General features: G+C 41.2%; 1 long non-coding RNA gene across 1 annotated transcript; it reads left to right on the forward strand.

Annotated features, from left to right (window-relative positions):
• Positions 1 to 3946: 3946 nt before the first annotated feature.
• LOC122465129 lies at positions 3947 to 112949 on the forward strand. The gene is made up of 3 exons (XR_006289713.1): positions 3947 to 4229; positions 100311 to 100442; positions 111351 to 112949. It is a non-coding gene; the product is annotated as an uncharacterized LOC122465129 (long non-coding RNA).
• The last annotated feature ends 31230 nt before the right edge of the window (positions 112950 to 144179 follow it).

The raw sequence follows: 144179 nt of genomic DNA on the forward strand, positions 1-144179 counted from the left end.
TTTATTAAAATTGTCTTCTCAGATATAGTGGCTTTAGTTGAGCCTTTCCTGCACACTTAATTATACTGTCACCATCTGAGTATTCATGGCTGGAGTTTGCCTGGCCCTTGCGTATGAGAAGGGGTGGAGAAGGGGTGCAGGAAGCCTTTTTCCACACTTATTCTTGACAGGTAAGCATTAGGTAGAACTGCAGCTTCTGAACTCAGGACAGCAGGGGCTGCTGCCTCCCTTATCTCCTAGATACACACAAATACCTGAAGAGGGTGAGGAGGAGAGGGCATGGCTGTGCCGCCTAAACTTTTCTTCCTCCCATCTGCACCATTTAATAGAGGGAATTATGCTGCACCCCCTAAGAGGCAGCATAGTGGCCATGCAGTCTCTGTACACCCAGGAAGTCTGGAAGTCCCTCTGTACGACTCTAGCACAGTGTGGCTCAGCACCATCCCTTACTGTACCCTAAATGATACAACTGCACCCTTTCCTTTGAAAATATCATCAGGTAGGTATAAGCACAGGTCATTTTAATATCTTGGTTTAAGGAATTATTTAACCAAAGGTTGGAAACAACTAACTCTGCAGTATTGTTGACATGTTGACAATTTCATGTGAGATCAGAGCATGTGTTTTTTAAATGACCCATCTATCTTGAATTTCAGAAATTCTCATCTTAGTATGTGTCACAACCAATCTGGAAAAAGGAATCCATGAAATTCTCTTAGTCCAGATCACTGTAAAAAAACAAGAAAACATGACCAAGCAATTGCTCTCTTTCTGGCAGAGCTACCTCGTAATACAGAAAGGCGAAATTCTGATCTTGGTTACACATGTGTATTTTTGGAGTAACTCCACTGACATGAATGTACAGATGTACAGTCTAACTGAGGTAGAATTTACTCATGTATTTCCTTATATTTCTGAAGACAGGAGATTATACAATGTGTTTAAGTTATTTCAAACATATTTATTAATCCCCAGTTCCCAGTCAATACTACTCTTTGAAAGAAAAAGGTTTAGGGGACTATACTTGCTGTTGCTAAAGTTGCTTGGTTGTCATTCTTAATAGATTGAATAGTTTGAGCTAAATATGAATTTCCAAATAAAACCTTATTCCAGCCTTATGTTAACTTCACTGTATGTACTTGCTGCTAGGCTACAGCATTAATACATTAAAACATTCCCTAGCAGTATTTCAAAATTAGCTCTCTGATGCACATGGGAAACAAACATTATACCAATATGTGTAATGTTAATCAATGTATAGTATACTAGGGTTGAACTGAGGGAAGATACTAATTAAATCACTACTGTAAAGTGTTTTCACTCATTTTAAAATTTAGAGGTAGTGCATTGTTATTGACTTTCAAACTGACACAGTTTTAAAAGCTATGGATTTTCTCAGGTCTGTAGCTAGTTTAAATTTTTGGATGCCAACCATGTTACCAAAGGAGGCCCAGATGATTATGCAGTAGGACAAGCCAAATGTGCCCTTTTGTAAGCTTGGTGGAAAATAACTTTCAGAACAATGATGAAGATGGGGGCATGAGTGCTGATTTGTCAGATCACTTTTCTGTAATATACTATAAGGACGTCTCCTCTGAAACCACAAAAGTGTATTTAGCAAGATTTTGGGGAACAGGGATAATCTCTACTTTTTTTTTCTTGTAGGATGTTGGAGGTGGGATCTGAGTGTGTGGGACGAATAAAAAGGAAAAGTGTGTTTCAATATGTATAATGAGAGGATTTTGTGTATATGTAATGAACATAGTAAAACTAATTGGATTGCACACTCGATGGGAATCATCTCTCTGAAGTTATGCAAAATTTTGCAATACAATTTCTCACTAGTTTTGCACAGATTATACATGCACAGAGTACTGGAATCATGATAATACTAGGATATTTGGTTTGTCAAGGCATTTAAGTCCCTTCTGAGCCACTGCAAGAAAATAATGCAGTAATGCTAGTGAGAAGTTCAATACAATGTCCTGAATCATACAAAGCCTCAGGCAAATATCTACCTCTATTTTTCTCCTGACTTTAGAAATACGATGTTCAGCATTTCAGATTTTTTTTTAATATTCATTTGGGGAGAGGGGGAATTTTAACAATTCTGTAAAATAAAAATTAAAAGGTGTGGTATCACCTTAGTGCAAATTGGTATAGGTTTGATTAATTCACTCCAGAATTTAAAGAATGAATCCTGACTGTTCCAAACTTCATTTTCTCACATTTCACTGTCTCTTGTACCATTAACACTAGCTCTGATGTTTATATCAAACAACTCTGGCTGCTTTGATGGGCCTTTGAAATCACTTTGAGTCTGGTTGTTCAGGTACCATAAGGATATCTAGAAAGAATGTAGAAACAAAAGTGAATGCACTGTTTTCTAAAGCAGGTATTTGGAATATGGACCCAAATCAGAAAGATGTGAAGGTTCATACTGTCCAATCATTTAGAATTCCATAGATACATTTCAAAAACTTCCCCTGTAGCACAAAACACTTAAATTTTCAAATGCACATACAGTAAGTATAATACATTTTCAATATTGATTTCAATTACAACTCAGAATACAAAATGCACAGTGCTCAGTTTATATTATTATTTTTATTACAAATATATGCACTGTAAAAATGATAAACAAAAGAAATAGTATTTTTCAGTTCACCTCATACAAGTACTGAAGTGCAATCTCTTTATCGTGAAAGTTGTAACTTACAAATGCAGATTTTTTTGTTCCCATAACTGCACGCAAAAAGAAAACAATGTAAAACTTTAGAGCCTACAAGTCCACTCAGTCCTTCTTCTTGTTCAGCCAATCGCTCAGACAAACAAGTTTGTTTACATTGACGGGAGATAATGCTGCCCGCTTCTTTTACAATGTCACCTGAAAGTGAGAACAGGTGTTCGCTTGGCACTTTTGTAGCTAGCGTAGCAAAGTATTTAAATGCCAGATATGCTAAACATCCGTATGCCCCTTCATGCTTCGGCCGCCATTCCAGAGGATATGCTTCCATGCTGATGATGCTCATTAAAAAAATAATGCATCAATTAAATTTGTGACTGTACTCCTTGGGGGGAGAAGTGTATGTCCCCTGCTCTGTTTTACCCACATTCTACATATATTTCATGTTATAGCAGTCTCGGATGATGTCCCAGCACGTTTGTTTTAAGAACACTTTCACAGCAGATTTGACAAAATGCAACAAAGGTACCGATGTGAGATTTCTAAAAATAGCTACAGCACTCGACCCCAGGTTTAAGAATCAAAATCTCATTTACTTATTTACAGGCTCTATAGCTGACCCAAAAAACCAAAACAAAACCAGGATGCTTCCCCCCCAAAAAACATTTCACTAAAAAATCAGTCCATTTTTCCATTAAAAAAACCCAGCAAATCTTGAAAATGTCAAAACAATATCTCTTTCCATCCTTTTAAAATAAGATAGTGGCCAAGATTTACAAAATGAGGAGCCTAACATGAGGGTCCTAAATCAATATTTAGGCACTTAAATGAAGTGTCTGATTTTTTTTTCCAGAAGTGCGTAGCAGTTCACAGTAGCTCTCATAAAGGTCCATAAGAACTGTGGGGTACTCAGTACTCCTGAAAATAAGGCCACTTATAATACAATCGGTTTTTAAATCCATAGTTCTAACTTCAGGCTCTTATTTTTGGAAGATTTGGCCCATGTTTATCAGATAGTCTGAGTAAAGCTATACAAAAACAAAGCATGTGTCTCGATCTTCACCCTCTCTTCCCCCCGGGAGTTACTGAGGAACTGCCCCCTGAAGAAGTCAAACATCCATTCTACCTCTGACAGGCTCTTCCAAAAAGAACAAGCAAACCCAGATCCATGTGTGTGTAGTTAATTGCCTAGGTGGCTAGGCAGCAGTAAATCAAATAAGGAACACCTGGGCTTAATAAAGGATTCTGAGGGCTCAGTCAGGAGGTTCTAGAAGGCAAGAAGCTCCTGGGTAGGGCTCCTCAAGGAGCTGGCTGGGAAAAGAGGAAACCTAGGAAAGGTGCTCTGGAGAGAGGCACTTCTGAAAGGAAAGAGCTAGGATTGCCAATCCCCTAGGGAGAACTGGTCTCACCAGAAGGACTTTATCAGACTCTGATACATGGTTTAGAGTGCAGAGAAGCTATATGCTATTCTGGAGGAGAGCTGTAGGATTTTGATCTCTTCAGGAGCCTGGAGTCTTGAGGAGAAGCCTTCTTCTGGAGGATGGTAAGAGGAGGAGATAAATGGACTTATGTGGGATAAACAGACTAAATTCACCCCTCAGGAAGGATACTGGTCTGCTTTGGGTTAAATTAATTTGACTTTCTGAAATGGTAGTGTTCGCTACATAAAAGCCTCAATGAACTCTCTGGTAGACTATTAGGGGACACAGAGGCAGGGATATGCCCTCCATAACAAAGTCATGACAAAAGAAGGAAAACATATTAAACTAAATATGAGTTGCAGGCAACCTAGCTAACTTCTTGTTTGTCTGTATTTATTTCCTTTATAACTGTAGTAATTCAAAATATATCCTCTCTGAGTTCTACCAGTTATTGGAGTTCTGGGTTAAGGAAATAATTTCCTATTCCTATCTCTCCATTTTCTGTTTGCATTGAAAATTGGCCTAATAAATAAGCTTATTCAACACTCAGATTTATCCTGGGAATAGAAATAATAAGAGAATAAATCATTTCCCCTGATCGCTATTTTCAGTCTTAGTTTCCAGTCCACAGTTCAGAAATACAATATGACATCTCTTTAGATTTCACATTTTATTTTAAGTTCTGATTAAGGTTTCTTCAAAGGGATTTGACTAAAACACATTAAAATGTGAACTATAATTTCCATGTACAAATCACGTTCTTATTTCTGCTCGAATTCGATTTCATGAGTCTCTCTAGCAATCAAGTTGTTAGAGCAAAAATGGCACCCTGTAAAATTGACTTATTTAAGCACTTATTGCTGGAATGCTGCTTTATTGTCTGAATTCTCCTCAGCCTGGTAGTAACTGTGAAAGTAATTAATGCTGGAGAGATGTTCAATAGCTAATGTGAAAAGCTGTGCTTGAAGCGGTGCTGGACTTGTCTGTACACATGAATGGAGGGGTTCACAGAATAGGGGCAGCCAGTGTAAGGATGGATGGTGATTACCAGTACTGCCAATGCAAGTCCCCAGATGCAATCGAAAGTCCCACCTGCAGCTGTAGTCTAAAAGGGTGTAATACAGAGTTCTGCTGAACACTGACTGATATGTGTAGTCCTGTGATAAGTCAGGTGGAATTCAGCACTTTTTGGAGAGAGCCCTTCCCTTTTCTGTGCTGCCAGCCCCATATTTCCATAGGACAGTGTGTTGCAATGGTAAGACCACAGAGTTTTTTTACCTTTTGGTAAGTGATTTCCACCACCTGCCCTTTCTGCATGTTTTTATGGGATGGAGAAATTTAGAGATGATTCTCCATGTTCAGTGTTGGCATAAGTTGACTAGATATTGGAGCTGCATGTGCATAAAGAGAAGGGAATAGGTTGTCAGAGAACATGCATAAGTACAGTTGTATGTGGTGATATTAAGTTAGCTAGGTGCTACAGTAATGTTGTGGCACATTTGCAGTTGACTAGATATTAGTGTAGTAGTGTCTGTTCAGCTGGTCTCATAATGAAAATATCTCGACGACACCTATAGCTCCTCTCCCATTTACACTCCATTGTGCCTTTCTGCCTTGCCCTAGTGCTTGTGCCTTGCTCTGCCTTTCTTATGATAGCAAGAATATGATTTCCAGATGTCTGTATTCAGCATAGTTTGCTTCTAAAGCTGTGTCTGTTTCATGCAATTCTTTTTCCCTGACAAGTTGTTAGTCCTTGTCACTTTGACTTCAATTAAAGAAATGTTTCATGTGTAAAGCAAATGTGTGGTGGTAGAATAATAAAATGCCAAGGTGCCCAGAAAGTGCTCTGCTGACCGGTCTTGCTGCACATCAGCAACAACAGGGCACCTGTATTCTAGTGGAGAAGGACAGCACCTATGAAGACATAGGTTCTCTTCCTGACTCCATTACTGACTCCCTGTGTGATATTGGGCAAGAGAATTAACTTCTGTTGTGTATCAGTTTGCCTCACGGTAAATGGAGATAATGTAGGATGTGCTGGAGAGCTGTGGAGGAAAAGCACTATATACATAATATTGCTTTACAGAATGTTATACCAGTTCCATGGATATGTCTGATTAGATTATTTCAGACCACCTAATGTGAAATAGCAATACAAGGCAGGTGTGGATGATTACAGCTTGAATCAGAGCTAAGCTTCCAGAAAGCTGTATTTATTTATAGCCAAACTGGGACTTTTACAGAAACGGCTAAAGTTATGCTGTGGGGAGGTTCAGGTCATGGCAGAGCAAATTCCAGACTGCCATTGGAGTGGCAGAGTATACTATGGTAAAGAGAGTACAGTCCATAACTCTAGTAAACCCTACATATCTCTGATTTACCGGAAAGCACAATCAAAGTCATGCTTCCATTGTGGAGAGTGTTGAATATAGTCAAGCAGAGGAGCCAAATTCTCAAACTTCAGTGGTATGACACCACTCCATGCTGGGAGAGAGTTTGATCCAGGTTGCCTTTCAAAAGGCTTGCAGTGTTGTGAGAGTGGAAATGCTGTTTGTCCAGCACCTTAACACAATGGGGCCCTTGTCCATGACTAGGGCCCCTAATGTTCTGTGGTAATACAAATAACTAATAAATGCAAGCTAGCTCACTAACAAATAGTGTGGACATAACCACACTAGATCAGGTACACGATGTCCTGGACGTTACTGCCTTTTGTAGATAATTACAGTTCACCTCACTCTGTTCGTAAACTACTTTGCTATTGTTGACATTTCCACCTTCAGGAAGAGAGGCAAAAACTATTCAGGCTAGATAAACATCTTCTGGAAGAATTGACACCACTGAATCATTATTTGCAGTCTTTTCAGTTTTTACAGTACTTAACACTATAGTTGGTGACTTGTGTGAAGAAAACAGTTCCTGTTGTTTGTTGGCTTAATATACAAGTGAGGCACACACAGTTGGGCTAAGCTGTTTAAAAGGGATTTGGGTGTCAAAGTTCCAGAGGCTCCTTTGAAAATGCCTGCCTCACTGTATACATGCAGATTTCTACGTAGGAAGAACTGTCTTCCATATTTTTGACATGGACCGTTTTACTGCTTTAAGCCAGGTATTGTATATCACTTTGCAACAGACACTGACAGATCTTTTTTTTTTCTTCTATAACAGGAGCTGTGCCCAAAATTACAAAAATAAGAAAATAAAGCAGCCAGAACAACATGACTCCTTAGACTAGGTGTCGCTAGTTGTCATTATGCAAACTGTGTGTGTGTGTGTGTGTGTGTGTGTGTGTGTGTGTGTGTGAACTCCCCACTCCCCCAGGTGTGCAGCTGTGAGTTTAAATGAAGCAATTTTGATTGACAACATCCCTTACCACAGAGCAAAGCAGTGGCACTGAATGCGTTCATTGTTGAGACTTGCAGACTACATAGTACAAGGTACTATGTTTCTTTTTTCCCCCAAAGTCAACGGTTGTGTGGTTGTGGTGTTTGTTTTGTTAAACCTTAAGGAGTAGCATCCCTAACGAGTACTGCTTTCACGAGTATAATGCCATTTACCTTGAAAGACTTATCTGAGGTCTGTTGTTGTTTGGGGCCCTTTATAACAAAAATGGAAAACTTGAGAGTTGTGCTTGACTGAATATAGATTCTCTGCTTCATAAGGCCAGTGTAACTCTAATGAAGTCACTGGAATTGTCAACATAAAACCGCTGTAAGAGTGGAGAACAGTGCATTGAATCTTACCAAATGCCACTTAATTTTCATGTGGGGTCGATAGCTACAGGAGCAAAGGGGAGGTGTCATGATCTCAAAGCACATGGACCGCATTGTAGAGGTCTTTCTGGCATCCAAACCTGTAGGTATGGCTATTTTCCTTTTTTTTTTTTTTTTTTTTTTTTTTTTTTGCTGGGACTTCATGCTATGCCAAGTATATTTCAAGCTGTGTAACTTCTGCATGAGTCCCATGGCAGTTCTAGGGGAACTTGAGTTATTTCTGGATAAATACTGTTTAATACCATTTAGGATCAGTTAAAGATTTTATTGCTGAAATCACATTTCTTTGCTTGTTCCTGCTTTACTTGCAATCATAAATGCACATACTTCCGACTGATCTTTACATCAAAGACACTGAGATCAACTGAAAATATTTTATTATAGGAAATGAATCCCTTGCCTGAATCTGGAACTGGTTAAAATGGCACATCAACTTTCAGGTATATAGCTATTTTACAGGACTGATCTCAAACCTCTGGCTTATGAAAGACTCTGGGATGACATAAAGGTCCATCTACTTGCTGTCCTTTCCACATGAGGTGAGAAAACATTGCTGCAGGCTGCTGTCACTTAACCTCTTACAAAAAACTTACCTACCTGGAAGATTATGTTGGAAAGACCTTCTGCACTACAGAAAGTGTGAGATTTCCTTACCAGACTGTGATCAAAATATATAAACACATGAATGTTTGTCATCCTCTTGTATCTGTGGTGTTAGTTCTATGTGCTATGTTCTCATGTGTGGTGGAGGTGCTCTTTGCACAACAAAATAATATGAAGAAACCACCTGGGTACAGTTGGCTCACAAATAACCATGTTTCCTAAATACACGCATGCTCAAGGCATATAACGTAAGCACTGCTTCTCTAACTGGTTTAATAGAACACCAGAAACACAGAAAACCATGAGAACCACTAGCAGGCTCTCACCCTATTTAAGGGGATGCGACCCTATCCTTATTGTTATGAACTGGGTTAAACTTCCTTATGGCTTGAGTTAAAACTGTGAAATGGATAGGTGTGAATGTGTACTTGTATGAAGATATTGGAAAGAAACCCTTTAATGGACCCCACCTAAAACAAGGCTTAATAGTGTGCCGGAAGGTTCCACTAGGTATTGTTCTGACCCGGGGGGGGGGGCGTGTGTATGAAAAGACAAGCGGGTGGGGGGGCCGCAGACAGGAGACTGAGGCCTGGCCTACAGTACACAGTTAGGTCAATGTAAGCTGCCTTGTTTCAACCTGGCTGTGGAAGTGTCTTTGCTCAGATCTGGCTCCTGCCAATGCAAGCACCTCTCTATGCTGATTTTTTGGGAACACTACCTCCCCAAGCAGCATAGTCTTGGTTGATGTAATTAGGTTGAGTGCGTCAGTGTAGACACTGTATTGGTTAAGTTGACTGTTATGGGATGGCTCCTGCAGGCCACTAATGCCCCACACTGACAATAAAATTGATATAAGAGCTCCCAGTGAGGCTGTGCACTGCCAGTGCAAAGAGTCATGTGTGCAAGCACCGTTATTAAATCACTTGTGTATGATGACTTAAATTAGGCCGACAAAATGTTGTAGTGTAGACATGGCCTGAGAGACTCGGAGAGCAAGGAAGTCGCACAGCATCCTGTAAGCATGATGCGGCATAGAAAACGCTTTTTGGGACTGGTGCTGGCTCAAGAGGCTTGGGGCTATAAGCAAAGATAATATTACCAGTTCCTCCTGAGTTCAGAGAAGAAGGACCTTTGTACAGGCTTTGTAAATAAGCAAGATTATGTTCCTGTTGTTGTATTGAAGGAAATATCAGATTCTATTATCCACTTCACCCAACTGGAGCATACCTAGAGCCCTTAACTTTGACTAGCTGCTTGTGTCAAAAAGGAGCAACAATAGACACAGGTTCTTCATCTTTGACTCTAAACCTACAGTAGTTCCTATTAGGTGTTAACCTACATTCATTCACCTTGCAAAGGAAGCTGAGAGCTGTCTGAACAAAACAAGATTTAGAGATGACTACTGGTGTTTAGTTACGGACTCGAAAGCGAGCATGATATAAAATCTCATTACTTGCTTCAAACCTAATAAAACAGCTGTAACAAGAATTGCTCACTTGAACTCGATTTTGCTGGAGAAAAAATTGCAATTGTTCAGTAGGACCTTTGGAAACCATACCAGCCAAATTACATTATTCTAATACCATAATTAATCATTTCATCAAATAATCAAAGATAGACTTTATTTCTCAGATTAATTCCACAATAATTAAGTTCTTAAGAACAACTTTCAGTTATGACATCTGGAAAAAAAAATTTAGCATTGAAAATGGACTTTAGAGATTTTGAATTCTGCAACTGAAAACCAAAGGAGAAAAATATAATGAGAACACATTTTTTCCATTTGTTAAACCAATAGGGCAATAGAACATTTTTAACTGAGTTATGAAAAGCTGTTTAACTTGTGACACTGGCCCCAATCCTGTCAAGACTCATACATGTGAGTCATTCTGTGGAGTTCATTGGGATGACACGTGTAAGTATGCACAGAAGTCTACGAACACATATGCATGTTTTAACTTAATGCACCGCAGGTAAACGTCTTAAATCATAAGGATACACTCAGCTGTATGTTCACATGTCTCTGTGGGACTGGTCTGTTTTTGTAGGCTTAGGGCTTTAAAAGAAAATCTCTGGAAAGCGTGCCAGATATTGTGCAGAATAATCTAGCATGCTGTAAACCAGGCTTTTCCTATAGAATTACTGCATGGAAGGAGAGCATGCAGATTATGTTAAATGTCAGTCACAATATTTTCTTTTAAAAGTGCAAAGAAAGGAAGTCAGTGCAGTGTGTAAAGTTAAGTATGTGCCTAACCATTTGTTGAATGGGGATCTATGTTCGGGGATCTACTCAGACGGTGGTACAGGCTTTTCTACGTATGCGCTCTCATGAGAGACATGGAATGCTATATATCCTGCTGAGGTTTATCTGAAACAGAGGATGTATGCTCCTGATTCTCTTCTGGGCTGGACTAGGGCATTTCTTTAGATGAATAAATGTTCTTCAGCAAAATGATGCCAAATTACCATAGAACTAGAACAGAAATATAACATGTATGGGCCTGAAGTTATGTGACCAAGTCACGTGAATAATGTTTCTTTCCCAATTCAGTGTCTAAAAAATAAAACTTAGATATTTTTTTCCCGATGAAACAAATGTCTACATTTAGTTCAACCTGAAAATAAATGCTTAGTTTCTGAGATTTAACATTTTCAATATTTTTTTAAAATAAAATTAAGTAACTTTCCAAAAATGAAGTCAAAATACCTAAACGAAACTTCTTGATACTTCTAAATTTTTATTTAACTAAAAACAATTCACTAATTTTGAGTTGATTTCAGTGAATTGTTTCAGTCAACCTGAACCTTCCCTTTACCTAATCAAGATTTGCACAAAAGAACTCTCCCAGCTCTAGAAGTGCATGCAAACACATTAACTGTTTGCTTCACTATGACTGTATTTTCCTGTATTGTCAAATGCTTCAGTAAGACACCCTTGGTTCATTTGCACCTACCTATTTGTATGACAACTGTAAACAATCTGACAGTTAAGGGTTTTTTTTTAATTTCTGCTAATAAAACCTATTACATAGGTGGGGAAACATATAGTGATTCGAGGTACCTTGGCAATGTACCAGATGGTGCTAGAGCATTCTTGTATGTGTGATATATAATGAGAGAAATTTTGTTCGTTTTTCTGGAAAACTTTAAGCTCACAGGTGCAGGGACTGTCTTAGTATGTGTGTGCAGTGCCTAATCTAATCAGGTCCCAATCCTAGTTGAGGTCTTACCTCAACCACAGTATTGTCATAATAAAGGTTTCCTAGACTAAAAAAACTCTCTAGCTGTTCTCTCAATTACAGTGTACAAAGTGTAACTTTGTGTTTCTGTCAGTCAAGTCTCCTTTCTATAATAATAATAATGGGGAAGAGGGGGAGAGATGCCTGCTTCCTGTGGTCTGTCAGAAGTGTTTTTAAAAGGAAAAAAATGTTGTTGCTAAAACACAATCCAGATTGGTGGAGCTGTTCTAATACTGGCTATTCTGATTAAACTTAATGTAGCTCTGGGTGCACAAAATATGTATTGTTCAATTTTGCTGATGGCAAGAAATTTTTCATGGAAAAACTGGCAGCCTTCCACGAAGCAGAGGATAAAGCAAGCAATCTAGTGGAGCAGAAGATTATAAAAAGCTCCTGTTTTTGCTAACTTTTGGATTTAACTTCAGTATTTCTCTCTCTCCTTAGCTTTCCTGCTTTAACTCTAACCGTGGCTTAGTAAGAACTGCAAAAATACTTGTTTGGTTTTTAAAATTTAAAAACTTAATATGAAACACAAAGTTGCTAAGTAGATCTCTAGATTCTTGAGTCAAACTGCCAGATTTAAAGTGCTCAGTACCCATTGTTGAGGCCTGACTTTACCTATTGTCAAAATGGGAGCAAATACTACTTAATCACCAAGTTTTTCAAAAAGGCTCAGCATATGCTGAGATGTTTCGAAAACTGATCCACTTATTTAGGCACCTAAATGTAGACGAGCTCCTCTGAAACTTTATTCCCTGGTGACTATCTAAATGCCTACATAGGCAAAAGCAACATTGACCTTTTTTTTTTTTTTTTTTTTTTAAACACACACACACACACCACCATGGAGACCAAACATAGTGTCCTGTATGGTGCCCAACTTACTTTCTGAGAGGTCCCCAAATAGCTCGTACCTCGAACAGATCTGATCAAGTGAAGTGAGAGAGGTTATGACCTTATTTTAAAAAAGAAGAACCTAACACTCAAATTCACTGGGTGAAATCCTGTCCCCATCTTGGACAATGGAAGTTCTACCAGTACATACTTTATAGACTGAATATACAGATTGTGGATTTTGTTTGATTTACATGTGAATCTCTTGCATGCCATTTTTAATGCCCATTCTAAGTCCTAGATGGGTGAGGTGGTTGGGATGGATTAAAATTAGTCCATCTAAACTTCAGCTGATTATTTTAGGTTTATAAAGAAAAACGTTAATCAACTTGCTTTTACTTCATGGGAACTGGGAATGATCAGAAACCTTGTTGGTGGTCTTTGGGAGTTCAGCCCTAAGAACCCATGTCAGGTCATTCTCTGGAATTTTCTCTTTGAACTGACATCAGGACCTGAGTGTAGTAAGTGTCATTCCATTGTTTTAACAGTTTAGTTAGTTGGTCCTGGTTCAAGTGTTGGTATATTTGAGTGTGCGATAGCTTTCTAGCTAATCTGTCACTGGTGCTAACAGTTGTAGCAGCAATAGTTTCTCAGAGTTTATCTACACCTGTATTTTAAATGTTTGTAACTGAAGCACCTTCTAGCAATAGAAAACTAATACACCAGTAAAAGTAAGAACAGAATGGGGGATGGGGATCTCAGGGTTCTGTTGGTCAGGCAAAAATACTAGTAAAAACTTACAGCTGTTTGTTTCTCTAGTCCTGCCAACTGACTGAAATGATCTAGAGAGACAAACTAGAAAAATACAGCTTAGATTAACCTACTGTAAGGTTGAGTGCACGGTTGGCTTTCATTTTCCAACCATACTGTGAGTAGATTGTGAACCATTGCTAACAAGCTGGAAGGACATATCAAGTGGGATCCCACAGGGATCTGTCCTGGGTCCAATTCTATTCAATTTCAGTGATTTGGATAATGGCAGAGTACTTCCACAGTTAGTTTGTTTACACTACCAAACTGGGAGGGGTTCCAATGCTTTAGAGGACCAGTTTGTCAAGATCATTTTGAATCTAATCTTGAGAAATGGTCTGAAATGGGATGAAATTCAATAGGGACAAATGCAAAGTACTACACTAAGGAAGGAATACTCAAATGCACAAATACAAAATTGGAAAACTGCCTAGGAAGGAGTACTGGAGAAAATAACCTGGGGGTTATAGTGGATCACAAACTATATAAGAATCAGCAATAGAATACTGTTGCCAACCCCACTCCCCCATCACTCTGGGACTTATTGGCAAGAATGTCATAAGCAAGACGTGAGAAGTAATTCTTCCACTCTACTCAACATTGAAAAGACCTCAACTGGAGTATTGTCCAATTCTGGAAACCTCTGGACACAGTCCATAAGAGCACAAAAATTATTAAAGGTCTAGAAAACATGACCTCTGAGGGAAGATTGGGTGGTTGCGGGGAGGGCAGGGAAGTGGGTTTGTTTCTTCTGGAGAAGAGAAGACTGAAGGGGAGACATAAGTCTTCAAGTATGTAAAAAGTTGTCTCGGACTATGATAAATTGTCCTTGGTGGCTAAAGAGAACACTATAAGTAATAGGCTTAAATTGCAACAAGGGAGATTTAAGTTACACATTTAGGGGAAAACTTCCAGTGCTTAAGTACCCTGACAATTAGGAACATTGCCTAGGGAAGCTGTGGAATCTGTCACTACAGGTTTTTGAGAAGAGATTAAACAAACACCTGTCAGAGAAGGTCTAGATAATAGTCCCCCTGCACTGAGGCACGAATGAGTTAAATAACCTATCAAGGTTCCTTCCAGCCCTGCATTTCTGATTCCTAGGCTTTCAGTTTAATAGTGCATTACTACTCCTGTGGAACTGGCTGTTCTCTATTGTAAATTGTTGAATGGAACAGTGCAAAAATAACTGAGATGGAAAAATAGGTACCTCTATATTGAATCACAAATGGTCTCATTCAATGTCTCTTTACTAGTTGAGAACCACTTACCAGTATTTTCTATTATAGAAACAAACTATAGAAATGGGAAAGATCTAAAAGATTTCTTCTCTTTTCTTGCCAATACAGGATTACTTGCATCATCCACTATTATACATTTTACTAGAGCTTTCAATGGTCTTACTTTAAGTGTTCTAAGATGAGAGCCTTCCACCACCTCATCCTCTTTTCTCCCTGTACCCTGCAGAAAAACTGCACATTTTAACAGCACTAGGGTAAAGGACACTTTCGCAGACATGTGGTGATCATGTTCCCTCTCACAACTCCACCCCATCCCTCCTCCATGTGTGGTGTTGACATCTTAAATATTTGTCCCTTCTGAGCTATTAATAAATATTTAGCTTTTAATCCTTTTTAATCCTTCCCCATGAATCAATCCCTCTGATCATTGCAGTGTTCTCTGAACTTCCATTTTGCTTGCATCTTTCTGGTAACAAGTGACACATTCTAGGTGAGGCAGCAGCAAAGCTAGACAGAGAAGGGACTATTCTCTCCCTACTTCATACTAAGATGCCTCTACATAATATAGCTCAATTGCATTGACCTTTTTTTATCTCCCTGTTCTATCATGATATTGTGTAGTTCTGTGATGCCATCTTAAACTGCTCATGATGTAAACAGATTCCTATGAGGTACCACTTCAATTAAATTAAAACTGGTGCTTGATTATCTTAGATTTCATCTCTGCCTGGTTTTTGACTCAACCTCTCCAACTGTGTCCAGGGGGATTATTGTTCTTTTATTAAAGTCAATTCCTCTCAGACCTAAGGGCATCTCGGGTCTATATGTTTCCCATCAGTCCCCATTCACCTCACAGGAAATGACTTCCCTTTGCAAAAGGGACAATATCATGTCACTAGGTTGCTACTGTGACAACTCTAATGTTCATTTGTTTCTTTTTGTGAACAAAAAATATAATGGGGGAGGGATGCTAAACACCCTGGCACTACTTACGCGCACCCCCCCCCCCATTGCCTTTTCTGAATCAGCCTAGAAGTACTGTGTTAGCCTCATATGGGCAGGTAATAGTTATCAACTGCTTATACATGGGATTGTGTGTTTGCCATGAACTAAGCCTAAAATGTGGGGCAGCACACAGCTGTTCCTTCCCAGCAGAAGCTCGGGGGATGAAGGAAATGTGCCCCAGGGAGCCTCAGTTCCTCCCAACTTCCTTCTTGCCCTGGGGGGGTGCAGCTCACTTCCCCCTCACATGCTCAGATAGCTACAATAGTGGGTGAGTAAGAGGGAAACAGAGCCTTCAACTACTCACCCATTTTCTTGAAGCAGGGAGTACATGACAGGCAGTCACTGCTCTTCCCCTCATATCCAATGCTGCAATCTGAGTAACTGTCACTTAGCTGAGCAGAGGATGATAGCCTGGGACATGGAAGACCAGCCTTCAATTTCTTCCTCTGCCATAGACTTCCTGAGTAACTTTGGAGAAGTAATTTTGTCTCTGTGCCTCGCTTTCCCACCTGTAAAATTAGGACAATGGCTCCTCCTATTGAGGATTAAAGATTGTGAGGGGCTCAAATCCTACACTAATGGGGGCCATATAAGTACCTAATATGTAGACAGAAAAAGAGTAAGGGGATGCCTTATTCCTTTATATGGCCCACTAAGGACTAGGGCCTGGATCTGCAAAGCGACTTGAGTCTTGTGGTGCCTAGTAAAATCTCTCACTCAACCACAAAGTCTCATTTAGGAACATTAAGCTCCCTATAAAATCAATGGCTTTGAATGTGATTCAGAAAGCTAGCCCGTGGGAGAGTCTGAGGACAGGGTCTGTGTTCAAAGCCCTGCCCCTTCCATAGTGTTTGGAACCTCTCTCTGCTTGTATTCCATGACCTGGACACCTCTCTCATGCAGTGAGGTGGCTTAGGCCCCACAGTTGGTGGTTGTGACAATGATTTAGGCATCTGCCTTGCTCCATACAAAATAGCTGGAGGAGGAAGTGGTGCCTGCCTTCACTTTTAGCCTGGTGACTGGGGTATTTGCCTGGAATGGGAGACCCAGGTTCAGTTCCCCTTCTCTACCTGAGTGGGAGGGAAAAAAAAACAAACTTTGAAGCGGTGTCTCTGATCTGAATGCTCTAACTGCTGAGTCATTTAGGGATTCTGGCATGGGGCTCCCTCTGTGTTTCTGCTGAAGCTGTTGCACTCTGGATTAAGTAAAGAGTCATTGCACCTGAGAGTGACACTGACTCTATTACAGTGGTTAGGATACCCACCTAAGAGACGGGAGACTTAGGATGTGGTTGCCTGCTCTAATGACTTTCATTATTTATCCACAGTGGAACAGCTTTAACAGGAGATACTGGTGAAGTGGCACATCAGAACTCTCCATAGCCCTGTGATTAGAACATCCTCATGAGCGGATTTGAACAGGCACCTTTCTCCCCCTCTGACAGAGTGGGGAGAATTGAACCTGGGTTTCTCATATCCCAGGAATGTGCTCTAACAACTAAGCTAAAAGTTAAGATCGTTGTCATCCTGCTCTTTCTCCTACAGACAGACTCTGAATGAGAGCTGATTTGGTAGGCAGTCCTTGAGAACACCTACTGAATCAGGCATGCAAGTTAGGTAGGCAAATGCTTCTTTGCCTACCTGGTGGATTGCTCTAGGGCCTAGTTGTCTAGAGGGAGGCAGAAGAGCACATGCTCAAAAGCAAAAACTTCAGCATCTCGGGAACATTTACTGCAGAAACCCAAGTGAGTTTAGGTTACGCAGGGTTAGGAGACAGCCAAGCAGGAGTTTTGTGGGTCATAGCAGAGCCAAAAACTGTGACCAGATGCCTAAGTAACTTTGTGGATCTGGGTTTAGGTCTGCCATAAATATAAAGGGAAGGGTAAACACCTTTAAAATCCCTCCTGGCCAGAGGAAAAACCCTTTCACCTGTAAAGGATTAAGAAGCTAGGATAACCTCACTGGCACCTGACCAAAATGACCAATGAGGAGACAAGAAACCTTCAAAGCTGGGGGTGGGGGGAAAACAAAGGTTCTCTGTCTGTGTGAGGCTTTTGCCAGGAACAGGAAAGGAATGGAGTCTTAGAACTTAGTAAGTAATCTAGCTAGATATGCATTAGATTGTTTTGTTTAAATGGCTGATAAAATAAGTTGTGCTGAATGGAATGTATATTCCTGTTTTTGTGTCTTTTTGTAACTTAAGGTTTTGCCTAAAGGGATTCTCTGTTTTGAATCTGATTACCCTGTAAGGTATTTACCATCCTGATTTTACAGAGGTGATTCTTTTACTACTTCTTCAATTAAAATTCTTCTTTTAAGAACCTGATTGCTTTTTCATTGTTCTTAAGATCCAAGGGTTTGGGTCTGAGTTCACCTATGCAAATTGGTGAGGATTTTTATCAAGCCTTCCCCAGGAAAGGGGGTGTAGGATTTTGGGAGGGAAAGGAGTTTCCAAGCGGGCTCTTTCCCTGTTATATATTTGTGAGACACTTGGTAGTGGCAGCAATAAAGTCCAGGGGCAAAAGGTAAAATAGTTTGTACCTTGGGGAAGTTTTAACCTAAGCTGGTAAAAATAAGCTCAGGGGGTTTTCATGCAGGTCCCCACATCTATACCCTAGAGTTCAGAGTGGGGAAGGAACCTTGACAAGGTCCCTTGACCTCTGGAAGATTTTAAAAAAAAAAAAAAAAATTTATTAAACAATATACCAACGGTTTCAAACAGTAGTAGGTCAAAGCACACTATGGTCCAATCGCACTGTAGGAGGGTCCACGCAGCCACTAAGTGGATGTCTACACTGCAGTTAAACACCTGCAGTTGGCTTGCAGGGCTCAGATTATGGGGCTGTTTAATTGCTGTGCAGGTGCTCAAACTCAAGCTTGGGCTCTGGGACCCCTCCCCCACCACAGGGTCTCAGAGCCTGGGCTCCAGCCTTAGCCTGAACATCTATATCTACACCTCCATTAATAGCCCTGCAGCCTGAGCCCAAGTCAGCTGACATGGGCCAGGCCAGCTGTGGGAGTATAACTGCAGTGTAGACATAGCCTCAGGGTTTGGCATGCTTGTGTACTGTAGATCATGCACATTAAGCCAGTGTGTGTAAGTCTCTGTGTAGACAAGCCCACAGACAGACGAATTAGCCTGATTTCAAATGACTGTTTGGAGCCTCAACAAGAGCATTCAATGCCGTTTACTAGTTTCACAGCAGAAGCATCTAGCTAGTCTCATGAATGTAAACAAAATCTTTGAAGGGATCAAATCTCTAACTCTGATTTTACTAGTGCATTGGTCCATGTTTAGATAATGTATTTAATCTGAAACAAAATTTTGATTTGTATAAATGGAACTATAGGTTGGCTCTTCTAAGGGATTGCTTTTTTTCTTAGTCATCTGAGATTTTCTTTCATATCCTGGGGATGGAGGGAAGGGTAGAATAAGGGCTCATCTACATGAACATTTAGTTTGGGTTAAACTGGGGTGTGGCGCTACCCATGCTAGCCTGTTGCATGCTAACTGTATGGGCTCTCACTAGGGTTGCCAACTCTGACTGAAGCTATTTCAGGAGATCCCCACCCCCCAGTGATGTAATGTCATTTTCCTAAAATATCCTATTAATCTCCTAGATTGCTTTCAATAGTCAACAGGGGATTGATTGCTGATTCCAGGAGACTCCAGGCCAGTCCTGGATGGTTGGCAACCCTAAATCTCACAGGCAACACACTAGTGTGTTTTGTGCCTACTCCATTTTGAAACAAATAGGTTCGACACTAAGGAACTATTAGTGAGCATCACCAGGGTTCACATACATTAGCCTGACACACACTAAGTGTAGGGTAGATCCACACCCCAGCTTGCTGCAAACTAAATGTATGTGTAGACAAGCCCATAGCTAGTTTAACTCAGTTATATTTCAAGTAACCCTTTCCTCAGGTGATGACAACAGGTAAACATAGTGTTCTGCATCCTCAGTCTCTGTTCTAGCCATGTTTCATGCAAGCTCTTTGTCTATTTCTGTCATATACTAAGCAGCTCACCTCTCTGACTCCGGAAATTCTTAAATACTAAGACTGGTCCAAAAACGTACAAGTGATGGAAAAAGTCAAAATTGTTTTTGTTCAATTATTTTTGCAGAATTTTAGTGGGGGGTTCATCAAATCAAAAACTTTTTCAAGAAAGTTTCCAGTTTAGTTTAAAATTCAGGCTTTCTTTAAAAGTCTTTTTAAGTGGTATCCAGTTTCAAACAGCTCTGCTAAATGTCTGCAATAGAGTGGGAGTGATAGTTCCATCTACATACAGTAAATGTCCCCGGAGTGGCAGCAGGGGCTGAAGGGTTGAGTACAAGATGTGGAATCAAAATCTCTATATTCTAGTCCAAGCTTTGCCACTGAACTGCTGGATGACCTTGGCCAAGTCTTGTGATGTGTAAAATGAGGGTAAGGCCTACTTTGTTGGTGTTTTTTGAGGGTTACAAACAAGATCTCCTGATATGAATAGGAATTGAGAGCTCTCTCTCTCTCTCTCAGCAGGACACTGCATCTTATAGTCTTGTATAAACACAGCGCTATGCGTTACACTTACAGAACACAGACCATAGCTTTCCTTCTTACGGCATGGAAGTTCTTCAATATGAACATTTCCCCCCCCCCCCCCCCCGCCCCCATGATATTATAAGACTATCAAAAAGCAGAGGGGAGATGCAGTCATGCCTTTCCATTCAGAATGTATCAGTGAATAGTTAAACACTGTAACTGCTACCTCCTGTGGTGGAGGCTGCCTGCTTACCAGTCTGCTTTCCTAGCTTAAAAGCTGTGAATCAAAAATTGCTAAAAATAAGTGTCCTGTTACTTTCTTCTTCCAGGAAATGGCTGGGTGACTCATCCTACTTTTTCACAGCAGAAGCTGCGTTTCTAGTCTGACTAATGGTGACCATGCACTTGCCTCCGTAGGTGGTGGTTGAAACATCTCATTTTCCATTGATCTGATCAGATAGAAATGGTGTAATAAATTAAAAATCTTAACTAAATCTATTTTAAAAGCAGCATTTATAGGATCTGACACTATCAAGATTTAGCCATAAGTTATGGTCTCTTTGAAACTGCGTGACAAAATAACATCCGAGATAGTAGTAACGTCAGAGATAGTGTGAACATCTAAACCTTAGGGCATGGCTACACTTGCAAATGTAGAGCACTTTGAGTTAAACCAGCCTTCGGAGAGCGCAGTAGGGAAAGTGCTGCAGTCTGTTCACGCTGACAGCCGAAAGCGCAATGGCATGGCCATGTTTGCGGCACTTGCAGCGGCATTGGGAGCGGTGCATTGTGGGCCGCTATCCCACAGAGCACCTCTTCCCGTTGTGGCTTGTGGGAAGGCGGCTGGGGGTGCGGGGCATTCTGGGTCCTGTCCCAACGCCCTGTGATGCATCGGTTCGCATCCCAGCAATCCCTCTGCTTCCGTCTACAATTTGGTGCCCTCTTTCAACGTTTTTTGTACTGTGCGCTCTGTCTTCCTTTCGGTCTGTGGGAATGGAGCCCGAACTGCTAAGAAATTTGCTGACCAGTCTTGCCAGCACATCATGTTTGGCAGTTGAGTTACTCCTTAACATTCAGACTGACAGCGAGGACTCAGACTGTGATATCTATGCGAGTAACGCACACAACACGAGATTGTTTGTGGCATTCACAGACATGCTCACCACCGTGGAATGGTGCTTTTGGGCTCAGGAAACAAGCACTGAGTGGTGGGATCACATCGTCATGCAAGTCTGGGATGACAAGCAGTGGCTGCAGAACTTTTGGATGAGAAAAGCCACTTTCATGGGACTGTGTGAGGAGCTCACCCCCACCCTGCAGCACAAAGAGACAAGATTGAGAGCTGCCCTGATGGTGGAGAAGTGGGTAGCTATTGCAATCTGGAAGCTGGCAACTCCAGACAGCTACCGATCGGTCACTAACCAGTTTGGAGTGGGGAAGTCAACCGTTGGAATTGTATCGATGCAAGTTTGCAGGGACATTAATCACATCCTGTTCAGAAGAATCATGACTCCAAGTAATGTGCATGACATTGTGGCTGGCTTTGCACAAATGGCTTCCCTAATTGTGGAGGGGCCATAGATGGAGGACACATTCCAATTCTGGCACCAACCCACCTACCCTCAGAGTATGTTAATTGGAAGGGCTATTTCTCTGTGGTTCTCCAGCTGTTTGTGGATCACCTTGGGCGTTTCATTGACATTAACACAGGCTGGCCCGGAAAGGTGCATGACGTACGCATCTTTTGGAATGCTGGCCTGTTCAGGAAGCTGCAAGCCGGGACTTCTTTCCCCAGAGCAGAAGATCACTGTAGGGGAAGTCGAAATGCCCATTGTGATCCTTAGAGGCCCCGCTTACCCTTTTATGTTGTTTACTCATGAAACCCTACACAGGGCGCCTTGACAGCAGCAAGGAGCGGTTCAACAACAGGCTGAGCCATTGCAGAATGACTGTGGAGTGTGCTTTTGGCCGTTTAAAGGGCTGCTGGCACTCTGTATGGGAAGCTGGACCTCGCCGATGACAGCAGCCCCATGGTTATATCCGCATGCTGTAGCCTCCATAACATTTGTGAAGGGAAGGGTGAACGATTCTCTCAGGCATGGAACTCAGAGGCTCAACACTTGGAGGCTAAATTTGAACAGCCAGAGAGCAGGGTTATTAGAGGGGCCCAGTGCAGGGCTGCAAGGATTAGGGATGCCTTGAGGGAGCAATTTGAGGCTGAAAGCCACCAGTAATGTCTGGTGCCCTGCATGGGAGTGAAATGCAGTGGTTCCAATGTTGGTCAGAATCTGTGTTTGCTACATATGATATGCTGACTTGCAGTGCCTGTTGCTTTCCTGGGCTAAGGTATCTGTAAGGTTATGCAATAATAAATGTTTTGAACGCAAAAAAATCCATTTAATGAAAAGAAAATTCATTGTTTCAAAAGAAATACAACTGCTTGGGAAACAGAAAGGGCAAGGGGGTGGGGTGGGGAATGGTACAATCACAGGTTTGCATATTTCCTGTTCTCATACTCAGACTTTCCATCTGGAGTGCTGTGCAATGAGTGCTGCATTTCTGGATGGCTCTACTGCATGGTGATGGGGGTAGAGTGCAGTGGGTAAGGATCATAGTTTTCAGAGCTGGGTGGTGAAGCTGGGTGTTGGAAGCAGCTGGTGGCGATAAGAACCCGGATGTTGGGGAAACTGGGTTGGAGGTGACATGGGGGGAGGGTGCGGTACTGCTCCATCTGCATGGCTACGAGCACCTGGATCAAATCTGCTTGGTGCTCCATGATGCTTATCAGCCACTCTGTGCTTTGGTGCTGGTGGTCCGCATTCTTCTGGCATACCCTCCTTTCACTCTCCCGCCAGTCCTGCACTTTTTGATTTTCATTAAGGGAGTGCTGCATGACTTCATGCAGCATGTCCTCTTTGCTTCTGCATGGCCTCTTCCTGATTCTTTGCAGGCTCTCCGTCAGTGATAACATGGACGGCAGAGATCTCAAGGTTGCATCTGTAAAGGCAAAATGCAATACTTAACAGAGGCAGCATTGCTCACACCAGACAGAGCAATGATTCCCCCGTACTTAAGGAGGGCAAGCACAATCTACAAAATCACATAATTTGCCTGTCCCAAAGCGAGCGCGCAAAACCCCCAGGAGCCCCAAAATGGTGAGTCAGCACAGGGTCAAGCGTGACTGATTGTTTCATGGCTGTACTGTTCTCTGGGTTTCTGTGCCTTGGGGAGAGCCAACAGCGGCAGGGGGCCCCTATACTGAACACTGTCCCCACATTTTCCACAGGAGTTTGTCCTGGAAGATATCTCACTGCTGAGGGTGACCTGGGAAGCAAGGGAGTATCGTCTTCTACAATACAGCCTCCACCCTGGCCCATATGCAGCTTGCCTGTGTGCAGTAATGGTGCCCTCGTCCGTCACGGCACAGTGGCGCAGACATGTTAGCCTGACTGGGACAAGGACCACAGTGGCTCTCTCACAAAACCTGCGCAAGTGCATTGCCCAAGTTCTGGATGAAACCTTTGAAGAGATCACTGAGGCCGACTACCGCGATATGTGAGAGCACATCAACGCCCTATTCCACATCTAGGCATGCATGCAGCCCTAACCCTCCTCACCCCAAGAGCCCCCACTGAATAACTTCCTTCCCAAGATTAAAGCCTTTTACCGAGAACCTCCTCTAATGTTTGTCCTTCCCCAAGCACTGGCCGCAGCGAGTGGCGACCTTCCTCCTGGCTTGAGAACAGTTCCTGGCTGCATGCATCTGGAGATGCCGGGCTGTCTTCTTCCTCCTCCTCAGCACCCTCGCTCCCGCTTTGCTGCTGTTGCTGCTCCTCCTCCTCCTGCTTTGTTGGACTGTGCTCTAAGTGTCCATGGTTGTACTCAGAGTGGAGGTGGAGTCACCCCAAGTATCGCATCCAGGCGCAAGTATCATGGCAGGTCGCGGGGGCAGCACCGGAGCAGCTGTTTGTCTTGCAAGCTTTGCGGTAGGCATTCCGCAGCTCCTTCACTTTAACCCTGCACTGCACTGCGTCCTGGTCATGGCTCCTTTCCATCATGTCCCTTGATGTCTGCCTGAAGGTATCATAATTCCTACGGCTGGAGCTCAGCTGGGACTAGACAGATTCCTCACCCCAAACACTGATGAGATCCAGCACCTCACCATTGCTCCATACTGGGGAATCGCCTGGAGCGTGGAGGCATGGTCACCTGGAAAGATTCACTGAGAGCACTCCACGCCTGGCTGAGCAAACAGGCAGGGGATTTTCAAAATTCCCAGAGAATTTAAAGGGCGGGTCTGACTGTTGGTCATCACTTTGGTCACCTGAGGGCAGGGCAGGAGAGTTCAGAGTGGCTAGAACAGGCCATGTGGGACACTTCTGGAGCTGATCGGAGCACATTAACAGACCAGGGCGTCCACACTGGCGGCACTCCAGCGGGGGCACATCAAATATTATTCCACTCACCAAGATGGAGTACCAGGAGTGCTCTAGCCACGGCGTCAGAGCGCTCTGTGGGCCTTGACAGTGTGGACACATCGTGAGTTAGAGTGCACTGGGTTGCTTTAATGCACTCTAACTCACAAGTGTAGCCATGCCCTTAGTATCAGAGATAGAAGATGATGTTAACTCCTTAGATACTGCCACTTACTTAAAATGTTGTGAGGTCAATTTGATAAATTCTGTACTATGGCTTTGCTAGCTACTTAAGCAACCCATGAGTTCGCGAGCTATCTTGTAATATGAAGAGTAAAATTGGGCAGTGCTCAAATGAAAATGAATGTCATGAACAAAAATCAGAGGTCAAAGTTGGGGGAATCAGATTTAATCAGAGATACGGTAGCTATAATTGGATACACTCAGGAATAAACCAACTTGTTAATCTACAAAAGCTGCATGTATCTTTCAAAAATGAAGAAACCTTTGGTACAAAAGGATATAAAGTGTGTGTGGTTTTTTTATGCAAGCGCAGAAGAGATGTTTGTTTGTTATACACTCAGACATTTGAGAGAGTACTTTCTACCCCACATCACTTGAAAAACTAAACTAGGCAACAGAGCATAGCAATTCATGTTTAATCTTTGCAGTTAGTAATTCTTGAAAAAAGGTGTTATATAGACAGTCCTGAAGACTTTAAGGGTTTCTCTACATGGGGATACTCAGGAAAGTGATGTAGGGTGGGTGGGTTGGTTGGTTGGTTTTGTGGGGTTTTTTGTTTGTTTTTTTTTTTTAAAATCTGAATTAACTAAAGGAGTGGATTTCATGTGTATTTTAAACTGCATTAAATGTCTGTGGGGATGCTCATTTAGAAATGAATTCAACTGAATTAAGGCCATTTTAATTCTGAATGAGTGTCCTCACAGATGTTTAATGCAGTTTATCCAAACCATCTTAAATAAACACCTTTTAGTTAAATCAGACTGAAGTTTCCTGAGTGTCCCTTTGTAAATGCTATGTATCTTCAGAACTACAGGACTGCAAAGATAATCCAGGCATTACATTTTGTGACAGGAGCATCAGTAGGTCCTATCTACACTATTTTTTTTTTATCCCTGTTGTACCCAGAGCCCTTAACTCGGGTCTTATCTGCACTATAGCCATAGCTTGATGATTTTTTTTTTTATTTTTTTTTTTAATTCCATATACTCTTCCATCAGCTTGCCTCAACTTTGACTTGGAGTGACCAGTAAGTTTCTCTAGCCCATTCAGTGTTAGTCTCAGAGTGGCCAGGGAATGTCCTCCATAATGGAGGATTTAGTATATCCCTTTGGCCATTAGGAATTGGAAGTATACCATTTCACTTTGCACAGGTCAGCAAATAGTAATCATGGTGATGAAGTAAAATGATCATGTTGTCCAGATTTGAACTGGTGACCTACAGGTAAAACTTTCTATTTTTTCTTCTCTTCTGAGCTATTAAAGGCAGAGAGAACCAAAATGTCTACCCCTTCTGGATCTTCCTCAGGTGCTGAGACTAAGCACGCAAAGGATTCTGAGTAACAAATAGAAGCCAAATTTCAGTGCTCATGATCTATCCCTTTTGTGTTTAGGTAGTATAGCAGACTGAGTAAGGTAGAAAAGGAAAGGAGCAGAGAAGAAATGGAAAAAGCAGTGATTTCCTAGGGATGAGGAGAGTCAGAAACAAGGTCAGGGTGTCTTTCCCCACCCCCCACCCAAGATAAGAAAGCAAGTATTTTGGACAACCCCTCATCTTGCTCCATTTTTATTCCCCCTCTTCTCTCCTCTCTTTCCCCACAGCCCCCAACTCCAGCAGCTGCTGCTTCTCTTTCTGTATCTATTTCATGCTGCTTTTTTTCCTTTGTTTGCATTGCTCCTCTCTTAGTAAGCAAATATGTGTTGCATTCACCAGCCCTCGCCTATGCATCACTTCAAGTGGGATGTAAAATTCAACAACTCTAAAATCAAAACCACCTTAAACACTGCTTCTGGTGTGTTAATTTCTGCTTTCTTTGTCAGATGACTAGAAATAATCACTTGCTTCATAGATGAGAAATAGAGCTAGAATAGCCTGAAGAAGATGCAGAATAGCAAACTGAGGAAACCTGAATGTCTAAAACAATGAGGACAATTTTGCAAGTAATATTTTGATGGAAATAGTCAAATTATCCACTGCAAATGAATAAGAATGAATCAATGTTCTAATTCTGCCACGAGTAAAAAAAGATAAATATTTCAGTGATATTAGCTATTTCAAATAACTAGTACTTATTAGTGCAATTATTATGCACTAGGAGTATCAGTTTCCAAAAATCTAGCTTACCTCTGTGCCCTGTTTCTCAAAATGAACACCTCATAGAAAAACATATTAAAAACAGCATTCGCTCCTTAAACCTTGCTACATAATATTTGCATTAATTAAGAATACAAAGCCAATGCTAGCTGCAGCACAAGGCTAAGAATCTGACTACCCTCCACTCCTGTTGATCTCAATGGGGGTCAAGGATGCAAAGCATCTTGCCTTGTTATTTTAGCTATGCAGAATCCCAAATTGCAAAATATTTGGTGTTTTCAACTATTTTAATGGTGGGACCTATATTCTGCTCCCATTGACTTAGGTTGGAACAGAGTTAGGCTAATGCAAAGCATTTGGGGAGAGGGGAATACCATGGTAATTCTTTATTTAACTTGATCAGCTATAAAAAAAAAAAAAAGTGTGGGAGACAATTATTTTTCATTAATAATTGTCTGGGCTAGATTCTGCCACCCTTACTCATGCAGAGTAGCACCGTACTACTTTTAGTAGTCCTATTGATTTTGAAGATACATGCGGTGGAACCCTCAGTTATATGTGGGCAGACCCCAATCTGGATTACTCAAAGAGGAAGCTATTACTCAGCATGAGTCCTAGAAAGAGATGGTTTAGGGCAGGGGTGGCCAACTTGAGCCTGAGAAGGAGCCAGAATTTACCAATGTACATTGCCAAAGAGCCACAGTAATACGTCGGCAGCCCCCCATCAGTTTCCCCCGCTCCCAGGGACTCCCAGCCACCGGCATTCCTGCTGATCAGTGCCTCCCCCTTCCTCCCAACACCTCCTGATCAGCTGTTCTGTGGCATGCAGGAGGCTCTGGCTGGGAGGTGTGAGGGCACAGCAGGCTCAGGGGAGTGGGCAGGGCCTGTGGCAGAGCCAGAGGTTGAGCAGTGAGCACCACCTTGCACACTGGAAAGCTGGTGCCTGTAGCTCCAGCCCCAGAGTTTGTGCCTATACAAGGAGCCGCATGTGGCTCTGGAGCCACTGTTTGGCCACCCCTGGCTTAGGGAATGTTGAGAGGTCATGTGGTCCATCTATCTCCCCCCTGCTGAGGCAGGACCAAATATTCCTAGACTTTCCCTGATGGGTGTCTGCCCCTCTGTTTTGTATCCTTCACTGCAGATATATAATTGATACATACTCTATTTATTTAATGTCACAATTTTTTTAAAATAAAAACATGAAACTTGATTACAGTTGCTGTTCTTGAAGTTATCTGGATAAGGCTGAGAAAAGCCCAACTAGCTGCTTTTCTCTCTTCTCCCCTTCCCCCCCCCCCCCCTTTGGATATTTAGGTCCCAGTGAAGATGTGGCAATCTCTTGATGCATAAGGAAGAAATGGTGTTCCTCCAAACTGCAGGGGACAATATACAGATGTCATCACTAAGTAGTTGAGCTGCTTAGGTTTTTAAAAGTATCTGATGCTGACCCAGAGTTAGACACACAGGCTAGCATACTCAATGAAATTTTACATGCGTGGTCACCCAGAAACAGCAGAGTGACAGTTCTGAAAGATATGTTGCATAGCATTCCATGTTTCTTAAACATTCTTGACAATGTAAAAAGCTGGTGCATAACTCCTTAAAGAAGTGCACAAGTGGAAAACTTTCAAAAGTACTATTTTTATTAAAACTAGAGCTGGTTGAAATATTCAGTGCAAATTCTGTTTACCGCAAATTCAGTGGGTTTTTTAATCTTCCTGTTTTTCATATGGTCTGTGAATACATTGAATTGGAAACTGTTACTTGATTAACAGTTTGAACACAATTCAAAATATGAATTGTTCATGAACTGCATCCATGTAGATGGACCATTGTGCCCTCACAGAATGGATGATTGATATTGCATTTCGTTTTGGAAATAATTAATATTTGTGCTTACCCTTGCATTTCTTTGTGGTCATTACTGTGCAGCTGCAGGTTGTGGGATGGGATGCAGTCTCTGCATGAGGAATAGCCATTCACCAAATACTTGTGCAAATTAAAACCTGTCCAGGAAGATGTCTGGATTTAAAAAAAAAAAAAAAAAAGCAGCTTTGGACAATGTTGGTTTTGCACCACAATTAAATTAAAAAACAAAACCATGTAAATCTTCTACGAAGTGAAAGCTAGTCAGTGACTGCTACTGGTGACTAATTTTTGTGGATAATGACCTCGCAATGCATTAGGCAGGGGGGACTTTAGTCAAGCTTGGTGGAGAGTTGTGCTGCCCCTTTAAGGAAGGCTAGCAAACCGGTGAGTTACATACAATGCGGAGGCGTTGGCATCGGGTCCTGACCCACCTCTCTCCACCAGGTGACTGGAAGAGAGGGGGACTACACGTGCCCAGAGCTGGGCAGTGAAAGTCCTCTTTTCCCCTCAACAGACTGAGCAGCGGCAACTCTCATATCCACATAACCGGCTCATGAGAAGAAGGAAGGAGTGGTGAGAAGTCTCACACACCTTTCCAGTCTGCAGTGGCAGAAGCAGGTGTTTTGTAACAGAATGGGAGGGAATTCTGTACAACTGTATCTGCTGAGTATTCCCATACATTTTAGGAATAAAATTAAGGCCTAATTAAGCCACATCCAGTGTCCCCTATCTGTCTTCTAGCATAGCCAGACACTTACAATCTCTGACTTCTTTTTTTTCAAGACATTAGTTTGCAAATAGATTTACTCTGGCACTTGTTTAGAGTAATGATTCTGATTGACTACACAGTTAACTCAGAATATAAAACTAGGCAATGAATTGTAGTGAACCTCCCAGAACTCTCCAAGCATTGCCAGATTTAGCAGCATAATAGAACATTATACTAGAGACTGAACTACACTTTTACCACCTTTGAAGTTTGTGCTGGTGTTTTCCTTGGTTCATTGCAGAAGCAATTCCAAGCTAGATAGTGGTTGGTGAAGCATGTTCCCTGCTCCCCCTCCCCCATGGACTGCAAGCAATAATTTTTGATAGTATCTAATCCAAAGACCGACACCCCAGTGGCATAATATGTAGTTTGTGGTGCATCTTGATGGTCCCTACACCATTGGCTTCTATGTACCTGCTGCAGATGCCAAGGATTAGGAACTCTGCTGACCAAATATCTAAAATTTTTTAGTAGTCCTATATTACTAAAATGTTAAAGTGCAGTAGCTGTGTTAAACATTCAATTCAGGAACTAGGAATATTAATTTTTTCATTCATGTCCTTAGCTTTGCCTCAATAGTCTAATTATGTGATCAAATTATTTCCCAAATAATGCAACATAATATACTGTATTTATCCTTCAAGCTGGATACACATGTAGAATCTTGCATGCCAAAAATGAGTTCATTAGTAATTTATATGAAAAGTGCACAGTAAACTGCTTACAGTCTGCTAAAGATAACGGGCAATTTCCAATGGGTTGTCATATGTAGTTTTCTTTTGACTAGCCTTGTACATCTGCTAAATCTATTGCCAGACACACACAAAATTCCCCCTTCTTATAAGGCAAATGTTGAAACTTAGCAGAATTAGAATTCTCCACTCTTCCTATGCCTTGAGATTTTGCACTTCAGGTGCAGTAACTCACTCAAGTCCATCAGGCTAACGGAAAAGTAGCCAAAATTGATCTGCCCCATGAGTGACAACATCATTCAGAAGTGGGGCAAGAGCTAAAACAGCCAGATCTGAATTCAATAAGAACATGAGCTTGTGCTTAAATGCTTTGCTGAATAAGGATCTATTTAACTTTTAAGCATCTGCTAAGTAGTTTGATAAATTGAATTCTCAGGAAAGAAGAACGTAGAATGTTTTTATGTTTCAGCTGAATGATGGCACGCACATAAAGGGGGGCACAGGATCTCTGCTGCTCAGAAGTAACAAAGTCCTCCTGGTTGCTTGGAGCCATTAACAGCTCATTGTATTTTTAATGAAGTTGATTGCTAACTAGAATTGTGCATGTCTTTATAGTAATCCCAAAGCAGGCAAAACTTCCTGTTTTCTGGCTTTATTACTAGCCTAAAACTTGGCCCATGTTTTCTGAAAGATTTGCTGAAGTTTATAAACCTGTTTCATAAACCCATCAGAGTTGGGACAAACCTGAAAAGTGTAGGGACATGCCCTTTATTTACACTAGATTCCTCTTCCCAAGACCAGGTTGGTTAGTAACTTCTCATCTGGCATAATGGAACGCACTCCACTCAAGACAAAACTAGTCTGTGTGTGTGAGTGACAAAGGGACAAGTCAGAACTTCCACAGGTACTAAAAACCCCCACAAACCTTGCGCTCTCTGCTCCAAATGCAAGGTGCATTTTTCTTTGGCCTTGAAATCTCTAAATATCTAACATGAATATTTAAACCAAAAACCCTAACAAAATAAACACTCCACTAGACTTGCTTATGCCTCTGGGGAAGAGGATGAAAACAACATCTGATAGTTTGTTATATTGCTTAATGTGTTACTTGAAGGTCCTCTATACTATGGTAATGTGCCATAAGACCCCATATACAAAAGACTAGGTTCCCCTTACTACTTTTTTGCTGTCTCCTAATAGGATGTGGTCATGGCCTGTGAACTCGTTTCTGTGGTGGTCGGTCACTCACTCAGTTCCCTTCTCAATCATTGACTGGTTTTAATACTTGGCACATATGAAGAACCCTAGAGAGATTGTGAGGAAACCCCCATTCAAGTCTCTGGGAGTTTTGCCATACTTCAGTGGGACTAGGATTTAAACTTTATTTTCATTTCTCTCAAGGAGGTGACCCAACAGGATGACTTCAATATCCAAAACAAACTGACTCTTTATATAGCTGCTGAGGAGGAGAAGAAGAGGGGGAAAGAAGTGAATGAGACTGGAGATGAAAGGGCAGAATTTAGAAGCGCATCATTAGAAATAGAAGGAAGCTTATATAGTGGGAAAACTAATTACAAAGGTGTTAGCTAACAGTAAAATAAACTACAGATGACATGGCAACAATAAAATTAATAGTGGCAGCACTGAAGTAAAGCAGTAAAGAACTAACAAAATCACAGATCAATGGCAGAGATATGGTAGGAATCAAACTAAATGTGATATGGCAGATGATATACTCCATTCATAAACAGTCTGTGAGGAAGACCACTGGAGAAGCTACAGAATCTTTTCCTGGATGTGGCTTAATTTCTTGTCTGTCTGAAAGCCTGGTGAGAGCAGGAGCTACTGATGTCATGCTGATCGCTGAGGGATCTGCAACCCAGAGCAGGAGCAGTGAAAGTCAGTGGCTGTGCAGGGGTGAGGTAAGGTCAAGTTGAAGCTGCCCCTTGACAGTGGCAATCCAATTATCCCAGGATAGCCATCAGTTGTCACAATTGTCTCACTAGAAACTGTTAGGTGCTGTTAGTAGTGTACCACTTCTCATACCATCATCAGTTCTCTGTTTACTCTACCTGTTCTTTTCCTTAAGTTTGTGACAAACTCCAGATGGATTTTCTTGGTGATTCTTCTCAAGCTATAGAATTGCTTTGCATTCTATCTTGTCTGTCTGTCTCTGTTAGGATATAGATATTCAGGCCTGTCTGTAAGGATATAGATATTCAGGCCTGTCTGTAAAGGCCTGTACTTTAAGAATTTAGGGGTATTCTTATTACTTGGCTAGTTAGAGATATAAAAGAGAATCAAAATCACTGTCTGCTGGTGTAAGGGCCTTCTCTTACTGTGACAGTTTGAGGCCCTGTTCTTAGGCTAAGGCCTTTGGCTAAGCAGCAGAGGCAGCCATAAGCTAGGAAGCGAATAGTCACATCCTCACGTTCCAAACTAGTCACATTGAAATAAGGTGCTATTGGGCTGTCAGGCACTATCAGGACAGGATTGTATTCCTATCACCTCCAGAGAAAGGGAAGTGCCTAGAAAATGTAAAAGGAAACTTAGTTTGATAGCATCCTGTCTGGCAAGAACTCACTTATCAATAGCTGGGATGTGAAATCCTCACTTCTGTATTGTTTTGTCATTATAGTTCCCACTTTGCTATTGTTTGTCTGTATAATCTCTGTCTGGTTCTGTGATTGTTTCTGTCTGCTGTATAATTAATTTTGCTGGGTGTAATCTAATTAAGGTGGTGGGATATAATTGGTTAGCTAATCATGTTAGGATTGGTTAGTTAAATTTCAGTAGAATGATTGGTTAAGGTATAGCTAAGAATATTACTATATAAATTAGGGGCAAACAGGAAGTAAGTTGGGATTCGAAAATAAGAAAAAAGGAACTTGTATTTAAGCTTGCTGGAAGTTCACCCCAATAAACATCGAATTGTTTGCACCTTCGGACTTCGGGTATTGTTGCTCTCTGTTCATGCGAGAAGGACCAGGGAAGTGGGAGAGTGAAGGAATAAGCTCTCTAACACTCTCCCTTATTTTTTTTTTTTAATGCACTGCTTCCAAATACTTATTTTCCTGTGCTTTTTCCATCTGATATTTCTGAGGTAATTAGCCCAAGGTGAATGCAATTAAGTCTTCTCAGGGATACTCCCATCTCTGCTGATCTATACATATTATTCCATGTACAGTACTTTTTTTAAAAAAACATTCATCCAGGTCTTAGTTGTGGAGATGAGAGAGGGGGTTGGAGAGAGTCATTGTATAACTGGAAGTAATTTTGATTGTGGAAAATCCAGTTACCTCCATGGTTGACACAATTTCCAATTAAATATTGTGGATGACCCCTCAGCTGTATGCATCCCACAAAGAATAATTACTGTTTAAGAATACATAAAATTCACAGCCTGAGTAGCAAATAAAGTATGAAAAATCAACTGCATAAGTCACTTTACCCATGAATAGAGACCCTTCCTATAATCAAATAGTCCTGGAGAGACCGATTTCTGTTCTGTGGGTAATCTAAAGTACTTGGCAAATTTTGCTGTGTTCTGTATTCTATGTGGACAGTTTGGATAAAGGTCCATTTAGCCATCTGGGACAGGTTACTTCTTCGGCTGGTATTGGGGATAAGCTACATAAGTGACAGACTAAGAGCCTAAATTTTTAGAGGTGGTTCTTACCTGGCACTCTTTCAATGGCCAAGACAGTTTGGAGGAGATCTCTACTTTTAAGGGGGCCTTCTTGCCTGCCAAGTGCAGCAGCAGTGGTCAGAGCCAGGAACTGCCACAATAACATGACTCCAGCCTGGTCCACCAACCAGGTAAGGCACGTATGATAGGACAGCAGTGGCGTAGGCCTCAATCTGTCAAGTATTAGCCCTGGCTACTTGTCCTTTTTGAAGGCTAAGATAGCACTATACCTACAATTAAGTATCTTGGTATGTTAACACTACAGTGTGATCAGCTATGACGGCTGCCCACCTGATGTGATCTGTGTTACCCATGTTGACTCTTTTTCAGGTCTGCCTGTATTGTCAAAGCTTCCCACTTATCTCTCAGTGCTCAAGGACTTGACAACAATGCTAGCAAACATTTACTGACCAATATTTTCAAAAATTGATTAATGATTTTGGGTGCACAACTGATGCACCTTAGAGGGCGGTAATTTTTTGGAGGGGAAGCATTGGGCCCCTTTAATCTGTATTAGTTTGGACACTCAAGTGGAAGCACTCAATAGCAAGTCACTTCTGGAAAAACCATGGGCCTGGTTTACACTACAAGTTTGTCGGATTTAGCAGCATTAAATCAAATTAACCCTGCACCCGTCCACACAAAGAAGCCATTTTTTTCTGACTTAAAGGCTCTTAAAACCGATTTCTGTACCCCTCCCCAATGAGGGGATTAGCACTGAAATCAACATCACAGTTTTGAATTAGGGTTAGTGTGGACACAATTCGAAGGTATTGGCCTCTGGGAGCTATCCCAAAGAGCACCATTGTGACTGCTCTGGACAGCACTCTGAACTCAGATGTACTGACCAGGTGTACAGGAAAAGCACCGGGAACTTTTGAATCTCCTTTCCTGTTTGGCCAGGCAAGCTCGTCAGCACAGGTGACCATGCAGTCCCAGAATCGAAAAAGAGCTCCAGCATGGACCGAATTGGAGGTACTGGATCTGATCGCTGTATGGGGAGAGGAATCCGTGCTATCAGAACTACGTTCCAAAAGACTAAATGCCAAAACATTTCAAAATCTGAGGCTATGAGGGACAGAGGCTACAGCAGGGACACAACACAGTGCCACATGAAACTTAAGGAGCTCAGACAAGCATACCAGAAAACCAAAGAATCAAACGGACGCTCCAGGACAAAGCCCCAGACATGATGCTTCTACGCTGAGCTGCATGTAATTCTAGGGGGGGCCGCCACCACTACCCCACCCCTGTCCATGGACTCTGATGATGGGGTACTCTCCACCATGCCTGAGGATTTTGCGAATGGGAAAGATGGGGAGGAGGAGGAAAACCGCAGCACTAAATAGCCAACTCAACATGCTTTGCTTGGTATGGGAGATGAGGGTGCTGCTATTATGAAGGTTGCAGAAGCCGAAAGACTATGGCTTACCATGGCCACCTGCAAGCTGAATTCTGCTGCCAGCACTATGTGTGTGATCTCTAACACCAAAGCCACAGGCACTCAATATAAGATGCAAAATGCAACCTTATACCAAAATCACATGTGCTATGTAATGTGAATAGTGTTGTTCACCATGAAAGAGTATAGCCACTGTTCTGTAAAACGTATCTTTTTGAATACTTCACTCCCTTTTTTTTGCGGCCAGGTGATTTGCCTCAACCTCCCAGCCACCATAAATGTCTCCCCCTTACTCTCTCAGAGATTGTGGAGCACACAGCAAGCAGCAATAACAATGGGAATATTGCTTTTGCTGAGGTCTGAGCGAGTCAGTAAACTGCGCTAGCAACCCTTTAAATGTCCAAATGCACATTCTCCAACTATAGGCTGAACAAGTGCAGAATAGTGGAACAGCTCCTTACTACTGTCCAGGGTGCCTGTGTACGGCTTCATGAGCCAGGGCATTAAGGGGTAGGCTGGGTCCCCAAGGATAACTATAGGCATTTCAACGTCCCCAACAGTTATTTTCTGGTCTGGGAAGTAAATCCCTTCCTGCAGCCATTTAAACAGACCAGAGTTCCTGAAGATGTGAGCATCATGAACCTTTCTTGGCCATCCCACGTTGATGTTGAAGCATCCCTTGTGATCCATCAGTGCTTGCAGCACCACTGAAAAGTACCCCATTTGGTTTATGTAGTGGCTGCCCTGGTGGTCCGGTCCCAAGATAGGGATATGCGTTCTGTCTATAGCCCCACCACATTTAGGGAATCCCATTGCATCAAAGCCATCTACTATGACCTGCACATTTCCCACCTTTGATAGCAGCAGCTCAATGATTGTGTTTGCTACTTGCATCACAGCAACCCCCACAGTAGATTTGCCCACTCCAAATTGATTACCGACTGACCAGTAGCTGTCTGGTGTTGCAAGCTTCCACAGGGCTATTGCCACTCGCTTGTGAACTGTAAGGGCTGCTCTCATCTTGGTATTCTTGTGCTTCAGGGCAGGGGAAAGCAAGTCACAAAGTTCCATGAAAGTGCCCTTATGCATGCGAAAGTTTCACAGCCACTGGGAATCATCCCAAACCCGCAACACCATGCTGTCCTACCACTCTGTGCTTGTTTCCCAGGCCCAGAATTAGCGTTCCACAGCATGAGTCTGCCCCAGTGACACCTTGATTTCTCTAAAACCGCGGTCCCCGGCAATTTGGAGATCTGTCTTCATGTCCTCATCACCATGCTCCGTCGCCGCCTCGCCTGGTTTTTCAGGTGCTGGTTCCACGTAAACTGCATGATAATGCACGAGGTGTTTACAATGGTCATAACCATTGCGGTGAGCTGAACGGGCTCCATGCTTGCTGTGCTATGGCATCTGCTCGAGCAATCTAGAGAAAAGGGCATGAAATGATTGTCTGCCGTTGCTCTCACGGACGGAGGGAGGGTTGACTGACGAAATTTACCCATAACCAACCGTGACAAATTTTTGGCCCCATCAGGCATTGGGAGCTCAGCCCAGAACTCCAGTGGGCAGTGGGGACTGCAGGAACTGTGGGATAGCTACCCACAGGGCACTGCTTGGAATGTGGACACTTGCCACAGTACCATGGATGCACACCGCCAAATTAATGTGCTTAGTGTGGACACGTGCACTTGACTTTATACAATCTGTTCCCAAAAATCGACTTCTGTAAAATCGGAGTACTTTTGTAGTGTAGACATGGCCTGGACATTTTTTATTTGTTATAGCATATGGATCCATGGCTCTCTGGAACTGTTTCTAATTTGTGATGTGTTTTCTTAATGCCTCATGAAGCTCAAGGAAAAACAAAACATTTTCCCATTCTAGCTTAACTCAGGTTAACATGGTTCATTCCATTCAGTCCAGTCAGTATTGTAGTATTCATTCTCTCTCTCTCTCTCTCTAAGAAGCTAAAGCCAGAGTGATACCCAGTGGAAAACTCTCTCTTAAAGCATTTAACTGTATTTAAAAATTCTGCATGCATATCATGCACTGTACTTTCTGGTTCTTTTTTCTTTCCCTATTTTTATTAGAGAGATTTGTGTGAAAGCAAAAACTTTTGTTTTTGAGTGCATCTGTTTCGGCTTTGTATTCCTTGCTTGGAGTCACAATCCTCTGAGAAATACCAGCTAGTGAAATGCATATTTTTGGCTACTTTATGCCTTATCTCACGAGCTCCGTTGTCCCCTTGGAACAGATATGGCAGCGACCACGTTCACTATAATGACTGAAGGAAAGGGATACCATAAGAACCTGTATACGACTGGAGCATACCTCTGTATTGGGGTGTGTGATGTTCTGTACCTTGTGGGAACACCCTGCACCCCAAGTTCATCCTTCTAAAATGATTGTGTGGTATCCAATGCAAAGTTTGTCATGTCAGGTGTCTTTGGAAGGCTCATGATGCACTGAGCATTGTTGTTATAGTTATGTTATAGGTGGTAACTTCATGTGTATATCATTATGAGGCTGAAAATGTGTCCTCATGGCTTAAAACAAAACAAGCCCCGGCAAAACTCTCCAGGAATAAAGGGGCAGTTCACACCTCATCCGGGCATGTATGGGACAAGCCCAGCCCAGCCTCACGGGAACAAAGGACACTGGCCTGGGCAGTAACAAAGGGTCTATTGGACTCTGGAGTGAGTCACCCCCTTCCCTTGGACAGTTTGGGACTATGATGTGGTAATGCTTACCTGACCCTGAAGGGGTGGGGGGCAAAGCCAAGAGGGAAGAAATAACATGATAAAAGGGAGAGACATTTGCCATGCTCTTCCTCTCTTCCACCTCCATCTACAGACATCACCATCACATGACTGAAGCGCTGATCAAAGAGGACAGCCTGGCTGAAGGGCAACCAGCCAGCCTGTGGTGAGAAGCAGCTAAGTTTGTAAGGGCACTGAAAGATCAACTTAAAATGCATTTTACTTTTGTTTCATTTGACCAAATCTGACTACTTGTGCTTTGACTTATCACTTAAAATCTATTTGTTCTACCTGAAGCAGTGCATTTGGTTTGAAGCATGTCAGAGACTCCCCTTGGGGATCACAAGCCTGGTACATATCGATTTCTTTAAGTTGAGAAACTCATAAACTTGAGGCGTCCAGCGGGCATAACTGGACACTGCAAGAGAGAGGTTCCTAGGGTTGTGTCTGGGACTGGAGATGTTGGCTAGTGTCATTTGGTCACACAATCCAAGCAGTTTACATGTTAGAGGCTGGTTTCAGAGTAACAGCCGTGTTAGTCTGTATTCACAAAAAAGGAGTACTTGTGGCACCTTAGACTAACCAATTTATTTGAGCATAAGCTTTCGTGAGCTACTGTGTGAACAGCCCAGGAGTAGGGGCTCTCACAGCAGAGCAGGGTAAGGCTGGTTCCCAAAGTCGAGGCTTGGAGTGACCTAGCAGATCACCAGGGGAATGTCACAGGGTGATTCCCAGTTTCTGGTAGATTCTTCTAGTGGGTCTATTGATTCTTCTGTAAGTGGCTCTCAATCTCTGATAAAAGTGACACATACTGTAGCTGCAAAGTTGTCTATGGTGTGTGTGTGTTAGACTGTATAGATGTTACTATTGAATGACTTCTTGGTTGACTATTCAGTACTATGAGTTGGGATTTGCATTAGCGTGTCTGAGGAGGACACATCAAGGTCAACAAGCACATCAGAGGTATATAATCTTATTTTGGAGAGAAGTCTAGAGGACATCCCAGTTCTTCTATTCATTAATTCTTTTTTGTAAGTGGAGTTTGTGCCCCACAATGACAAGTGTCCTGAAATGATCCTGCAATATTGGTGAAAGAAACATCAGCAGTGTTCCTGATCACAAGGAGTCACTTAACCAAATTATTTACATTGGCCTGAACTCAACTACCCATCCAGTGGCTCAACAATGCAGTAGCTCACCGATTCAGCAAGAATCTGGTCACTAACTCAGTCCTCTATTCAGAGGTCCCTTCTGTCCCAAACACATGGAGCTGTCTACAACCAATTGAGTGGTACAGGGGGGAAAAAAGGAGGCATCCACTCTCTCTCTCCTCTTTCCCAGATCACAACTGTTGGAAGATCCAACTGGAGAAGACGCCATCTTAGTCTTCTCTGTTATGTCCTCCTTATGTCATGCCTCCGCCCACCAATAGCACTTTAGCTCAAATGGACTGTTCTTACCACAGTCCCAATCTGGAGAAGCCTATGATAGAAGGATGGTCTGGGGGTTATGGAATTAGTCTTGGACTGGGAGATGTGGGTCCAATTGCCTGCTCTGAGCCAAGCTTCCTGGAGAGCTTGGGCAATTCATTTAGGCACTTTGTGCCTCAGTTCCCAATCTGTAAGATGGGGATAACGGTACCTCCTTACCTCCCAGTTGTTGGGAGGCTAAATACATTGGCAATTGCAAGATGCTTGCATATTATGGCAATTACCCTAAATAGAGAAGTCTCTGACCATTAGACTACACTCCTCAGAGCCTGGAATAGAATCTCCGTATTCTTGTGCTGTCAACAAATAGCTGTGAAAGCCACAATATGTGCCTCATCTGTCTTTACTGACGACCTATATATAGGATAAGAACCTACTACTCCGTGTTTCCAGACTCCTAGTCCAGTGCCACTAGACCACGCTGCTTCTCCCTAACAAATGGGGCAAAAAGCTTAATATGGTAAGACAGAAAACTCTATATTCAAAATGCACACTACTCCTTGAGTAGATCAGTTAACTTCAGTGGGACAATGTGAGGACTGAAGTACTCAAATCATAAGATGGCCTCAAGATTTGTTGCAAAAGTTTCTCACACCATTAAATATTTCTCTGCAACAGCCACCTTCCTGGAGTTCAGAAAAAAGCTGTTTAATGGGTACCCTTTCTGACGACTATCTCTGCAAGGAAGCAGTGCATTATTCAAGCTCTGCTCTGAGAGCTTGCATCTTTTCAAGTGACCTTTTCAGAGGAGTGTATAGCAGTGTGTGCAATGGAGTGGCAACTGCACCCTTTTCAACCCCTGCACCTCAAGAGAGCCCTGCCATTCCTGCTCTGTCAACACTGGCAATTCTCCAGAGAGAGAATGTTCTGCCCTCACTTGAATGAGATTATCTATCTTGTCTCTGAAGGAGTTAAAACTAAGACAGGGACAAAGGCCTGTTCTTGCAACCTTCCCTCTTGGAAGTAGTCATCCCTTACAGCTGAAGCCCCTTTTACCCAGGGTGCTGCTCCCTGGCAGTACCCCCATAGTCTCTGGGTCTCCCCTCCTCAGGGAACCCCCACCCACTATCCCCACCTTGCCTCAGTCTTTGGTTACTGCCAGTCACCACTGAGCCCATGCACACTAGGGCAGACTGCAGTGTATAAGCCAATCATCACCGGCAAGGGAGGTTTGGATCTGCTGCTGCTGCCTACCTTTGGGCTGCCCCCTGCAACCACAGTGCATATCCGGCCTCACACTAGGCCTGTAGCCTGGGGCTTTTCCAGTTTGGAGCTTCTGGCCTTCCCCAGCCCTGCTTCACCTCAGGTACCCTGGTACGCTCCCCAGCAGCCAGGCCCATCTCCCTCCACAGCTAGAGGAGACTGTCTGTCTGTTCCTGGCCCACTGCCCTCTTATAAGGGCCAGCTGAGCCCTGATTAGGGCAGCTGCAGCTGAGCCTGCTTCCCCCAGTCAGCCTGGGAACTGCTTGCTCCCAGCCACAGCTCTCTCCTGGGCTGATTTCAAGCCCTTCAGGGCAGCAGCGTGTGACCACCCCACTACATCCACCTTCACTCCGATCCCTGTTGTTTCATTAGTTGTCCCCTGGAATCTCCTTCCTTAGAAGTTTTTAAGGTCAGGCTTGACAAAGCCCTGGCTGGGATGATTTAATTGGGGATTGGCCCTGCTTTGAGCAGGGGGTTGGACTAGATAACCTCCTGAGGTCCCTTCCAGCCCTGATATTCTATGATCATTTGGTTTCCAGGTCCTGTAGATCCTCCCCTTAGGCTGGGGGGGAAGGGGGAGATCCTTTAAGCAGTGGGCAGGCTCTCGCCCACCCATTTCCCGGAACCCAATAGGTACATGCACCTTCACTCCGATCCCTGTTTTTCATTAGTTGTCCCCTGCAATCAGTTGGTCCCTGGGTCCAGTGGTCCCTCCTGCTAGGCTGGGGGAGGGCCTTTAGAAGTGGGCAGGCTTGCGCCCACCCACCTCCCGGGTTTTCCAATAAGACCCTGCTACATGAATTCAACAAATGACCTACCCTCATGACTTCCTGTCTGTAACAAGAAAGTAAACAGGAAAAAAAAATCTTCCCAAACTAAAGTTCAACACAGTCCTGTGATCTTAAGTACGCTGGCCAGTATTGCCAATGACCATTCTCTCCTTCTGTCTCTCAAACAACCACTCTTATCTGTGGAAAGGACAGTTGAGCTGGCGTTATTCCCTTGTTAAAACTTATGGAGACAACTCTCCTCAGTAAAGGCAAGAAGGATTTTTGTATGAAATTACATAATGAATAAATACTTCAAATGGCGGGGGGGGGAACAAAAGTAGGTGAGTGATGGCTAATGCAGTTCCACACTCATGGGCTAACTCTTTGCCACCTCCTCTAGGGTGAAAAGAAAGGGTAAGAGTCTGGTATGGGATTGGGAGGCCTGGCTTCAACTATCTCATCCACCCCTCCACTTCCTATGTGACCTTGAGCAAGTCACTTAACCTTCAATCCCCATCCATAAAATAGGGATAATAGTAATCTGCCTCATAGGGTGTTTTCAGGATAAATACATTAAAGATTGAGGCTCTCGGATACAGCAGTAATGAAGGTCATAAGTATGAGATCTCCCATTCTAAATAATCTAAATACCACTGGTGCATTTGACTCACTCTCCAAAAAATAACTCTTTGTTTTCAGTAAATAACAATGAGGTTTTGTTTGTGTTAAGAATAATGGGTGTATCCTCAGCTAGTTTAAATAGGTAGCGCTTCATTGCCATCAGTGGAGCTATGCTGGTTTATACCACTTGATTAACGTAACACGTAGCCCAAAAAATTCATAGTATTTGTCATACTTATGAATTATCAAGCTCTTTGAAAATCATTTTCTCATTAGCTGCTGATACTCTATATTTATCTTTTTCTGCCAACTCAAGTAGGAAAGCTAGCAAGAAAAAACAAGTATTTTTTTTATTAAAAGAGAATGTGCAATCCTGTACATTAATTAAAGGTAATCTGATCTTTTTTTTACTTGTTCATGATTGTGTCCTGTCTAAAATGGACTTGATCCACAACTGGCTTATACCTAATGTAGTTATGAATGCAAGTCAGAATGATAGCTTCTTATGCCCACTTTGCAGAGATGTAAATGATTACACAAGGTGCAAGGCAGCTGAGAATCAAGCCCAATATATCAATCAGAATCAAGTTTAAACTTTTTTTCTCATGTCTTCAGTACCCTTCCCAGCTCCACCACTGCTGAGATATTGGGCTTGATTCTCCATTACTTTAGTCCAGTTTTCTGCTACTGTTGCTCCACTAAAGTAGCAAATCAGGGTCTTTGTCTCTTATCAGGACTCTGCCCACTCTGACAGGGAAACTAGCCTCTGTGCCCTATTCTTTTCAGTCCTGGGATGACTTGCAGTATGTAATGTGAAGCATGTGTGTAAATTTCTGCAGGACTGGGCCTTCTTTCGTATGACCTTAGGTTCAGGAAAAAGAAAAAAGGAGTACTTGTGGCACCTTAGAGACTAACAAATTTATTTGAGATAAGCTTTCATGAGCTACAGCTTACTTCATCGGATGCTGTAGCTCACAAAAGCTTATGCTCAAATAAATTTGTTAGTCTAAGGTGCCACAAGTACTCCTGTTCTTTTTACGAATACAGACTAACACGGCTGCTACTCTGAAACCTTTGGTTCAGGGGTTGTCTTTATTTTATTGTGCCTTGTCCAGTGCTGAACCCCTTTTATTTAAAAAAAAAAAGGAACTAATCTGAATACATAAGTGAGAACTTCATGTTTTCTGAATGTACAATCTCGTGTTATATAAATTCATCAGAAATAGTTCTAATCTATCAAATAAGGCTGGAGCTAATAAATTGCAACAGAAGCTGAAAGTGACATTTAGACCTCTTAATCTTGGCTGCTGTAGCTGGCAGCGTGTTAAGCTTATATACTTCTGTGCAGAAGTATATGAGCAGAAGAATTAAAACTGAGCAATCTGGGAGTGGGAGATTGGTTTTTTTTTTTTCCATAAACGAAACTGTTAATCAGGTTGGGAGGAAAGAACATGGTTCCTTACCTTCAAAGACACCCACTCAGTCAGTGATTAAGTCTTTGTTGATTTAAAAATAAATCTCTGAACTTCCTGTATAAGCATATCTATCAAACCTCTGAAAATAGGGGGGTGATTTCCAGATTCATAGATATCGTCCAACTAAAAGTGGTTGAAGATTATAATTACACTGATGGTGGCAGAAGTTTTATGTAACAATTGTCACTGGAATGATTTTTTTTTTATAATGGAAAATTAAATTAAACAAAAATAACTTTGTAGATGCACATTTGTTTGCATACAGTTATGATTGATGTAACGTACTTTCATGGGACAGTTATTTAGGCAATAAACTATTGATCACATCAGGATATTCCACTCTAGGGTTGTAATTCCATTGTGTTGAAAACTAGCTCAGAATAAACCATCTCCATTTAAAATTTGCCATTTTGTTCTTACAAAGCTAAAGCCACTTTGGGAGGGGATAGCAATTTCCTCTCACTTGCTGAATCTAACGCTTATGGTTCCCATCGCCTGCTTGTCATTACTGGCTACTTAAAAGCCTTCTTCCTCCCCCTCATCATATTTGTGCCTAAACCTTGGTAACTTCAATAAAAAGATTGGTGCAATCCAATGTGACCTTCTAATACCCTTCCTTCCTTCCCTCCTGTCACTGACTGAAATCTCCTGCTTACTGCTCATTTCCACATACCTCTTTGATCCCTTCTTCTGACTACTAACTAATTTGCACTTACTCTGTCCCTCCATTAACCTCACTGTTTGCCAAGTTACCACCCCCAGTCTTCCCTCTTAAAATCCTTTCCACAGAACTAGTAGTACTTGTGGCACCTTAGAGACTAACCAATTTGAGCATAAGCTTTCGTGAGCTACAGCTCTCGATGAAGTGAGCTGTAGCTCACGAAAGCTTATGCTCAAATTGGTTAGTCTCTAAGGTGCCACAAGTACTCCTTTTCTTTTTGTGAATATAGACTAACACCGCTGCTACTCTGAAACCTTCCACAGAACAGTATTTCTTCTCTTTTGCCTGTAAGAAGTGAGAGAATTGACCTTTTTTCCCCCTCTTTTTATGCTCATCCTCCAGATTGTTTTTGTCATGTCTAAAATTAGGATTTAAGCTCTTCTGGACCAGGAACTGTGTCTTTATTTGTTCTGTAAAGCCCCAGTACCATAAAAAGTGTATAATAAGCAGAGCTGACTTTTTGGAATTCTGAAATTTTGAATCTTACTTCATAGATTTCACTTTTTACATTAGTTCACAACTTGTCAATAGCAGCCATGCATAGTGCAATTGCTATTAACATGTCATAGTTTTTTTTAAATAAAAGGCAGCAACTGATTGAAATAGCTTAAATAGCATCTGTTCTTGATCTTAAAAATAAATAGAATAGAATATTCCAAACTATTATACCATCAACTATTATCACGAGAGCAGTGTGAATAATAGAATTTTATAGCTTTCTGACCATTCAAAAAAGATTTCAGGTCAAACAATTTTTTTAGGTAAATCAGAAATTTAATTTTAATTTCAACCAAAAATTTGAAAAAAAATTCAGTGTGGGTTTTTGTTTTTTTGTTTTTAAAACCAAAGCAATTGGGCTTAATGGATACTAACTTGAAAATGGTCAATGTAACCAAATTTGCATTTTTCAGTGTGTAAAAAAGTGTCCAAAATATTTCACCAATTCTAATTGACACATTATGAAATAATGTAAAAATCCTATATGAATTTTGCAATTCCAAAACAATGTCAAAATTCCAGTCTTCCTCTCCCTTCCACCCCTTCGCAGTGATTATAGCTGACACTTTTAATTGAAATTAAAACTTTGCAAAAAAAAAAAAAAAGCAGCATTTTTTTGCTTGAAAAATGTTTTGAGGAGAAATTTCTGACCAGCTTAAATATATTAAAACTATCCTTATGCAGTGATTCTGAATAATTATTTCACTTTTATATATGTATTAGTCCATTTTAAAAAAAAAAAAGTGCATCCAGAAGTAGAGTAAGGGCCTTTCCTTTCAGGAACTGTTTGATGTTCTCCTTTGTAATTTAATTGGAAAAATGATAGTTGGCTCTCCAGTTGATGTTGGTTGGTTGGTCTGAGGTCAGACAAAAGCTGTGATAGTGAAAAGAGCCAGGGAGAATAGGTTTCATGACTTCAATGCTCGAGTAAGGACTAAGAAGAAACTGAATAACTTCAGGATTTGGCCTGTTGGTTTTTATTGGAAAGCTGATGTACTCCACTAGGAACAGAACAAATTCTCAGAAGCTCATTGTTTAAGTATAAATGACTCTTAAAGTTAACCACGCACATGCCTCAAAATACTCTTGGAACTGTTACGGTCAGACTGAACAAAATAAAATTGGAATTTCTAGACCATATCAGACTGAAATGAGATGTTCCAAAAGGGAAGAACATTTTTTCCAAGAATGGGGGGGAGGGAAATTACCAAAATGCCGTTTCACTAATCTGAAACATTCACTTTGCCAGAGGTATTTTTTTTTAAAAAATACATACAAAGATCTCAAGCAGAAATGTATTTTATGAGGCTGTGTGTGTGACAGAAGAATTACTGTAATAAGGCTTCCATTATAATAACTATGGTGACACTAATTTGTCTTCAACTGAACACTTATTTTTAATACAAGATAATGTCATATTAGCCTTTTCTGCCACTGGACCAAAATCTAAATGTTGGATCTACCGATACACAATAAAGAAAATGTATTTAACCATTTCACTTCACTAGATTATATATATCCCAACATTAATTCTTAAGAGCAGAGAAGAGAGAAATCCAATGATTCAGCCCCTCTTAAGCCTTTGAATATTGACAAAGATTAGTAATTATTTTTAAAAAAATCGTTTGCTCTCCACGGACTATTCTTATCCTTTCCGAATTATCTACTTGGCTGTACACTACAGAACCATTTTAATTACATTCAAAGCACATGTTCTCCACAAATATTAAAAGAACCTAAAAATATTTCATAATTACTTCACAAAAATCCATACAACACATTCTAATAAAAGCCATAGAAAAGATGAGATTCCAAACTGTAAAATGACTATCTACTGTGAGAATATGGAATTTTCTAATCCTCTAGGGAGAGAGTAGCAGAATGAAAGAGGCAAAATGTACTAAATCTTTTTAATATAAATTAAGAAATTGATGTAAATATTTGCCCATAGCCCAAAGGATCAAAACTTTTGAGAAAACAAAATAAACATCTGGGCTTCTAATCCTTTCCCTTCCCCCTGAAAAATCCAACCACCGCTACTTCCTAGCAGCCATGGACTTTGGCTATTGATTTTAAGGAAGGGGGTCGAGATTTTGCTTATGCAAACAGTTTGATTATTTGCATTATAGGAGCATATTTAAATCATCCTTCTGGTCATCTTAAAACATTTGAGGACCCTTAATTAAAGGTCTGTAAATGTACCCAGATGGTGTGGAAACAATCATACGTTATAGGACACTAAAACTATCAGTATCTTTAGGTTGGGGACATAACTTTTTATGTTTAAGGCATTAAAGTACACAATTCCAAACAATAATTGCATACGTGTAGTGGCACCTGTAGGCTCACTTTTATGAGGCCCATAGTCAAAAGCTCTGTGGGCAGAGGGCAGGTTGAAAATTAGATCTAATAAGTGTGTTTTTTATGATGATTTTTAAAATTTATAAATTAAAGATCTACTTTAATGTATACTTCAGCCACGTGTGTGTGCGGCTTCTTCCCCCGCCCCAGGGAACTTATAGCTCCATTCTCAAGTTTCAGAAATTTAATAAGACCATTTTAAGCTTTTATAGGTTTCTCTTTGTGTCTGCTAGGAGGAGGTAAATTTATTTTGCTAATATAAAGGGAGATCAAATTGATCTGGACCCATTAGTGTGTCAGAGAGGGAAGTGAGAAATTATTATACAGATCCAACTTGGGAAGGGAGCAGGAATACTATTGGAGTGTCATGTGGGGGTAGAAGGGAGGAAGAGGAAAGAAGCCTCAAGCTTTTGGATACTTTTAAGACTTATCTACACTTGAAAAATAATTTGGATTAAGGTAGGCATGACTTTAAAGTAGATGATGCTAAATAGAACAAGGCACTCTTGCTCGAGAATAAGTGTGTCTACAGATGGAGTTGTTCTGAAATAGTTATGTCAGAATAACTCTGGGTGTAGATGAGCCCTTACCTGAGCACACCTAGCAATTTAAGACTCATGTAGCCAGTGCATTATTGCTTCTCAAGCTCTTGACTTAGCCAGTACTCAACCAGGACCAAGAGACTTTTTTTTTTTAACATGTATTTTCTACTCAGGGCCATCCTTACCAATACGAAAAGCACGCAGCTATGTAGGGCACCAGGAAATTTTGGGGCACCAAATTTCCTGGTGCCCTGCACAGCTATGTGCAGCTCCAGCCCCTCCTCCAGCTCTTCCCCAGGCCCCCGCTCCCACTCCCCTGAAGATCGCAGCCAGGCTGAACCCTGCACACATCACGTGGTCAGTGGAGTGACCCAGCCCCAGCCTGCTCTGCTCCCCTGACTCCCAGCCATGCCACTGGTTCCCAGCTGTTCCCCGCTTCCCCCAAGCCTGGGAGTCAGGGAGAAGAGCAGCCTGGGGCCCCAGGCTTTCATGGGCTGGCACTTCCTGCAGGAAGTGGAGTGACCAGACCCAAGCCTGCTCTGCTCCCCTGGCTCCCAGGCTTAGGGGAAGGGGGGAACCACCCCCCAAGCACTCACTGGCGGTGCGGCTGGGAGCCAGGGGAGCAGAGCAGGCTGGGGCCGGGTCACTCCACTTCCTGCAGGAAGTGGCCAGCCCCCATCCCTCCGTGGAGGCCTGGGTCCAGCCCCCTCCAATGGAGGCCTGGGGTGCCATACAGCCCCCTGTGTAGGGCACCAAAATAGCTAGGGGCGGCCCTGTCTCTACTCATGTACATTCATTTTATTTTGGTGTGATTTCATTGACTTCTTCGGAGTTGCTTCTAAATTACAGCCATGCAAATGAGGGTGGTCATGCCCAATATTTCTTAATTTTCATATTTAAAGTAAGAAAGCAGCAGTCAATATTTTTTGGAAAATATAGTTTTAAAAAAAAATTAGGAAGTTTAACAAGTTTTGAAATCCTTATGTCAATATCAGAAAAAACTACAATAATAAAGTTTTTGCCTCAATTATGCTGTATATAGATTCATAAATTCTATGAATTTATATAATCTGATCTCTCTATGTCAGGGCGTTACCATATTACAGCATTAGAACCTTTACGCTACCCATGATGTCATGAGAAATGTATATTTATTAACTCTATCATTTCAATTTCTCTAGTAACATACTGTTAGATGATAAACAAAAGCAGTTTTTGGACTGGACTAGATCACTTCTCAAGGTCTCTTCCAGTTCTATGATTCTATGAATTAATGTTTAGAGCAGTGTGGAAAAAGATAATTCTGTTTTTGCCGAGAATTTTGAAATTTAGTTTCCTTCTGACTTGGAACAAAACTCAAAAATCCAAATCTCCTGCCATAGGAAGTAGAACTCCAATTTTGGGGCAGTCCACCTGGAGGACAACTACAGATCTCAGAAGCCCTGGAGTTGCCATTTCAAGGGAAGTCCCTCTGGTAGACTTCTCTATAGTTGTGGACCCTGCAAGCCATGGCTAAATCCCTTTGTGGATTTAGCCCATAAATTCTGTTTTCCAATCTATAAAATGAGGACAACACCACTTAGGTTACTAACTATCTCACTGGAATGTTTTTAGGATATGTTAACGACTGCATAGTGTTTAGAGACATGTATTGTGTTTTACAAGTTCCAAATATTTTAATTTATGCAGAAGTCATAAGATATTAAGGAACAGATTTTATATCTTGTGCACTTTTTACCCCTATTTCTAGGCAACCATTTTTATTACCATACTCAGATTGTACACTTACCTTTATTTGCAATTCTGCATCACTGTCTGTTCTTGCTGTGATCTACAGGCCTCTTTATTCATTGCCAAACTACCACTGCCTAACAACAAGGTGTCTGATCCTGTTTTCTTGGAGAACATGTCCTCTCTTGAGAACAGGTTTAGTAGTGCATTACTAAGTGGTCCCTATGCACATGTATCATTGCTCCATCTTATAAGCACTTATAAACTACAGTAAAAAAAAGTAATGAAATGGGTATCTTAGATTGGATTTTTATGGTGATCATCTGGTCGTGCACATCATTAAATCACAATGCAGCATGAAAACAATGTGCAGTTTAATATCAGCTAATAGCTACAAAGCCAGCATATACTTAATCTCTTTTCAACAATGTCATGTCACAGTGCTTTGTAAACCATTTAGTCCATCATGAACTAATAAACAGATAAATACAGATATGAGAATGGGCAGAACAATAACTTGTTGTTCATGAGCATATTCTCAGACCCAGGGCCCGGTCCAGCAAAACATTCAACTATGTGTTTATCTTTTCTCTTTAGTAATAATTTCACTTTCTTAGTTCCTTCTTCATCCAAGAAAATGAATTGTGAATTTCTAATTAAGACTATACGTGGAACGAGCGAAACAGGCAGCATGGTAGTCTTGCATTTTGGGGGGGATTAAAGGGCCAGTAGATAATGTGAAGTATGCAGTGGCATACATTCAAATGATGTGCAAGCAAAACGGATGGCTTGTGGCTGATTATTTTTTAATTTTTTTTTTGATGGGGGTGAGGGAGAATTTAATTGCCAATATTGACGATGGTTCCTTAGGTTTAAAAATGGTATGTCTTTTTTCCCCCCCAGATAACTTGACCAAAGATTAACTGCAGTTCACTTACATTTTAGGGACAAATATTATTATAATGCCGGCAAACTGTCATGAAAATATTTTAAAACCTGTTGTGATAAGATTCAGCTAAGTGCTTATGCCCTTCTGTTATGTGGAGAACAACTTTTTCAGCATTAACAAGGAATTGCAGAAGTATGTTGATAATTGCAGACTGTCAGACACGTGTTTTGAGACTTGTTTGCAACAATAGTTGCAGCCGATTGCAGGATCAGCTTTCAATGTTTGAGATTCTCCGAAAGATGTCCAGAGGTGATTCAGGTATGCTCTATATCATGAAGGTTGGTCAGTTTTTTCTTTATTGAGAGAGAGACTGTGCCAGGATTTAAGGGTCATAATTGACAAGCAATTCAACACAAGTTCCTAGTGCAGTGCCATGGCACAATGTGATTATACATCTAATGTGATCCTTAGATGTATAAACAGGAGAGCAGGAGTAGAGAGGTGATTTTACCCCTTATACATCATTGGTGAAATGGATACTGGAATAAAGCTTTCAGTTCTGGTGTCTACATTTTAAAATTGCCAAAAATTTGGAAAGGGTGTAAAAGGCTGACTCAAAGGCTGATGACCTAAAGAGCTCAATCTGTTTAGTTTATCAACAGATTGAGAAGTGACTTGATTACAGTGTACAAATACCTTCACAGGGAGAAAATGCTAAGTACTAAAGGGTTCTCTAAGCTAGGGGAGAAAAACGATGAGAACCAATGGCTGGAAGCTGAAACCAGAGAGTGTCTTATTTACAATTTGACAGTTATTTAAATAAATAAACAACGAGGCTGATTAACCACTGCAACAAACTACAAAGAGAAGTGGTGCATTCTCCATCTCTTGATGTCTACAAAGGGAGACTGGATGCCTTTCTGAAAGATATCTGCTTTAGCCCAACATAAGTTATTGGGCTCAGTACAGAGATAAGTGGGTGAAATATAATAGCCTATGGTTATGTAGGAGGTCCTGCTAAATGATCTAATTCAAAAGGTCCCTATTCTGGCCTGAAACTGTGAATTTAACAACAATTTAGGAAGTCCACAGTTAGGCACATGCAGGAACAAACTGCTCCTACAGGGGCCATCTGTTTGGGCGAGCATAATGCTTCCTGGAATTCCTTGGTATGCAGACACTGTATACACATTTCATCTACAAACATCCCCCCCCCAAAGCTGATTAGCTTTGCTAGCAAGTTCATAAGCCCCCATCCATCCACTCCTCATTGTTCTCTTTGGGGGCACCCTATGCTCCTGGGAGAGTAGGGAAGGAACAGCCCCCTGTTCTCTAAGCACAAGCAGAGCAGTTCTTAAGCAGGGGGCCAAGTGGAGGGGAGGGGGAAGAGATTGTGTGTTCTCACTCATTTAACAACCAGGAGGAATCCAGTCCTACATTAATAGAGCTGTCGAGAGGATAATTCCATTTTGCAGCAACTTCCAAGATTTTGAAATCTGAATGAAAATAAAACCTTTCTGATTTTTTTTCACGAAAATGGAATTGTCAAACTATCTATTTTTCAGTCCGAGTCTTTCAAATCTGAAAGAGGTGTTAAAATATCTAGGAGGGGTATGTGAGAGAACTGGGCACAATAGGGACTTGAAGCTGGTTTTTCAGCTGTAAGGACCATGTCCTCACCATCAGGCTACTGAATGTCTGTCTCAATCTTCCATAACTAACATTTTTTTGATTTAAACAGAAATTTGACTAGATCTAACTAGTTCTATTCATTAATATGCATAAGTGTTTGATCTAGAGCAGATATTCTGGAGACTCTTAGAGTCCATCTGACAACTTGGGGAATCCCTCCATACAAATTCTAATTGATTCTGTGAAGTTGTTCTTATGAAAATTACTGTATCATGGAATGCCACTCTCTGTATCCACCATGGGCTAATGTAACCCACATGCCTCCTGGGTGTGGTGTTCTGTCCCCTCTAGTGGCACCGAGACCACTTAGAGATAATGAGTCTGCTGCAGCCTTAGCTAAGAGCCACATGGCTTTTAGCTCATGCAGTAGAGGCTCATGCATTTAGCTTCAGAGGTCCTAGATTCAATCCTGCCCACCGATGACTGAGGTCTCTTGGTATTACACTAACATAATCTATAGTAAGTACACACCAGACTAGGGACAATGGAGAATAGTTGACCATACCTAAGCTATGTCTACACGGGCAATTGAATGACAACTTTCATAGGGCTAGAGTTGTGGGGGTGTGTGTGTTTTAAGCTTATGCGAGGAGTCAACAAAGTTAACAGGTTAGGCAGATGGAGTGTACTGTCCCAGATCTCAGAAAGGGGGGTGGGGAATATACATCTAGGATATGCCTAGGGGACCCCAAGCCAGGACTCTGCTTGGACTATGGAGGCTTAAAGCACATGGAGCAAGAAGTCTGATTCCCCTCACACCAATCTAGTGAGTGGCCAAGAGGGGTCATTCCACTGGATCTGTGACCAAAGTACACAAGCGACTATGGTAACTAGAAATGAGAACACATGATGTCATTCCCATATGTTACCATGTCGTCTTAAATCCAGAACTTCAGTTGGAGCTTCTTAACATTCCCTCCTCTGTGTCCAGAGGTCTGTGTGTTAGCTAGAAACCCCATAGCTTCCACAGATTTCTACTGACCTAGTAGGGCCTCTCAAACCAGACCTAAAACAGAAAAACATTAGAAGCCCTTCACTGGACACTCTCCACATCTTTGGGATGGGTGTCATTCTAGTATCTTTTCCCCTCTGACATTCTACCTGCCTATTCCCTGTTTACACACAAGGGATTGCACATCCAGCCCAGAATTTGTCCCACTAGCATTGTCTTGATTATTAAAGTAATTTCATCTCAATCTTTTATTCCCAAGTATAAGTTATGAGTACCTTACTACTTATTACTTTTAATTTATATATTTTTTTGGATAATGAGCAAAGGAAAGCTTAAATTCTGCAAAATTCCTCAGTGGTGTAGTGGCTTTTAAATGTGAAACAAAAAATCTGCTATAGTTCGTTTTGGGGAAGATTCTAAACAATGAAAGCCACCTGAGGTATATCTACACTGCAGTTACAACTGCAGCTGAGTCAGGCTCAGAGGACTTGGCCTAAGGGGCTGTTTAATTGCAATGTAAATGTTCAGGGTCTCAGAGCTTGGTCTGCAGCCCAACCCTAAACATCTACACTGCATTCTCCCATCAACCTAGTGGTGTCTATACTGGGGGGGTAGGTCAGATTAATTGAATTGCTCAGGGGTGTGGATTTGTCACACCCCAGAGCGACATTGATATCTGGTATACCGATATACCGACCTAACTTTTCCAGACCAAAGGAAGAGCTCTGTGTAAGCTCGCCTTTCACCAATAGAAGTTGGTCCCATAAAAATTGCCTCACGCACCTTCTCTCTCTAAACTGGGAACAGGCAGATAGGATGCTAGTGGAAAAGAGATTAGAATGACACCCCAAAGGTCTGAATAGTGTTCAGTGAAAGGCTTTAAATGTGTTTGTATTTGTAGGTCTGGCTTGAGAGGCCCTACCAGCTCAGCAGAAAACCAAATATCTACAGCGCAATTAAATAGCTCCTGAGCCTGTGAGCCCAAGTCAGCTGTCGCAGGCCAGCTGCAGGCTTTTAATTCCAGTGCAGACATACCCCGGAGACACAGGTCTTATACCCTGTGTAATAGAAATGTAATGAGAAAAAGGAATTTGTGGTTATGTAGGTTCCCACTACTGCAATTTTGGAGTGGCAGTTAGTGCTTTTTAGTGTGACTGAGTTAAATTTGCACTTTCCCAAGAAGCAAGAATTTTCTGAGATTTACCCTTTTATTTAAAACTCTTAACATTCTTAAAAGGTAATATGTACCTCAAACAGGTGTGTGCCTACAACCTTAACTTTGATATCATCAATGTTTTGTTTTTCCCTGTAGGGATTTCCTTATTTTTTTAAATAGCTGCTACAATCAGATGGAAAGGACTCTAGTGGTATGTCTACATAGCCTGCTGAAGTGAGCCTTCCAGGCTGAGTTGACATCTCACCCCACTCTTGGAGGGATGGGAAGGGGGAGAAAAGGGAGTCCAGGGGACAACCTATGGATGTAGGGCTTGAGGAGGTACTGTGGTAGGGGCCAGATTTTTAAAGGTACTTGGATGCTAGTGAGATTTTCAGAAGTGCTTATCTGCATGTTTAGGGGTCCATCTGTGTCTTTAGGCACCTAAACATGGCCTAAGGTCACTGGATTGGGAGCTAAAAGACCTGGGCCCTATTCCTGGCTCTGACAAGTCACTTTCTGCCTCTGTTTAGAATGTAAGCTCTGTAGGGCAGGGATGGTCTCCCATTCTCTCTGTATAGAGCCTAGCACAATGTGGCTCCCAATTTCAGTTTGGGCCTTGAGGTAATAAGGCAATGTTAGTAGCGTATACCAAGCTTTGTGAAGTGCAAGTCAAAACACACACTGTGTGGTTCACTCAAGCAAATTTATTCCTTGAACATAATGGGACGCACAATGTGTGCAACAAACACCTTGCAATTCAGTAATTAAAAGACAAGAGGCCTAATTTTCATTTACATCTAGGGGCCTTTACAGTAGTGCTGAAAGAACCCCTAATGTACATGTCCCCCATGCCCTGTAGTCTCAGAGGTAGGGAGGCTTTGCTTGGGCCAGCAGGTGAAAGAAAGCCCTTGTGTTGAGCTGGGAACTATTTGCATTTTTTACGAATGTGGTTCATGTGGTTCTGTGCGTTTGATGGGTTACTTGCTATGGAGCGAGATCAAAAGGGGCTGTAAAAGGAACCAACAGGAAAGGTAAATGGCCTAGATAAGGAGCATCCAAACACACATTCACAGCTGGTCTTCACTACGGCACTAAATTGGTGCCACTGCGGTCAATGCAGTGGCATGGATTTAGCTGGTCTGGTGAAGATGCGGTAAATGAACGGGAGAGCTTCTCCCACCAACATAGTGTGTGTAGACACTGCTCAAGTCAATATAAGTTACGTCATTCAGAGGGATGGGTTTTTTACACCCCTGAGCAACATAATTTACATTGACTTAAGCAGTAGTGTAGACAGGGCCTCAGACACTATAGCCATGAAGAGGAGATTCCTCAGCCCCCAACTCTGGTGACGAGGCTGAGAAAAGACTGTTCAAAGGATCTGGGCCTAGAAAAGAGAGGCTGCCCAGGGAGTGTCCATGGAAGCTGACCAGACTGACAAGGGGATACAGAGAGAGCCTGCTTTGAGAATGACCATCTATTTCTCCCAGGCAGTGATGTGGTGGGTTAGCTGGGATGAGGGGAATTCACAAAACCTGGCAAAGAAGATTAAAGTGTAAGACCTATGCAGATAGACCTTTTATTGATTTTGTTGTTGTCATCCTTTGCATCTTTGGGGGGGGGAAGAACTAAATGCTGCTTTGTTTTTGAATATGCTGTTTTGGAGTCTCCTTAATCAACTTGCTGGTCACAGGTACCCAACATTTAAAGGAGTTATGGGTGCCAAACTCATTTGGGTCTGTTGCATTAACATTTAGTTCCTGTCAAGTGTACTCCCTCAAAAGGCACAAACGTGCAGTACACCCTATACCCATGACAGCCCTGTGATCCCTCCTTGTGAGTTTGAGAAGAGGGGCTCTGTGGCTGACGAGCTGGGCAGAAGGGTGTAACATAAGCCTACTTGGCATCCCACCTGTCACCCTGCCTGGGCATGCTATTTTATGCTGCTGGGGGTGGGGAAAAGCTTCCTCCTCCCCTTGACTAGCTTAGGACATGTGTTTTGGGCTATGCTGCTGGCATCACACTACCTGCCTTTCAGGGCTAGGAAGGAATTTTTCCCTCCTTGCCAGTTTTTGCCTTTCTCTTAGCAGCCCAGGGACCTGGTGGGTAGGTTAGGTTGTAAAGTTCATTTTGTTGCAACTTGGCAGGTGCGTAAGGCAGGGGGGACTGGTTCCCAGATAAACAGGAATGGGAAGCAGATTAGGAGGAAACCTCACCTAAAGAAGGTGGGGAATGAGGTTGGGGCTCCTAATTTGACAAAATCCAAAAACAACCCCGCTTCCCCACTCCCTTCATATGAGGAGTGGGCTATTGGGTCCCAGAAATGGGAGTGGAAAATGGGGGAGGGAAGGGGGTTGATGGCAGATGAATGGATTACAGAAGGAATGTTAACCTGCATAGGATGAGTTATTGCCAAGTTATTGTTCAAGTGTGTTACTAAATAAAGTTTCAACTTAATTAAATCATATTCCCTTGCTTTTCCTTCTGTGGTGTCTAGGACAATATGAACCAGACCTGAGAGTACAAATAATGGAGTCCCCAGTTTAGTAGCTACTTAGGCCTATTACACTCTTTCCTGCACTTAGCTACTGATATTCTGACAAATCAGTTTGATTTACCTGTACACCTTGCTTATTACAGAGTTTCAACCAAACCAATGTGTGTTAACACATTTAATTGATTAAGGTTTGCCGGAAAGGCATATGCAAGTTTTTTTTAGAAATTAACAAAATACTCAGTTCACCTGTCCTTGTTTTCTGTAACTTTACTCCCAGAATTTCCATCATTTTGATACAACAAACTCTGATACAACCTGCTTCTCAATATAGATATGAAGATGTAGGGATTTTCAATTTTACAGGCTAGACTAGGAAGAAGGTACTCAAATTACATCTGTTCCATCTTCCACATATCAGTTTCATTTACTATGCTGGGCTCAATAGTATCTTTCTGTATTTTGGATTAGTCATGTTGGCCAAGATATACAATGGTTTCATAACTTCTCTAAATGTTTATTATGTCATTAATTAGAGGAAGCCAGATTTCTGTTGACTTTTATCTCTAAATTAGGATAAAAGGTGTCTTTTTCTAAATGTAATGGCTTCCAGTTTTACTAGGGTTTTAAAACATACAAGTGTAAACACCCTGCAGTTCATCTTGACCAGCTAACCCACATTAAAATACAAGTTATCCTGGGAACATGAGGGTTTTTAAATGTTTCATTAAAGCATGCTGGCTAACAAATTTGGTGGGGGAAGGGAATGAGGACTTTTATCCTATTCTAGGCATAACATGAAGGCTTGACTTCACAAGACATTCTTACCTTGTGTAAGGCTGATAGATCTGTATATGAAAAATGAATCCCCGTACTGTACTGTGATTTTATTTAAGGAGAGGACTTTTTTTTTTTTACTGTGAGTTGAAGTCTCTAACTATTCATCCCAATCCTGAGGATCAGTAATGTTGTTCAAAGTTGCGTTTGAGTACCAAACTATAAAAGGGGATTGTCAACTGTTCTGTGTGCAGTTTTGCTTTTTGTGGCACAACTTTCACCAAACTGGTTCTCCTCCATTCAGCTCAAATTAGCCCAGTCCATAAAATTTATCAATCAGCCTTTAAGATCCAGGACTTGCAGTCTTTCTACCTCCCTATTGAGTCCATGGAGGTAGTTGGGCATGGAGCTGTTTCCTCTCCATCATCCCAGGGACTTTTGCCTCAATGTGCTTGCTGTTCTCCTTCCTTTATAGCTGGGCTTGTATTCCTTATTGGTCCCAGCTGTTGGTGTTGTCTCCATGATTGATAATTGTTCTGGGGTGTGGTCAGCCTAGTTTCCTGTAAGTGGGTAAAGCTCTCCTCTCTCTTCTGTCTGTTCTCTAAGGGTATGTCTACACTACCCGCTGGATTGGCTGGCAGTGATCAATCCAGCGGGGGTTGATTATCGTGTCTAGTCTAGACACAAATCAACCCCTCCTCCCGCCCCCCCCCGAGCGCTCTCCAGTTGACTCCTGTACTCCACCGCCGCAAGAGGCGCAGGAGGAGTCGATGGGGGAGCGGCAGCAATCGACTCACCGTAATGACGAGACTGTGGTGAGTAGGTCTAAGTACGTTGACTTCAGTTACGTTATTCACATAGCTGAAGTTGCATAACTTAGATCCATTTCTCCACACCCCCCCCTCCCTAGTGTAGACCAGGGCTAAGGGGGTTTGTAAACCCCCTCACAGGGATGCTATAAGCATGTGTCAGTAGAACAGGAACAGTTGAAGAATAAAAGAATTATTCTTCTGTTCATGGCTGAGGGAGTATATGATCAGTGTTTCCTATGATTTCAGTTCCAACTCATTGGTAGCTTTGTATTTAAGATTATTTTTGAGTTGGGAATGTTGTAGAAATATTGAGGCAATGGCTGTTGACTGACCCATGACCTCAAATTTCTCAAAATACCTACGGGCCTGATGACTGAATTGGGTATCTTTTTGCATCTATGGACTTCTGAAGTCTAAAATTAATAGAATGGGGAGTTTTTTTGTTTGCACAAAGATGACCCAGTCAAACCTCATTAGTCGATGCCAGTGATCTTAGAAGTTGAGTGTTCCATTGAGATTTTCCAAAAAGGGCAGGGGGGAACCTCTTTGAGTTCCAAGGGGAAGGAACAAGCTGGGCTATTTTTTTTTTTTAAAGCGGGAGGGCTTAAGAAAATAGAGGGATGCCACCTTAGGATTTTTGGTTTTTTAACTCAAGCAGGTGGCTTCACACACACACACACACACACACTCTCACTCTCACTCTCACACACACACACTCTCACTCTCACTCTCACACACACACACTCTCACTCTCACTCTCACACACACACACACACACACACACACACACACGCTCAGAATTTATCTGAAACTATTGCTTATACAAAAGTTCTCAAACACTCATCACAGCCTGAGGTTCAATAACTTTCTCTTAAAAAAAAAAATTACTCTTGCATATATCTAACAACTTAAGAGCTGCATGTTTAATCCTGAGAAGTCATGCTATTGTCTCCTAAATTCTTGTTTGAATTTTAAATTTAACAGGGTTATATGAAACCTTCCAACATGACAACTTATCAGTGGTCTGTGGAAGATTAGGTAACAGACAATCACCCGTAGCTTTTGAAGGAAACTTAACTTCTATTTCTATCAATTCTTTCAATGAGCACTATGGGTTCCAAAAACTTTGACAACTGGGAGTGGATGCCAACTGGTCAACTTAAAAGCTGATCCATTCCTTGTAATGAGTCCATACTCCTGACACTTGAGATAATTGATTGGAGATTTCAGGGGGATTTTATTGGCAATGTGATCCTGTTTTGTTTTGTTTTGTTTTTTTGTTTGAAATCGGCTGAGACTTGAGCAGAGAGACTGCAACAGGCAGGAAGTTGCAATTCTAGAAAGACTTGTGCACCCTGCTGTTCCAATTTGCACTTGTTGGATAATCTGGGAGATAAGTCACAATCATCTCATCTAAATAGAAAACTCCCTTGTTCTAAGATCATGGCTCATTACAAAGAGCAATGTGTTCCAAGTCGTATTGTACTCCTTGCTATTATAAGGTTCAGCTTGATGTTAAAACACCAAAGGAAGACCAAAGCTTTTATACAGACACAGCTGCTCTTTTCTTTCCTTTCTCTTTCCTGTCCAATAGGATGAAGTGTTCAATAATAGCAGATTTTTAGTGTAATATCCATTGCTTCTACCTGTCTGCTGCCCCCATTCTGAGGGCCAGGATGTCCTTTATGGAAGCAACACTTGCAAAGATGGAGAGATCACCACGGATAGAGTGCACAATTAGCTGATAAAAGGAAACAGCAGCAAGGAGATGTTTTAAAATGATAGGAAGCTGGTACAATGCTGTATTTCCACTTTACCTGGTGAGCAATTAATGAAAGGCACTCTCTTTTGTGCAATTCCTTTTAACAGGCTTTTCTAGCTATGCAATAAAATCTAAGACTACAAAGAGATTTTTCAGGGGAAAAAGGGAAACCTCAAGCTAAAAAAGTTCCTATTTTCAAGACTGAATGAAGTAGCCTCCAGAGAGGTTTATTTCATATACTGATTGGCCTTCATATTGTGCTTGAACTAGATCAATGTACTATTAGTTCTAAAGCCGAAAAGGTAATACAAAGCAATAGAGTTATCACTCAAACTTTGATTGTTTCTCTCAAGTATCAGAGTAACAGCCATGTTAGTCTGTATTCGCAAAAAGAAAAGGAGTACTTGTGGCACCTTAGAGACTAACCAATTTATTTGAGCGTGAGCTACAGCTCACTTCAAGCTCATGTTCAAATAAATTGGTTAGTCTCTAAGGTGCCACAAGTACTCCTTTTCTTTTCTCTCAAGTATGTTTCCTATCTATAGAAATCAATAAAAGCCCAGGAAATCATGAGTTAAGCCAAGAATCGCATCCACAGCCTATTTTACTTTAGAAACCATCCAGACTCATTCATACACTCCTCAGCTCCACAGCAAATCCCCTTTTAATTCTCACCTATCGCCAACCACAATACACCTGTCCAGTGCATCATAATCATACCCAAACACACACAGTAGCTGAAATGTGAGTTAAAATTAAGATATGCTTCCTATAGTCACATTTGTGTGGAGACCGGTTTATGGCATGTTTTAACTGTGGCTTGATTACCATGAAGTTGTCTCAAGTGACAGTACACCATGAAAGCTGGTTCTATTGATGCTTGTGTTTTTCATCTCTCATTCCCTTTAGAATCTTTAATGCTTGGGGTGAAATTGTGTAGTTCAGGTTGGAAGCAGGCTGGCTTTAACTATTGTATTGCTTGTCATAACCACAATGCCAAGAACTGATTTTTGCACTAAGTGTCAAACGCTTCCTTCACCACCTGCTGAGAATACTGATGTAAAGTCATATGCTCCCTTGACTGGTGTGAGAAGATCCTGGTGCTTTTTCCCCCATGCCCCTTCTGAAAGTGGAACTGGGGTACATGTGATCTGACAACTTCTGTGCTCACTTGGTTTAGTGGGCTTCTCTGCTTGTATTAAGGTTGCCTGTTACTTCCCATTAGATACTATTTTGAGTTGCTTATCACTTTGCCAAACTTCAACCATGTGGGCTGAAATTTTCCATGTCACATGTCTGCCTTAGGCTGAATGTTTTTGGAAAATTTCAGCCAAAACAGTTCTGCTATTTCTGAGTTTGAGACTAGGAAATAAAACATTGTTTCCTCATGTTAAATTTGTGACCTTTCCTTTGAAAATGCCTACTGAAATCTGGCAGAGAAGTAGTCTTCTTGTCAGGCATGGGCTTTTTTCCTGTTCCTGTGAAAATCTGGCCAAAATTGGCCAAGTTATAAGCCTTTGAAAAATCAGTTCACAAAATGCTCAGTAGACTGAGCTCAGAGACTTTGAGACTGAGCTCAGAGCTCACAAAATGCTCAGACTTCAATTTTAACAGCTAAATTCCCCAAATGTTCCATGCACACTGAACAAGCTCCATCCTGGGACTGAACATGACTCTTCTACAATTACAGTTATGGGCTGTTGCAGGCTGGGCATGTGATCTGACAGCCAGGAGACAATCTTTCTTGTGCTTTGAATAACTCCCGCTCCCCATTTTACTGAGCCCAGGCAGTGTGGAGAAGGAAGCTGCCTGATTCAAATGCACAGATGACAAAGCTGGACCTACTAGGGTAGAGGGGAGGTTGAGACAAGGAGCCCAGTGGGGGATACTGGGAACTGGAGGTTGGTGAGGTGGCAGAGGGGAAAATGGGAGTTGGGAGGTGTGTGGGGCTGGGAATGGCTAGGTAAGGAGATGGGGACTAAAATCCAGGAGGGAAAAGGGGATGAGATCTGATGAAGAACCAAGGTGTGGCAAACAGCAACTAGCTAGGCAGAGGGAATGAGATTAGGAGTGTGAGCCAGTGGGTATGGAGAAGGTGGGCATGAAGTTACTGCAGGTCAGTGTAGTGAAGAGAGATCTATCAGATGATGATGTGGGAATAGCTGGGAAAGTTAACTGCAACTGAACATAAGAACGGCCATACTGGGCCAGACCCAAGGTCCATCTAACTCAGTATGCTGTCTCCCGACAGTGGCCAATGCCAGATACTTCAGAGGGAATGAACAGAACAGGTAATCAAGTGATCCATCCCCTGTCGTCCATTCCCAGTTTCTGGCAAACAGAGGCTAGAGACTGGGATTAGAAGATTGAGGAGTGGAGACTGGAACTGATTAGGTGAGTAGAATGTGACTGGGATGAGGAGCCAAGGATGTGGAAGAGGCCAGAATGGAACAGGCACAGACCGGAGCAGGACGAGGCAATCATGGGCAGAAGAGTCTGTCTGGTACAACACATTCCCCTTTAGAACCTGGATTAGAATCCAGGGGCTCCAAATCTCACCATTCCTCTACTGTCAGCAAATATCCTGGGACATGTTCTAGCAACGTGTCCCACCCCACTCGAGTCCTTGTCCACGTAGCAGATGACAACATACTACTGTTGTCAGTTACTGATTTAGCTCCAATAGTAGAAGTCAGTGTGCTGGATCTAAAGGCTTCAACCCTGATGATGACCCATGTGAGTGTTAGTATGGGGCTGCATGATTGCATTTGTTTTACAGACCTTTTAAAAAAAATAAAAGCAGAGGTTTTTTTATTAAGGTTGCAAGGTCAAACTCAGAAGTGAGGGAAAAACGAGAATTAAAGTTGTCTGTGTAACCTTAATTCAGCCCCCTTGAGCAGATGCATTATACTACAGTTTTTATTTATATGATCACACTTTTTTTTGTAGGACCATGCCTTATTCAGTGCACAGAATGGGCCTTACCCAGGGATGAATTAAGGTTATATAGTGAAGAAAACTGGCTGTAGGACCCTGGCTTCATTTGTTGTAGAAGTTGAAGTGTAGTGAACGAGATTAAAAAAAACTGTAGGAAGAGAGGGGATGGTGCCATGGTTAAGGCAGTTGAATGCTGCTCTGGAGAACTGGATTCTAACCCTGTCTCTGCCACAGAGTCCCTATGGGATATTGAGCAAATCACATTTCAAAGGTGGTTACTAATTGTTCCTCATTTTGTGGGTGTCCGATTTCAGACTCGAGGGTCTGTCTTTGCATTCACACCTGCAAGTGAAACCAGTAGGAGCTGTGCATTGAATGTTTAAAGTTCTATACATTGCTCAGAACTCTGAAAAATCAGGTCGGGTGTGTCTCAAATTAAGCATCCAGCATTAGTGGATGCTTTTGACCTTAATCTCTTTCTGCTTCAGTTCCAATCTGTAAAATAGCGTAGGGTGTTTTGAAAATAGATTCATTAATATTTGTGAAGCATTCATGCTATACTGATGAGCACCATAGAAAAGCCCATGGAGATATTTAATAAGTTTCTTTCAAAAGCAGTGTGCTTGACTTTGTAACCTTAATGAAGGTGTTATTTCTATACCGTAGTCTTGTGTGTAATTTTATTTATATATATATATATATATATATATAAAAACAAACGTCTGTATGACTGGTACTTTTATCCCTTTATATCTTCTCTAAGTCAGTGAAAATTGCTAAAGATAGTTCCTAGATTAATTTTCAATTGACCAAACTGCTAGAAGAAAAGTTTGCAAGTTGATCTCCCCCCAGTAGAAGCTGCCTTTTGCCGACAAAACAGGGGAGGTGTACACAGTACACAGCTACTTTTGGTGGCAAAACTGTTTTGTAGACATAATTGGCTTCCACCAGTATCCCACAATACTTGCAGTGGCGGCTTTGCTCACTGTTTTAATCTCTGCTGCCCTGCAGGCATGTGCCCCTCCCCTTTCAAAGCTCCTGGAAGTATCTGACAGCTGAACCTGCTGTTACCTTTGGGGAACAAAGAGCAAATAATTAAGGTGGAATGCTCTTGTTCTTCCCTGCACTAGGAACACAGCAGCAGGCAGACTGCTGCTGTGGGGAGTGTGTGTGTGTGTGTGTGACTGCCATTGCTGCTTTGTCACACCTTCTTGTCAACTGTCTAAATGGGCCATCTTGTTTTTCTCCTGCTGATAAAACACACACACACACACACACACACACACACGTCGTCTTACTAGAAGTTCCATCGTATGCATCTGATGAAGTGAGCTGTAGCCCATGAAAGCTTATGCTCAAATAAGTTTGTTAGTCTCTAAGGTGCCACAAGTACTCCTGTTCTTATGGTGCTTTGAAATCCCTCAGTGTGGAGAGCTCACAGAGCTGCTCAGGATGCTACTCCTGGACTAAGGAGGCTGTGGGAGAACTTGGAGGGAATCACAGAGCTGCAGGCAGGCAGAGCGGGCTGCTTCTGGAGACTGCTGTTCTGAGCAGAGCTGGGGCTGATGTGAGGGGACAAGAGGGTCCCCCTCCCTCTGCTCAGGATAGGTCAGCCAGCCTGCTGTCTCCCCCTCCCCAGACACACCACTCTCTCCTCCCTCCCCCACACTGTCCTTGAAAATGCATCTGACAATCTACTGGAACAATGGGATGGAGAAACCTGCATCATATGATGCTGTACCTGCCCCATGAGGCATTGCAAAAAACCCTTCCTAAAGCACCCCGCGGCCAGTTGCACAGTGGGATAAATACCACAGTGCACTACTGTGTGTAAGTGCAAGAGCTGTTAGTGTGGATGTGCTCTGCCAACACAAAGAGCATAGTGTGGCCATGCAACAGTGGATGTAATTAAAGTGCTTTAATTACAAGTGGCATAACTTTTGCCAACAAAACTTTGTAGTGTAGACAAGGCCTAAGTTGGTGTCTTGTATCACGTCTCTTAACAAAGCTGCTGCATAACTATTTATTAATCAGAAAGTCAGAGCAAAGAATCTTTTATGGGCCAGGATCAACAGGGTTGATTCAAATTCTTTTTTCAACCTCTTAGATATGCAAAAACTGTTCTGGAAATGTCATGGCAGCAAACTGTTTTATTACATTTCTAGCACTTCATGGTTCTAGTCAGGTCAGTAGCATGGCCTCTCTTGATATTCCGATCCTCCCAATAGAAATCTAGAAATGCCTTGGGAGACCAAGTTGGAACAACAATAGAAATAATGGGACTTCAAAAATTAATTTGAACAGAGCAATAATTATAATGCAGTTTAAGTTACTGCCCTACAAAAAGGTTAGGTTCCAGTTCAGTTGAAGTCCTAGGGCATGATTTATTTAGTCTCCTCTTGTACATGAGCCTACTCATCCATTTCTGGCAGCTCTGCAGTTCAGCTATTGAAAAGGCAAAGAAAAATATTTCTGTCACTAATGGGATGGAGTTATTTTACCAAATAAGGCTATTGAAACAAAGGACACAGTAAATGGGTGTAAGAGGCAAGTCAATATCTTTAGGGAGAAAGGTAATAGAAGAATATGGTGGCAAAACAAGGAAGCAGCATTGAGATAAAGTTAAGGAAGCTAGATGTGATGTGCTAAGTGGCTTTCCCCAGCAATTTATTATGTCCTTTTGTGAACCTAACACACTGAAATTAACACAGAAATGCAATCTTCTTCTGCCATTTCTTTGTTTGCCAACTTGTAATATTATTTTTGACTCTTAATGAAAAAGCAATTGAAGCATACTGTGGAAAGCATTTCACAGGGATATTGTTTAAACCTAAAGACAGAAAAGCAAAAGTATCTCATTTAAGCAGTCTAGAGCTGAAATCACTCACCTCTAAATGACTGATGTTCACTGGAATGAGATTCAGAAACAAGATGCTCTCTGGCCTTGAAAGTCTTCTGAGCAGTAAAGCCAAAAATTACACTACAACAAATCAGATTTTTTTTGTTTTTGTTTTTCTGTTGATGAAAGCCACTTTCTTGTCGCAATAAACAAGAAAATTCTAGCACTTTGGTCTTTTAACAAGGTTTTTGAGGCTATTGTGGAAAAACAGAGTATAGCTAGGTAATTGATACAAAGTAGTAGTACTCTCACTCTTACTAATAGAAGGGGAATCTCATCCCTTATGCAAGAGAAATTTCCTAATTTCATTTTTCTCATCCTCAAAGAAATGAGGGGGTGAGGGATACCAGTTGAAATGGTGCTAACCATAATTTAGTACCCTGCAGACTGGGAGCCAGACCTAATTGCCATTAATGTCATTGGGAAGATTCCCATTGGTTTTAATGGGTGTTTTATCCGGAAAAGCAGATACCCTAAGGGTAAAGCACAAGTGTATACAAAGATGGGTCGGAATCCAATCCTCAGCTCTGAACATAATTCTAGAAAGTTTTCAGAATAACAGCAGTGTTAGTCTGTATTTGCAAAAAGAAAAGGAGTACTTGTGGCACCTTAGAGACTAACCAATTTATTTGAGCATAAGCTTTCATGAGCTACAGCTCACTTCATCGGATGCATACTGTGGAAAGTACAGAAGACGTTTTTATACACACAAACCATGAAAAAATGGGTGATCATCACTAAAAAAGGTTCTCTCCCCCCACCCCACTCTCCTGCTGGTAACAGCTTACGTAAAGTGATCTCTCTCCTTACAATGTGTATGATGATCAAGGTGGGCCATTAGCAGCACAAATCCAGGTTTTCTCCCTCCCTCCCCCCCCCCCCAACAGCTTCCCCCCCCCACCCCCAACAGCTTCCCCCCCCCCCCCCACACACACACACACAAAAAACTCTAGAAAGTTTGGATCTAAAGGGGCTGTACTTCAGTGGTTAATAGGTGAAGTGATTCTGTTTCAGAGTGAACACTGCAATTCCACATTCTATTGTATGTGTATATAAACACTTTACAAAGTTATGGGCATATTCTATATGCACGCATACTGAAAGATCAAAACTCAACAGTAAAGTTTTCTATATAAATGAATGTCTTTTCCACAGAAGTATTTAGCTTTCTGACCCTTTGCTTAGTATTTCATTGTTCACCCAAGTGGTTACTAAATAATTGTCTAGACAACCAAAGCAATTTTCTGTGTACAAAATATTTGCTAAACTGGAGAAAACTCAGAAGAATTGATGATAAAACACAGAACCCCTTCATAGTGAATCCATGGCAGATGCATACAGAAATGATAGTAGTTATTTACTCTGTACACAGATATAGCATTAGAGGAGAAGCGGAACTTTTGGCTGTGGAACCACTAGCCTTACACTTACTTTCACTTTAGTCTGGTAGGCCTGGATCCTCCATATAGAAAGATAATGATTAGTACATTTCTATAAGTATTTATATGGCCGTCTAGCAAGGTCGAGACTCACCGGCACAGTGCCTCCTGCTGATCATCTCAGGAATTAGCTCTCCAGTGTACGGAGTGCATCCTACTGGCCAGTGTCTTGCCTGCCGTTGGCACCCATGTCCCTCCCAGACCCCAGTACCCTTTAACTTGGGGTGCTGCCCCTACAGTACCCCCTTCCTTTGGTTGCCCTCTCCCAGGGGAACCCCAACCCTCTAAACCCACCTTGCCTCAGTGGCTACTGCCAGTCATCCTCTAGCCTCCACTCACTGGGGCAGACTGCAGTCTGTCATGGCCACTCATCACTGGCAAAGGCAGCAGGTCGTACCCCTATCCCCGGGCTGCCCCTCTGCAGCCCCCGTACCTTTTGTAGGCATTCACCAAGCTCTGCAGCCGGGACTTTTCCCAGGCTAGAGCTCCCCAACTCCTCTCGCCCTTCCCCAGCACTGCTCCACTTCAGATACCTCACTCCCAGGCAGCTAGCCCTTCCCACTCCAGAGCTAGAGTGAGTCTTCTCCAGCTTCTGGCCCACAACCCTCTTATCAGGGCCATCTGGGCCCTAATTGAGCTAGCCACAGCTGTGGCTGCTTCCCCAATCAGCCTAGTTTGGCTGCTTTTAACCCCTGCTTATCGGAGTGGGGCAGCCTCCCCAATCAGATACTGTAGTATCTGATCATCTCTCTTGCTAAAATATACAGCCTTACTAGATCAGAGGTAGAGAAGTATTTTCACCTCGTTTTACAGATGGAGAACTTACTCAGGTCACCCAGGAAGTCTATTGGAGAGCATGAAATTTAGTGTCTCTCAGGCCAGCCCCCCAGCCACTGGACCATCCTTCCTCTACAGGTTCACATAATAGATTGAGTTTGCCTTTGAAATAAGTCAGTGAGACACTGAAAAATGTAAGGCCAGGTTTGTTAGTTTGTTTTGTTTTGTTTTTTTAATTTGTTTTTGTGGGCTTTTTATGTGATCTCCAACTAGCCTGTCACTTTTGATACTACTTCTGTTTCCATGATTTGTGCTACTTATTAACTCTATAGGACCTGATCAGAAAGTATAACCGTATAGATTTACCCCAGAGCTGAAACTGGCATTATGACTGGGCAGGTCTGTGACAAGCAAGGGGTTAGTTTTTAACGCTGTGCAAACTCTCCAGTAAAACCAGAACCAAATTGAACCTTCACCCTAAACTCAGAAAATGAGCATGGCAGAACTGTCTGACTTCAGTGGTGTCAAGATTTCATCCAAAAGGTTCACATCTAAATGAACCAAACCCCAGATCACTTTGCAGATAGCAGTAGAAACTGAAGTTTTGCATATCTGTACAGATGCAAATGTAAAAGCCCCTTTTAACATCTTTTCATTCGATATGAGAAGGTATTTCTAGGCAAAAGAAACACGAGAGTCCATAGTTGGATCCAATGTAACAAGGTACATATACATGAAGGGAAAGGAGTTGAATCAATGAAACCAAGTCAGAATTTGGAGTATTCTTCCAGAAGTTTTTTTTTTTCTCAACTTCCAAAATAATTCTTAAATACTTCCTAGAAAATGCTATATTGCAATATGATGGTCCGCTCTAAAATATTTCTAAGATACAGATTTTTTTTTTTCAAATCTGCCATGTGTGTAGTTTTTTATAGTTTGTATGTGGTGTTTCTCCATTGTCTTGTACTTAATATTCATCAGAACAAGTTACAATAAAAAAAAATTAAATTCTTTTCTTATAGCAGCAAATGATCTGCTTGAGCCTTCATAATATTGTGGAAAATCAGTAACAACATTTTGCAAGTAACTGGCATCTCATAAAAATAGCAGAAGTCTAATAAAAGAACTTGCATTTTTAATGGCATTTTGGAGCATCTGGTTCCATGTGTTATAATGGTATTGTGTTTGTTTGGAGTTTTTGACTCACATAGAAAAGGTTAATTCTGCATAGTGAGCACTCTTCCAAAAAGCAATTTAAGGATAAGATTACCAGTTCAGATGTGAATTCCAATAGTCACACTCACTGTGACTCTTGGGTTTCCCTGTTAGTAGGGCTACATTCTTTTTGAGTTCAATCATGGTTACTATGCCCACTACAAGAATTACTGCGTGAAGTTCTATGGCCTTTATTAGGCAGGAGCTCAGACTAGATAATCACAATAAGTCTTAAATCTATGAACCAGTTTTAACTAACTGATGAGTAACTTATTGTTTTAGCACTTGTCTGGGGGCTTTAGCTTTCCAGTGAGAAACCAAATAAATTTGATTTGAAACTATCATGTTCATAAATTGGCTTAGCCTTCAGTTGTTTTTGAATATTGAAATCTACATTCGTTAGGTATTACACCTTCTAGCTACTGGAAAAGTTGCCATCGCCAAATGAGACACGGTAGTCTAGTGGCTAAAGTGAAAAAGAATGGCCAAAAATAGTTTTTGTCTTCTGTGATGGAATAATGTTACTAATGCCGTATCAATCATATGCTTGTGACCAAAATGGAAACATTTAAGTCCTGCAATCTTTAAAGCTCTCTTCACAGAAGTGCCTTTCTCCCCTAGAGGTGGCTATAGGAAGCATAATCCAAACACTGTCAATTTCCATTCCCTTATGTTGCTTTGTAAGTGTTGGTCATTATTTTTTAGCCCTTCTCTAGCCTTCGGTACCTGAAACACAGCTAGTGGGAAAGGACTAGTCACTGCCAAATATTACGTTTGATTTACATGAAATATCCAGTGAGGAGTCATGTTCTTCCATTGATATTCTGTTCCCAGAAATACATATATTACTGTACTGCATAAGAAATGAATATTTACTTAATCAGAACAGCATGGTTTTGCTATGAGATTTCCTCAGATAAAATTGTGCTGAGATAATGGTATATTTTTCCTTTGATTTAAAAAAAAAATTATGCTTGTTTTCTACTATTTTTCCAAATCCAATGGATATGCAAAATCATTTCTAAAGTTGTTCTTTTCCTTGTTCATTATTCTATATCTTGCTGTAATGAATACAAAAAACCCACCAACCTATTTTAAATATATTATTGTAAGGTGTATATTTGTTCCAGGAGATTTAAAATGTTCATGTTTTATTTCTCCTAACAGGAGGGCTAAATTCTGGTTCATTCTGAATGTGTGGTTGCATATTGAGAAAGCGAAGGGAGCTCCTTATTGGGCTGGGGCACTTACGTAGGACTCTGGGGAAAATGCAGATACTAGCACTCTGAGTGCTTGAGGAACTATTACACAGAACTGATTGAAATTTTTAATTTCAAACTTTTTTTTAGTCTTTTTTTTTAATCAAAATGGAAACTTCCACAGAAGATGTGTAACTTTGACTAAATTTTCCAGGTCTGGGGTTTTGGCTTGTCAGCAAAAACCTGAAAACTTTTGACAAAAATGAATTTTTAAAAAAAAAATTATTTTTTTCGCAGAAACATCTCCTGACAGCTCCACTAGCGAGTGTGGCAAGTAGTAATTCACAATCCCAAGAGAGAATATAGTCAGTTGGGATGAGGATGTGGAGAGGTTCCTGCCCCTCTTACAGAAATTCTGCTCTCTAGTAGCCAGTGCCGGGTGAGGGAATACATATGGCACTTTATACCAGGAGATGAAAGTTAGAGCTATACCATGTACTTCCTCTAAACCTCTCTTAGGAATTTCCCTACATAAACAGAAGTCTCCAAGCAGCTCTGCTCTGTTTCTACATCACTGCATTTCCCTGCTAGTTTTCCTCCTAGGAGCAAGGTCACAATTTTGGCCCCTACAGTACATATTCAACTTGTAGCAATTCATTATTTTGAAGTGATAATTATGTTTAAACTCAACCTGAACATTGCCTCATCTTTCTGGATTCTCTTAATTTCTATACCAGAACTGTGTTTGCATGTTGGCTCCTTTTTCATTAACTGAAAGACTCTGAAACTGGAATAGGAATGCCAGTAACGACTAGGCATAATCAAGAAGCAAAGTGGTAATAATCCATAGCAAAATAGATAGACTTTAATAGTGTATTCAGACTGTGTTCACCACCAATTACTAACTGTGCCCACTGAAAATCAAATTTCAGACTGGATTTTGATAGTGAAATTATAGGAAAAATAAAAAATTCTGAACATAAAAGTAGAAATCTAAATTCTCTCCATTAATATTTCTAATTCTCTATGCATGTGTGTGACTCATGAAGCAATCTTGTCATGAATCAGTTATTCCTGAGAACTGGCTTTTGTTTTCCTCTTTGCAATGCAGTAAATAGAGAACTGTCAAGAAATGTTCCACAAACTTCAAGACTTTGCACCAATGAGATTCTAAAAGGATGACATTTGAAACATTTACAGGACAGTTTCATAAGCGAATATAAATGTTGGGCCAAACTGATGGCTTCTGACTATTACTGAGCATAATACTACAACCTCATTTTTCAGCACTGATCCTGCAGTCTTTGTATGTGACAGCTATATATTCATTTCCTGAATGCTTTGCTAATGTATACTAGGAAAAAAAATACTGAATTAAGTTTAATGGGACTATAGACATAGAGTAACATATTATTGCCTTAAAATTACAAATGACACAGACTTCTCCTGTTCCATTGTTTGAAAACTGTCCATTACTCCTGGGGGAATTCTGCACCACTGCACAATGCAGAATTTTGCAGAAATTAGCATTGTGTGTTCAGAATTTCCTTGCTGCCACTAGGGGCCACTGGGCCCAGCAGAGCCCAGTTTGCACATAAAAGACACTGCTGGGGGGAGTAGGGAGGGAACTAGAGGGTTCCTGGCCCCTGCAGTTCAATGCCCTTTCCTTCCCTCAGGGCATGCTGGGCACAGGAAACTCCATGTAAGCCTGAGACTGAGCATCAGGCTGTTTCTCCCTCTGGATCCCTGGGCTTGGAGGTGGGGCAGGTGTCTGGGCAAGGCGGGGGGGGGGGGGGGGGGAGGGGCTGCAGCTGGGCTCTGGCAGGGAGGGGTGTGGGTGTCTGGCTCCCCAGCTGGGCTCTGGGGGAGAAGGAGGTGGATAAACAGGAACTGGGTTGTCATAGGGGTTTCTTTAATTGTCTATTCATGGGGGGATTTTTGTGTCTCTATTGTTACAGACATACTTGCTGACAGGCATTTTGAAATAAATTACCAAAATAATTGAAACTGAATGATTATGTAGTGTTGTTTTGACAAATATAATTTGCAGAATTTTAAAATATTATACACAATTTTTTAAAAAAAATTTATGCAGAATGCCCCCGGGGTAGTCCATGGGATTTTGCTGTTTTACTTATGTTTACTCAGAATTCAAGCATTTTAGCCCAGAGTCAGCAAGGGGTTAGATCCTGTCCTCATTTGAATTAAATGGAAAAATTCCCATTGATTTCAATGGGACTACGCATTCTCTTAAAATATTTATGCTTGAAGTAGTTCCACTTCAGTAGAACTACTCACATCCTTAAAGTTAGAAATCCGTTTGAGTAGTTGTATTAAAGTCAATACTTAACTTTCAGCATGAATGTTCTATGTGTTTAAGTAGATTACTGAACTTTTAACAGGGCTAGGTGGGGAAGGCTATATTGCTATTACCATCTGTTTATGTATTTCCAGTTATAAAAATTAATTGATTGGGTTTTGTCAGAATCCATACAGGACTTCAGTTTTCAGGGATGTGCATTCACAGGCAGTTAATTCAACAGCACTTGAATGGGAAAACTTATGAATGGTTCTAATAATATAATTCAAACATCAGAATAATTTAAAAGGTAAGTCTGTTGTGAAACTTTTTTTTAAAATGTAGCTCCTACCCCATGTAAAGTAAACAGAGTTGAACTATTGTTAAGGAAATGATCTGCCCTGTATGAAGATCAATGTCCTTTATTTGGTACCTAAGATCCTGTGGCCTGAATGCAATAAGGTGCTATTGAGAATCATCTGATCAGACATAAGGCATTTTCAAACAATCATGCAAAAGATCATACAAATATTTAACTCATGGTACAGAATTACTCCTTAGAATCCTAGAAATGTCCCTTCCAGCCCTACATCAGGAGGCCATCTAGCCCATCCACACCCTGTGCTGAGGCAGGATTAAGTATACTTAGACCTTCCCTGACCAGTGTTGGTCAAATCAATTCCTAAACCTCCAAGGACAGGAGTTCTACAACCTCCCTAAGTAAGTGTTCCAGAGCTCAACTATCCTTGTAGCTGGAAAGTTTTTTTTTTTTTTTTTTTCCTGAGTATCCAACCTAAATCTCCCCTGCAAACTAAACGAATTACTTGTTCTTCTACCACTGGTGGACATGAAGAGTTTATCACTATCCTCTGACAACCTTTTACATATTTGAAAACTTATGTCTTCCTTCAGCCTCCTCTTAACTAGACTAAAAATGCCCAGTTCTGTCAGTCTTTCCTTGTAAGTCATCCTTTCTAAACTTCTTATTTTTGTTGCCCTCATTTGGATGCTCTCCAATTTGTTCACATCTTTAACGCAGGACTCCAGCTGAGGTTTCACGAGGGCCGAGCAGAACAATTGCTTCCCATGTCTTACATACAGTGCTCTTGTTACTGTATCCCAGAGTGACATTAGCCTTTTTTGCTGCAACCTTGTAATATGCTGTCCCTTATAAATAAGCTTTGTTTATCTTACAGTTGTCCCTAAAATGTAGGCTCTTTCTTAAGCAGAATTCTACCTTTCTCTTGGAATTCTTTCAACAGTATTACCTTAGAAACTGCAATGATGGGTGCCATAGAAAACACAGCTATTCTGAGGTTTTCTATCTGCTTTCGCTGTATAATGAATGGTAATCATTGAATTTTTATTCCGCTTTCAACTAATATAACAATGAGCATGAAATATTGTGTTGCTAAAGATTTGTTGATACGGGGGGCAAGAGAGCTGGCAAATCTCATGCTGTTAGTGCAGCAAAATGTCTTATAGTAAAATACATGCGTGTAGAACTATTTAAGTAGGAAAAGAAGGTGCATTAATAGAATATGTTCAGATTAGGTGGTAGTAGCTGCCAAAGCAGTAGCAAGTAACCAAGAGATTGTTTTAGTACAATAATAATAATAATTCTTATATAACATCTTCAGATGGACTCCACAGATCCTCTAGCCTCTATATTTGAGTGGAGAATGATGCATGTTCGGCTGTAGATGCTTCTATAGATTGTAGTAGCAACTGCACACTGGCTATTGACCTGTGACCTGCCTCTGAGCTGGAGAAAGATTCCATCCCACCTCTAATCTCCCATTACTTCGAGCACTCTGGCTATGCACAGGGTGCTGGGATTTCACCTTTAATAAATAGCCAAGGTTAAGTTCTAGCAACATGATTTTCATTAATAAAAATGAACATGAGAGGTACCATGAAATGATGGCAAAGTCAGTGTATAAGTTGGAATACTCGAATTTTGCCTTAATGTTTCAAAACGAGCAGAAGTTGCATAGGGTTGCTCACATATTTATAGATTGGTTTTATCAGAATATTACTAAGTCATAATAGATAGGCATTGTCCTCTTTCTTCCCTTTTATTTCATCTTTCCATCCATCCCAGGTTACTCTTTCCTGTCATGGACTGTGAGAACTGCTTTATCATGTAACATGCCGTGCCAAGACAATAGATCTTTAACGAGTAAAGCAAAGGACCGATGCACTGATAAAACTTGGGCTGTGCCATTTTTTATTTACATTTTGCTATCCTAGGGATAATGATTATTCAGTTGGGGAATTGTGAATGAATTTGACCAGGGATCTACATCCATTTAAAATTCCTAGGAGTAGAAGAGATATCAGTCAGTCTCTGTCAAATCCCCCTTTCCTTGCCTCCCACTCTTCCAGTTCAATAGTAGCTTACTTAATAAGCAGGAAAGGACATTTCTGAATCTATGTACGCTGTGTGGTTGGAGATGCATGCAGATAAATGAGATGCAACAAGGATAAAGTACATCACCAAATCCTGTCATTCTGTTGAAGACCTGAGAACTGCAGTGATGTCTCACAGCTCAATTCACTGTTTATTCATCTAATTTAAATGCCATTGTAAATATATTTAGCAGATAGCGGTAGCTTGTATGCAAATTAAATGTCAATAGGTAGTTAAGATCCATTAAGAGAATTAGTAAATACACATTAAATAAATCTGCTTTTAAAGATACTGACAGTCACTTAAAAATATTTTTTTTAAAAATACCCAAGCCTCCTACTTTGTTAATACAAATTACTTATGAGTTTCTTGTATCAGCAATCCATATGATAATTTTAGTAAGGTAATTTGTCAAAGAATATCTTTCAAATATTGGAGCTATAAAGAACAATCACAGACAAAGCTTTTGGCTGTCTTCTGTATTTCCGCAAATCTTTGTAACAAAGGAATTTCTATAAAATGTACTATGTGCACATTCTAACATTCACTAAATTATGATCACAATTAACTCTCAAAAAATTGTTACTGTCACTTTAGGATGTAAGATGCAAAACTGAGTTTGCACTGCAATGACTTTAATAATAAAAAGTCTGGCTATCAGATTAGTCTCTCTGGAAGTCTGTAACATTCCAGAGCATTTTTCTTAGCTGAGCTTCTTAATTTTCTGCTTCTACAGCTCCCTTATAGCTATCTCTATATAAGGAGCAGTCTTCTATCTTTCCCCCTCACTCTAAACCCTCTTGAACAAAATGGAAGGCAAGACAAAAAGCACATTTTGTTTCTTTCAAAAATTATTTAAGGATTCTGAATAATCAGATATGGACTCATCATAGACTTATGTCCATGGGAAGGTAAGACTCCATAGATATGCAAGTAAGATCAGAGATGTAAACTTGACCCTTTCAAATTTCATCTCTGACCCTGAATGTTTGCAACTGAAATGCTCCTATATGCTTTAGGAGATGAAGGGCCTCCCGTATGTCATCAGGCAGATAATTTTCCATGGATTTGCAACCTCAGACTTGATGTATGGTTTCAATGTCATGATACAGAAAGGGTTGATGTTGAATTGGGTATCTCGTGCCTTGCAAGTTTTAGTTGCATTTAATTCATAATCTTTATTAAAATTTGGCCCATTTAATTTATACGCCAATTGAATCTGGGAACGGGGGTTGAATGGATGAGTTACTCCAAATTTATGCTGAGTTAGGGCCAAGTTCTATCAACTATGTGGTTAAAACTAGACTCAGATGCTTCAATTTTGTAGGTTTTACACAATTTTAAAGAAATCATAAGGATTTCCATACTAGCAACTCTCCAGGTACGGCAAGGACTGACTGGAGCATTTCACTGCCATGTACCCTAGCTTCCTGGACAGAAAAGGTTACCAACAAGTCCTGTTGTACTCACTACTGGTGAGTGGGTGGGGCTAGATCATGAGTGCAGTTCCTGCAATTGGTAGTTAAATAATATGAAGGCACCTGGTCTCAACTAATTGTTGAGGCTGAATTCCAATATAGGTCTAAAATGGGACATATGCTCCTGCTTCTGTCTAAGCAGATGTGGCCAATCATTGTGATATTTCACATTATGTATTAGTTTTGATGCCATTTGGATAGTTTTTGATTTCTTTTCATAAAATGTTAATAGTAAGTGTTCTGAAATTTATTCGTGGCAATCAGACTCTTTATCAAATGACCTTTTTAAAAAAATGTCTACACAACAATTGGAAGAAAAATGAAATCAGAATGGTTTTATGTAGTTTGGGTCATTTTTAACCGTTCATCATAAATGAAAGTTCATCAAATAGCTGACATAAAATCTTTATCTGATTAAAATATCTGTACAGATGACTGCATGTATAAAATCTTCTCTCTCACCCTCAGAATATTCTATCCTGACACCAAGTATGGAAATACAGGGAAAAGGGAATGTAGGGGAAGTATGAGACCGTATATCAGGGGTGGGCAAACATTTTGGCCCAATGGCCACATCAGGGTTGCAAAACTGTATGGAGGGCTGCGTAGGGAAGGCTGTGCCTTCCCAAACAGCCTGGCCCCCGCCCCCTGACTGCCCCCCTCAGAACTCCCGACCCATCCAATGCCCCCCCGTGCCCTGGCCCCTGACTGCCCTGCCTCCTATCCACCCCCTCGCCCCCTGACAGGCCCCCCGGGACTCCCACGCCTATCCAACCTGACCTGTTCCCTGTCCCCTGACCACCACCCCCTGAATATCTGACCCATCCGACCCCACACCCCAACTATCCCCTGGAACTCCCCCGTTCCAACCCCCCCCCCTTCCTGTCCCCTGACTGCCCTCTGAGACCCCCTGCTCCTTATCCAACCTCTCCGCCCCCTTACCATGCCGCTCAGAGCAGCAAGAGCTTGCGGCCCCGCCGCCCAGAAGGAGCATCGGGCCAGAGTGCTGGTTGTGCAGCGCGGCAAGCTGAGGCTGCAGGGGAAGCGAGGGACGGGACGGGCAGGACGGTCCCGTGGACTGGCTGTGGCCCGTGGGCCACAGTTTTCCCACCTCTGCCTTAGATTGTGTGGAAAAAAATGTAGACAAAATGCGTCTAGGCAGAAGATTAGATGAGGGAGGGAAGGAAGGAAGGAGATGAGGGGGTAGATGGATGAGAATGGAAGTAGGAGAGTGTCAGGAAGAGGATGGAAACAGACAAAAGGGTCATTTCCTTTCCACAGAGATTGAATGAATAAGTGGACTATCCTCTGAGTAGCTAGGGGAGATCCCACCTTTGTGTGTATTTAAAAGTTGAATTTTGAACCTGAGATGCTCACATGAGAAATGGGAATAGTACCTTTCCCCTAAAGGGTAAAACATCAGAAAGCACACACAAAACACATAATAATTTTCAATCACACGGTACTTTTAAGCCAACTTCATGGTTTTAGGGTGTGGGAGTAACTCCTGATTCTTGAACACTTGAAGTTCAGATTCATTGTATCTTTTATCTAGGCACAAAATCAGTACTGAGGCAAAGTGAAGCTTGAGAAATCAAGCAGTCTACAGTGAGGAAATGCAGAGTTAAGGCAAAAAGCTAAGCCTGAGCTCTGCCCCCTTGCACGTATGCCGTAAACTTAATCTCTAAATTGTTTATCAAATTTCTTATTTCATTAAAATGGAATTTCCTATGAAACTCTTTTCACTCATAACAAAGTATCATACCTGCTCTCAGCACTCAGCAATGGGGAAATATATTCATAGTCTCCAAATCTTTTGACACCGTCCAATCCACATGTGAAATATAAAAGCTCAATTTCCCTCAGACTTCCCCAAAAGAGATGATTAAACCAGAATGTTCTGAAAACTTTTCACAGAGCTATTGGGAGACCCCCCAGGGAAAGGATCGAGCCTGAAGTCATTTACAAGATCACATGCTGATTTTTCCTATCAAAGGGGAATTTCTTTGATTTCCCTGACTCTCTTCCCTTTCACTTCTCTTCAAACTACTGTATTGTATCTGCTTACGGTTATAAATTAATAGCAAACACTGGTCAAATCCACTAGCTTGCATTATTTTTGTTCTACTTAATTGATTTCTAAAAAAGTGTTCCAATTTTTATAAGTACTATCTACATCAGATGAGGTCAGTTTAAGTAGCATCATAGATGCTGTTAAAGGGAATAATTTTCAGTGCAGCATGCTGGGAATTAGTTTTTCCACTCCTGTTAAACTGGAATAGGAAACTGTACCTATCTCGAGATACATAATGTTAGTGGTTATTTTTAAAACTTTACATAGAATCATAAGCTTACCTTGCAGTAGTTTTAGGAGGGCATAAAAAAATAAATTGGCAATGTTCCAGCCTCAAGTGAGGTGTTAACAAATAACTGTTGTCAGATGGGTGGAGGACTCCCTCCTATTTCTCTTGAAAGAAGGAAGAGAATCATTTGAACTCCTCACCATAAAATAGACCTCTCTCAAGATTTTCTGTAGTGCAGTTATTAATCTCTCCTTTTTTTTAATTTACTTGCTGCATTCAAATACATGTTACATTAAAAAAAAATCTACTTTAAAAATGCAGCTCCCTTTCCTTTATGCTGAACAGTTCTATGCCTAGAGCTGATTTTTTTTAAAAAAATGTATTTAGGTGTCTATAGATGCAGTAGGATTTTCAAAAGTGCCCAGGCACTTAGCTTGAATAGGAATAAATGGGAGTTAGGCACCTAGACACCTACCTGCATCTGTAGGTGCCTAAATACTTTTAAAAATCTGGTTCTTAAAACTTTGCTGTTCCATAAACAGTAAGTGTGGTTATAAAGTGTAATGAGATCTCTTGCTGACCTCTATTACTGCATAGGTTAATAGACTGCAATAGAAAATAGATAATGCAATTGTGTGTTCGAGTATATCCCTAGATAAATTATATTTTAGAAAAAGCTTATGGCCATATTCTATGCCCTGGGCTTCATCTTTAACTGGTGTAAATCAGCATAACTCCTGACTTGTGCCTGCTGAAGGTATGTCCCTCTTTGCACAAAACTCCTAATGATGTCAATCAGAATTCCATGTACCTGGAACAAAGGTTAATTACATCCATTGTGGGTAATTTGTATCGCAAAGATGCTAACTACAGCCCAGTCCTGCAATTGCATTCTGAAACCTTGGTGGATCTGACATGTGGATGTGAATTTTTCAGCACAGGCATATCTCTGGATTACATTATTTTAGTAAGCAGGCCTAGCTTTTCTTTGTTTAAAGTCAGGCTATTTTGTGCAGCAGTTTCATTGATAAGCACTTTTTTGCATGGGTAAGTTCTCATCAATCTGAATAAGGATTAGATGACCTAGTCCTCACACACCAAATCTTGCCTTGTGTGTCACCATGCAGCTTCCCCCTCCCCCACAATGTTGTAAAGATGCGCATAGAGTTTGTCCTGATGCTGTTAATCAAAAGGATTTGGCATTCAACCCTCCACCCCCAAATTGAAGTATGTTTCTTATTTTTTACATTCAGGGTATAGTGCATGCCAGTTGCTTTTCTTAGGCCAGTAACTTTACTTCTGTCAGTTGCTTTACTGAGTTTGGTGGATTGGGGGAGAGAGAGAAAATACATAATGCTTTTTTTCTTCTTCTGACAGCTCTCTTTTCAACTCCAGTATCCTGATGAATACCAGGATCCTAATACAGTAGACCCTCAAAATTACAAACACCTCAGGAATGGAGGTTGTTCGTAACTCTGAACAAAACATTATGGTGGTTCTTTCAAAAGCTTACAACCAAACATTAACTTAATACAGATTTGAAACTTCACTATGCGGAAAAAAATGCTGCCTTTAACCATCTTAATTTAAATGAAACAAGCAAAGAAACCGTTTCTTTACCTTGTCAAATCTTCTTTTTTTAAACTTTCCCTTTATTTTTTTTTAGTAGTTCATGTTTAACACAGTACTGTACTGCATTTGCTTTTTTGTCTCTGCTACCTGACCGGGTACTTCCGGTTCCAACTTAGGGGTGTGGTTGACTGGTCAGTTCGTAACTCTGGTGTTTATAACGCTGATGTTCTACCATATATAGTAATTTCCCTTTAAGGATCTCAAACCACTGTTACAAACATTTTTCTTTTTATATTTAACAATTTTTCATTGGAAATATTTTATATCAGTATGTGTGATATAGAACACCTGTGTCGAGGTGTTTGGATTTGATGTATTGAGTGGGGAACATCATCAAACCTGGAGTGGAGGATTCAGAATTAGGCCCTATCTTGGGTCCAAATTCTTACATGGGTTAAAACAAATTCAAACACTTCCAAACTTTTCATAGAGCTTAAGGCTATAAGGGACCATTCTAGTGGCCATCTAGTCTGACCTCCCATATATCATTACCCATTAAATTTCACCCAGTTATCTCTGTATTGACTCCAATATTTTTTGTTTGATTAAAGTCTGACTTTGACTTTGAGGATGTTTCAAATCTGGACCTAACCACAGATCCATATTTCACAGAGCAGGCCAAGTTCTTTCTATCTATCTATCTATCCTATATACACACACACACACACACACACACACACACTTCAATTAAGACACATTAGAAATGCAGCATTATTCTGTGACACTAAGCACCCCTGTATTCACCCTGTACACACTATTGTAATAATCTTTGTACAAAATATGCCTTCATGTGCCATTTGAAAACTAATAACTCATTGATCATTAATATTCTTGTGTGGTGTCTGTATGCAGTGGGTATTAAAGTTTATGGCTGTATACTAGAATTATGACTGTGTTTGAACCAGGCATGTCAGGGGGATTTGGGATGTATATTTTATTCCCTAACTAGCCTGATCTTCAGGGAAAGACAATGAAGATCCATGTTTATATATTCGGTAAACAAAGCTGTTATTTCTTCCGCCATTTGTTAGCATAACATGCACCTTCCTTCACCACCAGACTCCATCTTACCTTCCTCACACCTTCAATCAACTTTACTTTGAGGGGTAACCCTCAGAAGAATCTGTTTTGTTTCAAAGGTTTACTGATCTATAAAGATGGGGAAGGGGGGCCTGAAACTCAAGTGATAAGAAATTGAATCAACTGATTTGTGTATATTACGGTATTATAAGAGTGTATAGAGTCAAGTCTCAATGAGGAATATCATTGTGAAATGTATGTATTAATACTGTGTATGTGGAAATATGGATACATAATGACATTATGCTTAAGGCTCCTTCCCAGATAGGAGCGAAGGCAGCTATTTACCTGACTCCAATGTAAATTTAAGCATGGTGGAATCAGAAACAGTGGAAGCCCCATTTACATACAGGGTATAGGAAGCCCACAGGAAGGGAAAAACCGCATGAGGTCATCTGGACTCTTGAAATAGTTGTTGAATTTTGGAAGATATAAGCAAAGACAGAAGCCATCACTAGCATCCATCACTAGACAGACACAAGGAAACAATGCTCTTCCAAGTTGAGAAAGATGCCAGAACCCCTGTGCAGGGCCACCCAAGCCCTTCCTGCCCGTGCGGGGCCAACCTGAGGTCCCCTTCCCCTCTGGCATCTGGGGCTGGCCCAAAGCCCGCCCACATGCAGGGCTGGTGGTTTCAACACCCCTACCCACATGTGGGACTGAGGGTCTGAGGTTATAATTTGGCTTTGGTTTTTCAGAAACAAAATCCAGATCTGGATTCCATTTCATCCAATCCACCGAAGTTCTGGGGATAAATATCTATAGATCTGAACAAATTATGGGTAATACATGGGTGGTTGGGTTTTGTCTCATCTTATCAGCTCTATTAAGCATGAGTTTGGCTGTTTGGTTTCATGTTATCTACGCTACTGAATTTTGGGATGGTTCTTCTCCGTAAGACTTATAAAATGTGCTGCCTTACAAATAATGAATGTAAATTCCACAGTTTGGAGGTGTCTCTAGATGCCACTAGAATATTGCTGCAACTTCATCTTTCAGAGGTCTAGGTCAACCTTTCCTCCATGGTTTTGGAGCTGGTAAGATGCATCAGGTTAAAACTACCTTCGGCTAACTTTGTAAAACACACAGGACTTCTTCCGCAACCACTTGCTACCTTGCAGTACGTTCAAACATTAAAATATTGAACTACATGCTGCAAAGCATAGTCTCTATACTGGTTTTCCTCTCAGACCATAAAGATGGGTACCAAGCAACCACCAGAAAATGAGGGCTTCATGTGCAGTGTTTCAAATTTCCCATACTGTCACACTGTCTTCAGAGTAGACTGTCAAAAACAGGTCAGACACCCTAAAATGTTATGTTCTATAATTAGGTTTCACCAGTAACAAATGTGAACTCCTGGATCACTGTAACAGTCTTACCATGGAGACAGAGACAATACCCCTGGGCTCTTCAGTCTATCTTACCACTCAGGCAAAGTGGACGTAGTGAGAAATGGTCATTTAAACCAAAAATGACAAAATATTCAGGTTACCCCCAGTCCCAAGAGACCAGTCACTTACCACAGGTCAATTTGTACCTTAGATTTCACTTAAAAGACAATGCCTGTAGCCAATCCTATAGGAAACTAAGGATTTATTAACTAGGAAAAAGATTATTTACAAGTTAAAGCAGGCAACATATATGCACAAATGACTTCAGTCTATGCATCTCTGTCACTTTTTGGAACCAATAATCTGTCAGCATTGAATGTCTTTGTAGGGCTGACCCTGGGGATCTCTGCTTTTTGTTTCTTAGCTTCAGCCCTTGTAAGAGTCCAAACAGCAAAGAAATGGAAAAATCAATCTTTAATTCCATCTTCCAGCATTCCAATCAATGGGACAAGGCCTTCTGCACATACTTCTCCATGGGTGGATGGGGGCAATCAACAAAGCTTTTTGTCCAACATGGTCACACTTAATTTTGATAGCTCTCCTGGATGGGCGGGGAAACCGCTCTTCCCATCTGAGTTCACAAGGTCAGACCAGGCATTTCTACAATTAAAAAACAAATTTATATTTTTTACTTTGTAGCATGGAATGCAGACATTACACATAAGATTGATCATGCACTATTTACAAGCATTTTATAAAGTTGAAACACTAAACACCTGTCTTGAACAATATTAACATATAGATGAATTGGTCTGATTTCCAGCTATGAATTTTAGTGCTCAGCTGACGCCTACAGACTTGACAAGAGCTGGCACCCAGTTTGCCAGCATCACGCTATTATAAAACAATCAACATATTTGTTTGCAGTGGAGGTGTAACCATGTTGGTCCCAGAATATTAGAAAAGAAGATGGGTGAGGTAATATCTTTCAGTGGATCAACTTCCGCTGGTAAAATAGACAAGCTTTTAAACTACACAGAGCTCTTCTTCAGGCCTGGAAAGGGAGAGTGTATCAGCTAAATACAATGTGGAAGAGATTGTTTAGCATAAGCAGTTAACAAACATTGTAAGAGACCATTCAAGGTGAAGTGGTCAGTTAACACCTCTGCAGTCACAGGACAAAAAAAGAGGATTAGTGGGTTAGATTGTTGCAATAAGCCATGAATCCAATGTCTTTATTAAAACCATGATTTTTAGAATCTAGCAAAGTTATGAATTTAAGCTCCCAGGCACATCTTTTGAAGGTGTTGTGCAGATTTCCTTTGAGGACTGAGAGCTCTGATATGGATGATAATTTTGTAAAAAATGTTTTGCACATGGGTGATGTAGTTATTTTTTATCTCTTAAAAGATATTACTTCACCCACCTTTTCTCTTTTTAATCAACATATTGAAAGTTCTTTTTTTATAAAGGGAAACCTTTGATTTTCATCTTTCTTTGTTCATCAGCATGGAACAATATATCACACACCATGAAAACTCTACTGCTAAAAGCCTTTCTGAAGGTGATGTCATTGTGCTAGCCATCTAAGCCTTAGCCCAAGTGTTGCATGGAAGCTTGCAAGTGATATTTGATGACTAAGGAATGTTCAGGTTTCTCAGATGTGACCCCAGTCCCTTCTAATTTGTCTAACCTTGTACAGTGAGAACACTGTCTTGTCCTACAGCAGAAACTAGAGTAGCGTTTTCAGATGGATAATAGCAAAAAGCAACATAGCGGAGGTTCTGTATTCAGTTCATGTCTATTTGTTTACAGTATTGAATATTCTTGTCTAAGTGCTGATATTTGAGCTGAGGTATGTTGCATTTGTAGGATTCCAGTATCCTTGCCGAGGGAGTGAGCTGATGTCCATTGATGCATATAAGTATTAGGAAGACAGTTACTATGCATATATTCAGTATTAGTTGGGACAACTAATTCCCATGTAACTGGTGATTTGTACTCTAAATACAGGGGAACCCTGTTTATCCGATCTAATTGGGACCATTTATTATCTAATTTGGACAATAAGGAGAATGGACAGGCCGAGCCCCGCAACCCTGGTTCAGTTAATAGAGAGCCAGATAATGGGATTTTCCTGTAATCTTTGTGGCTGTGAGGGTCACAATATGAATCCTGGTTCCCTCCAAGGGGGTAGTAATCTGTGCCTACCTTGCACAAGTTCTCCCTTTGGTTCAGCAGTGCTTGCCATCATATGATGGGAGAGGAGCCAAGAACTACCTATTCACTGCTCACCTGTGCAAAAGGGGGAATGCAGCCCTGAGGAGACTGCTCTCCCCTGCCCCACACACTGCTACCTTGGGTGCAGATAGTAGCCCAATCACAAGGGTAAGGGAGTTTTTGTACCCTGTGTATGTCAGAGTTGCAATCTACGTCTAAGACTTTTGTATCACAATCATCCTGGCCCCATTAATAACAATTAAAAACAAAATGAGCACTAGAAAGATTAGTCCCTAGCATTACTAATACCCACTCACTGATTACAAACAATGCCCTTCCAGACACTGTATCACCACATCTTCAATGCATCCAGGGTCCAGCTCTGGTGGACTGCAAGAGGCTGTCATTCCAGCATCAGGGCTCCTCTGGTGAGAATGCTGACTCTTGTTCAAGAAGTTCAGCTGAAGAGTAGTTTAGATGAGAACGAGCACACCAAGATATATATAGTGAGATGTTTTCTGAAAGATAAGTTCAGTAATGAGAGATACTGCCCAAACCTTTGGGCTTTTTGAAGTGATGAGCTTGGACTGGAAATTTAAGATTCTGAAAGTTTTGTTTGTTTTTTGTTTTGTCACTTTCACAAGCCTTTTCACTTCCACATTCTGGTCAAAATGGAAGTTGAGAGAGGTTGCTCAAAAAAGCATTTCCAACCATGATCAGAAACTGTAGTGCCATAAATCTCCTAAGAAGGAGTATCCCTCTGAGATTTCTAGTCCAAATATTTAGCCTGAAGAGTTACTTGCATATAAACTGTTGGAAGATTTGCTGCTTCTGGACTCAGTGCTGGTCCCTTTTAAAAACTACTCCAGAATGCTGCCATTGCATTCAGTGGGAGAACGGAGCAGTCTCTCTCTGCATGTGTCAAAGTGAAAACTGGCTAGACTAAGTCCTACCATCAGTTTTATGCCCGGCTGCAGTAGGGGCTCCATACGCAGAACAACAGCAGATTGTTACTTCAGTTGGCATCTAGATGCATTGCCTGTTCTGTTGTTGGCAAATTAATGTAACCTGGGCATCTCCACTCTTCATGCACAGCTGTTCCTGGCCGGAGTCTAGCAGGGTTTCTCTGACAAAGAGAACAAGGCTTTTGTCTCCTTTATGACACTGTTATAATTAGTTATAGCGAGCATGATGTGGACAGCTGTGCTTGAAGACAATTATTCAAATTGATTTTTCTAGCCACTGTCATAGGAAGGCCAAAATTGGACCTGCAAGTCTGCTTCCTTTATATTTGAGTTAGGGTGATTGCATGGAAAATAATAAAATTGAGACTGCAAAGCCCATGCTCCTCTCCTTTTATTTATTTAGGGTGAGAGGATAGGCAGCTTTTCCATAAGTGTGTGCTTTTCTGCTTCGTCATGGGCTTTACTTTTGGTTTTGACCTATCGCTGGGAGAGAGAGTACAAGGAGATCCAGGTGTTAGTTTCCGTGTGTGTGTGTGTATATATATATAGTCACTAACGGGAGTAAAGACATAATCTGGACTGTTCAGCTCTTGCACAGAAAACACAAATTGGTAAATTAAACATTATACCAATGTGCAAACATTTAACATTAACACCTAACATCTCTTAAAAAAAACCCTCTCTTTGAATCCAATCTGTAACAGAGCTGAAAAATTAAGGTCCCCCTCCGCCCCACTAACCAGTGGAATCCCATGCCCAAAGGGCTTTGTTCATAGGTGAATATGATGCACAGTTCTAAAGCTAATGGATTATTAATTGGGTGCACTTTATAATGTATTTTCCCCTCTTTATGCTGGATCTTCACAAGGTCTCATATTTTTTGTTTTTCATCTGTGCGTGTATGACCCTATAGAGCAAAGACCATAACATCAAGGGAAATCTGTGCTTTCTTGAAAATGACTGCATCAATAAAATTAAAGCTTTGAGCATGATGCTACTTAATTCAAAATAAATTGGGTTAACTTCCAAAATGAAGTGTTCGAGCATCTGACCATGAAGCAGCTCAGGGTACAATAAAGAAGCTACGACCATCTCTCCATAGAAATATTTGTACAGTCATTTCTTGCACTGAAAGGCAACATCTTATTCTAGAATGCAGAATCTACAAGCAAATTTGGGATTTTTGGAATAATTTGTTTTAAAAGTACACGAGGGGCAGGATGGAGCTTGACATCCAAGCACAGCCACAGTGTAACATCCATGTCCTGCAACTGAATGAGGACAGTAATAAGTTATAAACCAGTGAAGCGAGAATTTTCAAAGGGACTTAAGTGAGTGAGATGCCCAGCTCTCATTGAAAGTCAATAAGTATTGGAGGGTAGATTTTTTTTCAAAAGTGCAAGTGGCATTTAAGCTCCTAACTCCCATTGACGTTCAATGAGAGAAGTGCCATTTGACACTTTAAAATATCTTAGGTGCCTAACTCCCTTAGTCTCCATTGCAAATATTGACATTATTAGCAACTTTGGGGATACACTGCATTTCCAGTTATGTACCATGCTCTGCACAATTGCATACTGCCTGGAGCAGCTAGTATAATTCAGAAATGGATTATCTATTTCAGTGGATTACTGTTATTACATTCCATTATGTGTATGTAAAAGCTAAAATTTAAAGCTTAAATGGCAGACATCTTAAACTATGGAAAGGATCCTAGACAAAAGTTAAGCAAATGTACACTTACAATTCTGTAGAAGATAGTAAAGAACACTTTGTTGTAAGTGCATTTTAAGCATACTTTCTAGAATAGATTCTATGATCTTATTAGATATATAAAAGTGTTATACCTTTGATGTACACACTCAACTCCCACTGATGCTACAAGAATTGTGTATACTTCAATAGAAGAAATCCCTTAATATAGAGGAAAAACTTCAAAGAAAACTGCCGTGATAAATATTCTGTCAAAAGTTACCATATGATTAAAGTAAATCTAAACTGCAATCAAAATTAGTAGCCACTTTAATTTTTATAAGTTGCTTATTTGAAATCTAATGCAGTCAGTGCCAAGAACTGCATTTATGCAAAACACACACATAATCCTATGTCAACAATGTCTGTCAGACCATGTTAATGGGAGAATTACAAAATAGATGTTGCTGTAAAATTTTCAGACCTGTATTTCAGTGTGCCTGTGGTTGTACCATGCTTGAGGTTCTACTTTTTCTTCCTGAATCAGAAATAAAGTAATTTGTAGATATGCCAGTGTTCTCTAAACATATTTGTCATTATATAAACATTTTTCATTGATTTAAAAAATGCAAATAGAGGAGTTAACTTTGACTACTTTTAGATGATATAGAATTTCACCTAGTCCATCTGCAAATATGAGTTGTTAAAGAGAAAAAAGTATGAGGTTTTGATTTGACGTTCTCTTTCAATATGAAACTGTGGCCTGCGTTGTGCAGGAGGTCAGACTAGATGATCATAATGGTCCCTTCTGACCTAAATATCTATGAATCTATGAACCTACGGCAGCTGGACAGTCTCTATGGAAGGATCTCAGACAAAGGTGTTAGCTCAGGAGCATTCCCTAACATCCTGGAACTAGAAACAGTGGCTAAATTCCAACCAGATCCGGTTATCTTGGAAGCACATGGGACCCAGCAACCTATATCAAAACTGTGACTGTACAAGGGGTACTGAGCTGGTTTGTAACAGTCATTTAGGAAGTCAGAATTCACAATACCCAACAATAACCACACAGTGGCCTCTGAAGTACCACAGTTATTCTTGGCATGTACAGAGAAATATTGTAGTATCTCCGATATCCATGTTAAGCATAGGTGAGTATTAACTCTTTCATGTTGCTCACTGGATCTTAGTTACAGATGAGAGCTATCTGAAATGTTTTGAATTTAAAAATTACATTATTTTAATGTAACTTTCCTCCCTCAGTTTTGACCAGCTCTAGTACAGACTTTTTTGGCCACATTTCCATTGTTCTTTTACATAGATTCAGTCAGCTTGACTATTTTGGGTGTTTTTGCATATAAATCTACAAGTATTTAAGTATGTGAGCATCCTACCCTTTTAAAAATAATAAAATAGGTCAAGAACTTTGTGGGACTCAGAGGTGGTGTTAGAAGCGAACCAAGTTTGCCCTCCAGGTGTTAAAGAAATAAAGTCACGTAATTTGAGTCAGCGTTCACGCCTAAGCCTTATCTTTGACTCTGTCCGTCACTAAGGGCTTGTCTACACTACCGCATGGGGTCGATCTAAGATATGCAACTTCAACTTCAGCTACATGAATAGCATAGCTGAAGTCGACGTACTTAGATCTACTTACCGTGGTGTCTTCACTGTGGTAAGTCAACAGCTGACACTCTCCTGTCCACTCCACTTGCACTTCTCATTCTGGTGGAGTACCGAAGTCGACAGGAGAGCACTCAGTGGTCTTTTTATTGCATCTATACTAGACGCAATAAGTTGACCCCCACTGGATCGATTGCTGCCTGCCGATCCGGCAGGTAGTGTAGACAAGCCCTAAGACTTCAGCCCAACAAAGTACTTTAACACCTGTTAACTTTAAACCATGTGCTCAATTGCTTTTTGGATCAGGGCCTGATTTACTCAAACATATAAACGGACCTTAAATAAAGTCAACAAGTCTGCTCTGTGGCTCACTTTTTAAGTTATTCCATTTGCAGCAAAAGGATCCAATTAATTCCAAGAGAGCTGTTTTACAGATATTAAATTTGCATATTGAGTATAATATAAAGATGAATGTGGTTAATCCAGAGGGATTTTGTTTTATATATCTGGATGCAAAACTATTTTTGACAGAGGAAGTTATCAAATAGGAAACTAACATTTCATTATTTTTATCTAGTTTTTTATTTTCATAAGTAAAGGTATTTTTCTTAATGTGCTGCACTGAAGAGAGCATATTCAGGGCCAGGCTTTTCAAATATAGGTGATAAAATAAGTTAGTATAAACAAATAGAAATGTTTGACCACTGGAAATATTAAGGACTGAGTTTCTTTGGAACTAATTTTCAGCACACTTGAGATGTTTCTTGTTAAGATGAAGTTTGCTTCTGATTTATAGGATCAGTATAGAGTGCCTTATTAAACTGTCACTCAGAGAGTACAAGAGTGGAAAACCCATTAATGATTTAATTAGGTCTATGGTACTTTTCAGCCTAGTAGTGAGTTACTAGCATGTGACCTACCATATATATATATATATATATATATATATATATATATATATATATATATATATATTATCAGTGTGATAATACTAGCAGTGTTGGACTGCCAGGCTGTACATAGATATGACATAGAGAAGAGAACATTAATCTTGCCCTGAGCCTTACAGCTGTATTTCAAAATACAAGAAAAGTTTTGAGGCTTAGACTGTTTAAAAAAAGATGAAATTAAAGAGAGAAGACAGGGTAGAGTGCAAGTTAATTCTGTTCTTTTTATTAACTTCTCTTCTCTTGCCCACCAGTTAAGCATTAGCCAATGGGTAGTAACAGGAAAGAAGGGAAATGACCTTAATCAAATGCTACACTCTACTGTTATCTAGAAGATGTCGCTGTCTTATTTTAATATTAAACAACCAAATAAATAACACCTTGATACTTGGGTATGACAACACTGCACCACATACTCATGGATTTTCTTGTACATAAACAAATTCTACTGAATATATTCATAGAATTTAAGAGTATGATCATCTAGTTTGATGTCCTGCATAACATGGACCATAGAATTTCCCCCAGCAATTCCTCCCTCAGCCCGAGCAGCTTCCAGCAGCTCCCTTTGGCCTGGAGCAGTGAACCGCAGCCACTGGGAGCCGCGATCCACTGAACCTGCGGATGCGGCAGGTAAACAAACCGGCCTGGCCCGCCAGGGGTTTTCCCTGCACAAGTGGTGGAACAAGTTTGGGAACCACTGCTCTAGGCACCTAGACTCACTCATTTTTTTCCAAAAGAGTCCCAAGGTACATTTCTTGCTCAGGGCATGCACTCTGGGCATCTGGATGCTTTTTTCTTTCTTAAGCCTCAGAATGATCTGCAGAGCAGGAGATGATATTCTGGAAGATGCCAGTCTTGGGTGAGTGGCCCAATCTGGCTCGTAGGCCACCTGCTGGCTCAGGTCCCATTCAAAATCTGGTTGTCGGAAGAGGTAGTGGTGTCCATCACAACTTTTAGTCCAGTAGTTAGAGCATCCACTCAGTATGTGGGAGACCCAAATTCAGTTCCTAAGAGAGAAAGAAAGGATTTGAACAGCAGTTTCCCACCCCTCTCAGGAGCATGGCATAACCACTGAGCTATGGGATAGTCTGATATGGGGCTCCCTCAGTCTCTCCAGGTGAAACTGTTCCCCTGTGGATAAATAAAGAATCTTCAGAGCAGTGGGCCTGGGCCCCCCTCTTCCAAGGTGTGTCCCTTAACCCCTGGACCACAAAGTCATTCTTACGCTCTCTCTGACCCTATAGTTATCCACAGTGGAATAGCTTCAACTGGAGAGACTGAGGGAGCTCCACATCAGAATATCTCATTGTCCAGTGGTTAGATCTTGCTCTTGAGAGGTGTGGGAGGTGTTCCCATCCCCTCTCTCTCAGGCAGAGGGGGAAACTGAATCTGGGTCTCCCACATCCTGGGTGAGTGGTCTAGTCACTGGGTTAAAAGTTTATAAGGGAGGTGCTACCACCCATGCTGGCTTTAGAATGGAGCCCAAAGGGAAGATGGTGGACACCTGTTTTCCCCTGCTTTGTGGATCTCTCAGGAGCTTAGCTGAGAGGCCCAAGTGGTTAAAATGAGGTGCTAGTGTGCATGCCCAGAGGCAGAAATTCAGATGTTTAGGGGACTTTTGTGGTAAAATATTAGGTGTTGAGTGAGGTTAGGTGGCAGCCAAGTGTGGGTTTGTTAATCAGTGGCACCTAAAAATGGGGCATAGGCCCCTAGGCCCATATCTACAAAGGCACTTAAGTCATTTTTGAAAAAGTGACCTAGGCTTCTAAGTCAGAGACACTTTTGAAAAATGTTACCCAGAACTAGACACAGTATTCCCTTAATGGTCTTAGAAAAAGAGAGGAAAAAATATTACTTCCGTACTCCTTGTCAATACCTCCTCCTTGTGTGTCCAAAAATTCCTCCTTGGGAGCTTTTGTTTGACCAGAAGAATGTAAGATGCTCAGACATCTAGAAATGTGTTTGGTATGAAAACCTAGGTAGCAAGAGAGGCAATTATTTCTGGAACTATGCACATGTGTGGATAGCAAAAGTTCCCTAAATATCTGTGTATTTTATATAAAACAGAACTTGCATCTGGTACCTGTGTTCTTACCTGTATGTATTATACTATACCAGACTTAAAACCTGCATAACCACCCGTGTACTACAAATATCCTTATACAAATATAAATAGTTATTTTTAAAAAAAGCAGCCTGTAGCCTTGCATATTATAGTTTAGGGAATACGGACTTGCTGCAAAGCCCATGGAAGTCTGTCAAAAGATTCCCAGTGACTTCAATGGGCTTTAAATCATACCTAACTGGCTCGGGAGATGGACTAGATGACGTAATATTTCATCTCTAACTTCTGTGATTCTAGAGTGCTTCCCCCCAACCCCCGATTCTTCCTTTTCAATCTTTCATTCTTTCATATTTAGTTTTATCATATTTTCTGTCTTTTTTTTTAAAAAAAATCATTATGTAGAACTGGATATTATGCAGAACTTTGATGCTTTTAAAATCACAGACTGCTCAGAAGCAATAAGCAAAATCTGCTAAAATGAAGACAGGCCACAATTAGTGTGCCGTGAAGACTTCTCTCATGCATACCAATTCCTCCATCCATGTCAAAAGAACAGGTGGATACAGACAACAGTAATGAAAATTATTGATTTTAAAAGAAGGAATGATAATTGGGAAAGGTAAGAGTGAGCTTTCCCATCTTTATTTTTAAACAGAGCTAATCCCATGGATTTGCTTTGGAGTTATCAGTCTGGAAAAATACAGTTACTCATTGCTAGCTAGCAAATTAGCTAAACCACCTAGATCACTTACTAGCTGGAGCTCATATTTTTCTCTCGATATAGCATGGCATTGGTGAGAGACAATCACTGTCACCTTAAGGCAGTGGTTCTCAAACTAGGGCCACCACTTGTTCATGGAAAGCCCCTGGCCGGCCAGGCCAGTTTGTTTACCTGCTATGTCCGCAGGTTCGGCACATCGCGGCTCCCACTGGCCGCGGTTCGCTGCTCCAGGCCAACAGGGGCTGCGGGAAGTGGCAGCCAGCACATCCCTCGGCCCGCGCTGCTTCCCGCAGCCCCCATTGGCCTGGAACTGTGAACCGCGACCAGTGGGAGCCGCGATCAGCCGAACCTGCAGACGCAGCAGGTAAACAAACTGACCCGGCCCGCCAGGGGCTTTCCCTGAACAAGCGGCGCCCCTAGTTTTGAGAACCACTGCCTTAAGGAATGTCTGACAATCTCCATCAGGCAATGGCAGCTAGAATACAAAAGAGAGAGAAAAAGGAAATTGTCTCTGGATTAGCTGCCACATGTTTATAGTCTGTGTTTTTCAAGATGTTCACACATTTTAGTTGGAAACAGGACAATTTTTGTCCCTGTATCCCATATCTCAGGAATACTGCAGTATATGGAAAAAATAGAAAATAAAGAAATATTTATAATTTGGACAAAGATTTTAAACCATTGTCTTTGTTTCATATAAAATTCAAATTATATTTTCACTTATGCCTACACAACATCAGTGAAGTCTATCCAAGTGAAGATTGTTACACCTCCAACCACTCTCCTTTACTGTAGTGAAATGTGGCTGAATAGGTGTAACTGAAATCTGTGTATAGCCCATAATGTTTAAAAGTTAAAGCAGATTTATAAAGATAAAATGGCTTTGGAAGGGATTCATGGCTGAATTCAATCATGGGGCTCGAGTGATGTTCAGAAATGCTTCAGCTGCAGTTATCACAGCATACTGTACACAGTGGCACTTGAGCAAATTAGTCTCTGGTATTCACTTCCAGATTAGCTATTAAATTTCATATAGTCACATTCATTCTAATAACCTTTCTGCACTACTTTGGTTCCAAGAACAGTTTAACTATGAAGGTGGGGATGCATGCGTCTTTGTTCTGTACTTTGAAAAGAGAGCATCTGTGTTTTCTTCTTAATCTGGATCTTTCTTCCTCAATTAATCTCTCATTCCCAGTGATCCAAATCTCACAATACAAAGCAGCAGTACAAAATAGTAGTCTCTCATGCCAATGAGTTTATTTCTGTGTGGGAGGTTAGAAGGGTGTTAGATTCATAGCAACCATACTAGAAGGAAATCTTTGGTCTCCCAGCTGCCATAATTATTATCAGCTGCAACTTATTGGGTTTCCTCTTGTTAATGCTATCACTTGGCACAAAACTAAAGCCGGCCTAACCAATTATTTACCCCTATGAAAAACATGGTTTAAGACTATAAGGCATGGTACACAACAAATTCTTTTTTTCATCCGAAAAATCCACAACCTCTAGCTCTGTCTGCAGTTCAGTAAAATATAAGTGTACTTGATTCTGAAATTTTCTTAGTTGGACTAATTACACTGGTGTATGAAAATACAAGGCTTGTAGGTGCAGGGTGTTTTCTTTAAAAAAACAAAAATTACAAAACTCTGCAAGTTATTTTCTCAGTAAGTTATTGAGGAAGAGACTTTTTAAAAAATATTTCCCTTTATTATTTTGATTTCAAAAAGAATCTTTCATCTCTTGTCTTCATTTCTTGGCGGTAAGCAGAACAAATTAATTCTATTAAGAGCCATTAGAGAAACAGTATAGAACACTAAATCTGATCAATAATAAACTGATCTATTGAGTGACGAAGAGCCCACAAGCTGAAGAATTTTTTTAAGTACAACTTTTGGCCTTGAATTTTCATGTGTGAGTTAAAGAAACCATGTGCTTGAATCTAATACCCAGATCCACAAAGGGACCTATATGTTGCAATGCTGGGCATTGCAGTGTCTAGGTGCCTAAAAAATTCACAGCAAAACCGTGTTCTAGAAAGCCTGAGTTGTGCACCTGGGCTCCCTATGCAATGAATGGAGAGAGAAAGGCTCCTTAGAATGCAGTCCACAGCTGCTAGGTGTGGAGCCACCTAAACTAGCCGATTAGAGGGGTGTGTCCTATTCCTTGCCCCTCCCTTGAAGATAGTAGTCTAAATTCAGGCTGCAGGGGACACACATCTCTGCTTGCCATCCATGAACAGGAACCCACTCTCTGGTGTCAAGCAGCATAGGCATGTAAGGCAGGGGATCAGTTAGAGCCTGCCTCACTTGTTGCCAGACAGCCAAAGAAGGAGCCCACCTTATAATTTTTAGCCCAGTAATTAGAGCACTTGTCTGTGATGTGGGAAACCCAGGCTCACTTCCCTCCTCTCTGCCAGAGGGCAAGAAATGATTGGAAAAGTGTTCTAACCAGTAGGCTACAGGATATTCTGCTGTGGGGCTTGTTACCAGATTTGTCTGTTACTTTGGGGTACATGCATTTATTAGGGTTACTCTTTGGGGGGCAGGTCTGTAATTCTATTAGTGTACTGCTTGTGTCATTTGTGTTCTCATACGGAGCTCTACGTCTCCCTTCTGCAAGTTCCCTCCCACTGGAGGTATCCTGCAGGGCCTAGGTTCTCCAGGGTTTGGTTCCTCCAGCCCCATTATTAGATGAACACACACACATTAACAGAGCGCATCTGAGCATCAGCACTCCCAGCCTGACCCCTGCTATGTCCCTTGACTCAGCAGGTTGGGTCGAACAGCACTTCCAAGCTGTCACCCTTATATGCTCTTGGACTCAGTAAGCTGGGTCAAGTAGCACTTCCAAGCTGCCACCCTCATATGCCATAGGTTCAGCACGCCCCCTATCCCCGCTTTCACGGTACAATTGTTCTGGTAGTAACTCACTTGATGACCAAACCCCACAGGATTTTTGGCTGCTACGGGGATCTTTAGCTTAGGTATGAGGAGCGTTGCTGCAGAGCAAATAGGGAAGCCAAAAACACAAAAAAGAGAGGAAGGGAAGCAACCAGCTTAATCGGAAGTTATTTATTGCCAAGTAGTAACCATACAAGGAGAGCCAAACAAACAAAACAGTTGCAATATTAAAGCTAGCTTAAATTTGATTACAAAGGTCAGGAGTAGTATATCTAGAGTAGAAAAAAAAAGCCAGAGAGAGCGAGAGTGGGGTTCTCACCACTCCGTGAAGCTTGAACCAGTCGGGGTTTCCAGGTGGTGGTGATAGCTGAGGGTTCGGAATGTTGGAGACAGGCAGAGCCCCCAGCACAATCAGTCAGGAGACGATCAAGTCCCAATGGAACAGATGCAGATTTTGCATCCAGGCATCAGAACACTTACTTGAGCATGGGTAGGGGTTTTTGTAGAAAAACAACAATAGTTCAAGGGAGAACACTAGATTTGTTTATGGGTAAACTGATGGCTCAAGGGAGCGTACCAAAGTTGATTTGTTCAGGCTAGATGATAGGAACTGATCATTCCTGGCTATGGGCTGTGCTCCTTCAAGGGAGCTCACAATGCAATTAGGCAGCTTCAGTATTTTGGATACCAATAAAGAACTGGTCTGATAACTACTGAGCTGGGTGTGTGTGCAGGTATGGGTTCATTAACATCTGGAGCAGAGATCCCCCATCATGTAGTGCTTCCCTGCTTTTCTGGTCCCAAGGTTCCATGCGGTTCTTGCCTTGGAATCTCTCTTCTCAATTCTGTATGCTAATGGAGATGCCTCCTTGTCCCAACTTCAATGCAAATGAGGCTAGGGGAGTTGCCTTAATCCTGTCACCTTTGTCCAGAGGGGTTTCGGTTTATCTCCCACTGCCTTTTCATTGCTTTCTGTAAGTCTGTCTTCTGATCGGTTTTGGTTCAAGCAGAGGCTGGGTGTGCTTCATGAGTCAGACTGGATGGATACTTTGCCCTGGTTCCCCAAGAACACAGAGCTGCCTCTCCTGTTGAAGCTGTTCCATTTGGACTAATAATGAAAGTGATTAGAGCCAGGGGCCTGGACCCTGGGTCTCCCATCTCCCAGGTGGGTGCCCACACCACTGGAATCCAGAGTCATTGTCATACTCTTGGTCACCCTCTGGCCCAATGACTAGTTGTTTTATTTATCCAGAGTGGCGCAGTACTTGGCCAGAGAGCAAGAGACAGAGAATGAGAGTGACTGCAGTCCAGTGGTTAGGGCACCCAAGTGGGAGAGTCCAGTCCCTAGACTCCAGTCACTGTTTCACTATTTATCCAAGTGCAACTTAGGTCTCCCATATCCCAGATGAGTGCTCTAGCTACTGGACTGAAAGTTAGAAGGTGAGCACGATCACCCTCCTCCAACCCAATGCTGAATAGGACCCTAGCTGGTAAGCAGCCTCAGAGCACACCTACCCAGTTGGGTTCTGCATGAGACTTAGACAAGCAAATGCATGTCTTCCCTTAGTTTGTGAATCTCTCTGGGACCTAGGCAGAGGGTAGACATCTAGATACTTAGGGCTTGTCTACACTGGCACTTTACAGTGCTGCAACTTTCTCACTCAAGGGTGTGAAAAACACCCCCCTGAGCGCTGGAAGTTTCGGCGCTGTAATGTGCGAGAAAAGACAGTGCACCAGCGCTGGGAGCTACACCCCTCGTGGAGATGGTTGGGTTTTTCTAGTGCACTGGGAGAGCTCTCTCCTGGCGCTGTGCCGCAAATACACAAGCCATGTTAAAGTGCTGCTCTAACGTTGCCAGTGTAGACAAGCCCTTAGAGTGAGGCATAAGTGTGCATGTCCAGAGGCAGAAACTTAGGTGCAAAGGTAACTTTAGCACTTAAATCTTAAGTGCTGAGTGAGTTTAGACATATACTGGGTTCAGCAGCAGTTTTGTGCATTGCAGTGGAGCCAAAACTGGGATTTAGGCACGTAAATATATTTGTGGATCTTGGCATAGGGGACTAATTCTGTGGTTATTTACACCCATGCACTGCAAGTGATAAATGCTTATTGAGCCCAATTCTCAACTGGTGTATATCAGCATAATTCCATGGAAGTCAATGGAGCTATGGCAAGTTACACCAAAGTAGGTTCTGACACACTGAGTTTACACTAAGGAAGGGGAAATGTAAAACTAATGAGAATATTTATTACAGAAGGGCTAACTTCAGAATTTGCAGCATTGATACCAGCTTTGAAAGATCTGTGAGTGAAGTTAAAGAGCAATCTAGCTCACACTGAAGTCATTGGATTCTTCCCATTGAGAATTCGGTGGGAACTGGATCAGGCCATTAAAGAAAAACAGTATAACTAAATATGGTCCAAAAAGTTTTGAAATTTGTTTATAAATATGACTTAGATCAAAGCTACTGGAGAAATGCATCCAATATTTTAGCGCAATTCCAAATTAACACAGAGGAAACAGATAACCCTTGCTGAACGATAAACAGCTGAGTTTTAGTTTTAGATGGCTTCTATCTCATTAAGGGCTGTTTCATTACATCCCCCTCTCCCACGTCTTTGCTTGTTTGCCATAAGCAGATAACCATAAGTGCCCCCATTCCACCAAGGAATGTAAAGTGTAAGTGCTGGAGTTTTATTCATGCTCTTCTGATGAATATTTTTGAGCTGATTTTTGTCCTTGTGAGGGAGATTTTTCCCTTACGTTTTCCATCTGTAGACACAATTACTGGAATAATTCAAGTCTAAAAGTAAGGGACAGATTCTCCGCTGCCCTGAATCTGCACAGCTGAGTTGAAGTCAGTGGAGCGATGCTCATTTTACACCAGCTGAAGATCTGGCCCACTAAGGCTAAATACATTAAATAAATAATACTGAGGTTCAGCCTCTACTCCAAAAGTCATCTGACACTGACATTTTATTCGATCACCATCTGGTCTGCAGCCTCCCTTTTATAAGGAAAATAACCAAGAAAGTAGGTGACTAGATGATCATGATGGTCCCTTCTGACTTTAAAGTCTATGAGGTGCAAAACAACTACTGAGTGGTGTCAAAGTTTGACTCAGACTCACAATTTATCAGACCACTCTCTTTTATTAGCAAAGCTGCTCTGCTAATACATTTAGAAGTGAGCCCCCCCAGTGGGGCTTGTGTCTCTTAATTTATACAGTTTTTTGGAGAACAAGTTACAGAGAAGTTACAGACAAAAGAAGAAAAAGATTTTTAGTCACCATCCTTCGAGATCCCTGAGACCAGTCACGTATCTTCAATTACCTGCCACCCTTAACAATCTCCTTTAACAGCTTCCAGTTAACTTAACTAATTACCCTTCACACCTTCCATTCTGATGCCTGCTTCTTAGACGTGCTGGCTCTATCTTAATTGCTTCTCCATTCAAAAGCTAACTGTCCCTATGTGTGCTCCCTCAGATACTTTGTAACATGTTTTGGCATGCCCTCTCATATACAATGTATCCAGCATGTCCCCTTATACAACGTTATACTTATACAATGTTATACTTCCACAGTGGGCAGAGAATATTTTTACTGTATCTTTGAGTCTGGTTTCTTGTCTGCCATAGTGCACAAATGAGCTAACCTCTGTTGTCCTATGAGGGGATAAATGGTCTTTCTTGAATATTGAAAGAGACAACTTAGTGTATTCATGCTGGGACTGTTAGCTGTTTTAGAAACTACTGATCATCATCCTGTGTGGATGGGATTCCACTGAAGTGGTATTCTTAATTCTTTCACGTAAGCACTAGTTGCTGATGACAGATATTACCTTACAACACTTTATTAAGTCACAGGATGGCTGGTTCTGTTGCCACTTGTGTTGATTAAAGCTCAACCTGGAGAAGAAAAATATATTGTTGCCAAACATGGGAAATCTGGAGGATACTGCTTGATCTACGAATTACTTTTCTATTCATGGGCTGCCACAGGATGCACCCTAGGAGACATTTTTGACTGGGAGTTTAGCCTGGATTTGGCAGTGAACATTAATGGCAGTTATCTGTTGGACACAGATCTCATCATGGTGATCTATGCCTTTGGGACCTCCAGGCAGGATTAATGTAATGCTTCTAATTTAGGCCTACCCTTGAGAACTACAAAAGGCTACAGAGATGGTAGCAGAATGCAGCAGCATGACTGATCAAGGGTTTGTTCCCATATCAGTGGATGATTCCTGCATTCAATGAGTTCCACTGGCTGTCCATTGTTAGGTACGTGCCTCTTAAGATTTAACTTTTCATATAGGATGTTTAAAATAACATAAGACCTGTCTCCCTGAAGGACCATCCATTGCCCTATAAGGCATGTGAAGTTAGCAAGATTGCAGTGGCTGACTTTCCAGGTGATGCAATCTAGAAAGGACAGTAATTTAAAAAATTTGTACTGCTTACTGTATATCCCCTTCACTGATCCAAAACCATCAAGAAAAAAATTGTCTTGTTGAATGTTTGTTCAAAATCAAACTCAGGTGAAGCAAACCTATATAAATGATATGAGAGACTATACTACCCAACTGGGTCCCATGAGGCCCCTAGCCAGGTGGCTGGAGTTGCCCAGGTACAGGCAAAGCCCAAGCCTCAATGTTTCTTGTCAGACGTGTAAATCTAGAAAATGAAGGGCTAAGGCCCAGATCCTCCATGAGGGTTGGGTACCTAGAGAGCAGATAGGTCTGAGACTTTTTACCCTCCCAGGCCCAGCTGCCATAGGCAAAACAAATAAGCAAGTGGTAGACAGTCAAAGAAAGGGAAAAGGCTTTTAACTTTTGCTCATACCCTGAGAAGAAGAGAACGTAGAGCTTTGTTGTTTCCTTTTTGGAGAAGAGCTGGCCACAAGCACGGAGAAGAGCTCCCTCTGTGGTAAGGGAACTTGGAAAATATTGTGCATTAACTCTTGTGAACAGAAACCACCAAGTTTTATGCATCACAAATCTGGTCTATGATCATCTCTGGCTCATTTCAACCAGAAATGAATTTGTTCAGCCATGTTGTTAATCCCTGAAAATAAAAATATAGAAAGGAAATATTATGTGACTTCTCACCTGAGCAACAAGACTTAGCCCTGGTCTACACTACGGGGCTAGGTCGAATTTAGCCGTGTTAGGTCAATTTTAAAATGAATGCATCTACACAACCAATCCTGTTCCATCGACCTAAAGGGCTCTTAAAATCAACTTCTGTACTCGTCCCCAGTGAGGGGAGTAGAACTAAAATTGACCTTGCTGGGTTGAATTTGGGGTAGTGCAGGCACAATTCGACTGTATTGGCCTCCGGGAGCTCTCCCAGAGTGCTCCAATGTGACTGCTCTGCACAGCACTTGTAACTCCGATGCACTAGTCAGGTATACAGTAAAAGCCTCGGGAAATTTTTATTTTAATTTCCTGTTTGGTCAGCGTGGCGAGCTCAGCAGCACAGGTGACCATGCAGTCCCCCCAGAATCGCAAATGAACTCCAGCATGGACCAAAATGGAGACACTGGATCTTATTGCTGTATGGGGAGAAGAATCTGTGCAGGCCGAACTCTGATCAAAAAGAAGAAATGCTAAAATATTTGCCAAAATCACCCAGGGAATGGTGGAGAGAGGCTACAACAGGGACACACAGCAGTGCCTCATGAAAGTTAAGGAGCTCAGGCAAGCCTACCAGAAGACAAAGGAGGCAAACAGTCACTCCTGGTCAGAGCCCCATATACGCCACTTCTAAGATCAGCTGTATGGTATTCTGCGGGGGACCCTACTACTACCCCACCACTGTCTGTGGACACCTGCAAGCAGGGGAGTCTCACACAACAGGGAGGAGGATTTTGTGGATGAGAAAGAGGAGGAGGAGAATGTGCAGCAGGCAAGGCATGAATCCGTTCTCCCCGGCAGCCAGGAACTTTTCATCACCCTGGAGCCAATACCCTGCCAAGGCGGGATCCCCGACCCTGAAGCCAGAGAAGGCAGCTCTGGTGAGTGCACATTGGTAACTACGGTACAGGGTTTAAAAGCAATAGTGTTTAATGTCTGATTTGCCCTGAAGAATGGGGATGCATTCGCGGCCAGTACAGGTACTGCAAAAGTCTGTTAACGTGTCTGGGGATGGAGCAGGAATCCTCCAGGGACATCTCCATGAAGCTCTCCTGGAGGTACTCTGAAAGCCTTTGCAGAAGGTTTCTAGGGAGGGCTGCCTTATTTTGTCCTCCATGGTGGGACACTTTACCATGCCAAGCCAGTAGCAAGTAGTCTGGAATCACTGCAGCACAAAGCATGACAGTGAATGGTCCTGAGTTTTGGTCTCATTCAAGCAACATTCAGTCTTTATCTTTCTGTGTTAGCCTCAGGAAAGTGGTGATATTCATGGTCACCTGGTTGAAATAGGGGAAATTTTGTAAGGGAACAGTAAAAGGACCCTGTTCATGCTGGGTTGTTTGCGCTTGGCTAAAAGGGATCATCCCAGAGAATAGCCACGTGGTGGGGAGAGGGGTGAAGGGATCATCCCAGAGAATAGCCACGTGGTGGGGTGGGGAGAGGTGTGTGCTGCACATCCATCTAAAAACCGCAGCCCCTCCTTTTAAATGTGAAACCCAACCAGCATTGCTTGCTATGGGAAAGAATGGCGCTGCAGTTTGAAACCATTCCCACATGTTATGAAGGCAGAAGTAGCCAACCTCTCGTACCAAAAGGCTTACCATGGCTGCCTGGAAACCAAATTCTGTTGCCCAGCCGTGTGTAATGTGTTACCATATCGGCGGGCGCTCAATAAAAAAGGCAAAATGCGACCTCGTACCTAAATCACATGTGCTGTCTGCTGTGAATTGCTTGATTCACTGTGAAAGAGTCTCCCTTTTGTTCTCAGAAATGTATCATCTTAAATTTTACTCTCTCTTTTTATCTCCCCCCCAGGTGCAAATGTTTCTATGCTCCCCCATCATCTCCATCCCTGAGGTTATCGCAGATTAGAAGGCAAAAAAAACGCATGACATGTTTTCTGAGCTCATTCAGTCCTCCCGCACTGATAGGGCACAGCTTACTGCATGGAGGCATTCAGTGGCAGAGGCCAGGAAAGCATTAAGTGAGCACAAAGAGCAGAGGCAGGAGCAATGCTCAGGCTAATGGGGGAGCAAACAGACATGATGAAGCATCTGTTGGAGCTGCAGGAAAGCCAACAAGAGCACATACTCCTGCTGCATCCATTGTATAACCACCTTCCCTCCTCCCCAAATTCCATATCCTCCCCAGGTGTCCAAGAACGTGGTGAGGGGGAGGCTCCAGGCACCCAGCCACTCCACTCCAGAGGATGGCCCAAGCAACAGAAGGCTGTCATTCAAACAGTTTTGATTTGTAGTGTGGCTACAGTAAGCAATGTGGCCTTGTCCTTCCTTCCTCCCCATACCACCCAGGCTACCTTATCAGTTATCTCCTTTTTTTTAATTAATAAAGAACGAATGCATGGTTTCAAAACAACAGTTACTTTATTTCCTTTGCCAGCTGTGATCGGAGGGGGGAGGGTCTTTGGCTTACAGAGAATTAAAATCAACAAAGGGGGCGGGTTTGCATCAAGGAGAAACACACACAACTATCACACCATAGCCTGGCCGGTCATGAAACTGGTTTTCAAAGCCTCTCTGATGTGCAGCATGCCTGCCTGTGCTCTTTTAATCACCCTGGTGTCTGGCTGTTCAAAATTGGCAGCCAGGCGATTTGCCTCAACCTCCCACCCTGCCATAAACGTCTCCCCCTTACTCTCACAGATATTATGGAGCATACAGCAAGCAGTAATAACAATGGGAATATTAGTTGAGCTGAGATCTAACCTAGTCAGCAAACTGCGCCAGCATGCTTTTAAATGTCCAAAGGCACATTCTACCACTATTCTGCACTTGTTCAGCCTATAGCTGAACTGCTCCTTTCTACTGTCCAGGCTGCCTGTGTATGGCTTCATGAGCAATAGGAGCAAGGGGTAGGCTGGGTCTCCAAGGATAACTACTGGCATTTCAACATCCCCAACAGTAATTTTCTGGTCTGGGAAGTAAGTCCCTTCTTGCAGCTGCTCAAAGAGTTCCTAAAGATGCGAGTGTCATGCACTTTTCCCTGCCATCACACGTTGATGTCGGTGAAACGTCCCTTGTGATCCACCAGTGCTTGCAGCACCATTGAGAAGTACCCCTTGCAGTTTTTATACTGGTTGGCAAGGTGGTCCAGTGCCAAGATAGGGATGTGTGTTCCGTCTATCACCCCTCTACAGTTAGGGAACCCCATTGCAGCAAAGCCATCCAGTATGTCCTGCACATTTTCCAGAGTCACTACCCTTGATAGCAGAACGTCAGTGATTGCATTGGCTACTTGGATCACAGCAGTCCCCACAGTAGACTTGCGCACTCCAAACTGATTCCTGACTGACCAGTAGCAGTTGAGTGTTGCAAGCTTCCACAGGGCTAGCGCCACTCACTTCTCAATTGTCAGGGCAGCTCTCATCTTGGTATTCCTGCAATTCAGGGCAGGGGAAAGCAACTCACAAAGTTCAAGGAAAGTGGCCTTACGCATGCAAAAGTTTTGCAGCCACTGTGAATCATCCCATACCCGCAACACTATGCTGTCCCACCTGTCTGTGCTTGTTTGCCAGGCCCAGAATTGGTGTTCCACTGTATCAACCAGCCCCACTGCCACCATGATGTCCCAATTGCCACAGCCCATGCTTTCAGGAACATCTGTGTCCATGTCCTCATCACAATCGTCCTCTTAGCCCGGTTCTGCACATATTCCAGGATAATGCGCGAGGTGTTTACAATGCTCACAACAGCAGCAGTGAGCTGAGTGGGCTCCATGCTTGCCGTGGTATGGCGTCTGCATGAGTAACCCAGGAAAAAAGGTGTGAAAGGATTGTCCGCCGTTGCTTTCACGGAGGGAGGGAGGGGCGACTGATGACATGTACCCAAAACCACCCTCGACAATGTTTTTGCCCCATCAGGCATTGGGAGCTTAACCGAGAATTTCAATGGGCAGCAGAGACTGCGGGAACTGTGGGATAGCTACCCACAGTGCACCGCTCCTTAAGTCTATGCTAGCCACAGTATCTAGGACACACTCCGCCGACTTACTGTGCAAGTGGGGACATACACAATTGACTGTATAAAAATCGATTTTTAACAATCGACTTCTATAACATTGACCTAATTTCATAGTGTAGACATACCCTTTGTTCTCAGCAGCTGATGGAGTCAAATTACATCAATTGGCAGCCAATCAGAGCCCCAAAAGGGACTGTTAAGATGCCTCTAATGTTCATTTTCCCAGGGTGTGGTTTTTTTTTTTTCAAGTGACATCTCTTTTTAGACTATTGCAAATTGTAGAAAAAGCACCTTTTGGTACAAGGTGGTGATTCTTTGTGCATATCTCCAGTTTATGGATGATCTAAACCCTTCTTTGAAGTTCCACACATGAGCTACCTTCTGTAAGTAGTAAAGAATTCCTGGGACATGAACTACCCATTTTTCATTAGTTCACCATATGTTCCTATCTGTTAATTCAAATACCCAGGCTCTCCTTGTCACTCAGACTAGCAAAAATTGGATGTGACAAATTGGGATATAGTAACATTGAAAGTGCAAGGAAAGATTATTCTTAATTTTTTTTTAAATTCTAGCATGTCAGAAATACAAAGCGAAACTGCAATGACCTACTGCAGAACAATGAGGCAGATACACGACTTGGGTTCTATGAGTTTGTGCTAATGACATTAAGGCCACCAGCTTCCAGCACAGAAAGGCTGAGGTCAGTGGACTGCACACCACCCACATTCTCTCTTCTGCCAGAGGCACTGGAGTAGCTGACAGAGCCATATAGTGGGTACAGAAAGCCAGGAAGAAGATGGGGTGGACTGGCTGGAGATGCAGTGATTCAAGCCATTTCCTGGGGAGCTTCTAATGGCAATGCTCTTAGACACGCCAAGCTGCATTTAAAAATTGCTCTCCCCTAGACCATGAAGGAGGGTAGCAGCAGTCGTACCTCCATCGCCACATACTTCCAGAGGGCAGTTCCCTTTTCAGCACTGCTATGCCTACAGGGGGTGTCAACTGAATGTGTGTGTACTCTCTCCCCTATAACCATGGGGTGAATCTTTGACCATTATCTATTTTAGAGCACTACCAAGTATGAAAGCACAGTTCTCCAACCAAGTTAGTGCCACTTCCCTCATTTTGCAGTCCCTAAATTTGACTATAAGAGTGCCACTAATTGTTCATCTCAGCCTTCATTATATGGTGGAATGATATTCTTCATAATCCCGCACCCAAATGAAGTAAAATTGTCCCCTCCATTCAAAAACAAAACAACCCTATGTGCTGCTAGCAGACCAGGCTGTTCTATTTCAGTGAGGACTGAGTCTTGTTGGAAGATAACATGTTTAACTAAGAAGAAATAAAATAAAGGGCATGCATCATTGCCTGAAATTTTATAGCCAGATTGGCATTATAGCTGCCTCTGAATCAGAAGCATAATTCCAGTTCTTGTGTGTGGGTGTGGGTGATATGTATCACAAACTATGCCACTTCACCCTATCCTACAACACACGTGGCAAATGTAAAATTTTCTAGTGAGTTTAATGATCTCATTTGCTGCCTCTAGCAAGAGATTAATTGTCCTCATCCAATAATACAAAAGGTCCCTTTGTAAACCCATATTCCTGAATCTAAACAATCACAAAGCAATGACCTTTACAAATATTTGTCTGAGTACTTTACTAAATTACATTTCCCAATAGACCATGGGCCTAAGATCAAAGTTCACACTACTCTCCCAAGTATGAGAAGCTCCTGCTTCCCACCAGATTTCTTTTCTGGGGAGCTGCAGGTTTTGAGAAGGACACTTTTAGTAAGTAGCAGATTGCTGTCTGTCACTAGCTATCCTTTTGCATGATCAAACCCACATTTTACAGTATACTTAGTCCTTTAATAGGACTTGAATCATTTTTATAGACCAGTCCTGTCTGGGTTGTATAGCATAAGATTAATTTCGTAATCAGTCTCTTATTTACTTTACCCCAGAAAGAACAATTATTTCTTAAATCAGAAATCCCTCTTGAAGGTACAGAATCTTTAACATGTTTGTTTCCCTTTCTTACCCCAAAGTAAGACTTGCATACTTTAAGCTTGCATTCAGACACACCACCACCACCACCACAACAAATCTGCTGGGCAGAAAACATAAACAAGGAAAATCATTCAACATCCATTCATTTGCATGTACCACATTTGTACTGAAAGCAACATACATTTTCTGTCACATGCAATTTTACCAGTGGGTTGTCAGACACACAATTTAAAGGAAATATTTACAGCACAAGTAAATGATATCTATCTAGTTACTTAGAGGTTCCCAGGCTCAGACTCTTATCCCCTTATTTCTGGGGGTGGGACGGAAGCAGAACAAGGAAAAATGTGTAGTGCAATCGGGATATAAAAATCCCCTTGGAAATAGCCCACCATCGCTAGTTTACACTCAGGAATAGGTGAAGTCTCCTTATAGGACTCATAACTGAAAAAGAACTTGAGAATATTGTTAGGATCCAGATATTCAGGCTTGTCTGTAAAGGCTGATACTCTAAGAATTTAGGTGTATTCTTATCACTTAGCTAGTTATAGAGGTATAAAAGAAAGAATCAAAATCACTGTCTGCCAGTGTAAGGTCCTTCTCTTACTGTGACAGTCTGAGGCCCTGTTCTTAGGCTAAGATCTTTGGCTAAGCAGCAGAGGCAGCCATAAGCTGGGAAGCGACCGGTCACATCCTCACATTCCAAACTAGTCACATTGAAAGAAGGTGCTATTGGGCTTTTAGGAATACAATCCTGTCCTGATAGTGCTTATCGCCTCCAGAGAAGGGGAAGTGCCTAGAAGATGTAAAAGGAAACTTAGTTTGATAGCATCCTGTCTGGCAAGAACTCACTTATCAATAGCGGGGATGTGAAATCCTCATTTCTGTGTTTGTTCTATCACTGTAGTCCCCACTTCCCTATTGTTTGTCTGCATGATCTCTGTCTGGTTCTGTGATTGTTCCTGTCTGCTGTATAATTAATTTTGCTGGGTGTAAACTAATTAAGGTGGTGGGATATAATTGGTTACATAATCATGTTACAATATGTTAGGATTGGTTAGTTAAATTTCAGTAAAATGATTGGCTAAGGTATAGCTAAGCAGAACTCAAGTTTTACTATATAGTCTGCAGTCAATCAGGAAGTGGAGGGTGGGGGGGGCGTGGAAGGGAAATGGGAATAGGGAATGGGGGTGGGGAAACTGGAATCATGTTTTGCTAAAGGGGGAAATGGGAACAGGGAATGGGGGTGGGGAAATTGGAATCATATTTGGCTAAGGGCAGGAATGGGAACAGGGACACAGGTGTAAGGCTCTGTGGTGTCAGAGCTAGGAAGGGGGACACTAAGGAAGGAACCTGGAATCATGCTTGCTGGAAGTTCACCCCAATAAACATCGAATTGTTTGCACCTTTGGACTTCAGGTATTGTTGCTCTCTGTTCATGTGAGAAGGACCAGGGAAGTAAGTGGGTGAAGGAATAAGCCCCCTAACAAATATTGACATGGTTGCTGCAACAGGAGTGGCAAACACAATTCAAGTCAGAAATCATACTAGGAACCAGATCACCTAAGGTGAACAGGGTGTGTAGACTCTTTTCAGAGACTGGAAGTGAAGATGTTAACCTTCTTCCCTTGGCTACAGGTATGACTACATCTGCCTTCCAAACAGCTCAAGTTCTGGAGGGCAAAATAGCAGCCTGCTGTCCTATACACATGGCCAAATTTTACCCCTGGTTACATCATGCCCTTGAGGATATATGTTTGCACATATATTTCAGCCAATCAGATCACCAACAATAGTCCAAAATGCCTCCAGCAGTAAGCTGAAGCAGCTTCTCTCCTCTTTATCTTCTCTACTAGTCTTTGTGGTGGGCAGCAACAACAAAAATCTAGCACCCCTTGTAATGTGCTTCATGTAAACATGTTCCATAGCTTGCAAGAAGGGTCTCAGGGTGAGACAGAATATTTCTTCCTAAAGACTATAATTATTCCAACTTATGCATGAGATCATAAATGATTGCAATACAATAAGACTTTATTCCTCTGCTTACCCTGGCAATTCTGGCTAGTAGATCTAGTTATATAAAGATACAGAAAATAAGAATGTAAAGTATTTACAAAGATACAGAGGAGAAACATTTTCCTCTATAAAATTGTCTTGTGAAAAGTCAAAAGGATACATTTTATGAACAGGTACAGCAAGTATTGGATAATATGCCTAACTATGACATCAAGTTGATGATAGGTGACTTCAATGCACAAATTGGCAACAACTCTACTGGCTGGTATGGAGTCATGGGCAAGGCAGTAGAAGGCATCCAAACTGATGGTGGATGGCTTTTGAATCTTTGGCACAAAACGCCCTAAAGATAGGACAAAGACTCTTCTAGCCCAAAAGTATTCACAAGGTCACATGGAGATCACCAGACAGTGCAACCATCAAACAAATAGTAGACCATGTGATTATATCTAAGAGATGGACACCTTCTTTACTAAATGTCAGACACAGCGCAGGAGCAGATGTTGGCTCAGATCGTTATCTTTTAGTGGCCACAGAGAGGGACCAAAAAACGTGTTATAGCAGTAGAGAAGTTCAAGGATAAAGAAACACCTATCAGATTGCATTTAGTAACTATTCCAGAGTTTTACAGGACCAGTGTGATGAAATTCTGGAAGACAGATGATCAAACTAGAAGAAGATGATAGTTGGAACATCAGAAGAAGTAGTGGGCCAGTGAAGAGGGTGGAAGAAAGATGTATGGATTGCATGTGGAACATGGTCAGCAACTGATGAGTGGAAAGCTCTGAAGGCAAAAAAGGAACAGCCCAAGGCAGCGTGACAGAGTACTGGGCAACAGCAGCTGAGCCAGCACTCTGATCACTGCAACGCCAGTTAATTGCCCCAGAGCACACATGACTATGGAAACTGTGCTGAAGTGAGAGATTGAGATGGGCTGAAGAGAGTTTTAAAAACTAATTAACTCCATTAGCCAAAAAGGGTACAAAAGGCATAGGAAAGTTGTGGGAAAGAGGGTAGGGGAGAAAGAGGGACAGGTGGGCAGGCAACCACAGCAACCTCTCCCTTCCTTGGCTCAGGAGCTGAGGGCTCTAAGGTACTGTTGATATGATCATGCATAGTCTGTAAAGGTAGTAGGAAAGAATACTGTAAATAAGCTGCATAAGTCATTTTTACCAGAAGGTCTCAGATGTTTGTGGGCTAGAAAGTAGGCAGGAACAAGTGTGCCCTGCCACATATAGGTTGAACTCTTAGAAACAGGTGCTAGGTATAGAGAAAGGCACACACACAAAAATAAAGAGGAGACACAGGCAAGATAGAAATGCCTGGGTTAGGGACAAGACTGCAAAGGCAGAAGAAGCTGCACTGAGGGGAGACTTCAAGTAGCTCTATAGAACAGTGAAGGATGACTCTGGAAGAACCAGACCGTCATAGGTGATACCCATCAGGGACTGTCATGGACAGATATTGAAAATGTATGAAGAACAAGCTATATGATGGAAGGGATATTTCCATTCCATATTAAGTTGTCCAGAGCCTACAATCATGCACCGGTTCAAAAGAAATGCCTGTGCTAAAGTTAGAAATGGAGGGACTTATAACAAATTAATTAAATCAGCCATTAAAGACCTCAAACAGGGCAATGCTCCTGGGACTGACAAAATTAAAGCAGAGGTACTAAAGCTGGGAGGAGAAATTCAGATTGAACAGCTTAAAAACATTAAATATAGGTGATAGAACAAGTGCCACAATACTGGAAAGATGGTATCATTGTGGCATTGCTAAGAAAGAGTGATCTCACTCACGCATGAAAGACAGGTATTGTACTGCTATCAATCCCAAGCAAAGTATTGGCTACCATTATGCTGAATAGAATGAAGGCAGTAGTGGATGAAATATTACAAGAACAAGAAGCTGGGTTCTGTTCAAATAGATCATGTTGTGATGTTCACTCTTTGACAAAGCTTTTTTTTTTTAATAGAAAAAGCTACTGCTTGGCAAAAACCCATCTTAATCAACTTTATTGCATGCTTTCTTACAGTCCACAGAGAGACCCTGTAGAATATTGCTGGAAGCTATGGGATACCAGACAAGCTGATCAACCTACTAATGAGTTTATCTGATGGATGTTGATGTGCCAGATACAAGTCTTGGTGAGTGATTCAGTATTGAGACTGTGTTACACCAGTTATTCTTTGCACTAGCAATAGAGTGGGTGAGGAAATGGGCAACGAAAGGTTGCATGGATAGCGTAAAATAGGTTAGCAGAGATGAGTTACAAAATTTTGACTTTGCTGATGATATTGATTTACACTAAGCATGACGTGGAATGGAATGATTGCCTTTACGTCAGAGGTAGAAAGGGAAGCTTGAAAAATTTAATATAAATTTAATTTATTTAATATAAATGCAGAGAAAACCAAGATTATGAAGGTAGGAAATTGGACAATAGATGCAAAGTTATAAGTGGATGGAAAAGAAATTGAACAGGTAAAAAAATCTGTTATCTGGGGAGTGTAATGACATTTGATGGTTGCTGCAATGAAGAATATCACCTAGTCAAACAGAGGACTTCACACCAAACTAGAGATCACATTATACCATGTACTGAGCACACTACTTTATAGAGCAGAGACTTGGATCTTAACACACATATTTTATTTGGACATGAGTCTGAACCAAAACCGTGATCTTCTACACCAATTCAGATAGGAGTTTGCAAATCAAACGTCTCTGTATAGTGCATCAAATTCCAAGCCTCCAAATTTGTGAAAACTGGGATTAGAACCTAGATTTCAACCTCCAAAATTCAGAATCTGATTTGAACCATTACAGAAGTCAAAGTTCAGATCCAGACTTTGTGTCTGACATTTTGGCTTCAGCCCCTATTTTTACTGATAATCTGGCATTGATGGTCCTTTGCATATTCAATGAAAGGGGAAGAGACTGTGGTTGGTGAGATGTGCATGTAGCTCATAGATAGAGAAGTAATCAAAAATTACATTGAATCCCAAAGTGTTCTGCTTAATTTATTGGTTTGAAAAGTCATATTTCTGAATATTTCGTGATTAGTAAACTTGTAGTGCATTTTACAGGATGACTAAAATCAAAGCTGAATCGGCTGACTTTAGATTTACAGACAAATAACTTACCAAAAAAAATGGTACAGAAAACTCATTCCTCTTATAAAAACAGAGCAGCTATTCAATATTTAACTATGGAGATAAACATACTCCAGTTTTTCCGTGTGGAGGGAGAAAAAGTTGCCTAGCTAAACTATCATTCACTGAATGGCAATGTCTGGGAGCAGAGATCTGCATTGTAAAATTACCTATTTGATGCCCAATATCAGGTGTATATTTACACTTACCAGCATTATGTTGTGGAAAGGAAGTAGTTAGTCACAACGTATGAAGTATTACGGGACTTCAATATTTACCATTTTTTTCTTCTTGTATAAAAGTGTGAAAATCCTGCTTATGCCTGTCAATAACACTTCTGATGATGCCAGAGAGGATATTTCACTGCCTGTTAAATAGCTGGCCTGCAGAGAATTCTCACTGGCAAATCAGGCTGCGTTTGTGTTTTCTATTTAAGTGCTCAGTGGTGTATTTTTGTTAATGTAGTTTCTTTGAAGGAGTAATCATTTTTGTCCTTATATTCATGTGGCTAAAACCTGCTAGAAAACCAGAGCATTCAGTTCTGCTGCCGTATCAGAACATTATAGAAGGTAAGTACCATAGGAGCAGAGAAGTTTACTTTCTAAGCTTTAAAAGGCTAATCAAATTTCTCAGGCAAAGTCCTGTCACAAGTTCCTAAAACCAATTTATCTTCATATTTCTTAGTTTAAAATCTTTCAAGCACAGGCTTTTCTTTAAAAAAATTGAGGTTCGTGCGTATGATTTTCTGACGTTTGCAGGATGGGGGTGGGAGTGTGTAATCACAAATTTGTTTTGGCTAACAAATCGTGTGTATGTGTGTGAGAGAGAGAGAGAGAGGGAGAGAATATTCTGAACTGCAGTGCGTGTTTGAGAGTATAGTGCCTTGTGCAGTTATATTCTATTTGCTATAGAGCTGAACAGATTCCATATCTGATGTTAGTAACAACTCATTCCTCATTATATGTCTGACCTATGGCAACATCTTAAACCCATTTGTAAGCTGAAACTAGTGCAGAATGCTGTGGTCTGCTTGTTAAGTGGAATATGTTACCAGAACACAACACTGGTCCGTCATGGTCTGCTCTGACTGCCTTTTGGATTCTGGATGGTGTTGTTTGTCTTACTGTAAGAAGTCCCAATACACAACACAACACCTGCCTCCTTGCAACACTGTCTCTCCGTGTGCTATATTGCCATAGGTACAATCAGAGGCAGCAAACTAATGACAGATACTTCAGTTTGTAATACAGGAAGCCGCTGGCAGGCAATCTCCTGGTGAGTCCCTTGTCTTTGGAATTTATTCTCTCCAAAGGAGAGGGGCACCTATCCATATCCTCAAGTTGACTTGGATGATTTAGATAATGGCATAAAAAGTACACTTATAAAGTTTGCGGATGATACCAAGCTGGGCGGGGTTGCAAGTGCTTTGGAGGATAGGATTAAAATTCAAAACATCTGGATAAAGTGGAGAAATGGTCTGAAGTAAATAGGATGAAATTCAACAAGGACAAATGCAATGTGTTCCATTTAGGAAGACGCAATCAGTTGCACACATACAAAATGGGAAATGACTGCCTAGAAAGAAGTACTGCAGAAAGGGATCTGGGGGTCAAAGTGGACCACGAGCTAAATATGAGTCAACAGTGTAACACTGTTGCAAAAACAGCAAACATCCATCCTTACTTCTTGTTGTAAGCAAGACACGAGAAGTAATTCTTCCGCTGTATCCACTCTGATTAGGCCTCAACTGGAGTACTGTGTCCAGTTCCACATTCAGCATTTTCTCTGCAAACATGAGGGATAGGAATTTCATTTTTTGCTTATTTATTGATGAAGGCTTAAATTCTCATATGACTCTAGAAGCTTGGGGCTTTAAGGGGGGGGCAAATTTAGTGAGACTCACTATCAAATTGCAAGAGTTGGCAACACTGAGATTGTAAGATTGTGGCTGCTTACCCCCGTGTGCCAGCGTCTAAAGTCCAGATAGGCTGCATAGAATATAATAATAATACCTCGCTCTTACATTCACAAAGTGTTTTACAATGGAGGTCAGTATCATGCAAGGAATACCTACCTCCTTTTAACCATGTGCATGCACACAACCCAAGTCAATATCTAGCTAAAAGAGAAATCTTTAGTATGCAGAGCAAAGAGCCTGACAACTTTTGCAAACCCTTAACTCATTTAATTTATTTTTGTTCTCTGCTTATATTTTATGCAGTCACTTACTGTGGAACTGAATTGGGAACTATATACATGCTGCAAAATGCACAGCATGAATTTGTTAGTCTCTAAGGTGCCACAAGTACTCCTTTTCTTTTTGCAGATACAGACTAACACGGCTGCTACTCTGAAGCATCATGGTGCTGGCTCCTGAATATGTACACAAAAATACCCCTTGATATTAGTGAAAATCAAAGGCACTCTTAAGGGGAAAATGTCTTATTACAAATTTGAAACAATATATAATAAAGCTGGAAAACTGCAGTGATTCAGACCTCTCTGGAAAATGTTTTAGGCCCTCTAACCAGCTTTTATGAAGTTGGTAGCCACTGAAGATCAGTAATTTTTAACTACAGCTCATTACCTTCCTTTACCTCTTATTTCTCTCTCCCTCCCTTTCCCCCTGCCCCCCCCCCCCCTTGCTGGCTTTGTAGCTCCTTTTAGTAAAACTACATAGAAAAGTTTGATATCACTGAAATCCTAGTTATTAAACGTTCACTGGATACATCAATGTCAATGTAAAAGAAAAATAAATTACTCCCAAATCTGATTTAGTGTATGTGTGTGTTTAGAAAAGTAGTAAAAATACCCCAAAGCACAGCACTTCTATGGTCAAAAAGTGTAGAAAACTTCTTGGAGAATTCAGTTAAATAGTTCAGAAAAACCAGATAGTGAGTTTTGAGGGGGAAATAATTTTATGGTATAATGGTTGCTCTCAATTGTAAAAGTAGTTTTATTATTTCATCCTGTTTGCTTTGGTATAGGTAAGGGACATTTTCTGTTTCTCTTCTAACCTATTTATTTCAGGAAGTTACAATTTTGCAAGTTTTATAAGTTTTTGGATAAACCTTGGCATAAAGTAATAGCACAATGATCTATCCAGGTACACTTTTTACATCTTTAGTAAAAAGTCTTTTTTGTATATCTTAGAGTAGTCAGACAATATTTTAAATGGCTTATTATTGAAGAGCATTTATTTTCATGAGCTGTAAGCAAAATATTTTACTTCAAAGGCTCAGACTGAAACTAATAGGAGCCTGTGTCTCCCCCCCACCCCCCGGGGCTCCCCGACTCATCTATACAGGAACCAATAAAAGGCCAATAGCTATATCTCACAATTAATGTGTGAATGAGTTCCTTGTTCTGATTCTCTGACCATTTTTATAGGAAAGAGCCACTGCAATGGAATTTATTTCAAAGTATGAATCATTATGTATTCAATAGCTTCATAAGGGTTCAAAGGCATTTCAGACACTGATGTCAAGGAAACATTTCTACAATGTTTTGTTTGAAAAACAACATCAGCATAATTGAACTAGCATCTCACTGGCTCTGAAAGATTAACAGTCTGATGCTGACATATCCCATATATACAATTATATACAAGAAACCCACGGATCACCATACTTGCCTCCACCCCAGACACCAACAAATCTTATCTACAGCCAGACTCTCAGGTGCCACAAAATATGCTCTGAGGAGATAGTCCAGGACACACATCTTAACACACTTAAAACAACTTTTGCCAAACAAGGACATTCTGCTAGATAAGTGGATCATGTCATGAAATTAGCTACCCAATACCTGAAGAGAACCTGCTTCAATATGGAAAAAAACAGAAAATCACCAACCACACACCCCTAGTTGTCACCTACCCTCCCCCACATTGGGACCCATACAGAGTATCAACAAACAATTATAACCCATACTTAATGGGGACAACATCCTGACTTTCCTGAAACCCTCTTTTGGCCTTCAAACAACTCCCCAGCCTTGCCAAACGAATCATCAGAAGCAAGCTCCCCACAGACCGGGACACACCAACTCAAGGTGGCACCAGACTGCCATAACAACAGATGCAAAACTTGCAGATATACAACCGCTGCTGTAATGATCAACATGCCCCACAACCCACCTTTCAAAATCCATGGATCCCACACATACCTGTCACAACATGTGGTAAACCTCATCTAGTGCATCAAATGCCCCAACTACTACTATCTGGGTGAAACCAGACAATCACCTTTCAAATGAACTCACATGAAAAATGATAAAAGACAAAAACTACCTATCACCTGTGGGCGAACACATCACAAAGCTATCACTCCATATTGGATCTCTCAGTCCTAGTGCTCAAAGGAATCTTGCACAAAAACTTTCAAGAGATGGGCCTGGAAACTTTAATAACTCTGCTAGACACCAGGAATCATGGGCTCAGTAGAGACACTGCTTTTATGGCTCATTACAACAATTTGTAACCTACTAATTCTCCTTCATCCTGTAACTGTAGAGGTATTAATTGCCCACTTCACTTTAAATGGTCTCCTGCAATGTGTTAACTCTTTATGCATAACCTGTCCCACCTTGTATTTAGCTGTGACACTTGGATTACTTTTTCCAGACCTGAAGAAGAGCTCTGTGTAGCTCAAAAGTTTCTTTTCCACCTACAGAAGTCGGTCCATTAAAAGATATTACCTCACTCACCTTTTGTCTCTCACATCCTATATACTTACACAGTTGATAGGTTTGGAGCTTTTACAATGTCAATGCAGGTAGATGACATTTTATTACATATTTAAAGGAAGCTTTTTCTTATAACTATAATAATTATATAATAAAGCCTATGTTATAACAATATTATACCTCTAAGCTTAATGAGGGAAATGGTAAAATCATCATCACTTGTATTTCTTAAATCAAGAATGGCTGTCTTTCTAAAAGATGTATCATTTAACTGGTTCTTGGGCTTGATTTATCTTATCTGAGATACTTACATGTACCCCTTTATTGTAATGTCTGAGTGCCTAACATTCTTTAATGTATTTATCCTCACAATATCCCTATAATGTTAATATCCCTACAGTGTTAATATCCACATTTTGCAGATAGGAAACTGAGGCACAGATAAAGTAAAGTGACTTGCCTGAAGTCACCTAGGAAATTTTTGGTGGTGAAGAGATTTGAACCTGTCACATAAGTGCCAGGCTCGCACCCTAACCACATCCATGTAGTAGAGAATATACAGTAAATTCTGAATTAGAGTTGGAACTCTATAGCCCGTCCTGTTTATCGTGATAACATCACAGTTTGGTGAAAAGAAAAGGAGTACTTGTGGCACCTTAGAGACTAACCAATTTATTTGAGCATGAGCTTTCGTGCGTTCTAAAGTCTTAGTGGTATTTTAGTACACTTTCTTGTGTCTGAGAAGCAAGTACATTCTAACCTCAAACTATTATAAATCCTGGGCTTCAATAGAGCTACCCTAGCCTTAGTCGTGTTTTGTTTTTTTTAAAGTTGCATTGGACCCAGCACACTCTGAATTCTTTTGCTTTTGACTCAGTTTAAGTTAAACCTATTTCTAGATGACATCTTTCTAAAGTAGCCATTTCTATCATTAATGATGTATCTGGGCACCCATGTCCAAATGTTGTTGCTTCCTCATCTTCTGTATGAAACAGCATTTTCTCTTTGGCCATACAGTGGAAACTCTTGTCCTGTAGGCTTTGGTTATTGCAACCTCTGGTCTTCGTGTCACCCAACTTGCCTCATTCAGGTCAATCAAAACACCACTTTTAATATCTTCATGTCCTGCTTTTCTGGGCATGTCACTGTGACCGAAAGCACCCTTGTATTCAGACCCCACACACTATTGTAATAATCTTTTGTACAAAATATGTATTATGAGGTATTTGAAAATGAATAACTCACTGGTCAATATCATGGTGAAATGTACATGTCAACATTATATGTGAAGTTATGAATACAAGCTTAAGTAACAACTGAAATATGTTTACCGGACAAGTCCGGGGACGGGGTAAGCCAGTTTCTCAGAGACAAATGGCAAGTTGACACCTGTTGCCAGGTGTCAAAGTTGATTGGCAAGCAAGAGTCAAGTGGCCGTTCTTTTGGCAGTGAAGTCGGGCAGGAACAAATCAATCTGCATTTTAATAAAAAAACTCAGGGAAACTCTTTCACCACAAGTCCCCATGTCTCCCTCTTCACAGCTGGAAGAAAATTTATCTAGGTGTAACCCTCAAGAAAATGCATTTCAAAGGTTAGCTGGACTACAAAAGGGAGGGGCAAAAACACTCTAGGTATATTCTCTCTCTCTCTCTCTCACCCCTGAGAAAACAAAAGAACCATCCTTTAGGAGGGATTCTGACCTGAAAAGTTGGTTAGCCCTGCTGCTGGGAATATGTGGTACGGGATTTTACTTTGAACTAAGTCTAGCTTGTTAAGTTTTAGTTACTAGAAAGCATTTAATCTTTTTCTCTTGTAACCATTTTTTACTTTAATGCCTGACACTTGTACTCACTTAAAATCGTTCTCTTTGCAGTTAAATAAACTTGTTCTATTCTTTAATCAGAACTGATCCAGCGTTGTGTTTTAACTAAGTTGCTTAACTCCAGTTAAGGTAGCAAACTCTTAGACATATGTTGCCAACGTATGAAGTTAATGTACAATATATGAACTGTCAACTAGAGGACTGGAGAGTGTATAGCATATGTTTTTTAGGGAAAATCCAGGACTGAGTGTGTGTTGGGGTCACCCTGCAAGTGGTACCTAAGGCTCATGCAAGCTGGTAGGCTGCAGCTATAAAGGAATACTCAGTGTGACCTGCAAGCTGTTTCTGAGGGTCCCAGGTTTGAAGCTACTGAAGCAAAGCTTTGTGAGGCACCCACAATTGCAGAGGAGGATGCCTCACTAGTCTGGATTGCACCCCAGAATGTGACAGTCACCCTTGTCTTTGATTTCCTTCCCTGGCTACCATTTCATCACCTAAAATAGTTAAATGCCTACGCAACATGTCCCCTTCCTGCTCATATGCTCTCATATCTTATCAAGCCACTGCTCCCACCACCCTCATCTATGCTCCACCAATACTGGCAAGCTTGATCATCCATTTGTCCATTTTCCTCACAAACATCTCATCAAGGCTGATTCCCCACTCTGGCACTGCAAGGATTCTAAAAATTAATACTGGCCACTCCAGGCTTGTATTAAACTCCCAAGGTTACAGCTTCTCTCTGACCTTGGATGGTAGATGCTGCCACCACCCTAGTGCAAAAAAAACCCCTTTGGACCCAGGAAGGCACACTTGGGGTACCCTATGGGGGTACCCTCAAGCCCTTTCACATACCCCCTCTCCAGAGAAGAGCTGAGAAACAAAACAAAGGAAATCAGCTGTTGCCACCAGCTAATTAAACAACATATGCACAAACCCCTTAGGACACAAAAATCCAATCCTGTTCTTTAAAAAAGGTAAATTGTATTAAAAACCAAAAAGAAGAAAATACATTTGGAACTTAGGCTTTTCGCTCGATTTAAAAAAACAATTACAAGAATTAAGCATCAAGATAGCTCTCTTGAGGTCCAGTTGATGGTTACAAGCAAAACAAAAGCATCTGGGGTTAGCACAGAGGAGTCCACAAGCCTTACAAAAATAAAAGAGATAAACCTGATCACATCTTCCTAGACATTTCCTGATCTACTTATATATCTGGGGTTTCAAATAAGTAATTTCTAGGTATGATTTGATTATTTTTCGTACCTGGCGCAGGCTTCTTACAGCATTGCTGCTGTGTGCCTCCTCTCCAGAGAGAGCAACAGACAGACAAAGGGGAAGTTTTCCCCCCAATTTTTAAAAGTTCTAGCCCTCTCATTGGCTCTTTTGGTCAGCTGCCCACGCCCTTTCTTTTGCCTATGGGCTTTTTTAACCCTTTACTGGTAAAGCAAGAAGAGAATAGCTACTAACAGGGATTTTGTAGCTAGCTGGCTGGCTGGGTGTCCATAAAAGGGAGCTACCCCTCCCCTTCATTTATCACACACCTTGCTTGCTGTTTTGTATGCAGAGAGCACCCTCCCCAAACTGATCTGAAAGTAGTAAACCTGTTCTTCAGTTTCTCCTTAAGATTAACTTCCATCATGCTAACTATCAGAAAATGCCAACTGACAGTCCAGGTAGGTGGCCAGTAAGTATTTCCAATATTTATTTTATTAATATTTTATATTTCTACTTAAAAATGATTTGACTTCATTTAGTTGTGTGTATAGCTAGTCAATGTATCCATGTTTCTTATCACTATGACTCTTGTCCTCTCTCCACAGTTCTCTGTCACAATTAGTTGTTGTGTCTTGTCTTCAAATAGATTGTAAACTCCTTAAGGCAGGCACTGTTTTCTATTATCTGTTACACATCCTGATTGGGAGCACAGGGCACTGCTGTAGTACAAATTGTAACTACTTACATCCAGTACCTCTAGAAGAAAGATCTATATTCCTCCCTCCTTTAAAGACAATTTGAGATAGTGATCCAGGGTCGTGGCAGCTGACAAGTGGGTTAAAAGACTTTCACCACTTGTTTTAGCAGACATCAGCCTAAACTGGGGAAGCCTTATTCTATTATATACTTATTTTTGCTGGTAGTCTGCTAGTTTATATTGAGGTCACACCTCTCAAATCTACCACCATTGCCTTTCTATATTGTTTATTGGGGGAGGAGGAAAAAATTGGGCACTTATACTCAAATATGTTCTCAAAAATACACAGTGGGTTATAACTATTATACATTACTTTAAGTATTTTGAGCCCTTTAGTCATTGTATTAGTGAAGCCTGAGATTAAAATGTGATCCTAAAAATGCAGAATTAAAAAACAAAACCCACACAACATTCTCTCCAAAAGAAAATGGGAGGTTGTCTTGATAGCACATTTCTTCCTTATTCCTTATGACACAGCAAAACAGCAGCGAGATTATTGTAATTCACCTGGACAGACAGTAATTCTGTTCTATGATATCTTATATTGATTTGTCCAGAATCTGGCAGGACAAAATAATGGAGGCATTCAACAGACAGCCTACATGCCAAGCTATTCATTACCACCACCAGATGATTTCATTATATTAAAATCTAATCACTTGGCAGTGTCTTACTTAACTTCCTCTTACCCATACATGCTGAAGTCTTGGTGATGTTTTCCTTCCATTGGTTACCCTGTGTGGAAGACTTGCTTATGTTTATCTGCGTGTCAGCTCCTTGACTCCACCAGCCTGTTAGCCACCCACCCAATCTCCTCTGAGCTGTGCTATCCCTTACCTTTGCTTTGCAGATTAACAATAGTGCACCCCAGTCCTCAAGCCCCTTTGAAGCATTCCCCTTGCGATAGCCATCCCCTGTCACTGGCTACTTAGAGAAATACTAGGTTTTTTCTCCCCAAAGGAATAGTACATACATTAGCTTGAATGAGACATCTCAGGATCAGCCCCTTGTATAATGCTAAAGCACTAAGTTATATTTGTAATGAAAATCATGAATGTACTAACAAAGATCAAAATTTTAAGAAATGGTGAGTTAGGATAAAGGAAACAGAAGGGTTACATATAAAACAAAATCCAAACATTCATTCTGGAGTTTAAGTTTAACTATCAATCTGTCTAAAACATTCTTATCTCACCCAAATGTCCTTGGTACCATTCCCAACCAAAGCTGGTTGAGATCCCATTTTGATGAATGCAGACATGCTGTCCATTTACTTCCTCAGGTGCAGGATAAAGGGGTGGCCTTTTTCCTTCCCCTTATGGTCCCCAAGTTAATTGTCTATCCCCAGAGTCAGGATGGCCCCCCATGGTTTATTTTTTGGCGTACCGACCATGTTGAGTTTGTATGTAAGTGGGGCTACCATTGTGTTGGCTTACAATGCTTAATTTACATGTCAATTGAGGCAGACAGGTGAATATATACATCCTTTGTCTGGCAGGAACCTGTTTGTCAATGCTGCCTTGATTCAGACTTTTAGAAAAAAAATTATATGAATACAGGTATACAGACACAAACAGGCAGGCAAGCACCGGCACACACACATTTTTATATGGCATTTGTACTTACGTTTCACAGCATTATACCCCAGCTTTTATTGAAGATCTCACATGACATTCTTTATGGATAAATACTATGAAAGCAGTGTGCTGGATGTAATGAGTTTGTCAGACCCATTAGGAGTTGCTGTTACAGACCAGTGAACCCTTTCCAGTTGGCATTGAGAAGTTTGTAGAATCATGCACCTGATTGAATTGTGGGCAGTAGGCCTGCCAGATAATCCAGTGCTTAGACTCCATACTAAGGAGTAAGGAAGACATGCTGCCTCCTTTACTAATCAGGGGACAGAACAGGAAAGGAAATCAGGGCCTTGTGAGAGGAGGATTTGTTTAGAGAATTATTTGTCATGGGGCTTGATTGGAGCCTCAGAGGTTCAAATACACATCCAAATGTTCAGAAGCTTTTCCAAATCACTGTCAAATATTTGAGACTCTCCTTTCACTAACTATGCCTAGCAGAGGTGAACTGGAATCACCCAGAGATGTACTGTCTGGGGAGTAGAGCTTAAATTGCAATAAAGGTTTTTAAATGCTATTTACATAAAATATGACACAGTAAATCATACAATAGTGCTGCTTAATCCAACTGCTAGCAGTGTGCGGACAGCAGGCATTAGCTCATCCCCTGCTGTCCGTGCATGGTGCAGAATTTAATAATCATGAATGGGGCCAACTGATAACATTAATCTGTATATCATCATGTAATGTTTAATTGAGAACTCTCCCTTTTGTTTTTGGTTTCCTAGTCTTTATCCCATGCCTTCTAATTTTCTCCATCTTTGTCTGTTCCTGTGTCTCTACAGTCTTTTTTTCTTTTCTGGAATATGATGCTTTCCCGTTTTTATCATTATTTTCTCTTCCTCATCTCCCTTGCTTTCACCAGACTGATGTTCTCATTTGAAAATAATTTTTGTAAGTTTTGGTTGGGTTGGAGGCATGTGCAGGGGTCTCTGTTGCACAGAACAGGCTGTAGGTCCCGCTGCTAATAGTAACCAATGGGGATAATGGATACAGACTCGACTCGTCATATAAGTGGAGTATTAATTAGACCTGGTTGCAATTTTTCAGCCTTTGAAATATTGAAAGTGTGTGTCAAAATTTTGAGATTGAACCAAAAACAGTGTCAAAGAAATTATATGATCCCACACCCCTTTCAGTTATCCATAGAGGCAGGTGGTATTTTTAAAATTTTGAGGGAGGAGGAAAGCTATCAATCAACTGTAGTACCAGCTGTTGTAACCCTGACCAAGGATACATGACTGATTTTCTTGCACTGTGCATAGTCATTTACACCAGAGACAAGGAGCACAAAAATGTATTTAAAATTCTACCAAATTGGAATGGTTTCTCCTTAAAACTCTCCCTGCTGTGATGCTTTTAAAAACGTGAGAAGCAGCTGGTATGCTGAGATCACTGCCTATCATGCTGACCAATATTGTCTCGTTGTGTATCCCTGTTTTCCTGTATCCATCTATTATCACTTGTGTAAGTCTTGGGTCAGAGACCATCTTTTTATTCTGGTTTCAGACTAGCAGCCGTTTTAGTCTGTATTTGCAAAAAGAAAAGGAGTACTTGTGGCACCTTAGAGACTAACCAATTTATTTGAGCATGAGCTTTCGTGAGCTACAGCTCATGCTCAAATAAATTGGTTAGTCTCTAAGGTGCCACAAGTACTCCTTTTCTTTTTGTGTATCCAGTTTGCAAATTAATTCCAATTCAGCAGTCTCTCGTTGGAGTCTGTTTTCGAAGTTTTTCTGTTGAAGGATAGTCACTTTGAGATCAGAAATCGAGTGTCCAGAGAGATTGAAGTGTTCTCCGACTGGTTTATGAATGTTATAATTCTTGACATCTGATTTGTGTCCATTTATTCTTTTACGTAGAGACTGTCCAGTTTGACCAATGTACATGGCAGAGGGGCATTGCTGGTACATGATGGCATATATCACATTGGTAGATGTGCAGGTGAACGAGCCTCTGATAGTGTGGCTGATGTTATTAGGCCCTATGATGGTGTCCCCTGAATAGATATGTGGGCACAGATGGCAACGGGCTTTGTTGCAAGGGTAGGTTCCTGGGTTAGTGGTTCTGTTGTGTGGTGTGTGGTTGCTGGTGAGTATTTGCTTCAGGTTGGGGGGCTAGCTGTAGGCAAGGACTGGCCTGTCTCCCAAGATTTGTGAGAGTGATGGGTCGTCCTTCAGGATAGGTTGTAGATCCTTGATAATGCGTTGGAGGGGTTTTAGTTGGGGGCTGAAGGTGACGGCTAGTGGCGTTCTGTTATTTTCTTTGTTGGGCCTGTCCTGTAGTAGGTGACTTCTGGGTACTCTTCTGGCTCTGTCAATCTGTTTCTTCACTTCAGCAGGTGGGTATTGTAGTTGTAAGAATGTTTGATACAACGTTTAGCACAATGGGATTCTAGTCCACTACTAGGCCTCCTAAGCACCACTCCCATACCAATAATAAATAACTTTAAATTGCTATAACTACACAAGGTGCAGACAATGGAAAAAACCAGGCACCAAGTTTCTTGGGAACACTCTTGTGTGTTAGACACTTAATACAGTGTCCACCTAACATTGCAATGCCACCGAATCCATATAGATTGCTTCCTAGCTTGACGGTTTTAGGTTTTAACTAATTCTTGTTTATCAAGAATAACTCAGAGGTCAACAACTGCTCTATATTGTTCTTCTGCCAGCATAGCTCCGCTATTTTAGACCTGTCTGAATGAGTCAGCCTTTGACATTTGTCAACATGCCGCTCAGTGTAGAATGAGCAGAACTGGAGAAAGAAAGTGTCAGGAGGACTTAGGTCCATGTGGCACCAGGAGCACAAGAATGAAAGTTGGCCACTCATCATACTTAATAAACATCGGTTCTCTGCAACTCTTCTTGCCTGCCAAATGAATGATTGATAATGAAATACTGAGTACTTCCTGTGTCTTGACCCAGAAACCACTCAGAACACACAATACAACCTCACACTTGGTCATCATTCTTCATTATCTCAAGCAGGAGAATAGAGATTCAAGTCTCACAATTTAATTTTGGGGGCCAATGAAAATCAAATTTATGAAAAATTTAGAAAATAATCCCAAAGAATTGTGAAAGATCTTAAATTAGTTAGACAAATCTTAATCATTTTGAAATATACAAAGGAGACTCTGCATGGCTGGGGAAGTCTCTTAAAGGAAATGGAGGTTCAGGTCATCTTCAGTCAGATTCTGCCCCTACCTAGAGGAGAATGAAGGCTGTTATACCAATAAAATAAAAACCAGCAGGATCTTATTAAAGGGAAAAAGGCAAAATACCACATTTATTGTGAATACAGAAAGAATCATAGTAAGCAGTTAGTTACAGCTATAACATTCCATTCAGTCTCATATTTATTCACACATTCATTCACACACACACACAGGTTCTGCAAGGTTGTTATCATAGTAAGCAGTTAGTTATAGCTATAACATTCCATTCAATCTCATATTCATTCACACACACACACACACACACACACACACACACACACACACACACACACACACACACACACAGGTTCTGCAAGGTTGTTATCATAGTTACCAGCCTTAGAGTTGCTCATGCCAAGCCACTGGCCAGGTGGCCTGGACATGAGGAGGGAGCAGGGCCTTGTCAGATGCGCATCTGATGCTCCTGGAAGTTGCTTTGCAGAATCAGACCCCAAAGTTCTCACTTTTTAGAGTCTATTTTTATAGGAATTTCTTCCTATGCCAGTCTATGGGAATTGCTTCACCGTGCTGTTGCTGAATCAATTAGCAGATAGCACATTCCTGACGGCTCCACGCTGCTAGATGTTATCTTGTTCTTTGGTTCTCCCATTCTTGAGGCTGTTGGGTGGATTCCAGTCTGCCCTCCGGGGGTCTTCTGGTTATTTCCACTTGACGCCTTCTTCAGCCGATGGACACTGGATTCTTAGGCTGGCACCTCCCTAATCATTCAGTTATTATCCACACCAAGCATCCATCCACATACATCCTCTATCTCTATTTTAATCACAATTGTTAATACAACAAAAGGGCGGGGAGTCTCTGGGTGCTGTTTCTGTTGTTAGAGTATTGCTTTGAGTCTCTCTCCCTGTGAATTGCTTTGAGAACAGACTCTGTCTTAGAATGTACTAACACAATTAGCAGCTTGCAAGTTTCACACATAGAGGGAGAGAAACAGTACCAAAAACCAAGAGACCTCTTAATTAGTAATACCCTGGAATTTAAACTATGGGGAATCAAACTCATTTGTGATTTTAATACAGAACTTCTTTAATATGCTCCAACAAGGCAAGACAAGATTATAATCAACAGATGGCTCAGACAGTGGTGCTATAAAGAGGGCTTCGGGATGTTTAACCACTGGGAGGCATTCATGGATAAAGGACAGTTTTGATGGGATGGACTTCACCTGAGAAGGGAGGGAAATAGACTTCTGGGATGGAAGTTGGCACAACTCATTACAAGGATTTTAAACTAGGATATCGGAGGAGACCTTTGGGAGATGCTCATGTAATCTCCATGCCTGATTTTAACACTGAGGGAGGAAAATCAAGTCAGAAAGGATACAGCAAAAAAAGAAAGAAACACCAGTGGGTAGCAGAATGGACAGTAAGAGGAAGGATAGTGCTGATACCAGTCAGATAGGCGATGCTAGCAGTAGAATGACTGTACCCAATCGGGCGAGGAATGTGGGTGAAGCTAATCAGCAAAGGTTAAGATGTTTATACAGCAATGCAAAGAGTCTGGGTAACAAAATGGAGGAACTAGAACTACTGGTGCAGGAAGTGTCTTGACCCAGGTAAGGAAAAGTGTGGGCCCCTTACTGAGTGGGGGAGGCAACCGAGTGGCAGAAGATGTGGAAAAGGCTAATGTACTCAATGCTATTTTTGCCTCTGTCTTCACGAACAAGGTCAGCTCCCAGACTACTGCACTGGCAGCACAGTATGAGGAGGAGGTGACCAGCCCTTTGTGGAGAAAGAAGTGGTTCAGGACTATTTAGAAAAGCTGGATGAGCACAAGTCCATGAGGTGCTAAAGGAGTTGGTGGATGTGATTACAAAGCCATTGGTCGTTATCTTGAAAACTCATATCGATCGGGCGAGTTCTGGATGATTGAAAAAAGGCTAACGTAGTGCCCATCTTTGAAAAAGGGAGGAAGGAGGGTCTGTGGAACTACAGGCAAGTCAGCCTCTCCTCAGTCCCTGGAAAAATTATGTAGCAGGTCCTCAAGGAATCAATTTCGAAGCACTTTAAGGAGAGGAAAGTGATCAGGAACAGTCAGCATGGATTCACCAAGGGCAAGTCATGCCTGACTAATCTAACTGCCTTCTATGATGAAATAACTGGCTCTGTGGATGAGGGGAAAGCAGTGGATGTGTTATTCCTTGACTTTAGCAAAGCTTTTGATTTGGTCTCCCACAGTATTCTTGCCAGCAAGTTAAAGAAGTATGGGCTGGATGAATGGACTATAAGGTGGATAGAAAGTTGGCTAGATTGTCGGGCTCAATGGGTAGTGATCGATGGCTCCATATCTAGTTGGTAGCCAGTATCAAGCGGAGTGCCCCAAGGGTCAGTCCTCGGGCCAGTTTTGTTCAATATCTTCATTAATGATCTGGAGGATGGCGTGGATGGCGTGGTTTGCACTCTCAGCAAGTTTGCAGATGACACTAAACTTGGAGGAGTGGTAGATACCCTGGAGGGTAGAGATAGGATACAGAGGGACCTACACAAATTAGAGGATTGGGCCAAATGAAATCTGATGAGGTTCAACAAGGATAAGTGCAGAGTCCTGCACTTAGGACGGAAGAATCCCAGGCATTGCTACAGACTAGGGACCGAGTGGCTAGGCAGCAGTTCTGCAGAAAAGGACCTAGGGCTTACAGTGGACGAGAAGCTGGATATGAGTCAACAGTGTGCCCTTGTTGCCAAGAAGGCCGATGGCATTTTGGGATGTATAAGTAGGGGCATTGCCAGCAGTTCGAGGGACATGATCGTTCCCCTCTATTCAGCATTGGTGCAGCCTCCTTTGGAGTACTGTGCCCAGTTTTGGGCTTCACACTACAAGAAGGATGTGGAAAAATAGGAAAGAGTCCTGCAGAGGGCAAAAAAAGATTAGGGGGCTGGAGCACATGACTTATGAGGAGAGGTTGCGGGAACTGGGATTGTTTAGTCTGCAGAAGAAAAGAATGAGGGGGGGATTTGATAGCTGCTTTCAACTACCTAAAAGGGGGTTCCAAAGAGGATGGATCTCGACTGTTTTCAGTGGTACCAGATGACAGAACAAGGAATAATGGTCTCAAGTTGCAGTGGGGGAGGTTTAGGTTGGATATTAGGAAATACTATTTCACTAGGAAGGTGGTGAAGCACTGGAATGCGTTACCTAGGGAGGTGGTAGAATCTCCTTCCTTAGAGGTTTTTAAGGTCAGGCTTGACAAAGCCCTGGCTGAGATGATTTAGCTGGGGATTAGGTCCTGCTTTGAGCAGGGGGTTGGACTAGAAGACCTCCTGAGGTCCCTTCCAACCCTGATATTTGATGATTCTATGATGATTCTATGAAGTGAAACCAGATATTATAGGGATAACAGAAACATGGTTGAATAGTAGTCATGACTGGACTACAGGTATTGAAGAGTATGTGCTGTTCAGAAAGACAGAAATAAAGGCAAAGGTGGAGGATTAGCATTGTATATTAATGATGAATAGACTATAAAGCAATTGGAAGTGACAGAATGGATAAGAGTCTGTTTGGGCCAAAATCAATTTAGGGAAGAAAGCTAATAGAGGTTCTCCTGATATAGTGCTGGGGGTATGCTACAGATCACCAGGACCCGATATGGATAGAGACTTCTTGATTGTTTTTAATGAAATAAATACTATGGGGAATTGTGTGATTATGGGAGACTAACTTCCTAGATATAGATTGGAGGACAAGTGCTACTACTAATAATATCAGGGGGTAGCCATGTTAGTCTGTATCCACAAAAACAACGAGTCCGGTGGCACCTTAAAGACTAACCTGTATCTGTGCGAGTTTTTTGTTGAGGTTGATGGATTTCCACTCCATACAGCTAAATTTAGTGCCTTGCATGGTATCAAGGGGTAGCCATGTTAGTCTATATCCACAAAAACAACTGGTTAGTCTTTAAGGTGCCATCGGACTCCTTGTTGTTTTTGTGGATACAGACTAACCAGTCTTTAAGGTGCCATCGGACTCCTTGTTGTTTTTTTGAATTGGAAATCCATCAACCTCAACAAAAAACTTGCACAGATACAAACAGATATCATCTTCCTCTCCAAGTGAAAACAGATGGACATCATACCAAATGGACTGAAACGAAGTAGTAGAGCCCAGATTTTTCCTGGATGTCATAGCTGACAGAATTCTTCACCAAATAGTTGCTTAACCAACAAGAGGTGTTGTTGTTTTGAATTTGGTATTGGTGAGTAGTGAGGAACTCATAGAAGCACTGGTTTTAGAAGACAACCTTGGTTTGAGTGATCATGAGTTAATTCAGTTTAAACTCAATCGAAGGATAAACAAAAATAGATCTGAAACAAGGGTCCTTGATTTCAAAAGAGCTAACTTTAAAAATTTAAGGGAATTAGAGAAATGGACTAGACTGAAGAACTCAAGGATCTGAAAGTGGAGGAGGCTTGGAATTACTTTAAGTCAAAGTTGCAAAAGCTTGCTGAAGCCTGCATTCCAAGCAAGGGGAAAAAATTACTAGGGAAGGGTTGCAGACCAATCTGGATGAGCCAGCATATCAAACAGGTGATAAAGAGAAATCAGAGATCCTACAAGGAAGTGCAGATGGGAGGGATCAGCAAGAAAAGCTACTTCAAGGTCAGAAAGTGTAGGGATAAAGTCAGAACTTCCAAAAGCCAAGCAGAGTTGGACCTTGCAGAGGGTATTAAAACCAATAGTAAAAGATTCTATAGCCACAAAAATAAGAAAACAAGGAAAGAAGAAGTGGGACCACTAAGCATTGAGGATGGGGTGGAGAGTAAAGATTATCTAGGCATGGCCCAACACCTAAACAGATACTTTTCCTCAGTTTTTAACGGGGCTATTGAAGAGCTCAGGGTTAGTGGCAGGGTGGCTAATGGCAACAAGGATATGGAGGTAGAAATTACCACATGTGAGGTGGAAGTCAAACTTAAACAGCTTAATGGGACTAAATCGGAGGGCCCAGATAATCTCCATCCAAGAATACTAAAGGAACTGGCCTATGCAATTGAAAGCCCAATAGCAAGGATTTTTAATCAATCTGTAAACTCAGGTCACACCCTATGACTGGAGAAATGCTAACATAGTTCCTGTATTTAAGAAAATGAAAAAAAAAAAACCCCACCCAGGAAGCTACAGGCCTATTAGTTTGATTTCAATTGTATTCAAGGTTTTAAAACAAATTTTGAAAGAGAAAGTAGCCTAAAGACATGGAGGTGAACAGTAACCAGGATAAAAATATAACATGGTTTTACAAAAGGTAGATTGTGCCAGACCGACCTGACCTCCTTCTTTGAGAAGATAACTGATTTTTTTTAGACAAAGGAAATGCAGTAGATCTAATCTTCCTGGATTTGATACAGTTCTACATGGGAAATTATTAGTTAAATTGGACAAGACAGGGATTAATATGAGAATTGAAAGGTGGATAAAGAACTGGTTAAAGAGGAGACTACACTAGGTCCTACTGAAAGGTGAAGTGTCAGGCTGGAGGTTACTAGGGGAGTTCCTCAGGGATCAGTCTTGGGACCAATCTTATTTAAAATTTTTATTACTGATCTTGGCACAAAAAGTGAGTGTGTTTGAATAAAATTTGTGGATGACACAATGTTGATGTATAGCCAATATGGAGGAGGACTGGAATTTCATATAAGAAGAAATGTAGGAGCTTGAAACCTGGAGTAATAGAAATGGGAAAGTGCAAAGTCATGCATTTAGGGACTAACAAAAAGAATTTTTGCTAAAAGCTGGGGACTTATCAGTTGGAAGCAACAAGAGGAGGAGAAAGACCTGGGTGTATTGCTTGATTGCTGGATGACTGTGAGCCATCAATGTGATGTGGCTGTGAAAAGGGCTAATGCAGTCCTAGCATAAGACAAGGTATTTACTGTAGAGACAGGGAAGTGTTAGTACCATTATACCAGGCACTGAGGAGACTTCATCTGCAATACTATGTGCAATTCTGGTGTCATGATTAAGAAAGATTAATTCAAACTGGAACAGGTGCAGAAAAGGACAACTAGGGTGATCCGAGGAATGGAAAACCTACCTTATGAGATGATACTCAAGGAGCTTGGCTTGTTTAGCCTTATCCAAAGGCGGCTGAGGGGAGATAGGATTTCTCTCCATAAATACATCAGAGGGATAAATATGAGGGAGAGAGAGCAGTTATTTAAGTTAAATGCCAATGTGAACACAAGAACAAATGGATATAAATTGGCTATGAACATGAAATTAGGTGAAGGTTTTAACCATAAGAAGCGTGAAGTTCCGGAATACCCTGCTAAAGAAAGCAGTGGAGGCAAAAAACCTAACTGGCTTCAAAACTCAGCTTGATAAATTTATGGAGGGGATGGTATGACGGGACTGCCTACAGTGGCATGTGGCCCATCGGCCACTGCCAGTGTCAAAAATCCCTGATGGCATCTGCCAGGTGGGTCTTGCCCACATGTTCAGAGTCTAACTGATTGCCATATTTGGGGTTGGGAATAAATTTTTCCCGGGTCAGATTGGCAGAGACCCTGTTTTTATTGATTTTTTTTTTTGCCTTCCTCTGCAGCATGGGGCCTGGGTCACTTACAGGTTTAAGCTAGTGTAGATGGTGAATTCTCTGTAACTTGAAGTCTTTAAACCATGATTTGAGGATTTTAGTAACTCAGCCAGAATTTAGGTGTCTATTACAGGAGTGGGCGGGTAAAGTGCTGTGGCCTGCAATGTGCAGGTCAGAAGGGATGATCCCGTCTAGCCTTAGTCTATGAAGATCTTTGACAAAATTTTCATTTTCAGCAAAAGTTTTCACAGCAACAAAAATCAGCAACCAGCTCTCGGGGATGTGTCTGAAGTGCAGCAAGCTCTTGCATGCCCTCTATGAAAGGTGAAAGAGGGGTGGAATAGAAGGCAGTTATATGATCTGTACTCCAGGTGTAGATTCCTGAATTCTGGGGAGAACCTGTGCCTTTCCAACTGCAGTATGAAAGAGAATCTGGCCCCTTATTTTTCACTCTTATCTCAGAATATGCTCCTCCTGTTTTTTTTAAAAAAAAATCCATCTTATCTTCATGTTCGTGTTTTAGTGGTGGTTAAACATCAGAATGTTCTGAGGTTTGGTTTCGTTCAGATGTGTGTCCAAGCCAACTATAGTCTAAAAAGTGGGGTGACAATTTTTTTGAGATCAGGCTGTCTTTCTAGAGCATTCCCATATTTCCCATTCCCAATGGGGCTAGAAATTCTATACAAATAAATTGCTGAATCCCAAACTTTCTGGGCACTACTGAATGTTTGGATAATTGGTAATCAATAGACAGGTTGACACTTTGGCAGTTCAATAGAAAAGGCAGTTTAGATAACCAACTCCTCTGTAAAAGTAGAGGTACACTGAAATTTAGAAAAATAAATCAGTAAACAGCCAAACAAAAAAGTTAGATTAATTTTTATTTCAAATTTTAGGCAAAGATTTGCATCCATTCTTATTTTATCAGAGCTGCTCTGCCCTCAGATCTGGGATAGGGCCTGTCCAATGCTACCTTTATTTGTTGTCTTGGTCTTAGATACCAGGCTGATAAATCATGACCATTTGTCAGCATTGTTATTTCCCACCCCCACCCCACCCCTCTTTATTTTACAAGTTTACACCTCTCTCATACTATAGCTTTCTCCTCATGGTGGAGGAGTTTCAGGTGAAAATATGTGGAGTATAAATCCACCACAACCCCTCTCTCTCTCTCTCACTCACACACACACGCAACACAATCTCGCCAACCAACACAGCAGATTTATGGCTTTGTGATGTCACTGACCACATATCTCCAAGATTACTTTAATATTACACGCTCAGGAATTATTCTTCATATCCTCAGTTGACAAACATCTTCCATTGTTAGTACAGAAGAATGTTTTATCTGTTATAATTGACTACATAGTTTATGTTCACCAGCAAGTTAGTGTGAATTTTATTGACACCATTTATTTCTTGTCCAAGACATAAAATTCTATAAACAGAATGACTGATTGTGCCTTATAATATTTTTCAAAGCTACAGTGAAGCTGACAGAGAAGCAAAGTAAACATTAATTTCATAAACAACAAATTATAGACGACAACTACCTATACAAGAAACACTTTCCCTTTACTTCCATAAAGTATATTGTCCCCAGGGGGAAGTTTTTTGCCTGAGCAATGATTACAGGGGTAAATGCCAAATTTATAACAAATGAAATGCACTCCTGTTCAGAGGGTATAAATAATGCCCAGGCTTTGTGACAGCTCTCTGCCCTGTGCACTGGACCTTGAAGTGATTTGATTGTAGGTACCATGTAAAGCTCAGTAACTTAAAAATGTTCTTTACATTGTACAAAATATGGATGAAATCTTATAAATGTGTCATGTTTATATAAAGTGGTAGAAAGATTTACCTGCTAAGGTAATCAAAATAAAGTATAAACTCTCATTCAATTCCAACTTCCTCCAGGCCAGTTTTATTAACAGAACATGCAAAAGTCTCAGAACAACAAAATGCTAACAGAGGACTGTCCCAGTTTCTGGAAATTGGAAAGGGAGAGGAGACATCCTTCACTGTAGATATTCCTTCCTGGCTATCCTCTAGGCCTTCTGGTAGGTCCCTAAGGAGGGACTGCCCACACTACCTTTCTTTTACCATCATCTTCCAAAAACTAAATGAGAAAGTTTCCTTTATAAAAAGTCTTCAGTTGGCAATCACATGACAATTAGTGCACATGTTGGGGGACAGCTATCTAGATACTACGACCCCCCCACAAAATCATTAGTCCTAAAGGACTGAAGGTCATAACAGACACCGGGGGTGCACATGCTCCCCAGGGCCCAGTTACAGGCCCACAGACTAAAAATGTGTAGTATCTTGTTTTATATCAAGTATATTTCTGATATAGTTCTGGTGCTGGTTTTGTTTGTTTAGAGGTTTTTGTATTTGTAAAGGTAATATTAGGATTCTCACTACAGACTTCGATCCCCAAAATCCTTAATGATGGCAGTAGTCCTTACTTTAAGTAAGGGAATGGAGCTGATATGAGTCAGCAGTGTGCCCTTGTTGCCAAGAAGGCCAATGGCATTTTGGGATGTATAAGTAGGGGCATAGCGAGCAGATCGAGGGACGTGATCGTTCCCCTCTATTCGACACTGGTGAGGCCTCATCTGGAGTACTGTGTCCAGTTTTGGGCCCCACACTACAGGAAGGATGTGGATAAATTGGAGAGAGTCCAGCGAAGGGCAACAAAAATGATTAGGGGTCTAGAGCACATGACTTATGAGGAGAGGCTGAGGGAGCTGGGATTGTTTAGTCTACAGAAGAGAAGAATGAGGGGGGATTTGATAGCTGCTTTCAACTACCTGAAAGGGGGTTCCAAAGAGGATGGCTCTAGACTGTTCTCAATGGTAGCAGATGACAGAACGAGGAGTAATGGTCTCAAGTTGCAATGGGGGAGGTTTAGATTGGATATTAGGAAAAACTTTTTCACTAAGAGGGTGGTGAAACACTGGAATGCGTTACCTAGGGAGGTGGTAGAATCTCCTTCCTTAGAGGTTTTTAAGGTCAGGCTTGACAAAGCCCTGGCTGGGATGATTTAACTGGGAATTGGTCCTGCTTCAAGCAGGGGGTTGGACTAGATGACCTTCTGGGGTCCCTTCCAACCCTGATATTCTATGATTCTATGATTCTATGATTACATAAGCCTTTGCTGCATTTGGCCCATTAGCTCCAAAGCTAGGTAATTTTAGATCTAAGGCCCAGATGGTTCTGCAATAAGCTCTGTGCAGGTAGACTCCTGCATGTACACGTACCTAATTTCATGATTGAGGCCTAAAACATGACCGAGTTCTTCTGAATACAGAATTATATGTTTTCATAATAAAAAATAAACTCCCTCTGTATGCTGTAGTATAAGTTAGGAATGAACAAAGTAATCTGGATAACTGGGAAAAAAATACAACTTGGCCTCTTACTTAAAACTCCATTCCAAGCCCAAACTGAACCTTACGTACAATTTTTTTTAAAAAAATAATTTCTTGTATATTAAAAGCTATACTGTCATTCCATATTGGAACTACAGAGTATTGGAAATCTTGTAAGAAAAGATGGCCCGGCAAACTTTCCAACCCAAGTAATAGTACCTAGCATTTATGTGGCACTTTGAAGCACTTAGAGCTCATTACAAACTTGTGAGATAGTGGTAGTGGCCTATGTCCGTTATGCAGATCTGTAATGGAGGTAGAACATTGAAAAGTGACTTCTCTAAGACTCCATAGAGACAGAGTGTGAAATTCTCATGCCTGTGTCCCCTGTACACTAGATAAAGAAGCCAGAGTAGCATAAAGGGGCTCTAAAAATGCCAGATCCAGCCAGGAGAGAATTCTCCTGGTGTAAGAAGTGAGGAAGACAGCGGCCAGATGCCTTCTGTGGAGTCTAAATTATATTGGTAAGCATTTTTTCCCTTGAGCAGCTCAGAACTGGGATGGCACAAGATAATTTAAGCCCCATTAGCCACTGTCCCACTGAGCTGTGAGTTCTTTGCTATGCCTATAACAGTCACTCTGAGATGGGCTGAGGCAGCAACTGTGTTCAGTGGGAGTACTCATGCTTAAAGTTAAGCATATGCTGAAGTGCTTTTCTGGACTGGGGCCAGAGTGCTCCGTGCTTTGCAGGACTGAACAATCTTAGCATAATTGACTCCATAGTGAATATAGGCAGAACAGCATACAAATTAAAACAAAGATCCTTATTGTGGATTTCTTTTAAATACGAATTATTAATTCATTGTCTTTTGGTTCTAATAAGATATAGACTTAGACTTTAAGACCAGAAGGGACCATCATGATCATCTAATCTACCCTCCTGCACATTGCAGACTACAGAACCTCATCCACCCATTCCTGTAATAGACCCATAAACTGAGTTACTGAAGTTCTCAAACCCATGATTGAAAGACTCCAAATTACAGAGAATCCACCATTTGAACTAGTTTAAACCTGTAAGTGACCCATCCCCCATGCTGCATAGGAAGGCAAACTTTAGCCATCTTAACTGATCAGATGATTCCTGTAACATTGAGATGTAATGTGAGATTAAAAGGGATGCAAATTACACAGACAGCAGATTCCGGTTTAGAGGTTTAAAAACAGCCTTTATACATTTGAAACAAGGAGAAAAATCCTTTAATTTGTTTCCCTTTTATCTTCTGAAAGAGGAAATTTGAAATAAAATATTGTGGCTTTCTGAAAGCCAGGAGGGATTTATTAGCAATGTAACAGTACTTATGAATTTGGGTGCTCAGAGTAATACTGAATACATCCAAAGAATCCTTTTTATGATGTGGTAAAAATCTTTTGTTTAATTGAACATAAAGGTTCAGTAATGAGGATAATAGTCATCACTGTTATTTGTTTTGCTCTGTGCTTATCATAGAATCATAGAATATCAGGGTTGAAAGGGACCTCAGGAGGTAATCTAGTCCAACCCCCTGCTCAAAGCAGGACCAATCCCCAACTAAATCATCCCAGCCAGGGCTTTGTCAAGCCTGACCTTAGAAACTTCTAAGGAAGGAGATTCCACCACCTCCCTAGGTAATGCATTCCAGTGTTTCACCACCTTCCTAGTGAAAAAGTTTTTCCTAATATCCAACCTAAACCTCCCCCACTGCAACTTGAGACCATTACTCCTTGTTCTGTCATCTGCTACCACTGAGAACAGTCTAGATCCATCCTCTTTGGAACGCCCTTTCAGGTAGTTGAATGCAGCTATCAAATCCCCCCTCATTCTTCTCTTCCGCAGACTAAACAATCCCAGTTCCCTCAGCCTCTCCTCATAAGTCATGTGTTCCAGTCCCCTAATAATTTTTGTTGCCCTCTGCTGGACTCTTTCCAATTTTTCCACATCCTTCTTGTAGTGTGGGGCCCAAAACTGGACACAGTACTCCAGATGAGGCCTCACCAATGTCGAATAGAGGAGAACAATCACGCCCCTCGATCTGCTGTGTAAGTGTATTGGCATGGCTAATATCTCCGACAGAGAACAGAATTAATAAAAAGCTGGGAAAGCACTTTCATTATTTATTTTACTTTGGAGTTTAGCAGTAGTAAAAAAAAGTCTGTTTTTCACTAACAAGGAATAACAATAATAGCAGCAGTCTTCATAATATTAAACAATTTCTTTGTTTGGGACATAAAATATTAGATCCATTTTTTTTATTTGGAAAGGTCCATGGTAACATAATAAATCAATTAGCTGGAGGGATTTGCCACTAGACACAGTAGATAGCAACTCAATGCCTATTAAGAGTAAATAAAAACACACTAGAAGATACTTGGATTCCTTGACTGTAAGATATGTTAGAAGCAAGCTCCTTGGTAGCTTTGGGCTCATTTACCATCTTCAGATGAGAATAGAGAGGACAATTTTTAAATTCCCTTGCACTCTCAAAGTGTAGAAATAAAAGGAGATAAGAATTAGATATTTATGACAGAAAGGTATTCTGGGCACTTTTAGTATAAATGATGTGCATAAAGTTTTCTATACCTTTGATAAGATATTAAACAATGAGGGTGCCTTGTCTTCAACTGACTCATGTTCTTTTTACTGACATCACTAGAAACTTGCCTCAGACTTCTAAAACACAAAGTGGGATTGTAATTGTGCATCTTCTGTTAGGAACCTTAACGGATTTTGAGACTAGACCAGCGGTTTTCAGCTTGTGGTCCATGGACCTCTGGGGGTCTGCAGATTATGTCTAAGATTTCCTAAGGGGTCCACACCTCCCTTTGAAATTTTTTAGGGGTCTGCAAATGAAAAGGTTGAAATCCACTGGACTAAGACCACAAACTCCTCTGCTCTGCAGGGCAACAACTATCTATAGAATGACATGTGCGCCTCTGTTATGCTATTAATAATGAACTCTGTACATTTGTATCTGAAGTGTGTGCCTTTGACTTATTTTTTTTAATAAGACAATAACACCTAAACAGTTACAATAAAAGACAACAATGAAAGTGCTGACCTCAGATGCAAGGCTACACTGTTCAGTGGATGGTTTGCCAGAGAGGTGAAATAACTTCAAGTTCAAAGTCAATGGCAAAACTAGGATTAGACTGGGGTGAAATCCTGGCTCTCTTGAAATAGTTTTACTATTGAGTTCAGTTGGGCCAGAATTTCACCCCCAGTCTCACCCTGACCACTGGTCCTACTAACTAGATCACATCCATTCTGACTCCCTGTTTTGGCTGGTCCTTGTGGAGTTGGATAGAGTTAGGGTACAATGTGGCAGGGAGTGTGGTTAATGCTTATTGTTTCTGACCTGACTTGCAAAATGTGCTCCATTATAAAGAGGACTCATTTGATTGTATTGGTTTGGTGTGTGAGCCCTAGGATAAAATTAATGTAGGAATTATGATAATATACAGGCTCTCATTTACATCCCCAGGCACTTGATCAAGTAATGTGCCAAGCATTGATTTCATAGTATGAAAAAAAGTTACAAAATAACACACAGTAAGGAGTAGAAATATGGAAATGGGTTGCCTTTTCTAATTCTCTCCCCGCACCCACCTTCCCATTAATGGGGATAGAGGATAATGGGGTTATAAAGGAATAGCCAGCTTGGATTTGCAAAGAACTAATCATTCCAAACCAACCTCATTTTCTTCTTTGACAGGCTTCCTTGCCGAATGGATGTGGGGGGAAGCAATAGACATTTCTCAATTTTAGTAAGACGTTAGACACAGTCCCTCACGGTAATTTCATAAGCAAACTAGGGAAATTCAGTCTAGACTAAATTACTATGAAGTGAATACACAACTAGTTTGAAGCCTGTACTCAAAGTATTATTACTAATGGTTTACTGTCAAACTGGGAGGGGTATTGAATGGGGTCCCACGGGGGTGAGTCTTGAGTCCAGTACTAGTCAACATTTTCAGTAATGATCAGATAATGGAATGCTTATAAAATTTTCAGGTGACACCACACTGGAAAGGATTGCAAGCACTTTGTAGGACATGATTAGAATTCAAAACAACCTTTACAAATTGGAGAATTTGTCTCATTCAACAAGATGAAATTCAGTAAAGATAAGTGCAAAGTACTTCACTTAGGAAGGAAGAAAATCAAATCCACAACTACAAAATGGGGAATAACTGTCTAGGTAAGTGGTGGGCAACCTTTGGCCTGCCAGAATAATCCATTGGCAGGCCACAAGACAGTTTGTTTACATTGACCGTCTGCAGGCACAGCCGCTCACAGCTCCCAGTGGCCACAGTTTGCCATTCCTGGCCAATGGGGGCTGCGGGAAGTGCAGTGGCTCACCAGTGGATTACCCTGATAGGTCGCAGGTTGCCCACTACTAGTCTAGTTAGTAGTATTGCTGAGGAGGATCTGTATTACATTGGATCACAAACGGGAATCAACAATATGATGCAGTAATGAAAAAGGTCAATATTCTGGGTTGTATTAACAGGAATGTGTTTGTAAGACAAGGAAGGTAGTTGTTGCATTCTACTTGGCACTTTATGACGATAGTTAAGTTCTGGATCAGGCTTCCAAGGGAGATTGTGGAATCCCCATCGTTGGAGGTTTTTAAAAACAGGTTGGATACATACCTGTCAAGGATGTTCTAGGTTTACATGGTCCTGCCTCAGTGCAGGGGACTGGATTTGACTTTAAGGCCCTGCCAGCCCTACATGTCTATGATTCTATAATTATGGTACCCATGCATTTTGTGCATCCTGATGTCTTGTCACAGAAGTATCAGATTTTTAAAGTGTATACTCGTCCATTTTTTTTCTTTCCTGCTTTAATATTTAAGCTGAGTCTTAAGTCCACCGATATAAAACAAGCAAATCTCTAAAAAATGATTTTCTTCTTCTTTCCTCTCATGCCACTATCATCAGTGGGGCAGGTTTAGGTTGGATATTAGGAAAAACTTTTTCACTAGGAGGGTGGTGAAACACTGGAATGCGTTACCTAGGGAGGTGGTAGAATCTCCTTCCTTGGAAGTTTTTAAGGTCAGGCTTGACAAAGCCCTGGCTGGGATGATTTGATTGGGGATTGGTCCTGCTTTGAGCAGGGGGTTGGACTAGATGACCTCCTGAGGTCCCTTCCAACCCTGATATTCTATGATTCTATGATCTCCTCACCATTAATACCATAAAAAATGAATACCCTCCTGTTCAATTGTTGTTTAAAACTTTCAAGCCTGGCTGATTTGAAAATCAGTTTTGTTTAATTTTGAATAGAGAAACGATGTAAAATGGATTCCCCCTCACCCCCTTTTTTTTTTTTTAAGGATTCAGCCCAATTTCAGTTCCTGCGGGCAGAGCTAGTAATAAATAGCAGTGTTAAATAACAAATAGTGTTACAGTAAGTGTTAGCAAATATCCTTAACGTATACTGAATGTCAGAATCAGGTAATTGGTACATGTTCCATTTCTCAGTATTTTTGTTTTTTATTTTTACATCTCAGCCATTTGAGTCCATTAATTCCATCCCCCTAATTTATCAAATGAATTACATTCTATCTGGCACTATTTCCATTTATATTTTAAGCGACCTTTTATTCCCTACTCTCCAACTAACTAATTGTATCTTTGTTCCTTCCTTGACTGTGTATATTTGTCATTAGGTATTAGAAATATGAAATATTGAAAAGTTAAATGTTTTCACAAAAGATGAAAAAACTAGAAATACAGGGAACTGCTTGGAACATCAAATCTGGAAGAAACCTGCCTAAGCTGCATAAAGAAAACATGCAAAGTAGCATCTAAAGGAGGAGGTTCAAGTTCATAGGAACTGTACTTAGAATGCTTGAATGATTCTTGGAGCAAAAGAAATCTCTGCATGAATATGTAGGTAGTGCAAAAGAGAAAAGGCTGTTTGCCTTGTGGATGCTAGGCTAACTCCCACTGCTGCATTGCTTCTAACAGAAAATTGAATTCAGACTTCAGAATAAGTGTATGTTTGACAAGGAGGAATACATAATGGTTAAACTATAGGAAAAGTTCACAATAAAACTCAAAACTATACCACAAAGCCTAACCTGGTTTAGTGTTGCATCATGAACTTGACGCACACACTACATTGTGGACAGGCTTGTTAAATAAAACAAAACAAAACAAAAAACAAACAAACAAAAACCTATTGAGTATACCTCCCTGGGACCAATATTGAGTGCATGTTTGAAAGTGAACAGAAATTACAGAAGAAATAAAATGTCCACATCTACTCCTAAAAGTGACCTTGTCAAGTTTCATGCACTTCTGGTACCTTAGTCAGTTTTGAGCTTACATTCTGCTACGCTAAATGCCAGTCACTAGGATGATATTCTTGTATGCATGTATAGTTTCATAGATGTCACATCTCTCATCTATTATGCACAGGCAGAAGAACACTAATAAAGAAAACCCAAGATCTATGGAAATTGCTGTTATCTAGGGTTATACAGTTGAAAAAATGAAGTGAACACTGGATATACTGCAGAATATCCATTAGGGATGAACCAGTAATGCTTGCCGTCAAAACCCATCTTATCCACAGATGTACTGAAAACATATCTAGAGCCTTAGTCCTATTCCTCAAATATGCATCTCCACTGATTCCATAGACCAGCGAACATTGCTATGTTTTCAATATAGTTCACAGATATTTGTTTCATTGTGAAATGGGTTGGAAGGAAGCTCTTTCATTGCAAACAGTTCATGCAGAAACTGTGTCTTTCTATGTGTGGGCAGTGCCTCCACATTGTGGGCTTTGTCACAATACAAATAAATACTACTACTTCATAGTAGTACCTCTAAAAGGCGTCAGTACCAGGAATAGCTTTCAGCATAATGCCATCCCAGTTTCCAAAATACCACATTTGAGAAAGCACAGCAACTCCAACTGCTCAATATACCATTTTTCTGCCTGAAGCTTTACTTTCCATGCAAGACATATTCTATACAGTTGATAACTGTCTACGCATGGTCCCATATTACTTAATTTGGGGCAGTCGTATCAGGGTAAGGAGTCTACACTCTCCTTCTGACAGACATACAATCCTTGCTGGTTTCTCTTGAAATTAGAGACATGTCCAGACTGCTAAATAGAGAACCAAATCCAAGTTTCCCTAAAATTGTAGGGTGTTAGATCTTGGCACCTTGGTTCAGGCCCATGTCTACTTTGCCTTATTGGGATGTGGGCTTCCCCAGCCTAACATATGGCAATCTTTGAACTTTCCTGGAAGACTGATTTCTGCTGTCTGATATTAGCCAGAGTGTTGCCAATGAGGTTGCAGATAGTGCAGGATAACTTTCCATTTGTATATCACTGTTCTTTTTTTACTCTGCAGGTCAGGCATGAATGCCTTGCAAATGTCTGACAGCACACACATATAGATACACACACGTGGTTGTCCAAACTAAATCCCTTCCTCAGGGAGTTCATTTATTCATAGGGAAGGCAAGACTCCCCTTTGAAACAAATGTTTCAAACTCCCTTCTAAACCAGCTGCAGTTGCTGCTAGCTTACTCTTATGTCAGATGAACTCCTGAAGGAGAGCTAATGAGATACACTTGGTCAGCAAGACAGCAGTGAACCTCCACACAGATATAAAGTCTGATACCCTGTGAAAAAGTTCACTGACCTCTGAGGTGCCTGGCTGTGGCAGAGCAGCTCTCTTCTTGTCTGGCACGCCCAGACAATGGCTACTTTAGTCCTCTGATGATTGTGCCTCTTCCTGTGACTCATCCCTCCAGCCAGGTCACAGTTTAGTCCACCCCTTCCAAGGTGGAAAGAGTCCAACAAAAACAATCCAAAGGTTCTCACCAAGAGGTCTTTGGCCGTATGGTTCTCAGACCCTTCCTTTGTGGCTCTCCATTGGTCTTTATCCCCTTCTCAGGGACTTTATGCAACCTTCTTCAGTGGTTGGTAGGGGAACCTGTGCCTTACCTCTACATTGGGTTATAGTCCAGTAACCTCATGACCAGCAGCCAAGTCCTGCTCAGTCCCATAAAATATATTAACGTTATAAATGTTATAATGTATAATTATATGTTATCATTAATATAATTATATTAACATTATAAATATATAATTATAAAGATTATAAACCCAGTTCTATTCTCCTTGGGCTTGACCTAACATCCCTCTCAATTAAATACCTTCAAGGAAGTCAAATGCCTGCCCTTTTGCCAAGGCTTCTCACCACAGCCAGCACCACTCCAGTGGCTGTCCTGTATTACTCTTGTCCACTTCTCAGCCTCCTCTACTGAGGTGAGTATCCCAGGGCTTGCTCTCCCATTGCTCTTTCTTCTCTCTAATCCTAGACAGTGACTGCAAACTCTCTTCCTATAGTCCCCTTATTTTTTTTTTTT

This window comes from Chelonia mydas, chromosome 3, assembly GCF_015237465.2.
Source record: "Chelonia mydas isolate rCheMyd1 chromosome 3, rCheMyd1.pri.v2, whole genome shotgun sequence".
Classification (NCBI taxonomy): Eukaryota; Metazoa; Chordata; order Testudines; family Cheloniidae; genus Chelonia; species Chelonia mydas.